Source organism: Lucilia cuprina, chromosome 4, assembly GCF_022045245.1.
Source record: "Lucilia cuprina isolate Lc7/37 chromosome 4, ASM2204524v1, whole genome shotgun sequence".
Taxonomy (NCBI): domain Eukaryota; kingdom Metazoa; phylum Arthropoda; class Insecta; order Diptera; family Calliphoridae; genus Lucilia; species Lucilia cuprina.
This window is the reverse complement of record NC_060952.1, coordinates 67996300-68140478: the sequence shown is the minus strand read 5'-3', so window position 1 is coordinate 68140478 and position 144179 is coordinate 67996300. Positions and strand designations below refer to the sequence as shown.

At 29.4% G+C, this 144179-nt stretch overlaps 2 protein-coding genes across 4 annotated transcripts; both read right to left on the bottom strand.

Moving 5' to 3' along the window:
* Positions 1–3299: 3299 nt before the first annotated feature.
* Positions 3300–5715, bottom strand: LOC111686244. The gene is made up of 3 exons (XM_023448594.2): positions 5532–5715; positions 3624–4019; positions 3300–3482 (listed from the first exon to the last, which is right to left on the bottom strand). The coding sequence occupies exons 1-3, from the start codon at positions 5662–5664 to the stop codon at positions 3403–3405; spliced, it is 609 nt and encodes a 202-aa protein (XP_023304362.2). The 5' UTR covers positions 5665–5715; the 3' UTR covers positions 3300–3402.
* A 67186-nt stretch (positions 5716–72901) lies between these two features.
* On the bottom strand, positions 72902–127787 carry LOC111680574 (protein unc-13 homolog 4B). 3 transcript variants are annotated; one of them, XM_023442240.2, is made up of 14 exons: positions 127658–127787; positions 127357–127460; positions 103511–103799; positions 85000–85340; positions 84720–84927; positions 83844–84661; positions 83307–83521; positions 80339–80619; positions 80098–80256; positions 79665–80030; positions 79337–79597; positions 76244–76413; positions 73881–74059; positions 72902–73760 (listed from the first exon to the last, which is right to left on the bottom strand). In XM_023442240.2, the coding sequence occupies exons 2-14, from the start codon at positions 127437–127439 to the stop codon at positions 73669–73671; spliced, it is 3462 nt and encodes a 1153-aa protein (XP_023298008.2). In that variant the 5' UTR covers positions 127440–127460; positions 127658–127787; the 3' UTR covers positions 72902–73668. The 3 variants fall into 3 exon arrangements, with proteins under 3 accessions (XP_023298008.2, XP_046804862.1, XP_023298009.2); XM_046948906.1 differs by lacking the exons at positions 127357–127460; positions 127658–127787 and adding an exon at positions 115245–115388; XM_023442241.2 differs by lacking the exons at positions 103511–103799; positions 127357–127460; positions 127658–127787 and adding an exon at positions 96211–96944.
* Between the last annotated feature and the right edge of the window lie 16392 nt (positions 127788–144179).

Genomic DNA, 144179 nt, shown 5'->3' with positions numbered 1-144179 from the left:
CTAAAAACTGATTTCAACAGACAGACAGACAGACAGACGGACATGGCTTAATCGACTCCGCTATATATAAGGATCCAGAATATATATACTTTATAGGGTCGGAAAATTATATTATAGAAATTACAAACGGAATGACAAACTTATATATACCCTTCTCACGAAGGTGAAGGGTATAATAAACAGAAAAAAAGTTTCAGCATAAGAGTATAAATACAAACCTGCGGATACGGTTGCGTTTTCTGCTTCCCAGAGAAAATGTAAATTAAATGGAATACGGCTACAGTTGCGGATTTTGTAGCCATTTTATTGTTTTTGTATTTCATAGTTTATTTATTCACCACTTGGTTTTTGTTCATTAAAAGTATGAATGGCATGGCAACTCTAAATGTAAATGAGAGGAAATCCGTAAACAAATTAAATGCTCTGTTTTTGGCCTCTAAATTTTTAGCAGCGTTCCGGTCAGGAACTTTTTGAGCCTTGTATGTTTTTAAACCTGCATTAGCTTTAACTTTTCGTACCAAATAGTCCGAGCACTGAGCTAACCTATTTTTTTGCTATTTTTTTGGCTTTAGAAACATCATGTGGACCATTCCTTCTACCTGAACCAGGTTTTCTATCAACTGACAAGTTCTCCCGGTACTGTTTAATAACATTGGAAACAGTTTGACGGCAGACCTTTGTACGCTTGGCCAACTTTTTGTAAGACCAAGTTGGGTTTAGTTGAAAATATTTAATAATTTCAGTACGCACTTTTTTCTGGTCACTCATTTTAATCAGATTAACAAAAAAATTAATATAATTGACATTACACATAATAACTGACATGTTTTTCAAAGGTAACTCGATCAAAAAAAAAAAAATCAAATAATACTTTGGTTGAAAAATGTAATGAAAACCTGTGTTAAGAATTTTTCGATCTCACTCAACAAAAGTCGACAAAACTTAGTTTTATAGAACTTTAAATTACACTACCGATTTTTTTAATGATCGGGCTTCATTTGACCCTAGCCCCCATACAAACTCCCCTTCAGAAAATGACTTAAAGGTCAAAATTCACTTACAAACACTAATAACACTTTTAAATTCTACATAAATAATATTGAAGAAGACTTAACTCCCCTACCAACATTTTTAAGGATAGGGCCATATTTTTACCTACTCCCCTTTGAGCCCTCTTAAAAAATCTCTTTTTTGCAAAAAACAAGTAGGAAAGTATAGTCGGGCATGGCCGACCATATAATACCCTACACCATGAGTATATTTTTAAAATTTTTACTTTTTATAAAGAAACTTTTATGTTGAATATTTTTCCAAAATATTGAAGCAATTTATTTATAAAAAACTAAAATTTCTAAATGAGGCTTTATATAGGTCAAATTGGGCCGATCCTCGGTAAATTTGGGAAAAGGATATATTTTTAAATAACAGTTTGTTTTGTTGAGTTTCATTGCGATACAAATGGTAATAAGTCAATTTTAGACATTTAAGACATTTATTTGAAGGGGGGTTTGTATGCGGGCTAGGGTCAAATAACGGCCGATCCTTACGAAAATCTGCAGTGTCATTTATACTTATGTAAAACTTATTTATGCCAATTTTTAGAGAGATAATAGAATATTTGACGTAATTATGGCATAAAAAGTTCAAATCGGGAGGTACGGTTGTATGGGGGCTAGGTGAAATAATGGACGGATTTCAACCATTTTCAATAGGCTTCGTCCCTGTGCCAAAAAACATGCTTGGTCCAAATTTCATCAAATTATCTTGAAAGTTGCGGTTTGTACCTTGCGCACAAGGTTTACATGGACAGCAAGCCAGACGGACGGACGGACATGTCTTAATCGACTCAGAAAATGATTTTGAATCGATCGGTATACTTAAAGGTGGGTATTGGACGAATATTTTTGTATGTTACAAACGTCAGCACAAACGTATAATACCCACCCCACTATAGTGGTGTAGGGTATAAAAAAAGTAAAAATGTTATCCATGATAAAAATAAAGAAGGTAGTGTCAATCAAAAATTTTTTTTATCAAATAAGGATTTTTGAAGTTTAGTTTTTTGTGAGCATTATATAAAGCGTTGCCACATTCTTAAAAATGATTTTGATTTTCGAGAAATTTTTTACAAAAAATGTGTAATTTAAAATTTACAATTTAAATAATAATGTACTATTACGTTATTTTGGACTATTTGGACTAGCAGTATAGAAATTTCAGATTTATTTCCAAAAAAAAATTCGATTGTGATCGGAGATGTGTATATATATCTTAAAACTCAATGTTTGCAGATCAATTAGTATTTTAAAGTTACCTTGTGGTCATTGGCACAGTATTTTTATCCAATCTTACACGTTTTGCATTAACTGAAATATTACTTTTAAGGCAATGGTCGGAGCATACCATTGGCTCTTTTGGCAAATCTTTTTCGGAAATTTTACATTGTATATCTAGCCATTGTTGTCGTTTGTTGGGTAATGTAGGGACTTTAAAAATATGTTTGCTTAAAAAATAGTTGGTATTTTAGCAGTTGGGGACTCATTTTTAATATTTGAAAATTAAGATCTTCCCTTTAATTCCAATTTAAAAGTAAACGTTTTTATATTTTCAACAAATGAATGAAAATTATGTATTACATTTTTTCTTAAACTTCAAATATATGGGAATATTTTAAATTAATATGGTATTACTATTTTTTTGAAAACGTCATAATCCTTAAGCATGTCAGATATAGAATTTTAAAAAATATAGAGAGAATGACACTACCTTCTTTATTTTTACCATGATATTATCTATGTAGATTGCCAACTCAAGCTTTCTCTCTTCACACTTACATGTTCTGTGTGAATTCAACACAAAGCTACAACAACAAATATTCAATATTTCAGGTCCAAAATTTGCACAAAAAACGATTCCGACACAATTTTTATAACATAAACACATATTATTTATTTTTTTACAATTGTTTTAATATATTTTCTTTATCGAAATCGTTTTAATTTTCACAAACCAAAAAATTATTTTTTCAATTGTTTGTTTTTCTAATTTCAAATTGAAGGTGAAGAGTAGCATTTCTTAGTAGTAAACAAATATATGATAAACCAAGAAATTAAAGATTTTTATATTTTAACAAATATAGAATGCATGAAAAATATTATCATGCTTTTATAAATGTGATATACAATTTAAAATGTATTAATTTAAGAAAATTAATGCAATAAAAACATTGTAATATTATTTCGACCGATTTTATACCGTAGTGAATCTTGAATTAAATAAAACTGTAATATATAGCATTATAAATTTAAATCTCTTTATTTTATTATAACTAATATCAATAAATACGACAATAAATAATTAGGAATTTAACTTAAATGTAATAATTATCATATCGCATAACTGTTATGCAATATTTTCCTGGAACTTTTCAAAGGCTTTCATTGCAAAGTCATACACCTCCTCAATTCGTTTTTCCAATACATCTGCAAAGATAAGAAAATATATTGCATATAATTGATTTCGTTTTCGTAAAGAATACATATGTTTATAACAAAACTTTATTTATTGTTAAAAGTTTTCTTGATCAAATACTATAGTAGAGATGCAGATCTTTGCTGTCTTACCTTGTTCAGTTTCAACTTGTTTACTTTCCATACCATCTTCATCACTGGATGGTTCTTCTTTAAACATGTCCTTCAACTTGGGTAAAAATAACAATAAACAAATCACGCCGATGAATTTAACAATTTTTTTGAAGATTAGAAGTTTTAAAATAATTTTTCCGATGGTGAAAAGATTTATTTTGGTTTTCAGTTTATGAAGAAGTGATAAGTGGTCGCGAGGATGATATGGGTATGGCATTGGTTTATAATACGTTGGCTGAGGGGGACCATAAACTGGAGCAGGTGGTCCGTATACAGGTGCTGGTGGACCATAAACTGGTGCTGGTGTCGACGGTGGAAGGTATTGGTTATTTGGAGGAGGTGTATAGTTGTATCCACCAAAGTCACCATTATAATCTGTAAGAGTATAACAATTCGTTAGTAAAAATGCTGTAAAAATACACATGATGTTTAATAGATTTAGACCAGGTTCACACTGGGAAACTTCTAATGAGAAACTTTTGATTTTGTTTGTGAGAGTAAGAGATGGTGATATTTCTTTCTGATATTTCTCTTTCTCTTACACACAAAAATCAAATGTTTCCAAAAAAAGTTTCCTATTTTTATGTTTGTTTGTTTTTAAAGTTTGCTTAGCTACTCCTGTAGCTAAGATTTAGCTTGACCGAATCGAATTTTCACAACGTCAACTCTAATTTTTCCAGTACGACTGGCCAGAATACAAATTTTAGTTTTCTTTGGTTCTCCACCATAATCACAATTAAAAACTTAGGTTAAGTTAACACGATTGCATATGGTCAACATGCACCTCAAGAAAAAACCGTAACTCGGTACAGTTATCTGACGTCACACATTGGCCAATCTCAAAGGCAGAAGCAAAAAGCACGGCTTAATTACTCTTAGCTGAATTACCAATCGGCTTTATTTTTAGATTTTAAAATTAATGTTATGTATACGCGGTTGTCAGGTTTTACAACTTTGCCACAAGAAAAGCTTAAACTTACATCGTTTGCCTTGTAATGTTGTCAGCCGTCTGAAAATCGTGTAAACATATTACTTACATTGCTAGATCATTACATATATCATGTAACATAATTGTCTAACAATTTTTGTTGTCAGATGTTCGCATTTTATTAATCTGACAATGACACAATTGTCAGATAAATTATTTCTAATGTTATTAATTATTTCTGAGTAACTGTGTACTTAAGTCACCATTCTACAGTTTTTTATAGTATTATATTTTTCAAAATTTCTTATATGTAGCCACTTGCGAAAACTTAAAAAATATAATTTAAAACTAAATTCATAATTTTGAAGAAAAATAAATTTTAAATAGAAATATCGTCTGTCAGTTTACAATAAAATTTAATACATATAATAATTTCATATTTCAAACTTCTCACGACTGTAAAATTTCGTTGTCAACTTTGTGGATAAATTTCAAAATTTTCACTTTATAATAATATTAATATACTGGACGTTTTTTTTTTGTTTTGCATAAAATAGACGACGGCCTTTAAGGTTACTATTTTTCATTTATTTAAGTTTTCTATATAAAGATTTTTTGTGAAACTATTATTTCACGATATTTACTTGAATTTCACTTTATTTTAACGTTCATATGTACACATTTCACAATATTATTGAACAAAATTGTCACAAATTATAATATTTCTTATCCAACTATCCAGCCATCAATTGCATTCATCGTTAGTAGATACTTGCACAATAATATATTATATGAAAATAATTTGTATGCAATATGAATTTTAAAAATGTTTTCTTTTTTTCTTATATACATATGTATGTATGTGTGTATGTCTGTAAAAGCGAACACTTCACGCTTATCCACCTGTTCAATATTAGTTAAATTCACTTTTTAATATATTTTTTAAATATTTAACGCACCAGTATCAGTTTGATGTGAGTTTTGCAATGCATTTATGTAAGTATCCTCAGGAAATGAGGCATCGCCTTTGCCTAAACTGAAACATGCTGTGCAGCACAATACTGATAATAGAACTGTTGTAAACGATGACATTTCGGAATGTTACCCGCTTTATCGTCGTCTTCTACGCGGTTCGAAAACAAAATCGACAATAAATGCTAACCAATATTGAACCCCTATATAAAAGTTTTCTTTGCTTTTTTTTTCAGTTGTGAAGTTGAAAGTCAAATATATGTACATGCAGACATGTCTGTAAATGCAGGTAGATAGGTACTTCAATATGTATATTTTTTATTTTTACTAACTTACGCATAGCAGAATTCCAATTTCTATAAAAGTAAAAATAGCGGGTCACGTAGGAATAAAATGTGACAATATGAACCACATATTTGTCCATAGCACAAACATACATGCAGTTTGATCAAAGCATTTTATTTGAATATTTATGGTAAATAGATTTTTGATTCCAATATCTATTAACAATCTGTCGATAACGTTTCACTATTGGCAACTGTTATATTAAATAACGTTGTTGCTAATTCAAAACGAGTGTTTTATGAACATTTTACAATTAATCATAGATCTTTACTTCTCCAACTAATTTTTGCTATACAAAAATATTTTGCTATACGGATAGTACAGACTATAGTATATCAAAATTTTAGTTATTTTAGTTTTTTTGTTTACTACAAATACATATGTACATACCTACATACATATGTATATTTGACAATATTCTTTCATCAGTAAGGAAATCACGTTCTTACTTTCGATGTTAACACAAATAACCAAATTCGTTTCATAAATAAGTTATTGAATAGTCATTTGTGTTTGTTTTATTATTATTGTTTTTATTTTGTATTAAAGTATTTTTAATGAAATTTTGAGAATTTTTGGGAATGTAATTTGGATTATTGTTATTAAAATCACCGAACAATTTTACAAATTTATCCAATTTGCTCGTCAGTTTGAAAATGTATTTACAAAAAATTATTAATTTTACAAAAATATAGTCAATATAGAACTATGACCTAAATAATTATAGGGTAGAAGGAGGACCATATGCCACTTTTTTGAGGCGGCCTCAAATTAAAACCACAAAATCCGCATTGACCAAAAAACGGAGATACCGATACTTGTTGTTTATTTCACATATCTTACCCAAAAAGTTAAAAGAAATAATTACTGTGTTTTTTTTTTATTTTAACCAAAATTTGTTCTACATCACAAGCATTACATATATTTTGAGAATGTGGCCCATGGGCAGTTCAGGGGTTTAGTTAAAAAAATTTGGCTTCCAATTATGTTATCGAAAAAATAGTATGTCTTATGATTCACTACTATTAAAATTATATCACCAACCAATATATTTTTTCTATCACAAAAACTAAAAAAGTGATGAAATCGATTATCCCCCTTCTACCCTATTAAGATTTTGTGGCGGTTGACACAGAATAACTTTTTACTCGCAAGCTATATCGTGCTTTCAACAGACATACGGACGGAATAAATGATTTTAATTCTCATTACTGACTTAAAAATGCGAGTATAGCGGAGAAATTTGACAAAAGCAACTTTTATAGAAACGTAATTTTCTAACGAATTTAATGCAGATGGGTCGGTAACCTACCCCCTAAAAAAATATGAGTACAACTATGAAATTTGACAAAAATATGTTTCTATGCACAAAATTTTATGGGTACTGTCCATACCCATTATAAGTTCCCTTTCAGATAATAACTTTTGCGCTTACGACTGAATTAAAACAAGTAAGAGTGCTATATTCGGCTGTGCCGAATCTTATATACCCTTCACCATAGTGTGTTTTAAACATATTAGTTTTATAAATTTTAAATTTTTTCTTGACTACAAAATGAACAACAACAACGCTAAACGAAATAACAACCAAAATACAATTAAACCAACCCTGCCAGCAACTCAACTAACTTTAAATGCATTAAAAGTCGTCTTTTTCGTCAACTAGTTATTTTTGATGGAGCCAACTGACTATTTTAACATGGCGATGTCCTACGCAGTAGTCAATTGTCCTACTCTGCATGACTTTTCAACTAGCTTACCCCGTGTCTGACAGTTGTCGTTAGAACAGTTGTCTTCATAATAAACGTCTTTTTATTGTAAAATTTGTGTAAAATTTTGTTCTTGTGCAATTAATTTTTAACATAAGTTTTAGTGAAATTAATGTTTATTTACAAAATATGCATTTAATTTTAATCGTTTTTATTAAATATAGCATTATTTCAACAAAATTTTAACTACTAGTAATCTAGATTACATTTCGCTTTAATACAAGTTATGATATAAGTTCGTTAAAATTAATAAACATCAGTTTTCTGCAGGGGAACTAATAATAACACCGGTATCCATAACATTATAAATGATTTGTTCATTATTTCCATGATTCCCATTGATCCAAATCTAAAATAAATTTTAAAATGTTATGTGTAATGTTAACTGTTAATGTATTATATTTATCAGCAGAATTTCCAATTTACTGACTCTAGTTTCACAACGTATACAAGAAAATGACAAAAATGTAAAACAAAATTCCAAATAATAAAGCAACATGAGAAAACATGTCGAAACAAAATGCTCTCCAGATAATTTCGGGGTACTCCCGCATTATATGATAGTTAGCTTGTAGCTAGTCTTTAAAACTCGGTTGTTTACGTTAATAAATAACAAATTTTGAACATTTCTGCATTACATTGTAGTTAACTTATAATCAGTCTGTAAAAGTAAACTAGAAGAGAATTTTCTCGTAGTCGAAAATTGCTGGCAGAGCAAATACATCTACACACATGTACATACATCTTTTTCCAATTCACAGTGTTGTTGTTGCTTATTTAACAAAGCATGAAAAAAATGTCTTGATGAAATTTTCAGAGGTTGTCTCGGTTTTTTCGTTATTTATAGACCGATTTTGCTGATAGCGATCTTCTCAAAAGCATGTATAACTGAATTATTAAAGATTCGGATCTCGCCGATATCTGGGGTCCTCTAAAAACTGATTTCAACAGACAGACGGACATGGAAAATTGTGTTATAGAAATTACAAACGGAATGGCAAACTTAAATATACTAGGGTATTCAAACGATTAATCGTCGATCGGTTTATCGATAAATTTTTGACGATTAAGCGCTCGAATAAATGAAAATTGCCAAATTTAAAAGAACAAATAAACCTAATAATTTATATAAATAAACCGATTAAGAAAAACTTATTATTAAACAATAGAATTACTGTATATCTTATACATACTTTCTGTGTTAACTTCATAAATATGATTGAATGATTTTTATAACAATACTTCAGAAACAATACTTGTTCTGATTAACTTACTTCTATAAGTAACTTACCTCTATAAGTAATTTCTAATATTTGAGAAAAAACTTAATATAATTGAATTTTAAAAAATGGAAAATTATACTATTGCTTGTTATAGGAACAAAAATATTGTAAAAAAGAAATAATATTATTAAAAAACATCCATTTGCCTTTTATTCGATTAACCGAATAATTTTGAATTATCCGATTATTATCCGGCCAACTTTAAACCCCCAATAACTATTTGTAGAAAAAACTGAATCAGACAAAAACCTAAATAATTGAATACTCTAATATATACCCTTCTCACGAAGGTGAAGGGTGTAAATATGAGAACAACAATAAAATTCAAAACGAATAAGTGTTATAAGGAATCTTTTTCCATAATTTTACGACAAACAGTCCATAATCGACTATGCCGAATCTTTTATACCCAACATCAAACCGTATCCGTACCGGATTATTCATCTATAAACATTTGTTCAATTCACAATCGATGTTGTAGCGTTGTATGTCAGCAGCTGCTACAATAGTCATAACAATGTTGTTGATGGCTCTATACAACTCCTACTAAAATTTTTCATATGTTTTTCGAATGTTGTAAGAATGTTTAGTGTTGCCAATTGTTTATTTCAACATATACCAAAAAATTCAAACGATTTTAGCATAAAAACGATAAAGTGGTAACACTGAAATCAAAAACAAACAGCTGTTTTTTTATTTGATTTTGAATTTTTATCTTTTGACATTGTTATGTATATTTGTTTTGATAGTTTTTTCTCATTAATAACATAAACTTATGACTTGCTGCAAAGATCTGTTCACAATCACTGTTACTACACTTTAGTAGGTACAATATACAATTTGATTGTGAAATTTGTTGATATTATTATGAGATTTTGGCTTATAAAAAACATACTTCTGTGTATCGAATTTAATAGCTATACTCGCGTTTTTAAGCCAACAATGTGCGTTAACGTCAATTTCTAAAGGAAGCCTCTCATTAAAGAGATTTGTGATCATTAGAAACTTACTTGTGTTGAATTTCAGAGCTATATTCGTATTTTGAAGTCAGTAGTGAGCGTTAAAGTCATTTTCTGATGGGGACCTTATATAGGGGTAGGATTAATTATTTTGCTCTAAAGAAAGTTAATTATATCTTTTAAGCCTGTAATGGGGGTTAAAGTCATTTTTTGGAGGGGGCCATATATGATCGGTCATTTATGGGCAGATCCTCATTAAATTTAGTGGAAAGAATTCGGCCCATTTTACGTAGAATTTCATAGCTATTTTCGGATTTTTAAAACAGCTATGACTGTTAAAATTGTTTTCGGGGCGTTTGAATGGGGCTATGAGAAATGCCATTTTTAGTATCAAACAAACCTTACATTAAAGAAATATTTGTGGAAAAATTTAAGTTTCTACCTTTTTCCGGTAAGTATGTTTGTAACAATTGCACATTTCCTTTTAAGTTTTTACTCTGCAAATATGTTTCAAATGGCAATTTCTATGTCGTTGAAATTGTTACTTCTGTGCACTTTGTTCTGCTCTTTATTGGTTGCATTAAGTTGATTTTAGAAAATTCCCCAAAACAAAACATATTAATTGCTTTTAATTACTTCATTAAATCTATTGTATTACAGTTAGTTTTAGTACTGTTTCTAACAAAACATTTAATGGTGTGAAAGAAACCTTTTGAATCAACTAATTGCAACCTTTATATAATTTGGTCTTAATATTACCTAACAAATAAAAACATTTTCTTTGTTTTAATGAGGCAATTAAAGATTTATTTTTCAATAAAAAATCTGAAATTTTTGATAATTTAAATTTAATTTAAAAAGAAAATAATCTAAAAAATTGAGATAAAAACTAGCATCCAAGTATTGTTTTACTTACATTTTTGTAAATGGAATTTAAGAAATTGAAAATCGCAAATCTATTCATAAATAAAAAAATTTCTTACTTTACGTTTTTATACCCTTCACCTTCGTGAGAAGGGTATATATAAGTTTGTCATTCCGTTTGTAATTTCTATAATATAATTTTCTGACCCTATAAAGTATATATATTCTGGATCCTTATAGCTGGCGGAGTCGATTAAGCCATGTCCGTCTGTCTGTCTGTCTGTCTGTCTGTTTATCTGTCCGTCTGTCTGTCTGTTGAAATCAGTTTTTAGAAGACCCCAGATATCGGCGAAATCCGAATCTTCAATTATTCTATTAGACATGCTTTCGAGAATATCGCTATTTAAAATCAGCAAAATCGGTCGGTAAATAACGGAGATATGAGCAAAAATCCGAGACAACCTCTGAAATTTTTATCAAAAAATTGTTATAAAAGCAACAACAACACTGTATATATTGAAAAAGATGTACACGTGTGTAGATGTATTTGGTTTTATTCAGCTGTGTATTTTCTACTAAAATATACAGCAAAAAATAATTAATAATTTTCCCTTTTTTGTTTTGCAAATATATTTTTTAATGAATAGAAAAAAGTATTTAAAACGTTTTCAATTATATGAGAGTAGATTGTGAGTTATTGTACAAAAACTAACACAAATTTTTTTCCGAGTGCTTTTTAAAACATTTTTTTTACGATAAACAAAAACAAAATCTACGTCTCGTCAATGTTTACCAGCAATGAATACGAAAGTGTTGTTGTTTTACTCTTGCTTGTATACTGTTAGGAACAACAACAACGTATTGCTAGTATTAAGCGCATATAAGTGTATAGAAAACACACTGTCTATAGCTAAGCGCATTTACAAAAACAAAAGAGTACCAAGTGCATAGGGCTTGGGCCCTTGGTTTGGTTGCTGTTGGCGTCATTGCGTTGTTATTTTTTTTGTTTTTCAGTGTTTTCCGTTATGTATGTTTAGATGTCTGTTGGTTTAGATGCCTTGTGTATTTGTGTTTTATTTCATTTAGCGTTGTTGTTGTTGTTCTTTTTGTTTAGCTTTTGATGTAATAATAATGTAGTCGGGAAAAAATTAAAATTTATAAAAGATGTTTAAAATACACTATCGTGAAGGGTATATATAAATTCGGCACAGCCGAATATAGCACTCTTACTTGTTTATGATAAAATGGTTTGGTTTGGTGGAAATATTACTTCAAATATGTGGATTTCCAACAAAAAAGGAACTTCCAAAGAAGCGATAAAGAAGTAGAATTTACTCCATGAAAGTACTGAAAAAGACATGAAGAAGTGATTATTTAAAAACATATAGGAGGGATGTTCTTTTTATTTGATTCCAAATTCACTACATTTGAAGGAATTTTTAGGAAGTAATTTTGATGTTCTTTTTTTTGGAAGTTATTAGGAACTGAAATTGTTGCATTATGGAATACAACTAATTTGACTTTAATAATACTAACATAAATAAATTACATGCATTTATCAATCAACTCCAAATAAAATGGGTTTAATTAAAAAAATTCAGCACAAAAATTAAACCTCAAATTTTAAACAAAACTGGATTATTTCCGTTTCTTTGGAAGTCAATAAAATCCACTTCCACAGAAGTAAACAAATTCACTTAGTGGTACTTTTGAATTGTACTTCTTTTGGAAGTACTTCGTTTTATTTTTGCTGGGTTGTTACCACCAATTGTAACAAATATGTGATAAATATGATCTTAATAATGCGCATTGAGCATGAGAATTATAAATTAAAATAAAGGAAATTATATTCTCTATTAAAATTATTTGCATATAAAACCTTATTTGTGACATTTGAACCCCAATATCTCGTCGCTTAGCGCATACAATATTTTCGTCTATATGTATATACTACAGTTTTTATGGTTTAAATAAACAACATTTTCATTTACGTATGCATTCGACAATTTCAATGAAATCTGTTGAAGAATTCATATGAGAATCTTAAATATTATAATAGATTCAATATACTGCATGGCTTTTGCCATTTAATCATACAAACGATATCGTTAATAAACATTTTATTTTCAGTTGCAATAAAGAGAAAACATCTGTCATTAAATTACTTACTATAAAATTTTAACAAACAAATGAATGAATATGAAATTGAATCAAACCGATAATAAATTAAAATCGTGTCAATTAATCCCAATTGACTATCATCACCACTTTATTGTTTTTACATATTACTCTGTGCAATTCTAGGTATAATTTGAAAATATGCCCTAGAATCAAATAAGCTTCAATACATATTTAAATAGAATTCCAAGTTAAAAGGAAAAAAATTAACTTAAAATCCATATTTATGGCAATTAATAAACGGATGTGACAGTTTAAATCAATGTGATTTTTTATTTAAAACAACAAAAACGATGAATAAAATAAATGATTAAAACAAAAATACAAACGTTCAGAATTTAAAAATGTTGTTTTCAACGATAGAAAAACTCACCTTGGGAAATTTTTAATGCTCTTAATGGATTATGCTATTAAAAAATAACTATACAATTAAGATAAAACTTAATGGAACTCTGGCAAAAAATTGAACATAGTAAACATTAAATTCATATAATATATCTGTCAAATTTTATTTGGATGTCTTTATTTATTAATTAGATTTTAAGTGATTTTCGGAAAAGAACCTTATATGGGGACAGTAGACAATTATGCAACGAGCCGAAATAAAATTTCAGAATTATTATGTTGAATTTTAAAATTTATAAAAACTAAAAGGGCAATATTATGCGTAATGAACGTATACTGGAAATTCTTGGTGGTCAAAATGCTGAGCTGGCCGAGGAAAAGTGGAACGTCTTTTACATGGAAAAAATAACCTGGAGACCTTTATTTGTAATAAGTAACGACCAGAAATCTATAGCTAGTCTTGCCAAGAATAAGGTAGGGCTTACATTGCCTCTAAAGCTGTCATATTCAAAATTAAAAGGTGCCAATTGGAAGGGCTGTTACAAAAAGCCTCGAAAAGGACACTAAAATACCTAAGACCACATCATCAGTAGCTACTACTGATATCGTTAAGTAGTCAAATTCTAAAAGCGAGGAAGGTACCACTAACTCGCCAAAAGAAGGTGCTGCTGTCCTCTCCAAAAGGGCTGTCAAAACCGGCCCAATAACGACACTAAAACACATAAGACGATACCCAAAGCATCATTAACAAGTATTGGAAATTTTTAAGAGTCAACTCCTTAAAGGAAGTAATCACTCATTCGCCAGAAGACAAAACAGAAGTGCTGTCCAAAATAAGGAAAGTGTCGATTAAAACGAATTCTCTTCATGGACTTCAAAGACTGAGGTTATCCAAAGAAACCTTCATCAACGCTCTGATGGCTAAAATTAACACAGGCAAGATACATATAGCTTTAATCCAAGAACCTTGGACGATTCGCAACAAGGTTTCTGGATTAATTTCACGTAAATTTTCTACAGGGTCTCGACCGAGAACATGTATTTTATATCACAAGAACTTATGTTTTCTCCTCTCAACAGGATTCTCCAACATATACCTTGCATTTGTTTACCAGCCTTTCGATTCTCCGACACTACCACCCACGTCGGAGCTGATGAAACTGGTCGAAGAGGCACAAAGGAAAAATAAGAAAATTGTTATAGTTTGTGATGCCAACTCTCACCTGTAGATAGTAGTACAATCACCAATCGCAGAGGACACGCCTTCATGGATTTCTTTAATACTAAAGACTTGATCACATCGAACTTAGGTAATAAAGTAACTATATGTTCAGAAGTGCTTATAAACGAAATTTAGGATTGCAGTGTTTTATACGAGCACATCGGTACATAAGATTCAAAATGCTACGGCCGTCACCAAAGCCGATAAAGTTTCGGAATAAGTCTACAACTAATTGGACAATGTTCGGTTCTTTACTAAAGAACCGTTTATGTCAGGACACTTTTCAATGTCGAAATAAAGAGGACATAGACGTCAAAGTAGAAATGCTCACAAGTGCCTTGGTGCCTTGGAGGACAGCTGCCCTCTGAGAGAACGGAGATCTGCCCAGGAGAAACCCTTTGTAACCGGGGAGATCCGAAACTTTGGTAAGATTCTCCGCAAACTATTTAACCGGACGAATATCGTAGTAAACTCGTCAAAGTAGAAATGCTCAGAAGTGCCTTGGTGCCTTGGAGTACAGCTGCCCTCTGAGAGAACGGAGATCTGCCCAGGACAAACCCTGGGTAACCGGGGAGATCCGAAACTTTGGTAAGACTCTCAAACTATTTAACCGGACGAATATCGTAGTAAACTTGGTGAATACAAGAAAGTTGTTCGTAAAGCCAAACGAGACTCCTGGAAACATTTCTGTGAACGGGTAGGCTAACACGGAAATTGTAATTACATCTGATATGGTTAAAGGGGCAATCAAGAGCTTCGCTCCCTATAAAGTTGCAGGGCCGGATGTCATTTTCCCGGCATTGTTACAGATGGAGGCGGGACTTGCTTCCGTACATCTGTCTCGGATATTTACGTCATGCTTGAAATTCACATATACCCGATTAAAGGGCAGGATACAAGGGTAATATTTATACCTAAGCCAGGGAAACCTAGCTATGCGACACCTAAGTCTTACATCCTTCCTACTTAAAACCTTGGAACGTATAGTTGATAGGATGGTTAAAAGCAGCATACCCGAGAAAGACCAAAAATTCAAGCAGCAGTGGCCTCTATGTTAACCCGACAAAAACGGAAATCAGTCTTTTCACAAGAAAGAAAAAAATTTCTATGTATTCCGAACCTTGCTTCCTGGGCAAGAAGATACCAGTGACAGACAAAGTAAAGTACTTAGGTGTAATCCTCGACCGAAAATTAAAATGGAGACACCACATAGAGGATAGGATCAACAAGGCACATCAGCATGAAATGGGGTCTCAGTCCTACTATGACAAATTGGTTTTATAAAAGTGTAATTAGACCAATTCTAGCTTATGCTTCAATAATCTAGTGGACTGCTTTAGACAAAAAGTGCAGTATCAAACTACTATAGGAAGTTCAGCGTACATGCTACTTGGGTATAAGTGCTGCCATGAGTACTACTTCATCCATGGCTCTGGAAACGTTGCGGAAACTTTGAAACGCTGATCCCTACCTACAAATACTTACTCGCGATTGCGCAACATTACAAACAACAACATCAACTCAACACAAAAAAAACATCAACTCAAACGTCAACACAACTAACTTAACCGCAAAACTTAAAGTTTAAACGAATTTTATAACGATCGCAGATTAGAGCAAATACCAGTATTAATCCGTTGTTACACGGATGGCTCTAAATTGGGGGATTAAGTGGGGCTGGGGTTCTATATTAAAGATCCAGAAGCAGAAATACCGTTTACCAAATCATTACAAAAGCTTCCATGCAGAAGTATGAGCAATAACGGAATGCGTAAATTGCATTAGAATAAAAATGGGTCCTACAGCGCTTAATATATTTACCGACAGCAAGAAGGCAATTAGGGTGATATCAGGAGATAAAACTAAATCTAAGACCGTATTGGATTGTAATAAAGCATTAAATGCATACTCTCCCAGAGGTAAGGTTCACAAGTAGTCGCTAACGAAAGAGCGAATGTAATAGCTTTAAAGAGAAGGGAGCTCGAGGCAGTCGGTAGAACCACAAAAATGGGGTGACCCTGATGAGAGCAAGACGTTAAATCTCCTCAAAATGAGCAAGTCTGAAGTTAGTGTGATAGTACGTATTCTGAGTGGACACACAGGATTACGAGAACATTAATGCAAAATTGGACGTGTGGATTCAGACGTATGTAGAGCATGTGGAAAGGACAGTGAAACTCTAAAGCACTTTCTTTGCCTCTGCCAGGCATTAGTTCTCTTTTTTTCTCATGATAAGGAGTGCACAATACGCCCGATTGCGGGCTAGGTGTATTTTTTCGGATTTGATGTAGTATACATCAACCTAACCTAACCTAACCTATCATAATATGTTTAAAATAAACTATGGTGAAGGGTATATAAGATTCGCACAGCCGAATATAGCAATCTTACTTGTATTTATTCGTTTTATATATTTTCAATGTTATTTATAATTTAAATAAAGTATAAAGCACTAGTTGCTTTGGCTTTCGTCTTTTCAATGTTATATTTGAGAAAAATTAATGAGAAATATGTTATATATTTCTATATTTTCAAGAACCGATGTTTCTAAATTGTCAGAGTAAATTAAATTGCAGGGTTGCCAACTATTATAATATACATTACATATTTTCAAAAAATTGTAATTTCTATACATGAAACATATTTAGAAACCTTTAAAAGGGAACAACTACGTCATCTAACGGTAAATAATGCGCAAGGCGTAATCGTTTGTTTATTATTCTTGATATAGATTTCGTTTTATAAATTTGGAAAAAGTTAAAATGTAACATATTTAGAAACCTTTAAATGGGAACAACTACGTCTTTTAACGGTAAATAATGCGCAATCGTTTGTTTATTATTCTTGAGTTAGATTTCGTTTTATAAATTTCGAAAAAGTTAAAATGTTACAAGTTATAAATCTAACAAATATCATCCGATATTAAGTTTTTCAAGGGACTTATAACATGTTTCCATGAACAGTTTATATAAAACTAGCTATACCCCATGTACTAACCTAAATGCAATGTAAATAAAAAAACACTATACGATTTTTAAGATTCTTACCACGCAAATTATTGCAAGTTCGCAAATTTTTCCAAACGTTAATTTAATGTAACCTATGATTTTTTTTAAATAAAGCCATGAGCACTGATTGGCTTAAGTAACTGTTTTAAAATAGCGATAATTGTGGTCTAATACATGGTGCTAAGTCCAAAATTTATGTATACCCCTAATATTTGTTTACACTAAACTTTAAAGTTATAGACCACTCTTAATTGCTTGAATATTTCTGAAGGTCGCAAAAGATCACAGCCAATTTTCATATATATGTTTCTATAAGAAATTCCTATGCAAGAGGAAAACTATAATTTTTTAAATTATTTTTATTAATAATATTTTTTTTTTTGAGTAAAAAATAAAACCTTTAAAATGAGCGTTTGTCTAAAAAATCATTGCAGAAGTATTAAATTGTAATACACTGAAGAAACTATATAATATTTACCAAGATATACGCGTTCAATATTAATACGCCGTTTTAGGAATATTAAAAAAAAGTTATTTTATTTTTAAAAGCAACTTTGAGCACCTATATGTATTTCCATGATGTAATAAGTAAGGTGAGAGCGTTTAGGCAACAACCGCAACAAACACAATATTTTTTGTTTGTTTAGAGCATATACCGGCGGATAGAGAGGCAGATAAAAAAATCACCACTACACACACAATATTGGCATTTTTCATTGAAATTGCACTGAAAAACATATTTGGTTATTTTTAATTTTGAAGATTAAATTGCATTACTGTAAAATGCGAATATTTATAAACAATGTGTAATCAATGTACTTAAGAATGATAATTTCTTTACATAGAAACAACATTTCTAATTAAAATGTACAAAAAAGTATGAAACAAGACTAACTTATTTACTTTCATTGTTATGCATTCTAGAAAATTATTTAGAGTGTACGTTGGTTTTGTAAATTATGCTCTTGCTTTTGCAAGTTGTTTTTGTTTTTTCAAGATGTGTTTGCAATTTCTTTAACAAAGCGACATCAACCTGCTTTGTTAAATGCTGTCAAGCAACTAAATAAAATATTTGTATTTTTTATTCTCTTGTTTAGAGGTTCGTATGCGATCGTGTTGTGTGCATGTAATTTGCCGAAAATCTTCGTTGTCAGAACAATACTAGCGCCGACGTCTGGTTTAGAGTATGGGTTTTGTCAAAATGAAATTTCTAAAATTGAAAAATTATAAATATTGCAAAGAAAATTTTTTGTATATTTCACAATATTTTTGCATTTAAATTTTATTTGCAGCAGAACAACGTCTTATTGGTGCTTCATCTGATATTCTTCATTTGGAACCCTTTTATCAGCATTTTCATTCATAATTTTTGATTTGATTTTTTTTTTCGTTTGAAAACACAAATTTAATTTTTATGTTAGAATAAAAATAAATAAATTACACAGTGATACAGCAAAAAAATGCAGGGGTTCTCATATACCAATTCCATTTCGTTTTAGTCCATAGAGTAGGAATATATTTTTAATTTTCCGATTACTTCGTTTAGTTCCTTTTTAAGAGCAAAAGATGTGAAAAAGAGCTATTTTTGAAGTTTTAACTTTAAAAAAAATTATTTATGGTAGTTTGCAACTCAGACATTTGACCATAAATTTTGGATTTCTTTTTTTTTGATTAAAAGACAACACTTATCATTAAAAAATATCGGATTTGAAAATCGGATGAAAACTTCTAAACTTATGATTTTTCCAATTTAAAACTTCAAAAATGGCTCTTTTTCGCATCTTTTGCTCTTAAAAAGTAAGTTAACAAAGTGATAGGGGAAAACTTAAAATATATTCGTACTCTATGGAGTATAACGAAATAAAATTGGTATATGAGAACGCCTGCATTTTATTTTTCTTCACTTTTGTATCATAGTGTTATTTTTGACAAAACCCAGGCACTTTTACAATAAACAAATAAAAATCAACTGCCTTGATGATTTCATCTTACTTAGTGCATCCTGAGTATTTCAAATTATAGGAATTTGAAATATTTTTAGTTATTTTTCTATATTATATGAAATTTTTATTGTTAATTGTAATAACAAGCAAGTCAATTGGAAACAGTTTTTATTTTTGTCGTTCTAAAAGTGCCAAATATCTCACTGTGCGCCCTATGAAATGTTTAGATGGGCGTCAAAGTTCTTCGTGAAAATTTTAAATATTCTAGCTCTAATAGTTTTCCACACGAATTTTTGTATTTAATTTATATGGGTTTCATCCCCCTAAAGAAATTTCGCCCTTTTTCTCTAAAATGTCCACATGAATATTAAAGTTCTTTGAAAATTTGAAAAAGCTAGCTCTAGTAGTTTCCCAGATAAACGAATTTTTCTATATTTTATTCATATGAGAACGGCAACGCCCCATTGGAAGTCCGTTAATTTATAACCCAAATGTTCATATTGATCTCATTAGGTGAATGTTACCATCAGTGTTGCCACAACAACATTTTTTTTCTAACCAAAATTCGAATAAAAAATAACCAAATTAAGAAAAAAGTAAACAAAATTATTTTTATTTGTTTTATGTTTACATTTGGACATTAAAATAACAAATTTATTTTCTGAAGTGGAACTATGTTAAATTTCGTCGCTAAACTGGTATTATGAAGACAGTTATGAGCGTTAAAGTAATTTTCTGTACGGGATCTTATATGAGACGTATGGTCAATTATGGACCAATTCTCATAAAATCTGACAGAGATATTTTAGTTCCTTTAAACCTTGATTATGTTGAATTTTGTTGCTATATTGCAGTACATTCGCAGATTCGTTAACAAATGCAATTAATATTTATTTTAAAAAATAACTGAGTTTTTAACGCGTTTTAGCGCAATTTAAATGTACTCCACATATGACTTTTTGGAAAACAATTTTAAATTATAAAATTCTTCCCATTTTATGTACAGATTTGGAGATTTCGTTCGAAATTTGGGTCTAAATTATAATAACATGTAGCGGATGTTAGCATTACATTCATAACTTCAGCAATATTTGTAAACGTAATCTATCCAAATTACCCGACAAATTGACCAAAATATAGAATTTAAGACAGTAAAATAAAAATATCATCTAGAAAATGTAAATAAAGAACTAAAAGTCATGGTGAGATAGTAGAAATCAAAGGTCATGAGTATCAAATCTTTGCATATATCGCGATTATTGTTCGTCGTACGAGTTTAGATGTTATTACAGCTTTTGTATACAATACGATTTCATTTTTCTTAGCTGTGTTACTTAAAAATATCAGTTGATTAATACTTTAAAGATATTGTGATACAATTCTTGCACCAATTAGCAGAAAATAAAAGAAAATACTTTATTTATTCTTATTAAATCATTTATCTTAGAATTTCGGCAAATTAGCACAGTATTTTGTTTATGCGAAATTTCAATTAGGTATAGAAGTTGCAGTTATACTTTAAATTTTAAATTCTTACAAAATTTTTTTTCATACAAGTATCGTGAGTTCTTTATATAAAAAGTTCCATTAGAAATATTAAAAAATTTCGAATAGTAAAAAAAAAAATTCCTCATTACCAAAATTCAAAACAGGACGATATGTATATTTACATAATTGATTTAAAAATAGAGATAAAAGAATTTTTTTATTTTATTTTTGGAATAAAAGCAAACAGCATTTAGTTCAATTGTTTGCAAAAAATAACTAAAACGAAAAAAAATTCCACATTACCAAAATTCAAAACAGGACGATATGTATATTTACATAATTGATTTAAAACTAGAGATAAAAGAATTTTTTTTATTTTATTTTTGGAATAAAAGCAAACAGCATTTAGTTCAATTGTTTGCAAAAAATAACCAAAACGCAAAATAAAAATAACCAAAATAAAAATAACCAAAATAAAAATAACCAATTTTGGTTAATAATAACCAAAGTGGCAACACTGGTACCATTCCCCCTATGAAAGTCCACCCTTTTTTCCAAAAATATTCAGATGAATATAAAAGTTCTTAGTGCAAAATTTTAAGAAGCTTGCGCTATTAGTTTCCCAGATAAATGAATTTTTGTATATTTTATTCATATGGGATATGTAACGCTTCCCATTAGTAGTCCGCCAATTTATTACCAAAAATGTTTACATAGATGTTAAAGTACTAAATATGAAAATTCTAACTTTAATAGTTTCTCAGACAAACGAATTTTTGTATTTAATTCATATGGGAGGTGTTACGCGCTTACTGTTAATCTGCACCCTTTTTTCCTTTCATAATATTGACACTAAAATGATTCCTTCAAATTTTAAGTACTATATGTGTTATATTTTCACAAATATACTGATTTAATATTTTCTTCGTATCGGCAAAAATTATCTTAAGAATGTCAAAGTTGTCCATACAAAATTTAAGGACTCTAGTTCTTACAGTTTTTGAAATATGCCACATTTAACACTTATTTTGAATGTGAACTCGTCCACTTGTAATTTTAAAGTAAAAATTAACCTATAGTTCCTTACCGACATACAGGAACACACTGTGAAAATTTCCAAAAAAATGGTGGGTATATTAATTTTGTCATTCCGTTTGTAACACATGTACATATTTTTAAAGGAATAAAAAATTTGTCAAAATTTTATTTATTGAAAAATACAAATCTGCCGAAAAGACACATTTTAGATTTTATTATTGAGAAATAAATTAATGTTCGAATAGAAGTGACCGCGGAATAAGTTTTTCAAAAATGCCATAATCAAATGTACAGATCTTATGCTGAATTATTTTGTTTTATTAAAAAAACCTTTTTAAATCAAGATTCTATTTTCCAACAACAAATAAGGATTAATTTGCACAAATTTATCATTTAAGGCTTTTGTAAGTATTAATTGAATTATATTATTATTTATAATATTAAATCCATAGATCAATTAATATTGTCTTTGCTTTTTACCCCCTGAAATTAATATGTCGAAATTTAAATCTACATTCAAACTATATAATTCAGAACAACTTTCACAAATTTACCAAAACCACACAAAATTCTTTGGTAAACAATTACCTTAAAAATTAGCAACAAAGCATTAAAAATATTAATACTTTAAATTTCGGATTTTTAATCATTTTCTCCTTTAAAGCACGATTTAAACTCTCATGCCCGTTAACAGAAAGTATGATTTAGTTAAATTAAACTAAAAGTTATCTATCTTCCAGTTAATTTAACAAGAATCTTTAACGGAAAGTTAAAAAATATCATTAACATTAAATGTGAATAATATTTGAAAATTAAAAGTCAAATTTATAAATTATAAAATTTTAATTTATTTTAATCATTTTAAAAACTATGAGTCAAAAAGAAAAAAGGATTCGGTTAGCAAATTTAAATATATTGTACTTAAAACTAATTGAACATTATTTTTCATAGTTGTCAAAACTTTTCTCCTCGTGAAGAAGATGCTCTATTATCTTTAGTAGAGAAATATAAAGATATAGTTGGGTCTAAAAAAACGGACGCTGTATCTTGGAAACAGAAAAGAGAAACATGGGAGAAAATAAAAAGAGGAATTTTGTGTCCAATCTGACATTCATCGTACTTCGAAGATGCTACGTGAAAAGTACGAAAATATGAAAAAACCCTACAAACATTTTCTATTGCGGAAGTTACCCGTGTGAAACTTCCAAACGTGCTAAATGCTCGCCAGCGATGTTGCGGAAGTATAATAATTCTTGTCACCAATCGGGAAGAAGTGATGCCGAGCTGGGGAACGTCTAAGAGTAACTTGGAAGATATTTCTGGAAGACCCGCAGAAGAAACTTCTAGATGACTCTTGGAAATAAGGTATTGCCAAAGACTCTTCTAGATGTGACTAGGAAGTCACTTCTTGAAGTGACTACCTAGTATCCTCTAGAAGTGTTCCTATCTTATCTTCTAGTAGATGAGTTTTCTCTTCTTCTATTTGTATACTCACCAAAAATAAAATCTATAAAAAAAATCTAAATAAAATTAAATTTTATAGTTTTTATTGAATTAATTGAAATTAAAATAGTAGAAAAATATAATTGATTTAACAACTAATCTAAAAAAGTAATATATGTACATTAGACCGACTCTCAAAAATGGTGCTTGAGTTACCCTCCTCATAATATTCGCTGTTATGTAATATGATGTTAGCCAAAATATTTTCGGTAAAGTGTTGTCCATTCGTGAGCTGGACAGTTTTAAAGAAAATATCGTATAGAAACACGATTCTTCATGTTAAATTCAATATTTTTATCCAGCTTCAAAAAATCTTTGTTATGTTTTATAATGGTTCCCAAAATATTTCCAGTCTATCTGGAAATATACCGGTTACAAAAAAGTCCCTTTTTAGTTATTTTGTTTTAAATTATACAGCATTTCTTAAACAATATATATAGTCTAGTGGTGCGCAAAATTTGCAAAATTGTGCAAATATTTAATTTTTTTAGTAAAAACCTAACAATTTTAAATATTTTGGAATATGACAATTATAAGCTAACGGTTATTTATGATTAATACATCATTGGACGCGACTTTAAAATACCTTTTAAACGATACCCCTTATTGGATATTTTGTTTCAAAACAAACAAAAATTAAAAAAAAAAATAATTCCAAAATACCTTTTTTTAATTGGGTCCAGCGGTCACTTAAAATATTTTGGGAATCATCATAAAACAAAGCAAGGTAAATTTTGGGAGGGGTAACAAAAACACGTTTTTGCTTTTCCATACAGAGTGAGTCGGTCTAATGAACATATGTATCAAAAATTTAGAATTATTACCTTATAATAAAATAATTTTCAGGGAATCTGTATTAATATTCCAACTGCTGCTGACTGGTATACTTCCAAAAATTGTAAAACGTTGGACTCTAAAATATTTTTGTAGTTCTTCATCAATTTTATGATTAATCCATCAAATTGTAAGAGTTATATATATGGAACGCATTAATCCTTCAACGAAATAAACCAAAATAATCTTATAATTAATATTGAATATACATACTTTTGTATTTATTGAAATTACCAGTTATACTTTAAAAAGCAATAAAAATAAGATTCTCTCATGTCCAATACATTTGCCACCAAAGTTTAAACGTCAGATCCATTTTTTGCATTTTCTGCAAATAATCGACATTTTTAATGGAACCACATGATGAAATAAGACATATATAACTTACCAGATCCCTTTTTTATATTTTAATTCGGTTAGAAGTATTTAATAGGGGGTACAATATTAGCTACTGCTTTCTAAAAAATAAAATAATTAAAAATTAATAAATTTATTTATTTATTTATTGTTTTGAATTAATAAAAACATTACCTTTCATGAACATTTTTCAATAACTTGGATTTAAACAGTCTATAAAGATATGAAATTACTATGTCATGGATTATTTTTTAAATTATTTACAGTCACTAACGATAGAAACACCTTAACGACCCTAAACGGGATATTGCTTTTGACACTAATATTGCAATACTATTTTTTGTTTGCTCTCTTCTAATACTTAGGAACGGCATGCTAAATATTAAGAATATTAGTATCATGTGATAGGTCATAGAAAAACCTGGTGTTAATAACTAAAAAAGTACCTATAATTAGAATAATTAAATCCAAAGCTATATGAAAATTAATAAAATTGTATTTATTTAAAAAAGGTGGGTTTAAAACTATCTGATTTCAATATTAAATATCTTATATTTCGTGTCGAGTGACCCAAGTCAAAAAGTAATTTGTGTATAAAACAGTAGTATTATTTTCTATATATAATGATTCCAGACCTAAACGCGCAAATAGTTTTAAAAATATTGAAAGTTAAGATTTAACCAAATAAATCTAAATATGTTAAAAATGCAAAGTTCATCAAATGAAAGTCGAAATGTACAACTTGAAAAAGTCTTTAAATGCTTATACCTCCTAAACGAATTAAGAGAGAGTCGAAATTTAATATAAAAACATTTTTAATTAAACATATTAGACTTTTTTAAAAATAATGGAAATGGAAGCCGTTAAGTTGTTAACATATTCCTAAAATAGTATTTTAATATGACAACTTACTTTTTAATTTTATTTATATAATCCTTCCTTATACTTTTTGGTATATATTTAATACACTTCGCCAATTAAGAAAACTTCTTAAATGTTTTTATTAACAGTTGATTTTTAACACAACACTGTCATATTGTTTTTTATTACTTAAAATTCACAATATTTTAATTACACTATTTTTCTATGAACTAAAATTCAATAACTCATTTAAGTTTTACGATGAATAATTAAAACTGAACATGACTGGACAAAACACAAAACATCACAGAACTTAGCCAAATTTCTGCATTATTTATTTTTATTTTTTTACGCTAAAAAATGGAGTATTTATATTTTTTTTGTTTTTGTACTCTTCTTACTTTCATCCGGAAGTAACCTAAAACTATACTTTCAGACGGCGAAAACTAGAAATCAATGTATTTTGTTTTTGTAAAATGTGTGCTCTCGTCTGACAATTGTACAGAAGTGACTACAATCCACACTTCCAGATGAATAAAATACAACATTAATGTGAACACTCTTCAAACCATCTTCCAGAAGTGACATAAACATACAAATCAAGAAGATACAAATTAGGAAACAATGTATTTTGTTATTGTAAAATGTGTGTTCTCACCCAACTTTCATACAGAAGTCACTAAAACGTAGACTTCTAGATGAAAAAAATTCAACAGACATGGTTTTTTGTTTAAGCAAAATGGATGCACTCTTCTAACTATCATCCGGAAGTAACTTTAAAGTATATTTCTAGAAGACGAAAATTCGTCATCAATGTATTTTGTTTTTGTAAAATGTGCGTTCTCGTCTGACAATCGTCCAGAAGTGTTTCTGACGTGGCGTCTGGGGTGATGCGCAATAGTTTTCTCTCTTAAATGTTTGAAGGGTAGAGTTAAGTACGGCTGCCAAAGAGTTGGACTATTTGTTATACTTTGGTTCTAAATACAACCAATTAATTTGCTAGGGATATTGTCAAAAACATTTTTTTTTTTTAAATTAATTTCCAATACAAAAAATTGCATCCTACTCGCTATATTAACAAAAGAAATATCCTTTTATTCGGCATTAAATTCTATAATTTAATAACAAAATTACGTCGGTACATAAAAATTAACTTTTTATTTTATAAAAATCTATGAAAAATTAAAATGTTATGTTAAGTTTTACAAAAAGCCTTTTTTTATGTTTTTCCCATACAACTACTTGTATGTTCCTTTTTAACAATTTTTAAAAATGTTTATACTTTATACTAATTTTTTATAAAATGTGATTAATTTTTTTTAGGTTCATATTTTTAGAGAATCGGGAATGGCATACCATATGATACCAGATATGAGCATAATATATTTATTTATTTTTATTATTTTTTAATATATCATTTGTATTGAGTTTTGTCTTAATTTCCATATATTATTATTGATGAAAAACTGATTTTCTGAAAGAGCGCTCAATTATGGATCGGTCCTATTAAAATTTGGTATTTGATTTATTTTCTTATAAGAGATAGATTTGCAGAATTTTATCCTAATTGTAGTGTTTAAGAGGAAATTAATGACCTTGAAGCCATTTTAAAGAGCTCCAAAACCCTATTCGAGGAGTACGGTTGTATAAGGGCTAGGGGAATATTGGACCGATTTAATCCATTTTCAAACTTTCCTCTTTTTCGATAGGAAGTAGGTTCTGAAAGGGTTTGTAACTGAAAAAATAACATTTTTATAATTTATTTTCAAAATAAGTGTTTTCAACGCTTTTTCTTGGCGAATTGATTACTTGTTGTGAGAACAGTTGATAATGAATATGTGAACATTTTTAAATGTCTATAAAATAGCTGTTAATGCATAAAAGTGAGCATTTCAAAGGCCTATATTTCACATAATTAATGGCTCTTTATTACTGTATAGCCACAATTTCAGAATTTGGGGAAGGATCCGAGATATCAGAAGTCGGGCATAGAATGTTACGTCTAATTTAAAAATCGTCCAAGGGTGAAAAGTAGCTACAACCAAGCCATAAATATTGATATATCATATGTAACGATCGGACTTAAAATGACGACGTAATATATAAAAAACAAAAAGGGCGGTATTTCTAGGCGTGGCAAAAAATAATTTTTATATTTTTAGAAATGTTATTAACATATCTTTAATTCTAGGGGTTGACTGACACAACTTTTTTTTGTCCATAGAGACCGACCCACTCTAATGTACAGTAATATATCATAAGAAAACAATCTTATACATATCTGAAGCTGCAATTGATTAGTTAGGTACATGGAAGTAGTCAGAGGAGGGTTAAAATTGACCTTGCAGTACATATATGATACTATATATTTATGTACTAAATATAAGAAAAATAATAACAATATTTGTAAAAAAAATATTTTCTGCAAAATTGGTCTTAAAACTTCCGTTTTTGGTAGCTTATCGCGGAAAAAATAATTTTAATTTTTGTATTTCTGGTCCAAAAAACGACTTAAACAACAAAAATAATATGGCTCTCCAACCGACACAAATTTTAAAATCACCTTAAAACTATTTACTTGTGTCCTGAAATTGTAAATCTTTATTTAACATACATAAAATATTTTTAACATATCCTAACTTTTGTTTAACACAAACGGACATAATATTTAAAATTTTGTAAACAAAATTTTTAAAAGTGTGATTTTTTTGACAAAAAAGACATACATTTTTGTACTAAAAATTTAAGTTAACCGAGACATAAAACCCTGTTAACCGAAAATCGATGTTGTTTAAAAACTGGTTCATAAAAAAACGTAATATCCCTTAAATGCTCATGGACTCGGATTTTGTTTAAAAAATTATATGATATGTAATTCTGTGATAAAAAATCATCTGCGTCATCATTTTTTTTTTTTTTAATTTTTTAAGTGGTATTTGATACATATGTACATTAGACCGACTCACTCTGTATGGAAAGCAAAAACGTATTTTTGTTACCCCTCTCAAAATGTTCCTTGCTTTGTTTTAGGTGATTCTCAAAATATTTTAAATCTAGGGATGACCGTTCGTGAGCTGGACCAAATTAAAAAAGGTATTTTGGAATTATTTTTTTTTTAATTTTTGTTTGTTTTGAATAAATAAATACCGTTTGCTTATAATTGTAATATTCCAAAATATTTAAAATTGTTAGGTTTTTCACTAAGAAAAATAAAATGTATGCACAATTTTGCTAATTTTGCGCACCACTGGACTTGGCTTCAAAAAACCTTTGAACTGATACCACATACTATATATATTGTTTAAGAAATACTGTATAATTTAAAACAAAATAACTAAAAAGGGACTTTTTTGTAACCGGTTCAGCTCACGAACGGCCATCGAGAGACTAGAAATATTTTAGGAACCATTATAAAACATAACAAAGATTTTTTGAAGCTGGGTTAAAATATTTAATTTAACATGAAGAATCGTGTTCCCATACGATATTTTCTTTAAAACTCTCCAGCTCACGAATGGACAACACTTAACCGAAAATATTTTGGGTAACATCATATTACATAAGAGCGAATATTATGAGGGGGTAACTCAAGCACCATTTTTTTTTTTTTTTTGTGAGTCGGTCTAATGTACATATATTACTTTTTTTGTTAAATCAGTTATTTTTTCTACTATTTTAATTTTAATTATTTCAATAAAAACTATAAAGTTTCATTTTATTTAGATTTATTTTTATAGATTTTATTTTGGTAAGTATACAAATAGAAGAAGAGAAAACTCATCTTCTGGAAGACGAGAATACTCATCTTCTAGAAGAAGAGAAAACTCATCTTCTAGAAGACGAGAATACTCTTCTTCTAGAAGAAGAGAAAATTCATCTTCTAGAAGATAAGATAAGAACACTTCTAGATGATACTAAGTAGTCACTTCAAAAAGTGACTTCCTAGTTACATCTAGAAGAGTCTTTGGCAATACCTTACTTCCAAGAGTCATCTAGAAGTTTCTTCTGCGGGTCTTTCAGAAGTATCTTCCACGTTACTCTTAGACGTTCCCCAGCTCGGCATCAGTTCTTCCCGACTGGTGACAAGAATTCTTATACTTCCGCAACATCACTGGCGAGCTTTTAGCACGTTTGGAAGTTTCACACGGGTAACTTCCGCAATAGAAAATGTTTGTAGGGTGAGAAGAGCGTAATGATATTGTTGTAAAAAATGACAGTGTTTCACTTCTTGTTTATTCTTTGCTATATAACTTTAGTACACACAGAAAAAAGAAGAGTTGGAAATTGGTTACTAATACAGTAAAATAATAATATATTTCGAATTTCCATTGCGAATATTAAAAAATTATAAATATAAACGAATTTCTATATTTACAATTAAAAATTCATATCTATAATGGAATTACAGTTCCAGTAACAATAAAGTAAGTATTCTCAATCAATATGTACTGTTGTTAAAACTACTTGGATAAAACAGTAGAGACAATCAACTTGATTTTAAAAAGATATTTTTTTAATAACTAATATTTCGATTACTACAATCAAAATATCGGTTTTGAGTAAATTTCATTTACTCAAATAGACTACACAAGCGGCTTGACAAACTTACCAGTATTTGCAAGGCTGTTGTGTATGAGGGTGTTTCGTGTTTGCACAAATGCTTGCGGTTTGTTTGATCAAAAAACAAAAAAAAATGATTATTATACAAACATATTGAATTTTTGTCTATCCGTTTGTATTGTTTATGTTTATAAATATTTTTTTTTAATTACCATTTTGAAGGGAAATTTACATCAGAATCTTTGCAAGTCCACAAAAACGTGGAAAAATCGGCGATTGTACGAGCAATATTTGTGTAGTGTGTGTTGGAATGAAAAAGTATGTTTGTCAAGCCGCTTGTTTACTCTATTTGGCCCTTAACTTACAATGTTTTGTAGACAATTATAATATTTGAAACACTTAATACTTTTGTCTCAATCGAATCAAATTTTTAACAATAATTTGACATTTTGAAAATAAAAATAACAAAAATAAAATTTATAAAATTTTAACAATTTACATAAAATATTTGTGCAACAAGGGTAAGTTTGTATCTTAATATTCAAAATGCATTTGAATGTAGCATATTTGTTGATTTCTCCTTTAGTTACATTTCATCAGCAACATAAAAGGCTAGTTTGCAATTCGAGAGCAATGAAATACATTAAAATATTCTATCCATTATACCTGAAGTATGGATACATTTTAATTTCAAGAAATGTTTGAAGCTGGAAAAGATTGCAGTACGCACATTACATTTTCGTGGGTAAAATTCTTCTCAAGTTAAATGTTATTTAAATTTACGAAAATAAAAAAAATAAAATTTCAAGATATCAAGTGTATTGTACTGAAATATTCGGCTTTTACAATCGATTGATGTGATAGTTGTCGTAACCGACCAAATTCGATTGGCGACAAATTCGGTTGCCACAACGAAACTGTTTTCTCTGTGAAGCTGTTTCCTAAAACTTCATTTGATGGCCGATCCTAAAAAAATTGGTAGACAGGTTTTGATTCGTAAAAACTTACTTATATCGAATTTTATCGCTATACTCACATTTTTCGGCCGGTAAGGAGCTTTAAAGTTAAGTTCTGAAGGGGACCTTATATGGAGGGTAGGGTCAATTATGGACCGATCCACATAAAATTTCACAAAGACCTTTTGTCTAGTGTGTCGAATTTTATTGCTATTTTTCATGCCAGTAATGAGCATTTAAGTCTTTTTTTGAACAAAATCTTATAAGTAGGGTCAATTATGGATCGATCCATATAAAATTTAGTAGATTTTAACTCGCATTAAACTTATGTGTATCGAATTTCATTGCTATATTCTTATTTTTAAGCCAATAATGAGTGTTGTTTTGATTTTCCGAAGTGGACCTTTTATGGGGGTAGGGTCAATTATGGTCCGATCCTAAAAAAATTGGTAGACAGGTTTTGATTCGTAAGAAACTTACTTATACCGAATTTAATCGCTATAATCGCATTTTTGGGCCGGTAATGAGTGTTAAAGTCATTTGCTAAAGGGGACCTTATATGGGGGGTAGTTCAATTATGGACCGATCCAAAAAAAAATTTTGTAGAAAAATTTTGGCTTATATGAAACCTCTTTATGTTGAATTTCATCGCTATACTTCTGGAGGTCCACTTGTATGGAGGCTATTCGAAAAAGTGAACCGTTAACAATTATCGTGATTTCAACAGACGGACGGACATGGCTAGATATATATATACTTTCATGTATACTTTCATGGGTCGATGACCAATATTTCGATGTGTTACAAACCCAATCTTTTTTGATGGTGGGTATAAAAATTATTTTAACAGACAGATTTACTACCGGTTAAACGATAATCGGATATTGAGATTGTAGCTCTGAAAGTATCAAATAAGACTCGGGAGTATCACGGTACTTTTGCACATCAAATAGTATCAAAAAAAGTACCATCGTACCAATTATGCCATCCCTGGTGCGGGATGAGAAGTAACTCTGTCGAAAGCTCGGCAACAATCAAAAGCCTGACTGTCTTTAAGAGACAAAAACGATGACGCGAAAGTGTTCCCCAACTCAGACCTGAATTACAACTGCGTTGTAATTCAGAATAAAAATAAAGAGCTGATTATGATAAATACGAAAAAAAAAATAGAGATGACACTCATTCTTCGTAATTTGTACGTAATTATGAAGTTATTTCGATCATAAAATAGACCATATACAGTGAATCAACTAAGTTTTTTGCCTACCTCGTTTTAAGAGAATTTAGATTTTTGTTCATAAATAAAATTGGAAAAAACATGTAAAAAGTAAATTTATGTTTTCCAATTAAAAATAGAGATTGTGTAAAATGGGAAAACCAAGAAAAAATATTAAAATATAAATTTTGGTGCATTTGTTGTTGCATTTTATTATTCTTCATCAGAATTTGCATGTCAAAAAAGTATTTTGCATATTGAGAATTTCCGTAATTTCGTTGGGTTTTTTTTTCAAATTATGTTTTAATTCCTTTTTGGAATTTATTGTTTTATTGTTAAAAGGAAGAGTGTTAAGTATTTTTCAATTGCGATTTGCAAAAATCATATCCTCATTGGGTGAAAATGTGATGTTATTTGCCTTAAAATGTTTAAAGGATAATAATGAGGCAATTTCGATATAAAAATTAGTTTAGATTTCTAAAACAACTGTAAATCAATAAAATATAATTATGAAATGTTTAATCAATAACATTAAAAAATATAAAATAAAGTAATAGATGAAATGATCCAAAGAACTATTAGAAAAAACGCACTGAGTGCTCTTTCAAAATCTTTAACTGCCAAAGGGAGGCGACTTGTATCCAAGGAAAACTATTGGACTCCTGATTTATCTTTTTCAAAATCTATATACGAATTAGGAGGAACACTATGTTTAAATTTAGACCTCTAAACAGACCTTAGGTTGCTTGGAACCAATGTAAAGTGAACTGTCGTGTAGTACAGGAAAAATACCTAATTTAGATATTTTAAAATAGAGGTGGTTATCATACCGTAACGTCAACAAAAGCAATATATTTCACCTAATACATTCAGAACCCAAATCAAGAATAACTATCCAGATTCAAATACGCCTACTGTATCTTATTCATAAAATAGAGTTTAAAATATGAGGTTAAAGATTTTAGCATTTATTAGTTCTATAGTGGTATATGGTGATGTCCCTATACTTAGAGTAGCTAGGATGGTACTTAGTGTTAGATATTATTTATTTATTAAAAATTCATTTATTGAATTATTGAATAAGAATAAGTATTATACAATTCTAAATAAAACTTACACAATACTCCCCAAATAGATGGAGTTTCTGTAATGTAGTTTTTGTTTATGAATACAAAATGACCAAAAACCCGGATTATTTTTGTTATAATATATAGATTTATACCTCACAAAACATTTTTTCTAGGCCCAAATCCATTGATTATCTAATATATCATGAATCCAATTCAGAATTACCTATTATTTTCGAAATTTTATTGAAAGAAACGATAGATTTCATGTTAAGTCAAATATTTATAAATTCTGATAGGTATATAGGATAATAAATCGGTTAAGAAATGTCTACATTTAGTCGTTCCACTACTAAAATATCTAAAAAATGTTATTCTAAATAGTAATAGGAGTAATAAAAATATTAAATTTTATAAAATAATGCAGCAATATTAAAAAATGAACTTTATTGACCCAAAAAATTAACAATACGTTCACATTTTTTCAAAAATATCGTTAATTAATATAACTATTTTACTTTTTATGGTAGAGGATTAAAATATAAGATATTCTTTAAAAATACAACAATCAAATTGCTTTATTTTGCTAAAAAATAATTGTTCAGATAAAGTTTTTTCTTAAAATTTATAAAATTTTACATAGGCAATTTGATTCACTGTACTTGTAAAAAATGAATGTGGCAAAAGATTTATTTTGCTAATATTTATGTTTAATGTTTGTCCAAACTTCTGCTTACTGCTTCTCAATGTGGGACAGTTTGAGTTTTAGATAACGAAATGTACATGTATTTTTTTATTCGCACTTTTTTGAACAAATGTAAATTAGTAAAATTGAGTTATCATCTGCAAAACATGAGCTGCATAAATATTAACTTTGTTTATACATACTTATGTATGTATTGCTAAATTTGATTTGCTTTGTTTATTTGCATGTGCTAAAATTATACCGGTTTAGGATTATTTGATTAAAACTCTGACATAACAAATGGGAAATGTATTATGATAAAATTTGCAATACTCCAAATAATTTAGCAACCGGTAAAGTAACTGCAACAAATTTATGTACATTAGGGAAGTAACCATAGTTTAATTTTCTCAACTCAACTTCATATTCATCAGAGCCAATTGAAAAGTGCCAATTTGCACCTTTCAATAGTTTTATTACCGCATTTTCAACTAACTAGTTATCTGTGGTAAATAAAGTGGTCGATATTTTGTCTAAACGTAAACTACATTTCACAGTTGTAATCAATAGTTCATATTTGATAAATTTTCGCATGAAGTTTATGAAAATAAATTCCAAATAAATAAAAAGTTTTTAAAATGCCACTTTAATAGTCACATGTAGTGCTTACATGGTACGTTTCTGACAAAATGTAATGCTGAAAGTGTCCGTTTGCATTTCATGACGCAGAAAATATAAAAAATGTTACAAAAATTACATGCTAATCAAAACAACAATTAGAGCATAATTGTTGTTTTATGCATAAGGTGTCAATCGGTTACTCGCAATGACATCCCCATGTTAAATTCAACAGTATATAACATTGCTAGTGGATTGAAAATTCACTAGTGGTGGTTCTTAGTGGCTGTTGATATCGCCGCTGTCGATCTTGTTCGTCGTACTGCAGGGGTTGGAGGGAAAACTAAATTTGATCAGACCGTTGATTCTTATTGGGAGTTATCTACAGTTCAAGTGAAATTTTGAGAGATTTTAACACTAAAATTTGTTTCTGAATATAAATGAAGGCATGGGATATAAATAAATACTGTTATGGATATTTTTTAGCAACAAATTTCTCTGGCAACACTTGATATGTATATATCACTTGTATATACATTTGTACGTTAGTATGTTTGTATGCATATGCAGATAAACATTTCGTTTTATTTACCAATAATATGTATATCGCCGCATCGTTAAATTAATATATTCTTTAATGACTGGAAGCCATTCGAAATACTGCGTACATACATATGTATGTATGTATGTATGTATGTATGTATGTATGTATGTATGTATGTATGTATGTAAGCTTGGCGCTAAACGTGAGAAGAATTTAAAATTTTGGGCAAAAATGAAATTGAAATTTCACTTCCATTCAATCGTACTTTTTAAATAAAAAAAGTTTATTTGGGATTGTTTGTGCGGACAAATATCTTATTGATTGGACGCTTTATTAAGGTCAAAATTGTTATAAATGGACATTTATGATCAAATGTCGTTATTCATGTAATACTTAACTGTTTATACAGACCCTGTGCGCGAAAATTAAATATATTTTTTTATTTAATAATTTGAGTTTTCTTATTACAGCAGTAATAGACAATAGTGCTATATGACTCGTTTGTTTTTCTTATTATAAAAATATCAAAAACTCATATTATTTGATATTTTTGAACATGATCTTTTACCCCATTAACATGATGCAATTATTCGTAATTCACGTTCTCATTCACCATTCAACCCTCAATTACGTACTAAATTACATGATTCGCGATACAATATTTCTGCTGCTCAAATTTTTATCGAGTATTTATTTATATTAAAAACATGGAATTTTTCTCTTCTTCAGTAAAGAAAAATCAGACATCACTGCTTTTTTGAGACATTTTATTTTTATACCCTACAAAACTATAATGGGGATATTAAAATATCAGAATAACTTTCAAAGTCGGCGGTTGAAATAGAGCCATTATTTTACATAGCCCCTCATTTGATTGCCATAATTACGTCAAATATACTATTATCTCTCCAAAAATTGTCACACATAAGTCTTCTATAAGTATAAATGACACTGAAGATTTTTGTAATGATCAGCCCTTATTTGACCCTAACCTCCCAATTCGGTTTACTATTATTCGTTAACTATTATTGCATTTTTTAATAATGTTTTACATTGATTTTATTTTGTTATAAGTTGCATTTCAAATGTTGAAATGCACTGTATTAGTTGCAGTAGTATATTTTTCACATAATAACCATTAAATTTAAATAAATTAAATCAAAATACATGTCTGAAAGCATATATAGGCGAAACTGATTGTCAAGGACCTAAGTCTCCTGTCAAAGACCTAACTGGTGAGAATGTATTAGTAAAGCCACAAAAATAAACAAAGTTGTTCAAAAGGTACTAAATAGAAAATGTATTTTTTGGACGTTATTTTTTGCGTGTTATTAACGGCATTTTATATACTAGTGAATGAAAATATTAGTTAATTATTATTATTGTTTTTTTTTTTAATATATTTTATCTTAAAACATATTATAAACACGTCTTTTTGTTATTTTTCTGTAATAATTGAAAATGAAAAAAAATATTTAAAATACTTTTTAAATTTTCAACGAAAATTATGTTGTGAATTTTCGTATTGAAAATTTCTTTTTTCAGTTTTAATTGAAATAAAATGTCAAAAAATACAAAATATTTTTCTTTCGTTTGTAAAATTTAAATTATTTTCGGGGTTTTAAATAGTTTAAAAGTATTGCAAAAAATAGTTAACATTAAGTTTAAGTGATAAGAAAAACTAATAGTTGCTAATATCCTCGAAATTTCGCGAAGAAAATTTGAAGTATTGTGTGTGCGTTTAATTCTCACAAGTGTGTTTTATTCGGCGAAATTTTGACCAAACGCCGAACTATTTATAAAATGTTTATTTATAATATTTTTACATCATTAAAAAGTTTTAAAAATGCTAAAAAATTTTTTACAGAAGTTATCATACATCCAGGCTGTACAATAAATTTCCGATATACATAGGTACAGAACGCCTTTTTAACTGTTCGGTTTTTCGGCTGATTTGAAAAACTGTTAACCAGAAAGTGATTAAAAAGCTAAGAAAAGCAAAATATTTAATTTGAATTATCTAGCTTCGACTATAAATCTTTGATCTCATTTGTAACATTGAAATTTTCTAGGTCCTTATTCTCAAACGAACTGGACACGCCTGTCAGTCAGTCAGACTGTCAGTCTCTTAAAAGAACTGTTTGATTGGTATTCTAAATGGACAAAATCGGTTTGCATTTAGACATGACCTCCATAGAAATTGACTTACGTTTATAACAGGCTTAAAAATACTAGTATTTTTATGAAATTATACATACTTAAATTTTTTATCAACCAAAATTTCATATAAATCGCCAAATTGAAATTTGCGAATTGTGTTAAGTATTGTAATATATTATATTTATATTATACATATATATTTTTTATTTTTTTAGAAACTGTAATTTTACTAATTCGATAAAATTCATTTTGATTGCGATACATATTTAAAACGAAATTTTGATCACCTTGGATCATAATATGATCATGTATAACAATATTATGATAAATACAAAAATATCATGATGAAATATTTTGACGGTATTTAATCATAATATGATATTTTAAAATTGTTACAATAACGATAATATGTTTAGACTACAGTCATAATTTTAACCACAACCATGTTTTTTTTTTTCTGAGTGCTCTCACATAGAATTATATCATTGTCAATAAATCGTTTAAAACCAAAAATAAAAGTATTAAGATATATGTATTTCACAAAAATATGGGACGATCTTCAAACAAAAAATTTTCAAAAAATATATTAATGTATATATATTTATATAAATTGTGGAAAAATTGCTGATGGAGGTTTACCGCAGCCATTCAAATTAATTATTGCGAGAGCTAGAAGCATTTTTATTCAAATCCCAAACGGGTCAGCTCATAAGGAAAGCTTCCAAAAGCCATTCAATCATGGGCAGGGTAATCTGACTACACGTGGCTTGATCATAGCTATAATACAGAACTGAAGAAGTGAATAATAATAATGGGAATATGAATTGCAGATCGAGTTTCTTCTTCAAGTAATGTAATTTTTCTTCATGGATGTGTTTTTTTTTAAGATTGTTTGGAAATGCATAATATTAAATTACACATGTTTCCTAAATGTGGCAATATTTAAATATTTACTACCTTCTAATATTTTTAACCATGAGAGTTACTAAAAGTGCAATGTAAACATTCATACATTTAGGATGGACATTAAAAGAAAATTGAAGAAAATGTATGCCTGAAAATTTGTATTGTCATAAATAATGGCAATTCGTATTGGTGCTTACTTTGTTGCGTTTCTTCACAAAAAAACGTAAAAACGTTTCTACTAATTTAAGTACCAAGCGGCTCTAAATAGTTTAGCATTCATAGTTTTAATTAGAATAAAAAAAACCAAATTTTAAGTCGGTCGACCACCGTGTCATTATTACTACTAAATGAAAGCTTTTATGTACAAATATTTGCTAGCATTTGCTTTCGATGAATAAGCTTAAAATTTGTTTAGTATAGTCACGTATATTCTCTTTATATAGCAATACATTTCAATGCACATTTGCAATAAAACGTTTTGCATACTTTTAGGTTTTTACTATTTAACTAGATATGTACACGTGTGACGATTTTTTTGACTACATTCACGCGTAATTCAAGCGTTTTTTCTCGTGAGCGTTATTTAATGTTAAAAAACTTAGGGAGCTATTTATATATGTATTTCAAAATGATTAATAATGTTGTAGATGTTTTGTTATAGGAGTTTGTGCGTAACAAATCTAAATTATAAATACATGGAGACAATTTAGCCGAGGAGGAGCTGGATATGAGTTTGGTTTAAATGAATCTAATGAAGGGGTGAGTCAATATTTAAATTCATTAATACTAACAACCTTAACATATGTAACTCTGGCAACAAACCTACATTCATTTTTCAAAGTACGGATAATTACAATGGGTGGGAAGAAGTACTGGACATTACTCTCATTAACGACAGATCTAAAATATCAGTTGATAGGTGGAGGTGGTATCCAATGAAAAGTCTTTTTCAGACCACAATTGGAAAAAATGGTCTACAGGAACCCAAGAAGAACCGATTGGTTTAAGTATAAAGGTAGCCTTAGTTATAAACTCAAAAAAAAATTCCCATGGTTGATGATGCAATCGCTGGTCTTGAAATGCTGGAGAAAACTTTATCAAAGTCTTAGGAAAGGCTTTCGAAGTCTCCTGCCCAATCGCTAAGGCAAAGAAAAGTTTCTTACTAATCTGGATGTTGAAGAGTATATCAGCAACTGGTTGGTACCTATGTTGAAATCTTGAATAGTTAGTCCAAACAAGTAGAACGAGTCACACCACAGGAGGGCGTAATCTCTCCACTACTTTGACTTATCGTTGTTAATTCGATTCTTATGGAACTGGACATCAGAGGGATAAAGGTCGTTGCAAATAGTAGTATATAGGCAAAACTGATTGTCAAAGACCTAACTCCCCTGTCAAAGACCTAACTGGTGAAAAAGTATTAGTAGAAGCACAAAAATAAACTGATTGTCAAAGACCTAACTCCCCTGTCAAAGACCTAACTGGTGAAAAAGTATTAGTAGAAGCACAAAAATAAACACAGTTGTTCAAAAGGTACTAAATAAAAAATGTATTTTTGGTACGTTATTTTTTTGTGTGTTGTTAATGTGATTTTATATACTAGTGAATGAAAATACAAGTTAAATAATTTTTTTTGAAAAGATGTTTTATCTTAAAACATATTATAAACACGTCATTTTGTTACTTTTTTGGTCCTCTAATGAAAAAAGAAAAATAAATAAAATACTTTTTTAATTTAAATTTACAACTTTACTTATTTCAGTTTTAATTAAAATGAAATGTCAAAGAATAAAGAAGAACTATTAAGTGCTAATATCTTCGGAATATTGCGAAGAAAATTTGAAGTTTTGTGGTGCGTTTAGATCTCAAAAGTGCGTTTCATTCTCTCAGAGCTCGCCTGAGTGAAGAGAATAAAATTTTTTGTTTGACAACTGCTTCAGTTTCGCCTATATGTACTACTATATGGGTCGATACTTATGCGACGACGTTGTGTTACTGGTATCAGGAATGTTTCCAGACGTGTTTAGCGATATTATGTCTGGTGCTACTCAGCAACTGGGCCACAGAATATATTACCCCACATACGGTTGCCTGTCTGATATTACCCTTGTTTTTGTCCCTGCGATAATGAACAGGCAGATAAGCTTGCCAGAACGAGATCTGCTCTTGACATTTTCGACGCCGTTATGTTTTATCAAGAGCAATATCCTCAGTTTCTTTCTTCAAAAAACTAAAAATATGTGGAATAACCTAGACACATGTAAAGGGGCCATGTTAGTGTGACCCTCCTTCAATGAGAAACGCACGAGACACCTTATAAACCGAAGTAGGCGAGACATATCGAAGCTGATAGCAGTAATAAAAGGACACTGGGTAATAGGCAGACACTCAAGTCGACTTGGCCTCCCTTTTAATAGTCATTGTCGCAGTTGCAACAACTGGGAAAAGGAGGAAACGGTTTTCCATCTCCTCTGTAAATGCCCTGCCTCTGATCGGTTCATAAATGATCCTACACCCCATATAAATAACACCCTTCAGAAAATGACTTTATCGCTCATAACTGGCTAAGAGAAGCATCAATAGCAGTGAAATTCTGCACAAACATGTTTTATGGGAACGTAAATCTCTTCGTAGAATTTTATAAGGATAGGTCCATAATTGACCCTATTCCCACATAAATTCCCCTTCATTACTAGTACAGCGATAAAATTCGACATAAACAATTTTCGTATTAACTAAAATCTCCACTATATTTTATGAGGTTTAGTATGTAATTCACCCTACCCCCTATAAGGTCCTTTTCAGAAAATGACTTTAACGCTCCTTACTGACTCAAAAATGCGATTACAGCAGTGAAATTCTACATAAATAAGTTTTGTACTAGCCAAAAACTCTTTGTCAAATATAATGGAAACTGACTCCACCCTATGAAATTTCACATAAACATGTTTGTATGAGCCCCTACCCTAGAGTAGAAATACAACCTTGCGGTTGCGGAGACGTTTTCCGTTATTCAGAGAAAAAATAAATTAAATGAGTTGTGGTTGCGATATTTATTGTCATATTTACTGTTTTCTTTATTCGTTTTAAAAATTAAATTAATTTTCTTCAAAATATAACATGTAATAAAGTTGAAATTGTCCAAAATATTCTGAATGTGGTTAATACCACATTCAATATGTATGTAGCAGTGGACATTGGTGTTAATAATACAAGATGTAGGATAGAAATTTGTTTCGGAATTTTGGCAAACCGTTGGTGCATTTTACATTCAACAATTAATTGTAGCCCAGAAAATGCTGATAAAATTATGTTGGCTACAGTATTATTACACAATTTTCTTATATTAAACAACGACAGTCAAAACCCCGAAGAAATTGGTCAAGAATTTTTGGAGGATGTCAAATTATTGCGATCTAATCGTTCAACCACTGAAGCATTTGACTTACGCGAAACCCTAAAAGAGTATTTGTTCACCCACCAATAAAGATAATTCTTAAAACTTTATATTATCCTAAAAAAAACTTCTAACGTTATTAAAAAAAGTATATTTAATTATTATTAAATACATAAATTAAATTTACTAATTAAAAACATAAAAACAATTGTATATTATATAGAATCATTTAGATTTTTGCAATTAGCACAATTTTATAAAATTTTCATAATTATTCAATTTTCTAAAAATTCATTTAATTTGGAATATACTATGCACTGCTGTATATTCTGCACTTTCTATATCATTTATTTGTGACATTGTTAAATTGGCATTATCAATTTTATTAGCTAACGAACTCAATTTCTCTATAGATGTAGATGCTGCTTCCAAAACCTTTGTTATATTTTCTTGAACTAGTTCCAAATTAATCTTCTTTTTTGGAGGTGCACAAAAATCATCGCTGGATAGATCATGTGTTTCTATAGAATCATCTGATATGTTTGTAGTTGTTCTATGATAAAAATTATGTTCATATGTACATAGTTTGAAGTTTTTTAAAAATATGCATGTCGTTACTTACAAAAGAGTATGTGGTACATCGTCCAGAAAGCATATGCTTTCACTGTATTTGTATGGCCTAATAAATGCTGCTTCACTACCTGATGGCAAGTTTTCTTTCTGCTTATATTTTCTGTAGGCATGCCGAATGTTTCTTCAGTTCTTCCAAATTTTTCAACTGAATTTGATGAGGATCGGTCATTAACTAACAAACCCTCGGTTTTCTCCACAAAATAACTTTAAACCTCATAAGTTTGAACATTAGATACAATCAATTATTGTATAAACCGACGAGGATAGGTCCATAATTGACTCTACACCCATATAACCACTCGTACAAAAAAACAGTTTATGGTTATAAATATTGGATCAAACAAAATTAATATTTTTAATTCTGAATAGCACGGTCCATGCTTGAGCCCTTATTAAAGGCCCTCTTCCAAATATTTCCTTGATGTTCATATTAATATTGACACATGATTCAACATAGATCGATAATATCAAAGTTTATTGAAAAGAATGATTTGATGGTGGGTATATAAGATTCGGCATGGTCGAATAAACCACTCTTACTTGTTCATTTTATTATCGTCGATGCTGATGCTGAAAAAGCAACTTCTGACATAACGGAAGATGTGATTTCTGTACTCGGATTCCAAATTCAATATCTACTTCATACAAATTACAAAAGAGGTAAAAACTTATATTGCAGGGATATGCACGATACTTTCATCGATGCCAAATGCCGCTTCACACGAGTATGGATGGGATCGTCTATACACAATATGTAATGAAACCATCACACATTTGTTCAATTCACAATCAAGCTGTATATTGTATCTACTAAAGTGTAGTAACAGTGATTGTGAACAGATTTTCGTAGCAAGTCATAAGTTTCTGTTCACAATAAAAAAACAATCAAAACAATGTCAAAAGTAAAAAAAAAAACAAAGAATATTAAACTAATTAAACGAGCAAAATAAACCAAATTAATTTCATAATTATTTAAAATTCTATTATTTTCTTTATTCCACATTTTAAACTAATTTTTTTTTTTTTTGGGTTTTGATTAGGATGGCGGTGCATCAAGCACTCATATTGCCAGGTTATCACACGTTTGTCCAGAGAAAACCCCACCAACCGACCTATACCTTCATATAGGAAGTTGGAGCATCCGGACTTGATTTCATCAAAAGTATTAATGGTCTCCACCAGTATATATTTGAGTTTAAATGGTCTCCACCAGGTTATATCGTGAGTATTTTATGGTCTCCACCAGGTTATATCGTGAGTATTTTATGGTCTCCACCAATTAAAAACGTTTGAGTATTCTATGGTCTCCACCAATAAAACATAACCTCACTTGAGGTAATACGAAAGCACGAGGTTAATGTAGACAACATATAACTTTGAACAGTTACATGAAGTAATACATTACACCAGTGCGAGCGAGACGCAAAACTGTCGAAAGCCAGGCAACAAACACAAGCCTGAACGCGTTTAAGAAATAATCGCGATGACGCGAGAGTTGTTCCCCAACTCAGACCTGAATTGCGACTGATTTTAAACTAATAAATAAACAGTTTTTAATAAAATTTTATTTTTGTTTTGGTAAACAGCTGTTTGTTTGTAATTTCTGTGTTACCACTTTATCGTTTTTTATGCCAAAATCGATTGAATTTTTTATTTATATGCTGAAATAAACAATTGACAACACGGAATTTTCTTACGACATTCGAAAAACATATGGAAAATTGTCGTAAGAGTTGTATAGAACTTTTTCATAGAAAATACCAACAACATTGTTATGACTATTGTAGCAGCTGTTGACATATAACGCTTCAACATCGACTGTGAATTGAACAATTGAGGCAAAATAAATCCCGGAGTTTTATTCGGGATTAGGATATCAAAATAAATCCTGGGATTTTCTTAAAAAAAATTATTTTCCCTTTTGAGTCGTAATTTTTATAAATTTGCAAATTAAGATTTTATTTTATTTCTGATTTATGCAATACAAAATTCAGCTCAGCAAGTTTTAAGACCCAAATAGACTACACATACGGCTTGACCAACATTGTTTTTATACCCTCCACCACCATCAGTGGTGAAGGAGGGTATATATAACTTTGTCATTCCGTGTGTAACACCAAGAAATATTCATCTGAGACCCAACAAAGTATATATATTCTGGGTCCTTATCAAATTCTGAGTCGATCTAGCTATGTCCGTCTGTCTGTGTAAAACACGCTCACGTTAAAACGAAGCAATAGAATTTAACCAAATTCACCCAAAATGTTCTTAGTTTTCCTAAGTTGTTTGGTATTGAAAATGGGCAAAATCGGTTCACATCGGGAGAAGTTATGAATCAAAATCTGAAACAACCTCGAAAAAAATAGGCATTTTTTACACATTCTGATGTAATTTTCTCGAAAACTATACAAGATAATTCCATAAAAATCGGCATACATTCGTTTCCACACAAGAGCTTAATCTTTGCATAAAATCACCAGAATCGGTCCACAATTTCATATACCTCCCATACAAAAGTACATATTCCCGGAAATTTGGATTTTTGTTTATAACTTTCGCCGTAATGCCGATATCTTCACAAAATTTTAGAGATTAAAATTTTATGACAATAGAATTTATTCAGAGGAAAAATTTTTTGGATGGGTCCGTAATTGGTCATAGCTCCCATACACGGTCCCCTCCCGAAAATCACTTAAACGAGCATAACTCATTACTAAATTAAGATATCGATATAAAATTTGGTACAAGTATTGCTCTTATATACAGAAATATTACAATGAAAGCTTTTTTGGATCGGTCCATAATTGGTCATAGCTCCCATACAAGGTCCCCTCTCGAAAATCACTTAAACGCGCATAACTCATTACTAAATTAAGATATCGATATAAATTTTGGTACAAGTATTGCTCTTATATACAGAAATATTACAGTGAAAGATTTTTTTGATCGGTCCATATTTGGTCATAGCTCCCATACAAGGTCCCCTCCCGAAAATCACTTAAACGCACATAACTCATTACTAAATTAAGATATCGATATAAAATTTGGCACAAGTATTGCTCTTATATACAGAAATAGTAAAATGAAAGCATTTTTGGATCGGTCCATAATTGGTCATAGCTCCCATACAAGGTCCCCTCCCGAAAATCAGTTAAACCCGCATAACTCATTACTAAATTAAAATATCGATATACATTTTGGTACAAGCATTGCTCTTATATACAGAAATATTACAATGAAAGATTTTTTCGGTCGGTCTATATTTGGTCATAGCTCCCATACAAGACCCCCTCCCGAAAATCACTTAAACGCACATAACTCATTACTTAATTAAGATATCGATATAAAATTTGGTACAAGTATTGCTTTTATATACTGAAATATAACCATGAAAGTTTCTTTGGATCGGTCCATATTTGGTCATAGCTCCCATAAAGGTCCCCTCCCGAAAATCACTTAAACGCACATAACTCATTACTAAATTAAGATATCGATATAAAATTTGGTAAGAGTATCGCTCTTATATACAGAAATATTACAATGAAGGTTTTTGGATCGGTCCATAATTGGTCATAGCTCCCATACAAGGTCCCTCCCGAAAAACATTTAAACGCGCATAACTTATTACTAAATTTAGACATCGATATAAAATTTGGTACAAGTATTGCTTTTATATACAGAAATATAAGCATGAAAATTTCTTTGGATCGGTCCATAATTGGTCATAGCTCCCATACAAGGACCCCTCCCGAAAATCACTTAAACGCACATAATTCATTACTAAATTAAGATATCCATATAAAATTTGTTGCAAGCAACGTTCTCACATAAAGAAATATTACCACGAAATCTTTTTACGATCGATCCATAATTAATCATAGCTCCTACACAAGGTCCCCTTAGAAAAACACACATACAAGGTTCCCTTCCGAAAATCAGAAAAACGCACATAACTCATAACCAAATATTGATATCCATACAGTTAGCAAAAATATTGCTCTTATATACATAAATTCACTATAAAATTGTTTTACGATCGGTCCAGAAAATCACTTAGATTCACAATATTTATTACCAAGTAATTATATAGACACAGAATTCTGAACTTTTGTTTTCATATACATAATTGGACATAGCTCCCATACAAAGTTCTTTTACGAAAATCTCTTAAACGCACATTACTTATACATACATGCAAATTACTAAATTTATAATGTTCAATAAATATTGGAATTGTAATAGATTTAACTTTTGGTATTTTTTCTATTAAAGACATGAGAAAACTTATTTCTACAAATATTTAATCAATTAGAAAACTAATAACATAAAAGTAGCTGGTGAAGGGTATTTAAGATTCGGCACAGCCGAATATAGCACTCTAACTTGTTTTCATTCCAACACACACTACACAAACATTGGTAGTATAAACACCGTTTTTTCTCGTTTTTATGGACTTGCAAATATACAGATGTAAATTTTTCTTCGATATATAAATTTTGTAAAAAAAATGTATATTTATGAATATAAACAATACAAACGGTTTGACAAAAATTCAATATTTTTGAGTAAAAAAATATATTTTTTTATTTTTGTACAACCAAACCGCAAGCACTACACAACAGGCTTGCACAAACGTTAAATACTAGAATGTTTGTCAAGCCGTTTGTGTAGTCTATTTGGCCCTCTATACATATTTGAACGTTTGATTTTTATATCCTTCACCTTCGTGAGAAGGCTATACATACATATATAAGTTTGTCGTTCCGTTTGTAATTTCTATAATATAATTTTCCGAACCTATAAAGTATATATATTCTGAATCCTTATAGGTAGGTCTGTGTGTAGAGATCCGAATCTTCAATAATTCAAATTTCATCAAAAATTGAGATTTTTTATTTATGCCCAAACAGAAATTGCAAAAAACAAAATACATAATCATACGGTTAATTTTGTTATTGTAGTCTTGTTTATAAAAACAAGTAAGAGTTCTAAATTCGGTTGTGCCGAATCTTATATACCCTTCACCATGGTGTGGTAAAAAAAACAGTCGGTACCATAAAGATAAAAGTTACATTTTACGGGTTCTCACCTAATTCAAAGTCTACATACTTAATTTCATATTTCTTGGTTCAATATTATGGAAAATTCAAAAAGTACCCTTTGAAAAACGAAAAAGTTTCCTTTAATGGCTTCTAACTTAAGCCAGACTCCACATAATTAATTTCATGTTTCTACCCGATAAAAACACAGTAGTGCTGCTCTCGCTCTGCCTTGTTTTATAAACAATAGTACAATAACAAAATGTACCGTATGATTATGTATTATTGAAGATTCGGATCTCGACGATTCAACAAACATACAGACAGATGGACATGGCTTAATCAACTCCGCTATCTATAAGGATCCAGAATAAATATACTTTATAGAGTCTGAAAATTATATTATAGAAATTACAATTACATTACAGTCTACTGCTTGGCTTAGTCCTTGCATAGATTGAGAAGAGGTCGAACCAGAGTACTACATAATCTGGTACTACGGGTGGCCAGTTGCCCGCAGACTATGTCCTGGCTGGTCAGTTGGTTGAGGTTCCTTCGGAATCCACATAGTGGCTGTGGTTTAAACCCAAATTCACGGGAAGAGTGAGTTGCGGTTAAAAGACTGATGTAAGGTAAAGTCAATATTTCGGGATAAGTTCGGTGCTGTTGCCGAAACAACAGAGGAGTGACTGTGGGACTAAGCGTTGGAAATGAGTTGGTATTAATTGTATGTGGTACGGGGATGAATGTTTGGTACGGCGGGCCTCACCCACCCGTCTACCTGTAATAAATGTGTCGTATACATGAGATGTGTGCTGGGTTGTCTGATGGATGAAAGGTATCATATACAAATGATATCATTGAATTATCCTTCCTTGCCCAGATGTGTTCAGAGTATACTCTGTTCATATCAGAATTACCACAGTGTGTGAGTAAGAACAAAGTCTCTGCTTATTTGATGAATTCGTACTTCGGTCTACCGGTTACGTCTCTAGGTGCTGTTGCCAGTAATGTTCAGAGATTAGATCGCTCAAGTACTCAAGCAAAGTGCTTGTCCGGCTCAATCCATGTACAAAAATTGCAATCTGCGTGTAAGACACACAAAGGGCAGTGGTGAGTTGTTTATTTTTTACTCACCTAGTGTTTGGAAAAGTACCACCATGAGCAACACCATGGGCAACACGCCAGGTAAAGCACTTCGACATTCATACTCTTCTCACGAAGGTGAAAGGTATAACAAGGCAAAGCGATAACAGCAGACCAAGAGCAGCACTAGTGTGTTGTTATTGGCTAGAAACATGAAATTGTGTGGAGCCTGGCTTAAGTTAGAAGCCATAAAAGGGAACTTTTTGGCATTTTTTCGTTTTTCAAGTAAGTTATGTAGAAGAAGATTTTTTGGTACTGTCTGTTTTTTTAACACACCGTGGTGAAGGGTATAAAAGATTCGGCACAGCGGAATATAGAACTCTTACTTGTTTTATTATGCTTGTAAGACGATCTAGCCACGTTCTTCTGTCTGTTAAAAAGATAATTGAGTCGAAGGGAAAAAGCTAGAGTTTTCGTATAGCCCCCATTCAAATGGCCGAATCTATTTTATTTTTTATACAAACCGAAATCTCACTTTAAACCCTTTATAGATGGTCCTCTTCAAAAAATTAATTTAACGCTAAATATTGTCTTGATTAACTTGTTTATACATATGTATCTTTCATTAAAATAGTATAGATTCCGAAAATAATATAGATGTTAATGTAACTATTGATATACGATAATGAAATTCACTATTAATGATTAAATCGTGGTTAAATAGAATTAAATATCCAGAATCCCTGAAAAAAATTTATTGGTCCCAGATGAGCCAAAATTTTATAAAATTATCTTAGAATTTGGGGCTAAGCCATGGGCCCATACATTTTGTACCCTTCACCTTTGGAAGTATAATTTCTACTAGAGTTCGCCCCGCGGCCGAAATTCGACCGGAACCATTAAAGGAGAGATTACATGCATACATATGCTACAAAAACTATATTTTCGTAGTTGAAATGTCTGTCAAAAAATTATTTCAATTGCTATTATCAATGAGTATAACTTGCTTTGATCAACGTATTCTTTAAGAAAATGTGGCACATTTTAGTTTAAACCTGAAAGAAGTATAAAATCTAAGTTTTGTTTTTTTAACTTTTTTAAAAGCAAAATATTACTTTTTTTAACAATCTGCCAATTCCTCCAGCAATCACCCATGCCCCTTCATGAACAGTTTGTCGTAAACAATCTCGAACCTTTCTAGCACTATTCCTTTGTAGCCTACAGAAGTAATGATGATAGGTGAATCTTTTTTATTTGATTCCAAATTCATTACTTCTGAAGTCATTAAATTTTGCAATTATTGCTATAAGAACTATAACAGAATTCCATCCCGATCGAAAGTGGAATTATGTCCGTTTTTTAAATGAAGTAAAAATACTTTTTTGGAATAAAACCACTATTAATTTTTAAAATCGGATGTTTTAAATAATTGTGTTTTTTAATTTAAAAAAATATATTTTTATTAAATTAATAAAATTTTAGATCGGAATGATATTTTGGAACTGGTATATATTATCTTTATAAGAAATAAATACGTTTTATTTTGCTGTCTTTAATATAAAAAGTCCATCCTTCAGGTTTATGTTGTATAAAATCTCCCATATAACACTCGACAAAGATAAAAATATTTTAATCGAATTTAATAGTAGATATTTCATGAAGTTGTACTACTATAAACCTTTAAGCAAAGAGCTTTAAGATTAAATACTAAACCAAATAGGCAGACATTAACCCAGAAAACATGATTTGTATTTGACCAGTTTCATTTTTTTTCTATTTTTATAAAACATATGTACATATAAATATACAAATTACAGTTTTCACTTAACACAAATATTTCTTAAACCGCCTTTTTCCTAATTGGTTAGAATAACACAAAAGGGTCTTCCCTTCAAATCCTCACAGTGGTAAACATGCATATTAGCGATATACTGATTCATTTATTACGGTGAATTATGTACCGACATGACCAACTAAACTTTCCTATTTATGTTTTAACAGGCTTTGTTTTTGTCCATCATTAGGTTAGGTTGATAGGAGGATGTATACTACATCAAATCCGAAGAAATACACCTTGGCCACTATCGGGCCTGTTGTCATGAAAAAAAAATTGTTCACTGAATGTATTATTTTTCCATGTTTAGAAACTCAGTTTCTTGGACGTAATTCCTAAGAATCTTCCAATCAGTGTTTGTTAAGAATGTTATTTCCGGAATAATTCCAAGATACTTGGATCTAACATTGACGAATGCCTGACAGTGGCAATGAAAGTGTTCCAGAGTTTCACTGTCCTCTCCATATGCTCTACATTAGTCTAAATCCGCACGTCCAATTTTGTATAGATGTGCACGTAATCCTGTGTGTCCACTCAGAATACGTACCATCATACTAACCTCAGACTTGCTCATTTTGAGGAGATTTCTCGTCTTGCTCTCATCAGGGTCACCCCATAGAATCTTTGTGGTTCTACCCACCGTCTCATTCCAATAGGCCTTATGGGATTCCCTCATCCATATGTTTAATTCAGCTTTTGTTACGAATGGTTTTGCGTTTGTCAGTCAGAGGCTCGCCAATGTGTATTAAACAAAAAAAAAGAATCAAGAAAATCGGTCAAGTAATAGAGCCGGAAAATGTTCCCAATCGTTTTGGCTTTGCGTATTTATATATATGATGATAATATAATTTTCCAACCCTATAAAGAATATATATAAAATATATAAAACTAATATGTTTAATATACATTATGGTGAAGGGTATATAAGATTCGGCACATCCGAAAATGGCACTCTTACTAGTTTTAGACGCTCCACTTATTTAGGCTTGTATACAAATCTATTTCCATCTATTTGTCTGTTATAGACATGAAAGGACCCACAAATAGTAAGCATTACAAACATAAGTATTCTGGGTTGATCCCTATTTGATATTAAATTGGTGAATCGTCTTACTAAAAATACTTTGTGAGTGTCCTTAAAACCTTAAAGGTGACTACTAGAAAACGTTTTAGAAACTATAAAAACCGATGATTTATTACAAATTTTTATTTTATTTTGAAAAGATATTGTGACGATAAATACAGGGGAACAATACACAATGCAACAAATTTTGGTTCTTCGAATCCTACCCGAACAAGATCAACATAAAATTAAAGTAGACAATTAATTAGTGTTTATAAAGAGGTTTACCTGTTTTTATTGCTTTTTTCAGTTTTTTGAGAACCGGTTTTTTTAAACATAGATTTTCGGTTCAGCGGGTTATCCGTCTTCTATGTCTCGGTACAATTTTTTTATTGTATATTACATTTCTTTAAAATTTGGTTACAGAAATGTAATATTATTTCAGGAAATAAGTAAAAAGTTCGCATTTAAAAGGTTTAAAAAATTTGTAGGGTATTTTTGGTGCACAAAATAAATTTGAGTGGGTAGAGACTCTCTAATAATATGTCTCTCTACTAGTGAAACATATTATTATACCCTACACCACTTTAGTGGGGAGGGTATATTGGGTTTGTGCTGATGTTTGTAACATACAAAAATATTCGTCCTATACCCACCTTAAAGTACACCAATCGGCTTAGAATCATTTTCTGAGTCGATTAAGCTATGTCCGTTCGTCTGGCTGGCTGTCCATGTAAACCTTGTGCGCAAGGTACAGGCCGCAATAATTGGATGAAATTTGGCCACACGCTTCTTTTGGCCCAAGGACGAAGCCTATTGAAAATGGTTAAAATCGGTCCATTATTTCGACTAGCCCCCATACAACCGTACCCCCCCAAATAGGCCTTTTGGTTTATAATTAATTTGAATGATCTATTATGTTAACAAAAGTCGACAAAACTGTGTTTTATAGAACTTTAAATGACACTACCGATTTTTTTTAATGATCGGGCTTCATTTGACCCTATCCCCCATACAAACTCCCCTTCAGAAAATGACTTAAAGGTCAAAATTCACTTACAAACACTAATAACACTAATAATAATAATAGATTTCAACACGCTCAGTCAATGTACAGGGCTATAACTTTTGCCGAAATGATCGTCATGGTTCAAGAGGTGGTGGTGTTGGCATTTATGTGTCTAAATCATTGAAATTTAAGATTGTATTTAAAATATTCCGAAATAAAGTTAAAACAAGTAGGAAAGTATATTCGGGCATGGCCGACCATATGATACCCTACACCATGAGTATATTTTTACAATTTTTACTTTTATAAAATTTTTATTTTTTGTAAAGAAAACTTTTATGTTGAATATTACCATAATTCCAAATATTTAAGCCATTTATTGATAAAAAAACTAAAATTTCTAAATGAGGCTTTATAAATGTCAAATATGGGCCGATCCTCGGTAAATTTGGGAAAAGGATATATTTCTAAATAATAGTTAGTTTTGTTGAGTTTCATTGCGATACAAATGGTTACAAGTCAATTTTAGACGTTTAAGTCATTTTTTGAAGGGGGGTTTGTATGGGGGCTAGGGTCAAATATAGGCCGATCCTTACGAAAATCTGCAGTATCATTTATACTTATATAAAACTTATTTGTGCCAATTTTTAGAGAGATAGCAGAATATTTGACGTAATTATAGCATAAAAAGTTCAAATCGGGAGGTACGGTTGTATGGGGGCTAGGTGAAATAATGGACCGATTTCAACCATTTTCAATAGGCTTCGTCCTTGTGCCAAAAAACATGCTTGGTCCAAATTTCATCAAAGTATCTTGAAAATTGCGGCCTGTACCTTGCGCACAAGGTTAACATGGACAGCCAGCCAGCCAGCCGGACAGACGGACGGACGGACATGTCTTAATCGACTCAAAAAATGATTCTGAATCGATCGGTATACTTTAAGGTGGGTATTGGACCAATATTTTTGTATGTTACAAACATCAGCACAAACGTATAATACCCTCCCCACTATAGTGGTGTAGGGTATAAAAACAAACCAAATGCTTTTTTTTTTAATAATCCCCATTTTCAACATACATACTGACTGGTGTAGGGTATCATATGGTCAGCTACGCCCGACTATACATTCATACTTGTTTTTATTTAATTTGTTGAAGGATTAATGCGTTCCAAAATATAACTCTTACAATTTGATGGATTGATCATAAAATTTATGAAGAATTACAAAAATATTTTAGAGTCCAACGTTTTACAATTTTTGGAAGTATACCAGTCAGCAGTTGGAATATTAATACAGATTTCCTGAAAATCATCTTATTATAAGGTAATTATTCTAAATTTTTGATACCGTTCGTGAGCTGGACCAAATTAAAAAAAGGTATTTTGTAATTATTTCTTTTTTTAATTTTCGTTTGTTTTGAAACAAAATATCCAATACGGGGTATCGTTTAAAAGATATTTTAAAGCCGCGTCCAATGACATATTAATCATAAATAACAGTCTGCTTATAGATGGTTTAATTCCAAGTTATTTAAAAAATGTTCATGAAAGGTAATGTTTTTATTGTTTAAAAACAATAAATTAATTAATTAAATTTTAATTATTTTATTTTTTTAGAAATTAGTAGCTAATAATGTACCCCCTATTAAAATACTTCTAACCGAATTAAAATATAAAAAAGGGATCTAGTAAGTTATATATGTCTTATTTCATCACGCGGTTCCATTGAAAATGTCGATTATTTGCAGAAAATGTAAAAAATGGATCTGACAGTTTAAATTTTAAATTGGACATAAGTTGAAGGATTAATGCGTTCCAAAATATAACTCTTACAATTTGAAGGATTGATCATAAAATTTATGAAGAATTACAAAAATATTTTAGAGTCCAACGTTTTACAATTTTTGGAAGTATACCAGTCAGCAGTTGGAATATTAATACAGATTTCCTGAAAATTATCTTATTATAAGGTAATTATTCTAAATTTTTGATACATATGTACATTAGACCGACTCACTCTGTATGGAAAGCAAAAACGTGTTTTTGTTACCCCTTTCAAAATGTTCCTTGCTTTGTTTTAGATGATTCCCAAAATATTTTAAATCTAGGGATGACCGTTCGTGAGCTGAACCAAATTAAAAAAGGTATTTTGGAATTATTTTTTTTTTAATTTTTGTTTATTTTGAAACAAAATATCCAATACGGGGTATCGTTTAAAAGGTATTTTAATGTCGCGTCCCATGATGTATTAATCATAAATACCGTTTGCTTATAATTGTCATATTCCAAAATATTTAAAATTGTTAGGTTTTTCACTAAGAAAAATAAAATGTATGCACAATTTTGCTAATTTTGCGCACCACTAGACTTGGCTTCAAAAAAACTATGAACTGATACCACATACTATATATATTGTTTAAGAAATACTGTATAATTTAAAACAAAATAACTAAAAAGGGACTTTTTTGCAACCGGTTCAGCTCACGAACGGCCATCGAGAGACTAGAAATATTTTAGGAACCATTATAAAACATAACAAAGATTTTTTGAAGCTGGGTTAAAATATTTAATTTAACATGAAGAATCGTGTTCCCATACGATATTTTCTTTAAAACTCTCCAGCTCACGAATGGACAACACTTAACCGAAAATATTTTGGGTAACATCATATTACATAAGAGCGAATATTATGAGGGGGTAACTCAAGCACCATTTTTTTTTTTGTGAGTCGGTCTACTTTTTTTGTTAAATCAATTTTTTTTTCTACTATTTTAATTTTAATTATTTCAATAAAAACTATAAAATTTCATTTTATTTAGATTTATTTTTATAGATTTTATTTTGGTAAGTATACAAATAGAAGAAGAGAAAACTCATCTTCTAGAAGAAGAGAAAACTCATCTTCTAGAAGACGAGAAAATTCATCTTCTAGAAGATAAGATAAGAACACTTCTAGATGATACTAAGTAGTCACTTCAAAAAGTGACTTCCTAGTTACATCTAGAAGAGTCTTTGGCAATACCTTACTTCCAAGAGTCATCTAGAAGTTTCTTCTGCGGGTCTTTCAGAAGTATCTTCCACGTTACTCTTAGACGTTCCCCAGCTCGGCATCAGTTCTTCCCGACTGGTGACAAGAATTCTTATACTTCCGCAACATCGCTGGCGAGCTTTTAGCACGTTTGGAAGTTTCACACGGGTAACTTCCGCAATAGAAAATGTTTGTAGGGTTATTTCCCATATTATTGGTTCTTTTTTACTACCACAACAAAACCTGTTTCTTGCACACACATTTTGCTGATTTTCGGCTCGAATTTAACTCGAATTCAACTCGTTTACCAATCGCTCGTAAGCGAGTTGAAAAAACAAAAACATGTAAATATCGCTTACGAAGCGAATACAAAACACATAAAACTCTAATTAAAATTGTGCTCGCGTGTTCAAAAATAAAACTCGCGATTTTGAATTTTAAAACGAGCGATATAAATAAAATAGCGATCGCGAGCGATATTTTTACCTATCCTGCTTAAAATTGGGATCATGATCTAGTAATGATTGGAATGGCCTTATTCTTATGAATGAATTTGTAGATACATGTATTTGGGTAGCATTTTTTAAAAAAACATACATATTTAGATACTTCTTAATACACATGTATTTTAACTAGAAAGTTGTTGTAGATACTTTTTGATACACTTGTGTTCCAGATAGGAAGGTGCTGTAGAAACAATTTTACTTACTAGGTATATCGGTAAGAATGTAGGAATAGCTACTTTTGCACACACAAGTATATTATAAACAAGTAAGAGTACTATATTCGGCTGTGCCGAATCTTATATACCCTTCACCATAGTGTATTTTAAACATATTAGTTTTTATAAATTTAAAATTTTCCCCGTCTACATTATTACTAAACCAAAAGAAAAACAAAATGAACAACAACAACGCTAAACGAAATAACAAAATTCACAAGACATCTAAAACAAGACATCTATACACACATTACGAAAAACACAAAAAAAAAATGCTTTTAACAAAGCGTGACAAAAAAGGTATGATAAATTTTGTATCACTAAATTTTTAAATGCCTATAACTCGGATATTATAAGAGATAAGTAGTATGTCCAAGCATGTTTTTTCAAGATCTCGTCGAGCGCTTTCAGAAAATATAAAGTCTTTGTATTTGGGTGAAAAACAAAAAATGGCACGAGTTTAAAAATTATACATGTCGTAGGTACCCTACTTTGAGCCGCCACAGCTCCGTCCCTAGGGCATCTGCGGGGTTCATCTTCAAAACTTAAACTCGAATACTCCTTGGCTACGCTCACGCCAAATTTTATCCCGATCGGATCAGCCGATTTAGATTTATTTCAAAAAATTTCCATTCTGTCCCACTGTGCAACGGAAATAGGAATTTCCAAAGTCTACTAATTCCAATAATTGCCCCGAAAAATAATCGCGCAGCATGTTTTAATATATCCTGTTAAAATGGCAACAGCACCGAAGAACTTTCCTGAAGCGTGAAAAGGCATAACTAAATCAGTACTAATCTCCAATATATGGAGACTTTCCTGATCTTTCACCAATTTTAGCATCAGTTCCATTCCCATGAACATAAAGATCGATCTACGGGATAACAGGCAACCATTGAATACTAACCTGACAATTCCCCAGCATATACTGGCGTCCCACTAAACGAACGGTAAAAGCATATTTTGCCCTACTCCCCTTAAGCCCTCTTAAAAAAATCTCTTTTTTTTGCCAAAAAAAAGTAAAAATATTCCGAAATAAAGTTAAAAAGACAAACCAAATGCTTTATTTTTTAATAATCCCCATTTTTAACATATATACTGACTGGTGTAGGGTATCATATGGTCGGCTACGCCCGACTATACATTCATACTTGTTTTTTTTTTTCTTTACTTATATTATTTTATTCCTTTTTCCTCATTTTTATATTTTGTATGAACAATTTTCGTTTTTGAGGAGGAAATTTTACTTTTCCCCCTGGAATATAGTGCAAATATCATATTCAGCAATATTTCGCAAAATGTCCACTTCCAACTATATATTAGTATAAGATTTCCATGCATTTTGGTTAACCGGTTTAACCGTTTTTTTATTCTCGGTTAACAGAAAAACCGGGTTTTTAGGAATCCCAATCCAAAAAAATAAAAAAGATATTTTAATAACGATATCTTCTATTTTCATTATTCCTATACTAAAATTTGTAAATAATATCAACAACAACATATAAAACAAGTGAAAGTGCTAAATTCGGCTATTCCGAATCTAATATACAAACCATCAAACCGTATGCCGTAAAAGGAATGCTCTCCTATAAACATCAGAGTGATATTACTCATCAAATTTACTGAAGAGGAACTTATGTCGAATTTCATCGCTATACTCGTATTTTAAGTCAGTATTTTTTTAAGGGACCTTATATGAGGTGTAGAGTTAATTATGGACCGATCCATATAAAATTTGGTAGATATGTTTTGGCTCGTCAGGGACTAACTGTCAAATTTTATTTCTATACTCGTATTTTTAGGAACAATTACGGACAATTTCAAACAATTTCATCGCTAAATTCTTATTTTTAAGCCAGTAATGAGCGTTATAGCGATTTTTCAAAGGGGACCTTGTGTGAGAGGTAGGGTCAATTATGGACCGATCCTCATAAAATTTCGTAGGGTGATTTTGGTTCATATGAAACTTATTTGTGTCGAATTTCATTGCTATACTCGTACTTTTAAAACAGATACGCCCGTTAAAACTGTTTTTCGGGTGTCTACTTGTATGGGGGCTATCCGATATTGCTCCTTTTCAATACCAAACAAACCTTATCTATAGGAAATATTTGTGGAAAATTTCAACACTCTAGCTCATTCCGTTCGTTCTCTATTTGTTCATCATAGGGCTTTTTATATTTTTGTATGGGATAATAAATCGAAAGAAGAAATGTTCGTGGTTTTTGCTTTTAAAAAAGTTCAAAAAATTTTGAAAAACCATGTTGCATAAATAATTTTTAAAAATAAATAAAAATTCTAAAATCTTTCGGTATTTTAATTAAAATTTATCACATTTTCTTAAAGAATGCGTTGATAAAAGCATGTTATACACTTTGATAATAGTTATTGATGTAATTTATTGTCAGACATTTGTTTACTGATCAGATGTGGGCAAAATAAATTTAAACAAGTGCCGAATCTTATATACCCTTCACCATAGTGTATTTTAAACATATTAGTTTTATAAATTCTAAATTTTTCCCGACTACATTGTTATTACACCAAAAGCAAAACAAAACAAAACAACACTGAACGAAATAAAAAACAAAATACACAAGGCATTAAACGAACAGACATCTAAACATACATAACGAAAAACACAGAAAAACAAGAACAAAATAAACAACACAATAAAACAACCTACATCCAAATATACGAACAGAATTCACAAAAAGAAAACGAAAACAAAATTAATAACTCAATCAACAATGAAGCCAACAGCATTCAAACATACAAAACAAAATACACAGCTGAATAAAACCAAATACATTGTTGCTTTTTTAACAAAGCATGAAAAAATATGTAATTTTTGAGGAAATTTTCAGAGGTTGTCTTGGATTTTTGTTCATATCTCCGTTATATATAGACCGATTTAATCGACTCCGCTACCTATAAGGATCCAGAATATATATACTTTATAGGGTAGGAAAACTATATTATAGAAATTATAAACGGAATGACAAACTTATATATACCTTTCTCACGAAGGTGAATGGTATAAAAATATGTGAAAGTAGAAAATTAGTGTAATATCCCAGTAAAATATTTTCAAATTTTGGTTATGAGTATTTTATTACTTATTTCATATAGTTCTTGGTAATGAGTTGTCGTTATCAATAACATAAGTCATTTTTATACCCTTATCCTTCATGAGAAGGGTATAAAATGAATGCCGAAAGTTTAACATAAGCACCTGCCTTGACGGCCTTTTTTCATCCACTGGGTAGACTAGAGACGGTCTACCATGCGCCCCTGAATTCCTCTATGAAGAACTCAGGTAGCAATTTTTGTACATGAATGTCCGGTCCATGTACAAGCACTTTGTTGAAGTCCTCGAGCTTAATGATATCATCAAAGAATTGCATTATACAAAATGCACAATCTCCATCATCTAATGACCCATTCCAGTGCATTCCTTCACCTCTTAAAGCCCGCACAATCACACTACTGAGATGGCTCTGTTGTTTTGGCAACAGCACCTAAAGACATATTTGGTAGTCCGAAATACCCAACAAAATGGATCAGGATCCCTCTTTTATAAACCGATCAATGTAACAAAGGAAGTAGGAGTTTCCAAAGTCAATTAATTCCAATAATTGCCCCGACAAATAGTAGCGTAGCTGTGACGATGCCTTAATGAATCACACATCCTTAATATTTATTTCTTTATATATTTAAGTTTTAATTTAATAGTTCAAAAAAAAGGAAAACACTTATTTTTACTTTATTTAATTGTCTTTGTTACATTTTCCTTTTGATTGGTTGCTTCTTCTTTTTATGAATATTCCCTGAGGAAGATGACACCAAGTGTCAGAAATCTACATATGGTGTTAGAACAGAGTTTGAAGTATAGAGGGCGGTGTCATCAATAAGTTCAAGTTACACTTCAAGGCTATAGTTAAATTTCACCAACATAGTAAATGACCTGTATGAAATGAAATGTACTTGAACAATATCGATACTCGAAGAATGTGATGTTAACGAAGGGCCGAAGACCACGTCATTACCTTCACACTCTACCCTTGAACATTATTGAAAAGTAACTACCACAGAAAACATACATTTGACATAGTTTCCCTTTTGTCACAGCGTGAAGAAAAAAAATCCAAGTCATTAAAGTGAAACGAGAACCGTAATATTTAAAGGAATTAAATACATAGTTCTATAAAAAAAATCTCAAACATTTGTAAAAAGAAAATAAGGTGAGAATATTGCAAATTAAAAAAAAACTATAGAAAATGAAATTTGTATATATAGCTACTTAAAATTCAAGCAAAATTTTCTTATATAAAAGTTTATTTTATTAATCAAAACGGGCTAAAAGTGCATATGAAAAAGTATTTTATATTTGATTTCTAAATTAAACTTTCTAACGTGAAATTTTGCTTAAATTTTAAATTGATTTATGTTAACCAAGTTAACTATAAAATAAGTTTTTTTTTACTATCACTGTGAACCTTTTTGTTAAATTGAAAACCCATTCATATATAGATTCGCAATAGAGCCATCTATGCCTCAAATCTCTCAACTGGGAAATGAAAAGCTAGGCTACAAACCCAAAGTAGAGCGGATATCCACCACTCTATCCGTGAAGATAGGTACCACAAGTCTACAATAATACAATTTTGTTCCTTACCGTAGTCAACAACCTGTGGAGCATATGGAAAATCAGGGTGTACCATCAGCGAGAGATTTGCGAACCATAATTGAAAAATAGATAAGTACAAACAAAAATAACACTAAAACAAACAAAAATATGAAAAATCACTATACACAAAAAAAGACCGTTATAGACAGTTATAAAAAAAGAGACCGTTAATACCTCGCACGTGATCTTACGTGACTTTCACACGATAGTCAACCTTTTGCCGTAATCCTACGTGACGTTATATATGTGTTTAATGTTTTTTTGTGTTGATAAAATTTACAAATTAAAAACAAATAATAATTGAAATTTTATAATCGTTATAATATCTAAAATTATTATACTATCTACAAATTTTGATTACTAATTTATATTACTACACTATTCAAATCCTACATACTAATTTAAGACTATGAAGAAAAATTATTCCAATTAAAAATACTAACTAAAATTATTATTGAGTTTCAATGAAATAATAAATAATTTATTTACAAAAAAAAAGTCTAGCTAAATGTTTAAAATCTAAATATTATATAGAAATACAATTAAACGCTAGAAATACAATTAAACAAACGTATAAATCGAATGATTTAATTATCTTTTTTTTAGAATATGTATATGTAGTCGATATTTTTTTAAATTTTGCTAACTACATGATTAATTCATTCAAGATAAACCGTTATTTACTAACAAATTAAAAAAAATAACAAAAAAAGCTAAATATTTATAGTGAATAAAAATATTAATATTTATAAAAAAAACAAAAAAATACGGAAGTAAAAAAAGAAATAATTAGTATTTATAAATATGTAATATAAATTAAAAAAAATTATGTATAAATATTAGAAAAATTTTCGAAGGAAAATAATAATTTAAAAATATTAGAGAACAAAATTAAGTATTATCTATAAAGGAAATGAAAATATCAACAAAAGAAAAATCAATGAAAACATACTTATAAATATAAATTAATATTAATAAATTTAACTATTTATTAAAAAAAACACTTACAAATGTAATGAAATACTCATGATTAATTAAAACATAAATGTAACCCCTTGAAGGGACATATGTAAGTGTATTATAATCAATAATAATACTTAAATTCATGTCAATAATATTAAACGTTTAATATTAAAAAAAAGAAATTATGATCATTGATAAATATTAAAAGCATTACTTTTAGCGTTATTATCAAAATTTTTAGTAAATTCTTATCATTGTTATAGTTGTAACATATATGTAAATATTTAAATAATATTATTATTCAATTACCATGATTTCAAATGTGTGAAAGAATCGTTATTATTTCAATGTACAATTAACTATAGTAGTTTTAACACTCACATATATAAATAAACCTTGTGAAATTTGATTTGAAAATTTGAACATGTGCTAATTTGCCCTTTTTTGGTTGAAATGTAGCTAGATCTAAGAAACTACTAGGTAAATATTATATAGGGACATTATCCAAAAATAATAATTTGTACCCCCAGGCCAGGAATGATGTCACGGATGGCTAGCAAAAGTCATAGTGGGAGGGCAGCCTGCACAGGAATACACCACCTGATTCTGGAGACTTGTGTCCTTTAGTGTCCACCAAATAATTTTGTCATATGGTCCCATGTCTGTCCGAAAAGTATACCAGGTGATTCTTATTTATTGACCGCTTTGTTTCTATTCTTTTATTTAACCCTTCACCTATCTGGCACGAATTGTTTTTATTTGTGTTTAAACTAAACGGAAAACTACCCCCCCCCCCCATTTCCGGCGAGCTACAGCCGCAGCGACCACCAGCGTGCCATCTCCGTTTTAACAAAAAAAGTTTTTTAACATAGCATGTATTAATACATCCTGTTGAGATGGCAACAGCACCGAAGAACTTCCCCGAAGCGTAAAAAGGCATACTAAATCAGTACTAAAATCCAATATATGGAGACTTTCCCGATCTTTCACCAATTTTAGCATCAGTTCCATTCCCATGATCATAAAGATCGATCTACGGGATGACAGGCAACCTTTGAATACTGACCTGACAATTCCCCAGCATATACTGGCATCCGACTACACGAACGGTAAGAGATACCGATCGGGTTTAGGAATCCAGCATATGCTGCTTTGTACACAGACCTGTTCGAAGAGAGATTTATCCAACCCATTAGGTATAGGATTTTATTCATCTGTGTATTTTGTTTTGTATGTTTGGATACTGTTGGCTTCATTGAGTTGTGTATTTTGTTATACCCTACACCACTATAGTGGGGAGGGTATACGTTTGTGCAGATGTTTGTAACGCACAAACATATTGGTCCAATACCCACCTTAAAAAATACCGAACGATTCAGAATCATTTTTTGAGTTCATTAAGACATGTCCATCCGTCTGTCCATGTAAACCTTGTGCGCAAGGTACAGGCCGCAATTTTCTATATAATTTGATAAAATTTGGACCAAGCATTTTGTTTTGGCACAGGGACGAAGCCTATTGAAAATCGGCTGGTTGAAAACGGTCCATTACTTCACCTAGCACCCATACAACCATACCTCCCGATTTGGACCGATAAGTTTTATATAAGTATAAATGACACTGCTATTCCCAAATTTAATGAGGGTCGGCCCATGTTTGACCTATATTCTACATAAAGCCTCATTAAGAAAATTTTGTTTTTTAACAATAAATTGCATTGATGCTTTGGAATTAAGGTGAAATTCAACATAAAAGTTTCTTTATTTATTTATTTATTTATTTATTTCAACAGATTACAAGCCCATAAGCCTAATTAATATAAAAAAAATACATATGGCGAAGAATAATTCTTAATATATACATATATTAAAGTTACATTTCTCATATTAAAAATATATATGAACCTAAGAATACGAAAAATAATCCCCCCACTCTTTGCACAAACATTACAGTGAAAAAAGAATAATTTTATGTTAAATATGTATCTTAGCATTTAAATGTAATAACACTTGATTTATAAATACTTCTTGGAGGTGTTATTAAAATCAGCAATTGATTTACAGAAATTCCGCTCCTCATAAGGAATATATTAATTCCACATACGCGCCACTCTTACCACGAATGATCTAGTCATATACAGTGTTGAGTATCTAGGACAAATAATAGTGTTAGTCCTGGAAGATCTACCAAAATCAAATTTCTCTATGAGATAAGAAGGTTTTCCAAATTTCATAATCTTAAAAAATTGTGTTAATAGTCGTTGATTAATAAAACTTTGAAAATCTGAACCTAATACATCAATAACATGAGCTGAAACATGATCATTATAACCAATTTATAGATGAACCTAACAACACGGTAAAACATATTCGTAATTTAATTAAATTTTGTTGAGATGTACCAGAATATATTCTTTATGAAATATAAAAATTTTAAAACATACTAATGGTGTAGGGTATTATATAATCGGCCATGCCCGACTATACTTTCTTACTTGTTTTTGTTTTCTTTTTGTGAATTCTGTTCGTATATTTGGATGTAGTTGGTTTTATTGCGTTGTTTATTTTCTTTTCGTTTTTCGTTATGTATGTTTAGATGTCTGATGGTTTAATTGCCTTGTATATTTTGTTTTTTATAATACCCACATATATTTCACATTGCTTGCCTATAATATTATATATAGCCTATAATTATTATATTAGCTTTTTAGCGAATTAGTAAAATTTTGGAAAAAAATTATAATATCTGAATTCTACGAGCTTGTTTCATAGGGTAATGCATTTAAAAAATTATAATTTAAAGGAATTACATACCCAGGAAAAACATACATTGAAATGTAATGAGTTAAAATGCTAATAGAAGCTCTTTCCACTACTTATTCATTAGCATTTTAACTCATTATTTTAACACTGTGATGTCATTGGAGGCATGTACTTCTAAGCTCGCTTCCAAATAGGGAGTTAAAGAAGTATATTTTGCTTAAAAAGAAGTTTTTGAGTAAGGTGTTTTGTTTTAAAGGAGCCAGTGAGTAGGACCCGGTGATTTGTAGGGGTCAAAACTGTTTATCGCCCAGTTGATTTTATCTTCATTTATGGATATTCCTGTATCAGCTGGGAGATTTGTAAACTGCATGACAGTCCTGTTTTCCAGAAATTGACAGCCTAGAAAGTGAGTGGCCATTAAAACTTCTAAGGTTTCTTGGCTGCTAGTTTTTATTTTAACATCAGTGAAAATTAAAACAAATTTACTTAAAAACAAGTAAAAGTGCTATATTCGGCTGTGCCGAATCTTATATACCCTTCACCATAGTGTATTTTAAACATCTCTTATAAATTTTAAATTTTTTCCCGACTACATTATTATTACATCAAAAGCTAAACAAAAAGAACAACAACAACGATAAACGAAATAAAACACAAAATACACAAGACACCTAAACCATCAGACATCTAAACATACATAACGAAAAACACAGAAAAACAAAAAAATAACCACGCAATGACGCCAACAGCATCCAAACATACAAAAAATACACAGCTGAATAAAACCAAATACATCTACACACACACGTGTACATGTTTTTCTAATATACAGTGTTGTTGTTGCTTTTTTAACACAGCATGAAAAAATATGACATTTTTTGTTGAAATTTTCAGAGGTTGTCTCGGATTTTTGCTCATATCTCCGTTATATACCGACCGATTTTGCTGATTTTAATAAATAGCGACCTTCTCGAAAGCATGTCTAATAGAATTATTAAAGATTCGGATCTCGCCGATATCTTGGGTATTCTAAAAACTGATTTCAACAGACAGACGGACATGGCTTAATCGACTCCGCTATCTATAAGGATCCAGAATATATATACTTTATAGGGTCGGGAAATTATATTATAGAAATTACAAACGGAATGACAAACTTATATATACCCTTCTCACGAAGGTGAAGGGTATAAAAACACTAAAAAACAAGTAAGAGTGCTATATTCGGCTGTGCCGAATCTTATATACCCTTCACCATAGTGTATTTTAAACATCTTTTAAAATTTTTCCCGACTACATTATTATTACATCAAAAGCTAAACAAAAAGAACACAACGCTAAACGAAATAAAACACAAAATAAACAAGGCATCTAAACCAACAGACATCTAAACATACATAACGAAAAACACAGAAAAACAAAAATAACAACTCAATGACGCCAACAGCACCAAAGCAAGGGTGCCCAAGCGCTATGCGCTTGGTACTCTTTTGTTTTTGTAAGACAGTTTTTTGTTTTTGCTATAGACAGTGTGTTTTCTATACACTTATATGCGCTTAACCTTAGCAATACGTTGTTGTTGTTCTTAACAGTATACAAGCAAGAATAAAACAACAACACTTTCGTATTCATTGCTGGTAAACATTGACGAGACGTAGATTTTGTTTATCGTAAAAAATTGTTTTAAAAAGCATTTGGAAAAAATTGTGTTAGTTTTAAATTTCAAACTTACATTATTCGCATACAAATTATTGTACAATAACTCACAATCTACTCTCATATAATTGAAAACGTTTTAAATACTTTTTTCTATTCATTAAAAAATATATTTGGAAAACAAAAGGGAAAATTATTTTATTTTAACAAAAAATGCAAATTATATTTTTTTGCTGTGTATACTTTGTATGTTTGGATTCCAAACATACAAAAAAATACACAGCCCCAAAATATTTTTAGTCTCTCGATGGCCGTTCGTGAGCTGAACCGGTTACAAAAAAGTCCCTTTTTAGTTATCTTGTTTTAAATTAAGTATATAGTATTTCTGAAACAATATATATAGTACGTGGTATCAGATGAAAGGTTTTTTTTTTGAAGTCAAGTCTAGTGGTGCGCAAAATTAGCAAAATTGTTAAAATTGTTTAAATATTTTGGAATATGACAATTATAAGCAGACGGTTATTTATGATTAATACATCATTAGACGCGGCTTTAAAATATCTTTTAAACGATACCCCGTATTGGATATTTTGTTTAAAAACAAACAAAAATTTAAAAAAAAATAATTCCAAAATACCTTTTTTTAATTTGGTCCAGCTCACGAACGGTCATCCCTAGATTTAAAATATTTTGGGAATCATCATAAAACAAAGCAAGGAACATTTTCAGAGAGGTAACAAAAACTCGTTTTTGCTTTCCATACAGAGTGAGTCGGTCAAATATACATATGTATCAAAAATTTGGAATAATTACCTTATAATAAGATAATTTTCAGGAAATCTGTATTAATATTCAAACTGCTGACTGGTATACTTCCAAAAATTGTAAAACGTTGGACTCTAAAATATTTTTGTAATTCTTCATAAATTTTATGATCAATCCATCAAATTGTAAGAGTTATATTTTGGAACGCATTAATCCTTTAATAAAATAAATAAAAATAATGTTATAATTAATATTGAATATACATACTTTTGTATTAATTGAAATTACCTCTTATACTTTAGGAAGCAATAAAATAGGATTCTCTTATGTCCAATACATTTTACCACCAAAATTTAAACTGTCAGATCCATTTTTTACATTTTCTGCAAATAATCGACATTTTTAATGGAACCGCGTAATGAAATAAGACATATATAACTTACCAGATCCCTTTTTTATATTTTAACTCGGTTAGAAGTATTTTAATAGGGGGTACAATATTAGCTACTACTTTCTAAAAAATAAAATAATTAAAATTTAATTAATTAATTTATTGTTTTTAATAAATAAAAACATTACCTTTCATGAACATTTTTAAATAACTTGGAATTAAACCATCTATAAAGATTGGAAATTACGAGCCATGGTTTATTTTTAAAATTATTTACAGTCACTAACACTAATACTGCAATACTATTTTGCTCTCTTCTAATTAAGGAGCAATACACGTTCAAAAACTATCTACTTAGGTTTAATATCTTGGGAACGGCATGCTCAATATTAAGAATATTAGTATCATATGATAGGTCATAGAAAGACCTGGTGTTAATAACTAAAAAAGTACCTATAATTAGAATAATTGAATCCAAAGCTATAGGAAAATTAATAAAATTGTATTTATTTAAAAAAAGGTGGGTTTAAAATATCTGATTTCAATATTAAATATCTTATATAGGCAATTTCGTGTCGAGTGACCCAAGTCAAAAAATAATTTATGTATAAAACAGTAGTATTAATTTCAAAATAATGATTCCAAATAGCGTTTGAATACTTTAAGTAAAAATTTTAATGTACTTTGTTTTTGTTACGATAATGAAATACAAATAAAATTTTAGCTCAAAGTGATCATACGTAATCTAGAAACAGGACCTAAACGCGCTAATAGTTTAAAAAATATTGAAAGATAAGATTTAACTCAAATAAATCTAAATAGGTTAAAAATGCAATGTTCATCAAATGAAAGACGAAACGTACAACTTGAAAAAGTCTTTAAATGCTTATAACTCCTAAACCAATTAAGATATTAGACTTCGTTTAAAAATAATGGAAATGGAAGCCGTTTAGAGTTGTTAACTTATTCCTAAAATAGTAATTTAATGTAAAATATGACAACTTACTTTTTAATTTAATTTATATAATCCTTGAAGATAATTACTTTTTGGTATATATTTAATAAATTTCGCCAATTAACAAAAACTTATTAAATGTTTATTAACAGTTGACTTTTAACACAACACTGTCATATTGTTTTTTATTACTTAAGATTCACATTATATTAATTACACTATTTTTCTATGAACTTTAAATTCAATAACTCATTTCTGCATTATTTATTTTTATTTTTTTCGCGTTCACGCTAAAAAATGGACTTTTTTTATTTTTTTGTTTTTGTACTCTTCTTACTTTCATCCGGAAGTAACCTAAAACTATACTTTCAGACGGCGAAAACTAGAAATCAATGTATTTTGTTTTTGTAAAATGTGTGCTCTCGTCTGACAATCGTCCAGAACTGACTAAAATCCACACTTCCAGATGAATAAAATACAACATTAATGTGAACACTCTTCAAAATGTCTTCCAGAAGTGACATAAACATACAAATCAAGAAGATACAAATTAGGAAACAATGTATTTTGTTATTGTAAAATGTGTGTTCTCATCCAACTCTCATACAGAAGTCACTAAAACGTATACTTCCAGATGAAAAAAGTTTAACAGTCATGTTTTTTTGTTTAAGCAAAATGGATGCACTCTTCTAACTATCAGCCGGAAGTAACTTAAAAGTGTATTTCTAGAAGACGAAAATTCGAAATCAATGTATTTTGTTTTTGTAAAATGTGCGTTATCGTCTGACAATCGTCCAGATGTGTTTCTGACGTGGCGTCTGGGGTGATGCGCAATAGTTTTGTCTTCTAAATGTTTGAAGGGAATTATGTATGTGTGATTGTGTAGCCGTAGGTTTTATGACGGTCTGACAAAGCAAAAGTGGGAAATTATAAGAAATATATTGTCTACCTTTTTATTTAAATGTGTATGTTTTTTATCTGTAGTTATGTATGTACATACATAAGTATATTGATGGACATGCAAGTGATCTTTAATTTTTTTTATTATTTATTCTCTAAATGCGAAAGAACATTTTATTTCTTACAAATATATGGAAAACAACAAATAAATTTAAAATTTTGTTTTTGTTCTCAATATATTTATAAGAAAGAAAATGTTTCGATATTGTATGTATGTATGTATGTATGTATGTATGTATGTATGTATGTATGTATGTATGTATGTATGTATGTATGTATGTATGTATGTATGTATGTATGTATGTATGTATATGTATGTATGTATGTATGTATGTATGTATGTATGTATGTATGTATGTATGTATGTATGTATGTATGTATGTATGTATGTATGTATGTATGTATGTATGTTTGTATGTATGCTTGGTTATGTCATATTTATATATAAATTGATTATGCCTTATACATTTTAATTTATTCCACTTACAAAATTATAAAACTCGCGATTAACTCGTTTTGACTCGAAGAGAGTTTTTTTACGCTCTTTAAATATTCAACTCTAATCGCGAGTTTTAAAATTAAACTCGCGAGTCGAATAGATTTATTCGCCGGAAAATGAATTATTTAAATCGCTCGAATTAAACTCGCTCGCGAGCGAATTGAATTCGATCGCTATCTGTATCCTGATTTTAAGCAACAAATTTTGCTTAAAATCTCCTAAACATTGAAAATATTTTGATCCAAAAAATATTTTTCGATAAATGAAAAATTTTTTGTTGATTAAATACAGCACACTTGATTTTTTTTATATTTTAATTTTCTGTTCTCATATACAATGTTAATCACATGTTTATTAAGATGTAATACAAAAAAAATTATTAAAAACTTAAACTTCATATCCAGATTTTATATACAAGTAAATTAAATTATAAGTAACACAAAGTAAAGCTCACAATATTGGTTACAATTCCGAGTACTCTGAAAATTTTCTGTGGGGTTGTGTATTTTGTTTTTTATTTCGTTTAGCGTTGTTGTTGTTCATTTTGTTTTTCTTTTGGTGTAAAAATAATGTAGTCGGGAAAAAATTTAAAATTTATAAAACTAATATGTTTTAAATACACTATGGTGAAGGTTATATAAGATTCGGCACAGCCGAATATAACACCCTTACTTGTTTTTTAATAGAATTTGTAGTCAATTGTCTATAGCGTATGTCTAATAAGTAATTATTTAGTGTTTCTAACCGTAGTCTTTTTTTGGAAGTTGTTTAAAAAAAATGTTGATATATTACATTTTTATGGAATAATAAAATTACTTTTTAATGAGGCATTCAGTAAGAGAATAGACTAGCAAACACAAAAAGTAACTGTAAACCCAGTTTTAAATCCGGAAAAGTCGGGTAAGCAGATTTGTAACCAATTATTTTTTGGTCATCGTCAATCAAAAATAAGTAGTTATTCACCCAAAAAGGAACTATTTACACTTTTCTCCAACATTACTTGCCTACTTACCGGGTAATGAAAGATTTTGCTGGGTTATTTTTCTTAAAATTTGTATGTAGGATTTTATGCGACAATGTATGTTTGGAAGGTGATATTGAAAAAATTCATACAATTTATAAAAATATACTTAACAAGTAGTAAAGTATAGTCGGGCATGGCCAACCATATAATACCTTACACCATGAATATTTTTAAAATTTTTACTTTTTATAAAGAAACTTTTATGTTGAATATTATTCCAAAATATTTAAGCAATTTATTGATAAAACAAGTAAGAGTGCTATATTCGGATGTGCCGAATCTTATATACCCTTCACCATAGTGTATTTTAAACATAATTGATCATACAGTCTAGTTAATAAAAACATTAAAAAAATTTGAGTCGATTTAAGCCGAATGTTTCGGCGGCGGCTTAAGCAACTAAATATAGTTCGGCGGCGGCTAAGCACCGACTCGAGGCCGGTCGACTTCAACCTCTGTTTCATTGCTGGTAAACATTGACGAGACGTAGATTTTGTTTTTGTTTATCGTAAAAAAAATTGTTTTAAAAAGCACTTGGAAAAAATTTGTGTTAGTTTTAAATTTCAAACTTACATTATTCGCATAAAAATTATTGTACAATAACTCACAATCTACTCTCATATAATTGAAAACGTTTTAAATACTTTTTTCTATTCATCAAAAAATATATTTGCAAAACAAAAGGGAAAATTATTTTATTTTAACAAAAAATGCAAATCATATTTTTTTGCTGTGTATACTTTGTAAGTTTGAATTCCAAACATACAAAAAAATACACAGCTGAATAAAACCAAATACATCTACACACACACGTGTACATCTTTTTCTATGTACAGTGTTTTTGTTGCTTTTTTAACAATTTTTTGATGAAATTTTCAGAGGTTGTCTCGGATTTTTGCTCATATCTCCGTTATTTACCGACCGATTTTGCTGATTTTAAATAGCGATCTTCTCGAAAGCATGTCTAATAGAATTATTGAAGATTCAGACATCGCCGATATCTGGGGTCCTCTAAAAACTGATTTCAACAGACAGACAGACGGACATGGCTTAATCGACTCCGCTATCTATAAGGATCAAGAATATATATACTTTATAGGGTCGGAAAATTATATTATAGAAATTACAAACGGAATGACAAACTTATATATACCCTTCTCACGAAAGTGAAGGGTATAAAAAACAAAAATTTCTAAATGAGGCTTTATATAGGTCAAATATGGGCCGATCCTCGGGAAATTTGGGAAAAGGATATATTTTTAAATAACAGTTAGTTTTGTTGAGTTTCATTACGATACAAATGGTTAAAGTCAATTTTAGACGTTTAAGACATTTTTTAAAGGGGGGTTTGTATGGGGGCTAGGGTCAAATAAGGGCCGATCCTTACGAAAATCTGCAGTGTCATTTATACTTATGTAAAACTTATTTGTGCCAATTTTTAGAGAGATAATAGAATATTTGACGTAATTATGGCATAAAAAGTTCAAATCGGTACGGTTGTATGGGGGCTAGGTGAAATAATGGACCGATTTCAACCATTTTTAATAGGCTTCGTCCCTGTGCCAAAAAACATGCTTGGTCCAAATTTCATCAAATTATCTTGAAAATTGCGGCCTGTACCTTGCGCACAAGGTTTACATGGACAGCCAGCCAGACAGACGGACGGACATGTCTTAATCGACTCAAAAAATGATTCTGAATCGATCGGTATACTTTAAGGTGGGTATTGGACCAATATTTTTGTATGTTACAAACATCAGCACAAACGTATAATACCCTCCCCACTGTAGTGGTGTAGGGTATAAATATTATTAACTTTAGTCGATGAAAGCTGTTCATAATATTTATGCTGAAACTTTTTTCTGTGTAAAAGCACTACTCATAGTGGATTAGTTATTCCTGTTACTGACCCTAAAAACATTTATTTTATAAAGGTATTTAGTACAAAGTGTAATTTTTGACTTTTATACATATAATTTTAAGTATAATAATTGTTTTCTTTAACAATATTGATTTTTTAAAATGGTTGCACCATTCTTACAACTGAATTTTACAAACATAGTTTTGATTTATAGAATTTTCATAAATCTTAATACTTACATATTATTGTATTCTAAAATATTTTAAAAACGATACTTTATATACACGCTAATGAAATTTAACACTATTATGTTTTTATGTGCGCAAGTAGACTTTATATTTGTTGTAATATGTATGTGGATAATATGAACGAGTATAAATGAGAATATATGTATGTATGATCTCAAAACGAAAATTGCCGATGTTCCCACCGAAAATGAAAATTTAGTTCAATCAAAATTATTGTTCTGACATCAATAAGGTTTTTATAATTTTTTCCATATTTTTTTAGAAAGAAACTATTTTGGTACCATATGAAAGGTCTTCTAATATAATATAAATTTTTTCGGTAGAAACATTATTATCTTTTTTCTTCTCCATACAAATGGGACTCCTACAGTAATGTGCATTCATTAGCAGTTTAAACTATAAAATACTTGAAGAAACCCAAATCCACATAGTTATTGCATTATTGATTTATTAAATTAAATGTAATCTTTTAGTGGGTTAATTACAATTACTTGTAATGTGCAATTGAGATAATTGTAAAAAGAAAAATCACAATTATGGAAATACTTTAATTACAAGTAATTGTAATTTGGGAAAACTTCAATTACAATTACTTTTAATTAAACGTAATTATGTGTGTTCGTAGAAGTACTGGATAAAATACATAAAATGATTATGCTCCTAATATATGTATATAATGCATATTATTTATATTACATAGTACTCAGTATGCATATGTATGTAAATATGTATATACATATTTATATATATTTTTTTATAAATTAGTATTGTTATTGTCCATTTTGATTACGAGAAATAAGTACAACACGCTTAAGGTGTTTAATTAATTCTCATGAATACGATTTATTCTTGAGTTTTTTCAAGAAATCTTTTGCCTGTTTATCCCCCTGACGATACTCCAGGGCTCTGATGGTGTCGGAATCTGAAATAGAGGAATACATAAATTTAAATCAATCACACTTGAATATTAAAGCAAGAAATATGTATTGTTTTTTTATAATGTATATAATATATTTTTACTTAGAATCGAGTTAACACATACCTGTGTATTCAGGTCTTGACAGTTCCATATGAATTTGTTCGTTCTCATTGGCCATCAAATCCGCAAATGTTATATAACATTCGGCAATATATTGGTTGGTCATACCAAACAAATCCTTATCTTTAATGCTAAACAATATCAGACTATTTTGTTGTTTACGTTGATCTTCAGTTAATTTTCTGCAAGATAGTTAATAATAACCATTAATTATGTGGTAAAATACCTTATAGATTTAGAATATAGTTTGATCTATTCTATGATATGTCAAATATTTACAATGGTCAATTCATCATTGTGAGTTTTGGGTCAACTATGAAACGAATTTTAAAACATTTTATTAGTTTCATAAAACGATTAATATTTATTGGCAGCAATGCGATGTTTGAGAAATTTATTAGAGTTTTCTTTTTATAAAACTAGTTTATGTAAGTTGGGATTCAAAAACCGGTTTACCGTTTTTTTCGGACAATCAAAACCCGACCAGTTTCGAATATTTCATATTTTCGAAATATTCGACAAGCCGGTTTTTATATCGAAAACCGGTTTTTAATTACCTTCTTTTACAAATTGTATATATGTATAATTGTATATAAAAAGCTGACAAAATTACGCAAATACGTAAAGGTTTAATAAATCGAATGAAAAACAAAAAGGGCTCTCCAATATTTTGTTAAAAATCAAGCTAGTAAGATATTTGCAAAAAACAGCTGTTTATGTATTTTACTGAAAAGTTGGCATTACTAACTAACTTAACTGATCCTGCATGCATAACAGGAAAACACAATCATCGGTTAAAGTCCGCCTAAATTTGTTCTGAGTTTAATCTAACAGCAAGTTAAACCTAGTTTAACTGAGTAGTAAGAAACCCGCCCTTATAAAAGGGCGCAGCAATTATTAAATTCTAATTCAACATCTTGCTTATGATGTTGAATTAGAATTTAATAATTGCTGCGCCCTTTATAAGGGCGAGTTTCTTACTACTCAGTTAAACTAGGTTTAACTTGCTGTTAGATTAACACACAATATGAACAAGAATTTATAAGACTTAATGAATGCAGAATAAAAGTAGTAAACATCCTTATCGTTTACTTAAGTTCTGGAAAGCACCCAACTAATTTTGGGTGCCTTCCGCCAAAGTAATGTTTGTGAAATTTTATTTTTTGTCAGTTATTGGTTGTGTGCTGCTGGTCGAAAATTAGTAGTACGGATAAAAAAATATTTTTTTTTTGACATACAACACTACAACGATAAGACATCGATTGTGAATTGGGCAATTGTTTTGAGGACAAAATAAAATAAATTAATTGCAACATTAGGTGTGTTTGCGTACTTTCCGGTAAAAAATATCCAGTACCTTTATGAAGAGAGAAATTTTTATTTTAATCTCAATCGAAAAATTATCGCGTACTCGATAATTTGTTACAATAGAGAGAATAAGAGAGCGATAAAAATTATAGTTCGTTGATAGAGAATTTTTTGATTTTGCTGGATATTTTTCCCCAGTAAAAATTTTGCAAACAAACATATGTTTTTTTTAACATGATTGAAAATGTAATGTATTTTTTTCTTTTGTTTACATTTAGATAGAGACTGTAGAATATAGTCCTTCGATATATAATAACACAGATTTTTGAGGAGAGCTGGATTGAAATTTATACATCACATCAGTTTTTCCAGATATCAAGTCAACAAGTTTTTAAACCCCAGTTTTTGGCCATATTTGAGAAGGTCCTTATTAGATCCGTACGTCTGCCTGTTGAAATCACAATAGGGTCCGAAAGGGATAAGTTAGACAGAAATTTTGCATAAATATTCTCTATTGATAAGGTTTGTTTGATATTGAATATGGGCAAATCGGTCCACATTTTCGCATAGTCCCATACAAGTGACCCTTCGGAAAAGAGTTTTAACAGTCATAACTGGTTTAAAAATACAAGTATGACATTCTACATAAATAAGTCTTATGTGAATTTAAATCTCTTAACCTAAATCGAGGATCGGTCCATAATTGGACCCATATAAGTTTCGCTTCAGAAAAAGTTTTAAGCTCATTATTGGCTCAGAAATGAGAGTATGTACAGCGATAAACAAGTTTTGTGTTACCCCCATATAAGGTAATCGGCAGAAAATTATCTCTTTTTGTGAGGATACCCGTATTAATTTGTAAGGAAGCAATTTTAAACTATGAAAAGTAATAATACGTTATGCATTTCAGGGGACAAGTTGGTGTGGGATAGTTCATTGGTTTGCAATTTTTATAATTCTGTCCTGATCAGATACTTCAATATATAGTATTTACGTATACACTTTAAATTTTATATGCAGTTTATATAGTAAATAGCTTTGTTGCTGTATAAGCTTACATTGTAAATTGTTCATCGTAAAGTGGATAACGAGTTTTGTTATGAACTGCGGTCTTCACAGGCGCAACTCCCAGAAAACGATTGGTGGGAAGAAAGTGTGCTTTTACAAATGAGTCACAAGATCCGTTTGAGTCCATTGGCACTAAATCTCTAGCGTTCATTATTTCCAACTGCAATATAAAAACATAAAAAAGTTATTAACAACATTTTAAACCAAATTTGTAAAATTTTCAGAAGAAAAATCTAATTTAAAACTTAATAAAGACTCTACAAATTTTCAATTTTTGTTATTACAGTATTTTCTTAAATAAATATTTTTTTTTTTGTATTTGCGAATAGATCCCAACTATCTTAAAATAAATTAATTTATTTGTTATAAAATGTGTGTTATTGTAGGTTTATTTATAATAGCTTTGTTCCAGAAATTTTCTGGCAAAAGAAATTAATGAATATTCTCTTCGTACTTGTAAAAAGTACAGGAACAGGAAAAACTAAATTTCTCTTTCAATAAATAAAAATTTTCAAAAATTTTTTATTTTCAATGTACTTTTTAAACAAATAATTTATTTGACAATTTTTTTTCTATTTGCGAAAAAAATGTTCTGGCTAAAACCTGCAAGTTCTGGCAAAGTGAAAATATTTTTATTTGCTCAAATTTGTTCTCTTTTACAATTTCTGGTACAAATATGCAAACTTGACAAGTAAAGGAACAAACCTAATTTTATTTCAATTTTTTCAAATATTGAAATGTGATATTGAGTTGTACTTTGGTGGGACAATATGGGTATAAATATTATTTTAATATTAATTTTTTTTTATTTTGAGAGTTTTTTTCATTTGAGTATTTAGTATTTAAACTCTCTGTAAGTTGTCGTATTCTGTGCACTTTTTCGACACATTATTGATATTTGTGCTAAAATAAATTAACAATTAGTAAAAAATTACCTTTAAAATTAGCAACAAAGGAATAAAAATATTAATATTTAAAATTTCGGATTAAAATAATTTAAAGAGGTACTTCACGAAAAATTGAGAAAGCTAATTCCAAAATATATTTCCTTAAGGAGCCTTCACACGAGCACACTTTACGTACGTAAAGTCTAATGAAAAAGTAAGATGAAATTCCATCCGTATTTCAAAAAAGATGATAAAAATCGTATGATTTATACTTTTTGTGTTTATACGATTGGTATAAAAAAATAACAAAATGAGTTTCCAGCTTTTTATTTTTTTGGGTTCACATAAATCTAATCTAATCTAATACGACGAAGAGAGCCATACGAATGTCAAATTTTCCATCGAAATTTAGTTGATGTAGTAAGGTTTCATTACATATCGTTTAGACGATCGCATCCGTATCCTTCTGTGTGCTCGTTTAAAAGAGACCTTAGAATAAATAATATTCTCCTTTCTGATTTATGTTTTAAAAAATGCCTATTAATGCTTTCCAAGACAGTATTAAAGTGTTTGGTTCAAATTTCATAAATTTCGATTCAGTCGTCATAATAAGGCGTAATTGCATCAAAAAATGTAGCAAAAATACAAATATTTCCTTTTCAGTTTAATTTGCAATTCTAAGTAAAGATACATTTCTGTTGAAAGTTTCTTGAAGTCGGCCCAATCATTTAGGTGTGGGCCTCATAAATAACACGAAACTCCCTTTTATACCTATTTTAATTTACTTTTTCTAAAATATATCTTTTGACTGATTACAGCAAAATACTTCTCAAGTATTTCCATATTTCCGAAAAAGTACCTAAACTACACATAATTACCCGTTAAGTTTGAATTACCTACATGTCTATTTCACACCCTCTCTGGTCCAACTTTCACAACGAATCTTTCCCAATACATATTTCTGACACTAGACTACAAGCTAGATCGAATGTATTTAGCTTTAGAACAGACAAAAATAGTCATTTTGCCCGTTTGGACCAAACTTTCTCAACGGAAATTTGCTAATTAAAATTTCTTATGCTATGTATACACGGTTGTGCACAAAATGTCTAATAACACTGTCAATTTACAAATATTACACCTACAAATATTGTCAGTCTGACAACGTTGCAAAAGAAAAATTGCAAGTTTAGACAATTGTTAGATATTTTCTAAACATTTTACTGACAACGTTGTAAGATCTAACAACCGTGTATAACGTCTTTTAGATAACTAAATCCAAAATAATTTCGCTTTGGAATTCGTTTTCAAGCTCAAAAGTACCGATTTTCCCAATTTTTCGTTCATTTTCCCAATTTTTAATACCAGTTTTGTTCCAACTTTTGCAACGCAACTTTGCTAAGTAATACATATTTCTGACATTTTAGAATGCTAAATCGAAAATAGTTTCGCTTTAAAATAGCCAAAAAAAATACGTTTTTATGCACAAAAGTACCAATTTTTCACATTTTTCGTCGTTTTCACCTATTTTTACCCTTTCTAGTCCAATTTTCGGAATGTTATATTGCCTATTGACGCTTCCAGACATAGATCTTTCTTTGTTCCAAATTTGAAGAAAATTGGTTCATCCGTTTAGACGTGATTGACGCATAAACAAACAAACTTACAATGAAATTTACAATATATATTAGGATTCATATCTTTTAAAAGATCTTTGAGACACACTTTTAATGACTTTCATACTTTTTCGGAAAAATTTTACATTTTTAAAATTTTATAGATTTATTGAATGTAATTACTTGAATTATCAAAGAAAACTAATATATAAACTGACATGTTTCTTCATAATCTAATAAAATTATGAAATGTTATATATCAATGAATGATATACATATTATGTAAGCCTTAAAAAAATTTGGTAAATTATATGAGATTTAATATGTTTCAATTATTTACATTTATCAATTTAATGTAAAAATTTTAATAAAATATTTTTCAAAAAATTTAATTTCTTTTTAATCCTTCTTTTCCACATAAATTTTTGGCTTGATACTGAAAACACCTTTTAAGGGCTTTTCATAGATAGCAAATTTTTGTATATTTTTTACAAAAACATAGAAACAATCACCAAAACCTCAATACAGGACATTTTTGTCCCTTTTTAGTCACACATTATCTAATAATTCGATTACATACCACTAATCCAGTTTCCGTAAAATTTGCCCTTATAGTTAATTTACCATATTCGGATTTGGCAACTTCTTTCTGATGACCAAGTCTCTCTAAATAATACTGATGAATTAAGTCGGCCGTTTCAAATGCATGCAAGTCCAAAATTCTCTCTATTTCGGTTAAGACTTCAACATCTGACGTAACGATATGTCCCGTTTTGAAACAAGATATCATCACACCTAAGGTGTGACGTAAATTTTGAAAGAATGCTGGCGGACGTCGTTTCTAAAATTAAAATTAGTATCAGAAAAGGATCAAAAATAATAAACATAATAGGTAACAAGATACTCACATCAAGATTTGATTGAATAAGATCGTACATAATTATCGAGAGTTCTGCCCATATTGCATCTAAAACACGTGCAAAATTAACTTCATTTAGAGTTTCATATAGTGTGCCCAAAGATGTCTCCAAATACATCATTAGACGTTCCATTGAGTTTGAATCTTCATGTAGAACCTCAGCACCCTCTGCTAAGAACCGACGAATCGGAGGAGACATTTTTCTAGCGACGATTTCAATCAACTCTAAAATTTGATTCCTCTCAGTGTCTAGTGCATTATCGATGACGTTTTTTAGTGTGACCTCACATCGTTCTGCTTCTAATTGTGATCGATATTCACCCAGACGTTTAATGACATCGTCTGTACCTAACTCCTATATTTGCGGAGAAATAAATCAGTGTAGTAGTACAGTATCTTAAAAAAAATTATCCCAAAATTACCTTAATAAATGACGGTAAGCTTTGGCGTATATAGTCTATATTATTTATAGCCAAACACCATTCTGGTGATACATGGAAGAATTCACTATTATCTCTGGTTAGTGATTCTACACGTCGTGACATTCTTTGGGCGTAAAATACGCAACATCGGCAAATGTCCTAAAAAAAGAAATAATGTATTGTTGCAATACTCGCTGAATTATTATTTAAAAGCACATACGGAATAAAGATTTATACTTACATCAACAATCTTAGCCACAAATGTATAAGAGCCCTCTGCTTCTGGCCAATCTAATTGTTGCCAGAAGATTTTAATTTGATAGAATATGGCAAGAGTATCAACTGCAGAAGAGCTATATTTAACAGTTTCATCGACTGCTTTCAATTCATCTAGTTCAATAGCTTTTTCTATTCTTTTCAGAGCTTTGATAACAGATATAGCCAACCAATGTGTCACACCAGGCATGAACCAACCATGAAAATGTTCAACGCCCAATTCATCATTTGGACAAAGAGATTTACCTGTAAAATCCAATGTTTAAGAAAATTAAAAACAATTATATACATAAAATGCTCTACGATATAAATTTCTTTTCAAAATTACAAATTGTCACAATTTTTGAACAACTTTATAAAATATCTAAAAATAAAAATTCAAACGGGCGAATATTTGATATCATAGATAAGTATTTGATCACAAGATGAAATATTTTTATAAGATTTATTTTTAATAATTGATTACTCTATAATAAGCTATAATATTCCCTAAATGTATATCAGGAAATGAGAACAAATAAATATGTAGAATAACAATACTAACTCCTCCTTATTTTGTAAAACACTTTACCTTGCGCTGAAAATATTTTCATATAAATTTTTTTTTAAATACGAAAACAATTTATACAGTAAATCAATTAAGTAATTTGCCTATGTAAAATTTTATAAATTTTAAGAAAAAACTTTATCTGAACAATTACTTTTAGCAAAATAAAGTAATTTGTTTGTTGTATTTTTTAAAGAATATCTTATATTTTAATTTTCTACCATAAAAAGTAAAATCGTTATAATAATTAACGAGATTTTTGATAAAATGTGAACGTATTTGAATTTCTGCATTATTTTATAAAATTTAATATTTTTATTACTCCTATAAATTAGAATAACATTTTTTAGACATTTAAGTAGTGGAACGACTAAATTTGGACATTTCTTAACCGATTTATTATCCTATATATCTATAAGAATTTATCAATATTTGACTTAACATGAAATCTATCGTTTCTTTGATTAAATTTCGAAAATGATAAGTAATTTTAAATTGGATACATGATATATTAGATAATCAATGGATTTGGACCTATAAAAAAATGTTTAGTAAGGTATAAATCTATATATTATAACAAAAATTGTATTGATAAACAAAAACTACATTACGGAAACTCCATCTATTTGGGGAGTATTGTGTAAATTTTATTTAGAATTGTATAATATTGATTCTTAATCAATAAATCTAACACTAAGTATCATCCTAGCCACTCTAAGTATGGGGACATCACCATACTCCACTATTAAGTAAATGCTAAAATCTTGATTTTCAACCTCATATTTTAAATTCTTTATTTTATGAATAAGATACAGTAGGCGTATTTTGATCTGGATAGTTATTCTTGATTTGGGTTCTAAATATATATAAGTGTATGTATTAGGTGAAAAATATTGCATTTGTTGACGTTACGGTATGATATCTAAATTAGGTATTTTTCCTGTACTACATGACAGTTCACTTTACATTGGTTCCAAGCAACGTAAGGTCTGTTTAGAGGTCTAAATTTAAACATAGTGTTCCTCCTAGTTCGTAAATAGATTTCGAAAAAGATAAATCAGGAGTCCAATAGTTTTCCTTGGATACAAGTCGCCTCCCTTTGGCTGTTAAAGATTTTTAAAGAACACTCAGTGCGTTTTTTTCTAATAATTCTTTGGATCATTTTATCTATTATTCTTTTATATTTTTTTAATGTTACTTATTAAACATTTCATAATTATATTTTATTGATTTACACTTGTTCTAGAAATCTAAACTAATTTTTATATCGATATTGCCTCAATATTATCCTTTAAACATTTTAAAGCAAATAACATCACATTTTCACCCAATGAGGATATGATTTTTGCAAATCGCAATTGAAAAATACTTAACACTCTTCCTTTTAACAATAAAACAATAAATTCCAAAAATAATTAAAAAATAATTTGAAAAACCCAATGAAATTAACCGGAATTCTCAATATGCAAAATACTTAATTGACATACAAATTCTGATGAAAAATAATAAAATGCAACAACAAATGCATTTTAATATTTTATTTAATATTTTTTCTAATTTTATTTTAATATTTTTTCTAATTTTTCCCATTTTACACAATCTCTATTTTCAACTGCAAATCATATATTTACTTTTTACCTGTTTTTTCGAATTTTATATATGAACAAAAAACAAAATTCTCTTAAAAAAGGTAGGCAAAAAACTTAGTTGATTCACTGTATGAAAAATTATGTGAAGTGAGGGGAAGGGATTTACGAAATAATCCCCTAAAACTCATTTCACCACAAGTAATAATACTTGTCAAAATGATTAAAAAATAAGAAAGTGTCATGTAAGAGATGTATTTTTTATGTTTTATTGGTGGAGACCATAGAATACTTAAAGGTTTATACCCTGGTGGAGACTTAACTGGTGGAGCAACATTTAAAATTGTAATTGAGATATTAAAGATTTCCAGCTTCCTATATGAAGATATAGGTCGACTTGAAGGATTTCTTTTAAACCAACGTGGGATACATTGGCATTTTGCTTTTGAGCCCGGCCAACAATACAAATAATCAACAAAAAAATATAATATACTAGCTATTGTCCGTTATTGTCTAAGTCTAGATATGTTTATTTAAATAACTTAGATACCTTAGCCGAAATATGCAAAACATACCGATACCATTTTAATGTCGTTAACGTAATTATATTTGTTGGCACCTCTCTAGCATAACATTACACCGCTGACATACTGTTACCGAAATCAGCATAAATTTCGATAACTATAAACGCTAAGTAAACGACATAAGCCAAAATACCAATACCGTTATATTTTCACCTTTTCGAAATGGTTGCCAATCGAGCTAAAACTTGATAAATTATAGTTGGAATTGATACACACCTAATGCCAGGAAGCGTTTTAGAACCAAATACAACTCAAACAATGTTGTACCCATATTAATATCTTCAATGTCAGGCAGCTCTTCAAAATGATCTTCTGGTACATCCAGTCTTTTAATATTAGCACACACTTCGGTGACAATAGATTTAGCTATTTCAGAAACTTTTTCATCATAGAATTTAAAAAGCTCTGTGGAGAAATTTAATCGTATTTTGCTGGAAAAAGTTAAAATAATCGTATTACATTATAATAAATAACTATAATATAAAAAACTAAAACTTTGTTTTTTTTGTAGCTTGAAAACCTACCGGTTCCGAATACATCATATTTTCGAATTACTCTAGTACAAACAATATAATAGTAAAATGTATATTTTAAGTTGTGAATTAATAATCTCAACGCCAAAATAAAATATTAATCTTGAATTTGTTTTATAAGTAATTCAATTACCAGAGTCATAAATGATCAGATATGTATTTTAACCGGTAAAAATCTAAAACTATAATTTTAAACAAATATGTATAATTAAATACTTACTGGTAAAAATGCTTATCAAAATATTCCATTCCTCGCTGCAGATCAGATCGAACCATTTGAATTAGCTTTATTAGATATTGCAAATTATCTTCGTCTGACTGTTCGTCACTATTTTGACGATTGCCTTCAATGATGTGCTCAAGCCACTCCTTTGTACCACAGTGTATGGCATCAACAATGACGTCATTAATGGTACAGTCCGAATCATCCTTTCTCGATATCCAACCATAAACGTTATGAGGAAATAGTTCTATGCTTTTGGGTCTTTCGAGAGTATTTATTTTTGATAGTATATCAAGAACCTCGCAGAGGGTTTTGACGATTTGCTTATCACTAACATTTTTGGCACGCAATTTTCGTAGAATTGAAAAACATGAAGGCAACAAACGTCTTACTCCATCCCAGAACGTTTTAATGTCCTCTGATTCATTGAGGTGACACTTGAGAATTGGTATAATAACGTCTAGTATTGAATTGAATAAACCGAAACTCAATGGATGATCTTCGTGGATTGTTGTGTATACAGACCACTGACTAAGAGCACATTCGAAACTTGAAAGTCCTGATTGAACGGAGTGTTGTAAGCGTATTGCTTCTGCATTTCCACTGAATTTTCCAGCCCACCAATAATTTGCCACCTGCGATGATTCTAACTCATGCATTAGTAACAATTTTAAAAGATGTCGGTGCTCTTGGACAGCAACACGTTTATCTTTTTCAGCGCTAAGTGCTAAATTTACCAGAACCGATCCTCGACTTTTAGTTTTATTACCCTTTTCTAGGTTATACCAAACAGTAGTACCTGATACAGGTATTGACTAGAAAATATGACATAGTTAGAGGTTTATATTAGAACCAATAGAATAAAATAAATACTTTTAGCGTAATAGCTGTTCTTCCAATCAATTCATTATCATGCTTTCCTGTTGACGCAGTCATTGCAATTTCTTTCATTAACTTCCGCAAACCCTTAATACCCTTAACATCCATTAGTTTATTAACCTTATCTTTAACTGTTTCGGCCGCATCAAAGTCCCATACCTCAATTATTAGCACTTCATTTCTAGGATTTTCTGTAATTGGCCTAAAAAGAAAGAAGATGGACTCATGTGAGTATTGTAGACTTTAAAATATCATAACATTTACAATAACTTACAGTGAGAAGTGTTCCTCCCATGTGGGATTGAGAGTTTCAGTTTTAACAGATGAATTATAACGATGTGAACCATTCGATTCCAGATAGAGAGTAACGAACGGATCCGAAAATCCATTCGCATCCTTTGGTAAAAGATTTTCAGCCTTAATTATTTCAACATTTAGTCGAATATTTGGAGGTTCTTTTTGTTGTGCTATTTCGAGTATTTCTTCATGTTTAGCATTCGACATTTTAAACGCTTCCTGAGCAAATTCAATAAGAGATTCCTTGCAAATGTCGTTCGCCTCACACCCAATGTTGTTTGTAATTTCAAAAAGAACTTCCTCATAAAGATCTTCAATCTAAAATGAAGTTAAGTAAGTAAAAATAGTTTAAAAACCTTGTTGAATTTATTATTAAGAAGCTATTGTAAGTTTTAATAATTTGTAATTTACAAATTACTGTAATTTTTATTCCCTCCACCAGCATGAATAATGATAGTTCCTAAATTGATTATAACTCTATACAAATTCCACTCTCGAAAACCTATTAAACACACAACGCCCATACAAGCCTCATTTCGAAAATTACTTAAACGCACATTGTCAAACAAAGCTTTCGGAATGCTTATTTTGTATATATAAATCATTATACAGAATTTTTTTCGGGTCGGTACATAATTTGTCTTAGCTCCCTTATCACTTCTGAAAATTACTGAATACCAAATAATTCATTATTAAATTATAATATTTGGATAAAATTAAACATGAGGATGTTCTGTGTATATATAAATCATTGTGCTAAAATGTTTTCTAACTGGCCTTTTATTGGCCAGCTATAGCGGAATAAAGCTCAACAGGAATATGATTGTAATATAAAAATTTTTCTGAAAATTTTTATATTTACAAAAAATGCTTATTAATGCCAGTTATTGCTTCGTGTTAAGACATTTGGCACTCATGCAAAAAGTTTATTTATACCCTACACTACTTTAGTGGACTTTGTGCTGATGTTTGGAACGCACTATAATATTGTTCCTATGCCCACCTTTAAGTATACCAATCGGCTTAGAATAATTTTTGGGTCGAATTTTTAAAGATAATTCAATTAAATTTGGTACACGATCTTCTATTTTCTTAGCGACGAAGTCTATTAAAAATGGTCGTTCCATTATTCCACCTAGCCCCCATACAACTGAACTCCCGAAAAGGGCTTGTAAACCTTGTAATCAAAGTACAGGTCACAATTTGTAAGACAATTCTATGAAATTTAGCGCATGATCTTATTTACTAGAGAGGAATCATATTGAAAAAGGATAACATCGGTCCAATATTAGACTAGCCTCCGTACAACTGCACTCCCGAATAGGGAGTGCAGTTGTCGACAAAAAGCTGCAAAACCAAATTCTATACTAGCCTTTATGACCCTAAATGATTTGATGATAGGTCCTTATTTGACCCTAGCCCCTTTATAAAGTTCCCTTCGAAATATGACTTAAATGTACACAATTTTATTCAACAAAAAATGGCTAAACTATATCTGAGACAAGGTATAATTTAACGGAAACAAACACAGTTACTTCCTAATTTTAGATCGGAGTTGTCTCTAAAGCTCTATGGAGAATTGAATCAAACTTGCTTGACATATTTTTATCTAAATGTTGTATACTGATTAGACAATTTTTTATAAAAATCAAAAACTACAAGAATTGGAGACTGCAGCCTTTGTTTCTAGACCCCTCATTCCATTAACGTTTTTTAACAAAGTGTATGGGGGCAGGGGTCGAATGATGTCCGATCGTTACAAAAATAACCAGTAACATTCAAACTACACAAAACTATGTTTTGCTAATTTTGGTAGAGATACTAAAAAATTCATAATAATTATCGGTTCAAAATTCCTATTTAAGAGGTACGGATGTATGCGGGCTAGGTGAAATAATGAACCGATGTTAAACATTTTTAATAGATTCAGATAATGATTCTGAGTCGAGTGGTATATCTTAAGGTGGGTATAGAACATATACCGGCGTATAGAGAGGCAGATAAAAAAATCACCACTACACACACATATTGGTATTTTTTAATGAAATTGCACTGAAAAAAAATATTTGGCTATTTTAAATTTTAAATTGCACTGCTATAAAATGGGAATATTTATAAACAAATGGACATAAGAAGGATAATTTCATCACATAGAACGAATATTTCAAATTAAAATGTACAAAAAAGTATCAAATATAGAATGATCTTATTTACATTCATTGCTATGCATTCTAGAAAATTATTTAGGGTGTATGTTGTTTTTGTAAACTATGCTCTTGTTTTTAAAGTTGTGTTTTTTGTTTTTTTCAAATTGCGTTTGCAGTTTCTGAAACAAAGCGACATAAATCTACTTTGTTGAATGCTGCCAAACAAAGTAAATTAATAAAGTAGCATTACTTTACTATTTTTTTAACTAGATAAATGAAATTAGTTGTCAAAGTTTGTTTTGAAAATTGTTAACATTGTTTATGTCGCCATTTTTAAATTGTGTTTTGCTATTTATTAAAATTTGTGAAAAGTTGAAAATGTGAATTAGTGTTGCTACTTTATTAATTTACTTTGCTGAAAAACAACTAAATAAAATATTTGTATTTTTGACGCTCTTCTTCAGAAGTTCATATGCGATCGTGGTGTATACATGTAAATTGCCGAAACCTTCGTATTCAAAACAATACTAACGTCGACGTCTGGTATAGAACCAATATTTCAATCGTCAAATGAAAGTGTACAGCTATTTTATTTGCATAAAAACTTGTGTTGCAGTACCGGTACTTAAAAAATCAAAACGACGCAGAAAAACGCAATATCTCCCGATTTTGACCCAACTTTTCAAAACGGAGGATGCCACTAGATTCTACGACCCAGAATTAAGTTTAGATGTTTTGGCGTTTTTCTGTGTCTTTTTGACATATTTACAGTGTTATTGATAAAACCGTAAATGGTCAAACATTTTTTGGCATTGTTTTGTTTATTAATAAAATAAATCTCCAGAAGTAATGATCACAGTTTTAACCCACTTTTGTATAATTTATCCAGTTTTGTTGATTGATTATACCCTACACCACTATAGTGGGGAGGGTGTTATACGTTTGTGCTGATGTTTGTAACATACAAAAATAATGGTCCAATACCGTTAAACCCTTATACCTTAAAGTATACCGATCGATTCAGAATCATTTTTTGAGTCGATTAAGAAATGTCCGTCCGTCTGTCCGGCTGGCTGTCCATGTAAACCTTGTGCGCAAGGTACAGGCCGCATTTTTCAAGATAATTTGATGAAATTTTGGCCAAGCATATTTTTTGGCACAGGGGTTGAAATCGGTCCATTATTTCACCTAGCCCCCATACAACCGTACCTCCCGATTTGAACTTTTTATGCCAAATAAGTTTTATATAAGTATAAATGACACTGCAGATTTTCGTAAGGATCGGTCCTTATTTGACCCTAGCCCCCATACATTCAAAAAATGTCTTAAACGTCTAAAATGGACTGTAACCATTTGTATCGCAATGAAACTCAACAAAACTAACTGCTATTTAGAAATATATCCTTTTCCCAAATTTACCGAGGATCGGTCCATATTTGACCTATATAAAGCCTCATTTAGAAATTTTAGTTTTTTTTTACCAATAAATTACTTAAATATTTTGGAATTATGGTAATATTTAACATAAAAGTTTCTTTATAAAAAATAAAAATTTTATAAAAAGTACAAATTTTAGAAATATACTCATGGTGTCATTATATGGTCGGCCATGCCTGACTATACTTTACCACTTGTTTTTAATATGAAAATAATTTTTCTCAATAGGATTTATGGTATGTAGAGTGCTTATTAAAGTGTTCTTTGAATTGAACTCATATCCACTAAATTCTCTGGTGTATCTGTTATATTTTTCGATAATTTCACAACAATTTTCAGGTAATTGGGCTTCGGCCCTCACAATTTTTGCGTTCATTAGCGTTAGTAAGTTATTTTAGTAGACCTGATTAACGAAAATTTTCAACCGTATGTGTCATACACAATTTTTCATAGATTTTAGTTGTTCACTGACTTTCTAACAATTCGTAACATTTCACGTAAATATTGATTTTTTATTTAAATTGGAAACGATATTTCTATTTATACATTATTTAAATTTTTTATATATGAAGTTATTTTTAACAAAATCCGAAAAAGTTGCAAAATAACATAATTACTCCATTCGGTTGCTCGTCTAAGTACCGTCCTTCCAAGAAATTTCCCCGATACATTCCAAAAAACGAAAATGAAATGCTTTTTTTGTACACTTTTTTATGACTTTATGATTTTTAGTAAACATTTATAATCTAAACCTATGTTTCAAACCCAATATAACCTTCCCACTAAAGTGGTATATTAGGATGAAAAAAGGTCCACTTTTTTGTAGAAATACCTTTTTGAAAAGGTTGCAATCTTTTCGTAATGAGTTTCAAAAATTCTGTGATTTGAAGAAAGTATTTTTGGTCCGCAAAGTGACTTTAAGAGTATTATAAATGGCATATAAACTCCTAAAAAACTGAAAAATCTCTAATGGATAAGCTAAAAATTACTATGGCTCTTTTACCAACTCAAAACCATTTTTGGACCATAAATTCCATTTGCTGGTAGGGAACTGGGGACCATTAAAAATATATTTTTATACCCACCATCAAAAAAGATGGGGGGTATATTGATTTTGTCATTCCGTGTGTAACACATCGAAATATTGCTCTAAGACCCCATAAAGTATATATATTCTGGGACCTCGTAAGATTCTAAGACGATCTAGCCATGTCCGTCCGATATTGAGATGAAATTTTCCCAAAATATATTTTATTGATCAGAAATGTTTGGTATTGAAAATGGGCAAAATCGGTCAACGATTTCACATAGCCCCCATACAAATGTACCCCCCGGAATACTGTATAAATAGCTTCAAATGTTCACAAACTAGTTTTTTATGAAGCAAATACCACAAAATTTCGCATAGGTCAGTTTTTTGATGTCTGCAAAATAATTCTGCATTATGGCGGACATAGGACCATAATTGGCCCTACCCCCCATATAAGGTCCCCCTTAGAAAATGACTAAAAAGCTTATTACTGGCTTAAAAATGGGAATATAGCTATGAAATTCGACACACATAAGTTTCATGCAAGCCAATATCTCTCAACCAAATTTTATGTATATCGGTCTATAATTGACCCTACCCCCCATATATGGTCCCCTTCAGAAAATGAGTTTAACGCTCATTCCGCTCTTAAAAATAAAAGTATAGCGATGAAACTTGACATAAGTTAGTTTCTTACTAGCCAAAACCTCTCTATGAAATTTTATGTGGATCGGTCCATAATTGACCCCACCCCCCATATAAGGACCCCTTCAGAAAATGACTTTAACGCTCATTACTGACATAAAAATGGGAATATAGCGATGAAATTTGACATAAGTAAGTTTCTTACTAGCCAAAACCTTTCTATGAAATTTTATGTGAATCGGTCCATAATTGACCCTACCCCCCATATAAGGTCCCCTTCAGAAAATGACTTTAACGCTTATTACTGGCTTAAAAATGGGAATATAGCGATGAAATTCGACACACATAAGTTTCATGCAAGTCAATATCTCTCAACCAAATTTTATGTATATCGGTCCATAATTGACCCTACCCCCCATATAAGGTCCCCTTCAGAAAATGAGTTTAACGCTCATTACTCTCTTAAAAATAAAAGTATAGCGATGAAATTTGACATAAGTAAGTTTCTTACTAGCCAAAACCTCTCTTACTAGCCAAAACCTCTCTATGAAATTTTATGTGGATCGGTCCATAATTGAGATAAGGGGATAAGGGGACCTTATATGGGGGGTAGGGTCAACGTTAATTATGGGCGTAAAAATACGAATATAGCGAAGAAATTTGACATAAGTATGTATCTTAGGAACCAAAACCTTTATGTCAAATTTTATGTGGATCGGTCTATAATTGACCCTAGCGCCCTACTTTCTGTGTAGCTAATATCTCTATCCCTTCTATAGCAACCGAAATCTCTCTATCAAATTTTATGAGGATCAGTCCATAAAAACACCACCCCATATAAATTCCGCCCCAGAAAATGACGCGAAAAATATGAATACCGCAAGGCAACTCGACATAAAACAATTTTGATTTAAAATCTCTCTACCATATTTTATGACTTTAATGCTCCTTAATGGCTTCAAAATACAAGTAGATCGATGAAATTTTAAACAAATAAGGAACTGAAATCTTCCTACAGACTTTTATGAGAATTGGTCCATATATATATATGTATAAATAACCCTACTCCCTATAAAAATTAGCACTGTCAATAGTAAAACCCCATTAATGGACCTCTTTCAAATGTTACCCTGATGTTCTCATTAATACCGATATATAATAATAAAATATTCAAAATATAAAAGTTCATTTATATGGCAGTTTGATGGTGGGTATAAAAGATTCGGCATAGCCGAATATAACACTCTTACTTGTTTTATTTTTGTTTAAACAAATCGTTTCTAAGTTTTGCATACATAAAACACTTTTTTCTTAGGATTTCTCAATCGGGGAAAACCTAATTGACGCGTGAACTCCATTCAATATGTACACGTACCATGTACATATATATTAACTTGTTTATGTTTATTTATCTAGTATTATAGTTCATTAAATGAATGTAAACACTGATCTGATGAATGATACAATTATACTAAACAATACATACAAGAATGTTTGCATTAGGGATATAGCCAACATGTTACTATTCAGTCAGCATTTGGAAATTTTTGGGGACCGAGAACCAGACATAGGGTATAATAATTGAATTTTCAATTACAATTACATTTGAAGTAGTTGTAATTTAAAATTTGCCTATTACAATTATTTGTAATTGTAATTACAGTTTTACAATTTGTTCCTTATAATTACATGTAAATGGTAAATTCAATTACGCATCACAAGTAATATTATTTGAACATGTTATGAAATACTATGTGTAACCATTAGCCCCCATGCCCGCAAGAATGGGTTAATCCTATTTAAAAAAATAACAATTGTTATTAATTGTAAATAGTCACCTCACGAAAATTAATGAAAAATTACATTGTTAGTATTTTAAAATAGCACAGAAAAACGCCGATAGACCTTAACTAATTTTTATATTTTAGTGTATTTTAATATTAGCTCAAGAAAAAATTGAAATATTTCTCTTTTTAAAACATTTAAATTTACATTAAAATTATTACAGAATTTTTAATCTTGAATTTTAAGGACGAAGCTTATTGAAAAGGGATTTGATTGGAACATTATGTACCTAACCCTCATACAACTGAAACGCCGAAAAGGGCTTTTGAGCTCATTTTAGTTTTTATACAAGTCTTAGTGACCATGCCGTATTTCGCAATGATCGGTTCTCATTTGGCCCTAGATCACAAACAAAGTCCACGCCAAATATCACTTAAATATCTACAATTCATTAAAACACAAATATTGCAATGAAATTCAGCACAAATAAATATAATATAAATACAAACTTATCCACCAAATTTTATCAGGTTCAGTCCATATTCGCTCCTGTTTCCCATATAAAGCCTTTTTCAGAAAAGTTTGTTTCCGCAAATAAATTGCTTAAATAAATCGAAACTAAAGTAATATTCCAGATAAAATAAATCCAAAATAAAAATAAATTATATTTAATATACATGAATCTTGTAGGTTAAATATGGTCGGCCACTCTCGACAATACCTTTTTTGCTTTGTGAAATTTTCGCCAAAAAAAGTTTTTTTTTTTAATTCATCAATGAATTTTTAAGCAATTTATTAACGAAAAACTGATTTTGTTAGATATTATTATAATTTATTAAAAAAAAATTAAAAAGCCCAAACCGGTGTATGTTGGGTTATTTGGATAATGAATCCATAGCAATCATTTTCAATGGGGTTAGTGTTTCGGGTAAAAAAGGAGTATTTGCAAAATTTCATCAAATAATCTTCTAAATCGGCTCCTGTAGCTTGCCTGCAAGGTTTACAAATATAGACGGACAAACAAACAGAGCCGATTCGTGAACCTCTTATGGAGGGTGTAGTGACAATCACAAATATCAGAAAAATGTATTTTAAAATCATTACTATAGTACAGGAAATAAAAACCATTCCGATGCAAATGTTTGTATATTAGAAATCGAGTACCTTAACGACTTTTTATTTAATTTGAATTGCATTTTTATTTATGTCTAACTTTAAATATCTTTAAATTATGCAAAATTGTACTTATGACGGCAATATTATTAAAATGTATAAATTTCTTCTAGGCGGAATCCCGTGAAATGATCTTATTCGTTTGTGGTTTCAAAGAATATCCATATAATACGGTTCAAAATATGCGAAATAACCAAGCTGTAGTATTCTCCATGTACTTGTTCACTTACTTCATATCAATAAATTTAAAATTTGTTTAGAGCGGGTTTTATATACAAAAAAAAAACAAAAAAATAAAAAAGTTATCCCCATAATGTGCAAATGTACGCAATAGAAAATTGTATATGTTAAATTTATTTTGTATACAAATGCTAATGATTGTACACTCTGATTCATTCAAATAGTGACCAAAACAATAATATAAAAAATCAGGAATTTTTTAACTTATATTTTGAATTAAACAAATAATAATTTCTGTAGAGAAATAAGGTTTTGGACATTTTTAAATATATATCTTAGTTATTCGTATCAATATTTTATGAACAAACAACTAAACCAATCAAAAAATTATTATTATCTCAATATTAAAATTCAATTTGGCACGAAATATAACTGTCTGAGTGCGTTTAAAAATTATGCCTTCAAAAAATGTTGACTTAAACCAAATTAATTACAGTGTACAATATAAGGTGTCTGATCATTGATCATGTAGGAGAAGTAAAAAAGATAAAAGAATTTAAATTTTACTTTATATTTTGTATTTAAAGTTTAGGTAGTATATTATTAATAAAAAATATTTTTATATGAGTCAGTCTAATGCTTATATAGTAATTTAAATATTAAAGGGAATATTTACTTTAGACAATTACGCACGTTAATTTCAAACTATTTTTTTGCTACCTTTTAGGCCAACAGTGTTGAAACAAACAAATTGTTATTTGTGTATTTAGACAGAATGTAGTAAAATTAATTAGATATAAAAATTTAAGAAATAGCGAGAGCACTATTACAAAATGTTATTTTTTTAATAAACAATTTAATTTCATCCCTACATAAAAACACAATAAAATTTCACTTATGCTAATCATACTCGGTTTTTACTCGTACAATTAGTTTGCGATGACGTTCAACTCAAAAAATTTAGATTTAGATGAAATTTGCACAAAGTAGTATTAGATAGTAGACCAAAAAACCCTGAAAAATAAACTCCTTTAATAATTTTTTATCAGGACCAATAGGTGAAAAGTTACAACAATTTGAATAAAATTCTGTATATATGTATGTAGTGTACACATATTTATATGTATATCAGGTAGGAACATAAAAATTTTGTTTTTTCATATTACCCAGGCCAACACATTTTTATCCAGACTATTAACTAGAATATAGACTGGACTATAGAGTAGACTATAGACCAGAATATGCACAAAACTATTGACTAGACTATAGACTAATCTATACACTAGACTAAATATTATGTATACTAGATTACCAACTAGATTATAGGGTATCGAAATTATCGATTAGACAATACACTACGACTAAGGCCAGGTTATGGACTAGGCTGATCTATATATTATTTATCAAAAGTTTATAAGTTAAAAAAATACCAAATATAAGATGTATAAAAATAGAAATGAATTACCTGGCGTCATTTAAGTCTATGTTTCAAATTTCAAATGACATAATCCTAACATTATGTCATGTTTATTCGAAAATTTGATTCTTGGTCCCTCTATTTATATATATTTTTATACCTTACACCACTATAGTGGGGAGGGTCTTATACGTTTGTGCTGATGTTTGTAACATACAAAAATATCGGTCCAATACCCACCTTAAAGTATATCGAATTCAGAATCATTTTTTGAGTCGATTAAGACATGTCCGTCCGTCCGGCTGTCCATGTAAACCTTATGCGCAAGGTACAGGCCGCAATTTTTAAGATAATTTGATGAAATTTGAACCAAGCATGTTTTTTGGCACAGGGAAGCCTATTGAAATTGGTTGAAATCGGTCCCCCATACAACCGTACATCCCTTTTTAAGCCATAATTACGTCAAATATTATATTATCTCTCTCTAAAAATTGGCACAAATAAGTTTTATATAAGTATAAATGACACTGCAGAATTTCGTAAGGATCATTTTGACCCTAGCCCCCACACAAACCCCCCTTCAAAAAATGTCTTAAACGTCTAAAATTGACTTGTAACCATTTGTATCGCAATGAAACTCAACAAAACTAACTGTTATTTAAAAATATATTCTTTTTCCAAATTTACCGAGGATCGGCCCATATTTGACCTATATAAAGCCTCATTTAAAAATTTTAGTCTTTTTATCAATAAATTGCTTAAATATTTTGGAATTATGGTAATATTCAACATAAAAGTTTCTTTATAAAAAATAAAAATTTTTAAAATATACTCATGGTGTAGGGTATTATATGGCCGACTATTCTTTCCTACTTGTTTTAATATTTAATAATTAAGTATTAAACTTTATAAGAAAGGTTGTAGTATATTGCTGGATGAATATCCGACGATAATAATTATGTGTTTACTTTTTATAGAATGTTAGGTCGTACACTATTCAGATTTTAGTTATTTTTATTCCTTAAAAAAAATAACAAAGTTTTCATACAGTTACTTTAATACTTATGGTTATATTCGGTAACAAGAAATGTAATGATCTTAGTCAAAACCCGTCTTTTTTTCAAAGGCAACTGAAATAAATTCTTACAAAACTTAAATATCAAATAAAATTCATATCATAAAGATTTATGATATAAATTAATTTATAGGAAATAACCATTAATTTTTAAATTATTATTGGAATTTTTAAACATATTTATTATTTAAACACTACAAAACGTATGCGTATACTATACATACTATGTACATTCTTTAGGTGGAGTAATATTATTTCTATAAAAACTAAAACGTACGAAAGGTTTCTAGAGTACTTACGGTCATTGTGTGACATACAGTTTCAGCATGTTGTTCTAATTGAAGTTTGTGTACTCCACGAAAATAGTTGGACGAAATACTGCCATTTCTATTTAAAATCCCTCTGCGAGGTGGTACTTGAAGTGATAATGTAGAGCCTCCACTATATAAATTTGGTTTTCTATTTGTACGTCTATTGTTTAAACTCAAATATTTGACACTTTGATCTACGGAGGTATTGGAATTTCTAAGACTCTCACTTTTAAATTTACGTGGAAGCGAAAGAAAACTCATTTTCACACAATAACAAAAATATAATTTTTAATCTATTTTCCACAGTATTTTATTTTTACTTATTTTTTATTTAAATTATTTTCGATTTCAGTTTCAGTTTTCTTTGGCTATTTTTTTAGATAAACCGTTACGTGAATCTATAAATGCATCAAATATACTATAGATATTAACAAAGTTTATTCGTTTTCAAATAGAATACTCTCAAGCAAATATGTAAGTAGATGTATTTGCTCGAAATATTTTTTTTACTTATATTTTGAATATATTTAATATTGAATTCACTTTTACTGGATTTGATTGTTTTGGAGTGCTTTCCGCGTAGAAATTATATTGATACACAATTGAAGAATGCGTTAAACTAAAACATTGACCGAAGGACGCTCACTGACCACCACGATACACACTTTACGTTGGGCATTTATTTCTTATTTTTTATTCCGCCGATCGCTAAGTGTTGACGTTGACCGTGAGCCGATTTTAATGATTTTGAATGAATTTTTTAAAATTTGTTTTCATTTAAATGTGAGTACACGCTCATATGTTCGCTCATTTCTTGGGTGGCTAACTGGCAAATACCGCCAAGAGAGCTTTTTCTTGGAGCAAATTTGTTTGCTGAATATATTCTAATAATAGCGAAGAAAATAACTCAAACTTTTAGTAAATAATTTTTCTTTTCTTTTTATTAGTATTGTTGTTTTTTGAAATGGCTAACAAAAAAAATAAAAATTAATAAAATTAAATGGATATGTAGAATTAACTATTACGTACACAAGTAATAACTATAAAATATTCTTAAGATATAAAAAATTCATTCATACAAATCTTTTACATTGTCATGTTAACGGTAATAACATACATACTGATGTGGCACTGTAAATTATCATAAAAAGGTTTTGCATTATGAAAAATTAAGTGTGTAAGGGAATCTCGAGTTCCTGTTCGACTAGTTTTTTTTAATGAAATATTCAAAAATGACAATCTTGCAATGGGTTTAAGAACCCGCCTAGAGTCAAACATGTGTATTAAGGGGTTAGTGCCATCAACAAAAATTCAGTTTATTGCAAAAAAATCCTTCAACTATAATGGTAAATACAAATTAAAAAACAAATAAGTCATTAGTTCTAAGAATTGATTCAAGTCAATTTAATAAAGATATTGTAATAGAATGGGATACTATATGTACTAGGGATGCCAATTAGTTTTTAGAAATACCTGCATTCGGGATTTTCGTCATTAAATCCCGAAAATCCGATATCTTTATAATTTACGCAAAAATTAAAATTTTCCTAGCGGCTAAGCATGAAAGTAATATGGGATCTAAGTAAAAACTAATCTTTGGGTGAAAAACTAATTATTTTTGTTTCGACAAGGTTCGCGAAGATACTTAGTTACAAAAAAATACATTCAAAAAGCAAAAAATAAACAAGTAAGAGCGTTGTATTCGGCTGTGTAGAATCTTGTATACCCACCATCAAAGCATTGCCGAAAAAGAATGCTTTGTTATGAATAAACTTTTATTTTTAAGAATCCATACTTTTGTTATTATAGAAACAAGTTTCTCATTTATTAGATAAACTGTGCCGCGAACCTCGTAGAAAAACTTGTTTGTGTCGAATTTTATCGCTGTACTCGTATTTTTAAGCCAGTATTGAGCGTTAAAGTTCAGGGGTAACACTTTAAAGAACCTTTTTTGTTTATACAGTTCTTGTTTATGTTAATTTTCCTAGCTGTATTCGTATTGTTAAGATAAACGCAAAATGACTCTTAGTGTAGTATAAATGGCATATGTACACCAAATAATCAAAAACATTCTGAAATGTACCAAACCAAATGCCAAACAATGTTTTAAAATGTTTCTGTGTACGCAAATTTTACAAAAAAAACGAATATATTACGCCTCTTTAACACACTTAAAATCATTTTGTGAACGATAATAACTCTACATAAATTTTAAAATTATTTTTCCCGTAATCAGCTGTAGAATTTTTCGAACATTTTTTATTTTTCTCATGTTTAGTATATTATAGGCATCGATTGTGAGGTATTCGTAATTGAAATTTTTAAAAATGGCCGTTCCTCGGGAAACTCTAACCTAAATATGTTTATAATTAATAACATGAATTGAGAGGTATTCGTAATTGAAATTTTTTAAAAATGCCGTTCCTCGGGAAACTCTAATCTACATATGTTTATAATTAATAACATGAATTACGTTGTCAAATATTATGCCTCTTTAACCCACTTAAAATCATTTTGTGAACGATAATAACTCTACATAAATTTTAAAATTATCTTTCCCGCAATCAGCTGTAGAATTTTTCGAACATTTTTTATTTTTCTCATGTTTAGTATATTATAGGCATCGATTGAGAGGTATTCCTAATTGAAATTTTTAAAAAAGGCCGTTCCTCGGGAAACCCTAACCTACATATGTTTATATTTAATAACATGAATTACGTTGTCAAATTTTATTTAGGACGGACATTGACATAAATATAATATGCGAAAGTTAAAGAAAAATATTTGGCAACACTAAAATCAGTTCTAATAAAGAAAAAAATCAAATTTATTAGAGAACGAAACAAGCTCTGACATATGTACATACATACATATATATGTACCAGGGATGGCAAAATTGGTACGATGGTACTTTTTTTGATATTACTTGATGTGACCGTTGATACTCGCGAGTCTTATTTGATATTTTCAGGGCCACAATCTTAATATCCGATTATCGTTTAACCGGTTGTTAATCTGTCTGTTAAAATAATTTTTGTATAAGAACTTTCAATATATCGTTTCGAAAGAAATAACAAAAGATTTCTTTAAAATTTTAAATACTTTTCTAATATTTTTTTGGCATTTACTCTCGAAAATGCATCAACTAAAAGTTCTAGAAAACAGCTAATAAAGTTATAGAGTATTTGAATTCTCTTCAATATTATCAGACAAAAAGTTAAAAAAGTCGAAACCATTCGAATCTGATCTAATATTTTTTCAATCACATTTGAGATTTGAGACATTATGTCCTAAGTTTAAAAAAAACGCCATATTGTACCTTTCAAGCGTCAAGACAACTTTATTTGTAAAATATTGTATGACATGTGAAAGTATATTCTTTTAGCTTTAAAAAATTAAGGTTTTAGAAAATATACTTCCATCTCTGGGTTAAAAATTTCGGCCTGTGCTATAAGCGTTAGCAAATTCTGTAGCAAATTTCATCAAATTACATATATCCAATAGGTTAAGATTAAGAGACGGACAAAGATTTACCATATAAACATATAATGTCCATTTCACTTCTGTTTAAAAATATATAAATGTATTTCAAAAATTACAAACTTTTAGCAAAAAAAAAAAAAATTTGTACTCAGAGACCCAAAATGTACCCTCTAAAATATTTTTTGGCACTGAAACAAAATCTATTTTCCCATCCCTGATATGTACATAATTATTGTTAAGGTCATTACCAGAAAATATATATTTTTTGTGCTCTAGAATTTGTTTGTGTATGCACCTTTGTAAAAGGAACATAAAAGTGGTGTAAATATATTTGAATTGTGCTCAAGCATCGTTTATAGTACAGTGATGAGCAAAACAACCAATAAACAAAATTGTTTACCCCGTTTGGAAGCAAATTACATCATATTTTTGTCTTTTATACACGATTGTCATTATTATTACTTGTTTTTAGGGAATGACAAAATCAATTTTAATTAAAACTGTATCCACATTTGTTTGCTGCTGTAAATTAATCTTTGAATTGTTATCAGTGTGTAAATATTAAACAACTTAATTTAAAATTAAGATAAAATCTCTTATAATAATGCGTGTGCTAATGTTTAAATTTGTACATTAGGGTGCTTCAAGACAATGATTTAATTCAAATAGTGTTTTTACTAAAATAAAGGCGAAATGTGATAAATAATTCAGTTTTTGTCAATTAAGATATTTTGACGAAGAAAAAAGGTATCACATTGATTCAGATACACACAGAGCAATCTCTAATGTTATACATAAAGTATTAAGTTCTTGTTTGTCGAATGTTATGTTTGCAAATTTAATATTCATTTTAAAGCCTCTGAAGGAAAATTGTCATTAATCGAGATCTGTTATAATTGAAACAAACTTTCTACTAATTTTTGCAATTATAAAAATGTATATTTTGCAATGTCAAAAGTAGAATGTTTCCTGTTTTACAAGTATTTCTATGAATTTCTTAAAATAATTGCTACACTGGTATTTCTAAGCGAGTTATGTACGTTAAAGTCATTTTCTTATGTGATCTTTATATGGGAGGTAGGATCGATTACTGACCGATCTTCATAATATTTTACAAAAATATTTTGGTTCCTTAAAAATTTGTACACTTCAAATTCAATTGCCATCGGCGCTTTTATAAGCCAATTATCTGCATTAAAGTAATTTTCTGAAGGGGACCCTATATAGGCTAAGTTAAATCGTAGGCAGAAAAATGAAAAGTTGTACATTTTAGTATTGAAAATTAAAAAAGTATTTTACATACTTTTTTATTTTGCATTAGTGCAGAAAAACATAACAAAAAGACGTGTTTATAATATGTTTTGAGATAAAATATTACAAAAAATAACTAATATTTTCATTTAATACCATTTAAAATTCCATTAATAACACAAAAAGAATAACGTCCAAAAAAAACATTTTTATTTAGTACCTTTTGAACAACTGTGTTTATTTTTGTGCATCTACTAATATATTCTCACCAGTTAGGTCTTTGACAGGGGACTTAGGTCCTTGACAATTAGTTTCGCCTATATACTACTATATGGCCTCAGCATTCACTTTGAAATCTACTGAGAAATTTAAAATAGGTTAAGATTAAACAATAGGTGTATTAATGTACGCTAACCCGTTATAGCACCTAACCTAACCATATAGTAGTACATTAGGCGAAACCAAAGTATAACAAGTAGTCCGACTCTTTGACAGCAGTACCTAACTCTAAGCATGTGTTAGTGAAAAAGTACATAACTCTAAATATGTATTAGTAAGAAAAATGTATATGTATTGGTGCATTACAAACACACAGAGTTTTATAAAAAAGATACAATTTTAAATTTGTTCGAATTTTCAGTACCAAAAATTGAAACTCTGTTTGAAAATTTAAATTCAACAACAACAAAAATGAAATGTCAATAATTAGAAAAAATATTTTTTTCCAGTTTGGGAAAATTAAACAAAATTTTGTATGAAAAGTGAGATAAAATTATTTAAAAAAATTACAGAATTTTTGTGCACAACCGTAATTTCGAGTACAATCCTTAAAAGTGGCCAAAAAAGTAGGTTAAACATTTGAGGGTTTTGACAAGTTTAAATTTCTCACAAGAGAATCGAATTCACACGACACTCGTAGATGTGAGAGAGTAATTTCCTGTATATGAGAGTCGGACTACTTGTTATACTTTGGGCGAAACTGAAGCGGTTTTCAAACAAAAATTTTTATTCTCTTCACACAGACGAGCTTTGAGAGAATAAAACAAACTTGTGATAAGTAAACGCACTCACTAAACTTCAAATTTTCTTCGCGAAATTGCGAGGATATTACCACTTATTAGTTTTTCTTGTCACTTAAACATAATGTTTATTATTTTTTTCAACACTTTTCATTTATTTAAAGCCCCGAAAATAATTTATATTTTACAAACAAAAAAAATATTTTTTTTTTATTCTTTGACAATTTATTTTAATTAAAATTTAAAAATGAAAAGTTGTACATTTTAGTATTGAAAATTAAAAAAGTATTTTACATACTTTTTTTCATTCTGCATTAGTGCAGAAAAAAAAAACAAAAAAAACGTGTTTTTAATATGTTTTGAGATAAAATATCTTTTCAAAAAAAATAAATAACTAATATTTTCAATCACTGCCATTAAAAATTTCATTTATAAACACACAAAGAATAACGTCCAAAAAATACATTTTTTTATTTAGTACCTTTTGAACAACTGTGTTTATTTTTGTGCTTCTACTAATACATTCTCACCAGTTAGGTCTTTGACAGGGGACTTAGGTCCTTGGCAATTAGTTTCGTCTATATACTACTATATGCACCTAACGTTCTATTATTAGTTAATTTTTTTTTAAATTTTATTTATTTACTTATTTACTCACAAAGGTGAAGGGTATAAAAAATATAAATTTTTGATTTTATTTATTTACATTCTTTTTGATGAATATATTGCTGAATATATCCGAACCCGAACTTTGTTCGGCTTTTCAAGTTCGGTGAACACGAACTTTTTTCTTCAATGAAAAACGCATTTATATTAAAAAGTAATAAATTTATAACATTTAAAACCAAAATATGAACATTCGGAAGATTTTTTGAAGAGGGTCTTTAATTAGCAATTGTGTAAATTATCAACTAATTCCGAATTCCGGAGTGATAAATTTCTAATAACAAAAAATTTTTGTTCTGTCAAAATTTCGCCGAACACCGAACATTGGCCGAACCTCACTTTTTACCGAACTCCGAACCCGTACCCGAACGTTCGGTCGGACACTAGTTATTTATAATAAAGTAGTGAAGTCACTCATTAAAACACTCGTTTTTGTAATCGGTCACGAACGGCCATTATAAATAAAAACAAAGATTTTTTAAAGCTGGGTAGTACCATTTTTTGTAAATCGGTCTAATGTACATACATATGTGTAAAAAATATGAAATTATTTTTGTAGTTCTGCATAAAATATGTGCGCTTTCATTTGTAACTTAATTTGGGAAAATATCAGTTTCCGTTTTAAAGTTATAGCGAAATTTCATAAACAAGCTATAATCTTCCGAATAATAAAAATGCGTATAAAATTCAGAAAAAAGTGTTTTTTTTTCAAAAAGATACCTTTTAATCAACTTTTTAATAAAAAAAATAATTAATCGCCATTTTAGGTGGCATCTATTTTGTATTCATTTTGTATGCTAGATTACTTTATATGCACATGATATCGAATTTTGCAATTTTGTATTGATGTTTTATAAAACAAAACTTACATTCATTCCTGCTGACTTCTCAAATATTTTCTCTTTCCTTTCCTTGGCTTCATTCAAATCAAAATTAGGTTCCAGATCTAAGTTTTCAATAGGAGAGCAATCTATCTCTTCACTACTTTCATTTTCAATATTTTCAACATTTTCTTCACATTCTTCAATTTCTTCCTCCACACAGGTATCTTCTTTAAATGGTGCCAAAGATGTTTTAAGATCATTCTCTTCTAGTTGGGATTGTTGTCGTAATAAAGAGCCGAATTTTTCAAAAAATCCTCCATCAGCATCTTGTAACCTGTAAAAAAATTTAATATATGTATGTACATATGTAGATATTAATACGAACACACATAAATAAAAAAATATAATGAACAAATGTTAAATTTTAATGACAAATGGTAATTCCTTAAAGATATTTTATAACGGCTTTTTATATCTTAAAATAATAGCCCAGGAAAATATGGGCTTTGCTGCGGAAGTTTAGAAATCTAAATGAAAATTGGCACATAGCTTCCCCTTAGCATAATTAGTAAGGGATTAAAAGTCACCGTGTGTACGCTAGGCGAGATATTGGCGGCCAAAGGTACGTACGCGTTTTGATTATATTATAATTTCTATGAAGAAATTAATTTCCTATTTTGGGTTGCGGAATATGTTCGCATATCATTAGCTGTCTTTCTAAACGCCATGAAACACCATTGTCAGATCTTACAAAGTTTTCAGTAAAATGTTCAGAAAATGTCTAACAATTGTCCGAACTTACAATTTTTATTTTGCAACGTTGTCAGAAAAAGCTTTACCGATAATATTGGAGGACAGAATTTTGAAATTTTGACTTTTATTAGACATTTTCTGAACATTTTACTGCCAAATATTGTAAGATCTAACAACCGCGCATAATATTATCCAAAATATTAGCCAAAAGTACATAATTAATTTCTGGTCCATAGATTAATGTCCGCCTAACAGAAATTTCCGATGGGGTCACATGTCACATGTCACAATCATGATTCATGAATATAATTAAAAAAATTGGTGGACATAATACAAAGTAATATGTTTAGAATTAGGTACTGCTGTTAAAGAGTCTTTTAATATTTTTAAAAATATTCAGAACTTAATAGTGTTTTTTTTAAGTTTTAAATTAAAAAATATAACTCTATAAAATAAATCTGATAAAATATAACATTAAAATTTTATAAAATTTCTTAATATATTTCAATTTATTAATTATGTGTTTTATTAAATTTGTTTGCAACATGATTGCAATTTTAATATTGAAAAATTATTTATACACTTATTAAATATTCAATAGAAAAAGAATAACAAAAATATAATAATCAAAATAGTTTGAATTGTTTCTATCAGAAAAAATAAAATAATTTTTGGCGAACTTTTGAAAATGTATATGTGCATATCAAAAAAGTTCAAAATAGAGTCTAAACAAATTGTGGACAATTTGTGACACTCAATTTCAAACATATCCGCAGTTTCGTTGTAAAGTATGGGATCGCAAGTGATTTGTTAAACATTCTTTCAAAAAATATCAAATATCCCCAAAGATGCAATGGTTAAACAAATGGATTCTGGAGAATATATTTATAATGGTATAGCGGATGCTTTGATAGTTTTTTTAATGCATCAAATCATTATTTAAATACTTTAAAATACACTATAAGAGTAAATAATTTATACTTTTCTTCAAAATCGCCTGAGAACATTTACTCAGGTCATCAAGGAACATATATTTTCTATAACAGATATTTTAAACGACAATTAAAAATTATAAAAATTAAAGAACAAAATTCTTCTACTAAAAAATCTTTATTCAAATTTTTGGATGAATTAAAACTTATGACGAATATGAAGACGATGCTAAAAAGAAAGGTAATACTAAGAAGTTATAGTACTATATTCGGCTTTGCCGAATCTTAAATACCCTCCACTAGCAAGCTACTCTTTGTTAAAACCCATTTAACTATCTAAATTCCAGATAACTCGACAAAAGTTTTGTTTCCGTAGTGAATATTATTTATTCATATGGAACTAATTTTGATTAGGTCCAGAAAAAATAATTATATTTTTAGAACAATGTTTATTTAAAATAATATTTTTAATTTATATTAAGTAATAAGATTACATTGCACAGTGGGGCAGAATGGAAATTTTTTGGAAATAAATCTGGAATTTCTAAACGGCTGATCCGATCTGGATAAAATTTGGCGTGAGCGTAGCCAAGGAGTATTCGAGTTTAAGCGGCTCAAAGTAGGGTACCTACGACATGTAAAATTTTTAAACTCGTGCCATTTTTTGTTTTTCACCCAAATACAAAGATTTTTATATTTTCTGAAAGCGCTCGACGAGATCTTGAAAAAACATGCTTGGACATACTACTTATCTCTTATAATATCCGAGATATAGGCATTTAAAAATTTAGTGAAAATAGACTCAATTTTTTCCTGTTAGTTAGACAACAAAATTTCCAATAATATACAAAAAATTTCAGACCAATATCATTTACAGATCCAAAAATATACGTTCTTTAATTTAAAAATTCAAAAAATTTTAGATTTTTGCCGTTTTTTTGCCCAAAATGTGTCTTAACTCTTTTATTAATAAAATAAAATTTTCTTTAAGAACATATAACAATTTTATAGTTTTCTAAAAGGTATCTTTACGCAGAACGCTTTGGCGTAAAAAACTTGTCCTATTTTTTGAAAATGTTGCCACTGCGTCCTTCCGAATATGACCTATTTTTTATCAAAACTTCAACTTTGGGCGACATGTTCTAAAATCCCAAAGCTGGGATCAGAAAACTGAAAGCAGTTTTGGAAACCTCAATATGTTTTCTATTTACTCCAAAAGTATTTTCCCAGCCCTGAAAGAAATGTGGACCCTATGGGCAAAAATGTAAAAAATTCCATTTTTGGGATTTTCATTCCTATTTTTGGGAATTGCGGGATGCCCTTTGACCTTTTCAATTTTTTTTGCATTTTCTTATTTGAAATGACAAATTTAACAAGCGTTGAAGATTTCATTGAGTTTTGTTCATGAATAAAGATTTTGTCATATATTACATATTTGTTAAATTTCTAAAACTATGATTTATATCAAAATTTTAATAGGGTCGCAGATAGCTACAACAATTTAGTCCATATTTATCCCTTAATATCTTTTAGATATAGAAATTCTCGACCCCTTACAAAAAATTTCAAGCCAATATCTCAATTACATTCAAAAATATGTTCATTTAAACCTGTATCCTTTAATTTCATATTTTTCATATTTTAGTATTAAATATGACAGAACATGTTTAAATCTTATATTTACCTATTTTCTATTTGTTTGCTTATCCTTATAATTGAAAGGTCCTATTATGCTTAAATTTATAGCTATTTTTACCTAAATTTTTTCGACAGATCATTTCGTTCTGTTTCGTTTATGATCATGTAGGTAAAAATATACAGGTAATGATAATTTAGATTCATTCACTAATAAGAAATATCAATGACTGAATTACAGGTTATAGTAATATAGTCCTAAATGTTAATAGGTAGACAGTTCGTAATTTTTTACTTTGGAATACCTGTATCGGAAATGACAAGAATTGGAACATAAGTAAACTTCTCAGATTTTAAGTACCATATTTAATAAATCTACAATGAAGATTACATTAAAGTAAGAAGAGTTGTGTTCCGTTTTATGGAGTGTATCTTCAAAAGGGCCAGAAAGAATTGAAGACAAAAGTAGACAAAACAGGCATATCAAAAATTGAAGACTTTTTGATGTAAAAAGTAAGTCTATGGATGGAAATCAAACTAAATTTCAATTAAAATTTTGTAGTTGGATGGAAACTACTACGGAAATCTCAACATAGAACACATCAGCAGGAGCGCCTTGCAAGTCATACGAAGACTTATGTTCAAGGTCAAAAAAAAGAGGGTCACACAAAAACTTTTTTCAATCTCAAATGAGGAAATTGCTGATACATTTAACGAAATGCTGAAAAAGGAAAACCAACCTATGGATGCCGTACATATTGCAACTATTCTTCCTAATGCATCACCAAAACGTCTTAAGCGAATTGTGGAAAGTATACCAACTCCAACATCACAATCAAATTTTACTGAAGAGGAAACAATAGCGCTTATGTTGGAACTGGGTCTCATTCGAAATAAGTACCAAATATTAAGGAAAGCTCTGCATGAAAAAGGACACAATATATTACCATCATACAAGGCGATCCAGGAAAAAAACAAACTATCCTACCATCACCTATTGCTGTTAATGATGTGGAAGCTTGTATTGATATATCATCTTTGCTCGAAAACACAGCATCAAGAATTGTGGCATACTTTTCAGAAGACCAACTAAGGAATATTCATAACTGTGATGTTGTCTTAATGTGTAAGTGGGGATGTGACGGTTTATAAGCACTTCCAGAATACAAACAAGCTTGTGGAAGTCGGACATTAGCAGACTACAAAAGTGTATTTATGTCATCATTAGTGCCATTACGAATTCGTTCATATTCCCTTAATCCATCATCGTCAAGCATCGGAAATTTATTTGAAGATATATGGATCAATACAACTCCGGGTTCAAAAAATTTTTGTAGACCAATTGGATTTGAATATATAAAGGAGTCAAAGAAAACAACAAAAGATTTAGTGGAATATTTAAAAGATGAAATAAATGCACTGGAGCCCATTTGCATAAAAATAAAGGAATTCTCTATTAACGTATCATATCAGCTAAGCTTAACAATTATTGATGGAAAGGTCAGCAATGCCATAACAGAAACTTCTTCCTTCTGGAGATGCTCAATATGTAATGAGAAAAAGTCGCAATTCTCAAATATAAACAAGAGCAGAAGTATTAATGAAGAAGTCCTGTCTTTCTGAATTTCACCACTTCATGCCAGAATACGATTTTTGGATTACTTTTTACACATAGCATACGACCTCAAATATAGAAGTGTGCCAGAGAATCTTACTAAATCAACAAAAAATAATGAAGAATTGAAAGAACTGAGAGCTGCGGAAAAAAGCAGAATCTAAGAAGAATTTAAAGTTCAGATGGGATTAAACATCGACAAACCACTTCCAAGTTGCGGTAGTACAAATGACGGTAATACGGCGAGAAGAATTTAAAGTTCAGATGGGATTAAACATCGACAAACCACTTCCAAGTTGCGGTAGTACAAATGACGGTAATACGGCGAGAAGGTTTTTTTTTGATATTACTTCAAAAATAACTGGAATCGATAAGGAGTTGCTTCGAAGAGTTAACACTATTTTAATGGCCCTGAATAGTAAACATAAAATTAATGGAAATCGATTTGGGGAATATACATCTGAAATTTCTAAATTACTTATATCTCTGTATCCATGGAGGGAACTAACACCAACAGTACACAAAGTATTGTGTCATGGTCAAATAATAATTGAATCGAATATTCTTCCACTTGGAGAAGCCCAGGAAGCGAGGAATCGAGATTTTAAGCATGTTCAACTTTTTATCTCAAGAAAATGCTCCAGGCAATCACAGAATGAAGATATTTTTAATAGTTTACTTCTATCTTCTGATCCTGTTCTTTCAACTATGCGAAAAAGATGGATTTGTTATTGTGTTGTTGTTGTGCGTGGCTCATAATAAAATTATATTTTTTTATTGTATATACAATGTTATAGTCTTTAATAAAATAATTAACTAAATAATTTTTAAAAATTGTCCAAATATTTTATTCAACACCAAATGTATGTTCTGTCATACTTAATACTAAAATATGAAAAAGATGAAATTAAAGGACACAGGTTTAAATGAACATATTTGTGAATGTAATTGAGATATTGGCTTGAAATTTTTTGTAAAGGGTCGAGAATTTCCATATCTAACTATCTGCGACCCTATTAAAATTTTGATATAAATCATAGTTTTAGAAATTTAACAAATATGTAATATATGACAAAATCTTTATTTATGAACAAAACTCAATGAAATCTTCAACGCTTGTTAAATTTGTCATTTCAAATAAGAAAATGCAAAAAAAAATTGAAAAGGTCAAAGGGCATCCCGCAATTCCCAAAAATAGGAATGAAAATCTCAAAAATGGGATTTTTTACATTTTTGCCCATAAGGTCCACATTTCTTTCAGGGCTGGGAAAATACTTTTAGAGTAAATAGAAAACATATTGAGGTTTCCAAAACTGCTTTCAGTTTTCTGATCCCAGCTTTGGGATTTTAGAACATGTCGCCCAAAGTTGAAGTTTTGATAAAAAATAGGTCATATTCGGAAAGACGCAGTGGCAACATTTTCAAAAAATAGGACAAGTTTTTTACGCCAAAGCGTTCTGCGTAAAGATACCTTTTAGAAAACTATAAAATTGTTATATGTTCTTAAAGAAAATTTTATTTTATTAATAAAAGAGTTAAGACACATTTTGGGCAAAAAAACGGCAAAAATCTAAAATTTTTTGAATTTTTAAATTAAAAAACGTATATTTTTGGATCTGTAAATGATATTGATCTGAAATTTTTTGTATATTATTGGAAATTTTGTTGTCTAACTAACAAGAAAAATGGACCAAGGTATGGTTAATTTTGTATCACTAAATTTTTAAATGCCTATATCTCGGATATTATAAGAGATAAGTAGTATGTCCAAGCATGTTTTTTCAAGACCTCGTCGAGCGCTTTTAGAAAATATAAAAATCTTTGTATTTGGGTGAAAAACAAAAAAATGGCAGGAGTTTAAAAATTTTATATGTCGTAGGTACCCTACTTTGAGCCGCCACAGCTCCGTCCCTGGGGCATCTGCGGGGTTTATCTTCAAAACTTAAACTCGAATACTCCTTGGCTACGCTCACGCCAAATTTTATCCCGATCGGATCAGCCGTTTAGAAATTCCAGATTTATTTCCAAAAAATTTCCATTTTGCCCCACTGTGCATTGTCAAAAGTAAGAAAGAATTTCAAATCTGTCATCCATTAACCCATAAATGACAAAGTATGCAAAGTCAACGATTAGGCATTACACATTTAAGAAGGATTTTTGATATTGATTTAATAAAATGGAAACCTATTCCCCAAACAGAAAACTACCGAATCGATTTTTTAGCAGCATTTCGACGTAAGGAGCTCTTGTTTTTTTCTTTCGTTCTTTCAACGCTAAGAAAGAACTGTGGAATCGCGCAAGATTGGAAATCTAAACGCTATCAAAAAATATTATTTGTGCAACTATTTTCTTACGACAAGCGCAGAGTTATATATTAGAAAAGGTACTGAAGTTTGTTCCTTAGTTATATTACAAGAAAATATATTGAACTAAAAATATTTCTACTATTTCGTTAATTAATTATTAAGTTCATTTATATTATCTTCAGAGTATTGCATAGCTTCACTTTGACCTTCACAGCTATGAGTTAACGTTATTAAAACTTCAGATATATGTTTCCGACTATCTAGAATTTTATATAAAATACATAACAGTAAGTAAAGTAAAGGCTAAAATTCCAAATATTATTATCAAAATATTGTTTTCTTCAAAATCCTCAAAATTCAAATCGCAGACAGTGGTTATCTGTTGGAGTTATGGACCAAATTTTTATACTTTTATTTCTTTTTTATTATATCCAATGAAGATAAAAATTAAATTTAACACAAATATATTAAATGTAATGGCATATTTTTATTTGAATATTTCCTAAAATGTCTTAAATTTTTTGAATATATTTCTCATTTATGTAGGTGTTTTGTGGCACTAAATGATGTGATGAATTTGTAATAACATGTACAATTTAATAAAGTTAATCAGACCAAATATATTTAATTTCCACATTGCCAATGAATGAGAATTATCAGAAAAGTGCATCTATAGCTTTAATTTTCCAAATTATAATAGAATAAAGAAGTATAAGAATAAAGAAGAAGAAGAAGTATAAATAAGAAGTATATTTAGTATAACATAGTTTTTTTGTGGATATTTCGGTACTTATAAAACTAGTTTATGTTGAATTTCATCACTATAGTGGTCTTTTTTATTCAGTTATGACTGTTATCCGATTGGAATAAAATTTTAATCAAGTAACTTTTAGGCACTAATCAACTAAATTAGACTCATACAAACAGTGCCTCTACTGTACATACATACATACATACATACATACATACATACATACATACATACATACATACATACATACATATTTTTATATAATCAACCAGGCAAAATAGCTTAAAAGTGGAAATTAACATATACAGGTTGGTGAAGTCTTCAATGACTTCAAAAACATTGCATTTCTAACAAAAATATGGTTGAGTGCGTTTGATGTGGACAGACAATGCCGGTCATTGTTAAAAGTAATGAAAATTCTATGTAGTATATAAAGATAAAAATGAGGGAGTATATTTGGGAATACAGATATATATACATACAAATGTATGTACATATATTATTTTACTTAATACCTAAAACATATCGTTGCACTAAATTTAAGTACCAAAATCTAATATAACGTTGATTTTCTAAAACTGGAAATTAAAAATGTTTAAAAAAATAATTTTCAAATTTTGTCCTACGAGAAATAATCTTCCAAAATAAGGTCGAAACAAGTTTTAATTGTTATTATTCACAACGATTTCATAATATACATAGATGTGTCACCTTAAATAATTAGAATTAAAACATTTAAATAGATGTAATTTTTATGATTCGAAAATAAACATTGATCTAAATAAAAAATCATGTGCCTGTGTTTTGTAAATTTCGAATCGACAAAAATTATAGAACAATTTATAAGGTCTTGTTTAAAAAAATACAAATATTACATTTAGTTGCTTGACAGCATTAAACAAAGTAGGTTTCCGTGGCTTTCTTTCAGAAATTGCAAAAATAGTTTGTAAAACTAAAACAAAACGTTCGTGATTTATGAAAATGAAAATTCATGTAAATCTTAAATGAACAAGTAAGAGTTCTATATTCTGCTGTGCCGAATCTTATATACCCTTCACCATGATGTGTTAAAAAAACAGTCAGTACGAATTTTATTACAAAAAATCTAAAAATACCAATTGCAAAACGGTAAGGTACCAAAAAGTCCCCTTTTATGGGTTCTCACTTAATTCAGACTCTACATACTTAATTTCATGTTTCTACAAAATTCAAAAAGTACCTTTTGTAAAACTTCATGTTATAGAAAATTCAAAAAGTACCTTTTGTAGAAAGAAAAAGTACTAAAAAGTCCCTTTTGTAGGTTTCTACCTCTTATTACAGACATATTTTGTATGCTAAATTTCATGTTTCTAAGTTCAATATTATAGCAAATTCAAAAAGTACCTTTTGTGGAACGAAAAAGTACCAAAAAATCCCCTTTTATGTGTTCTGATCTAATCCGGACTCTACATACTTAATTACATGTTTCTAAGTTCATTATTATAGAAAACTCAAAAAGTACCTTTTGAAAAACGAAAAAGCACCAAAAAGTCTCTTTTTATGGGTTCTCATCTAATTCCGAATCTACGTACTTAATGTCCATTGGTTCAATATTATAGAATATTCCAAAAGTACCTTTTGAAATTCTTACCTAATTCACACTGTACATACTTAGTTTCATATTTCTAGGTTCAATACAAAGTAAATTAATAAAGTAGCGACATCTCTTGTTGTACAACAACATCTACAACAAACACATGTATTTTGTTTTTGGAATAATCCAAGAATGTGTCAAAATAAATTAATAAAGTAGCGACATCTCTTGTTGTACAACAACATCTACAACAAACACATGTGTTTTGTTTTTGGAATAATCCAAGAATGTGTCAAAATAAAATTTAAGAAAATTTTCTTTAACAACAAAGTGAACAAAACATAAACATAAAATATTACTTTTGAGTTGAAAATATTAAGGATTTTATTATATTATTATATATTATACAATTTATAACACTTTTAAACTACTTTAAACCACTTTTAATTAAATTTTTCAACTTTTCACAAATTTTAACAAATAGCAAAACACAATTTAAAAATGGTGACATAAACAATGTTAACAATTTTCAAAACAAACTTTGACAACTAATTTTATTTGTCTATAGAAACTATAGTTAAAAAAATAGTCAGCTGTTCAAGTGATGCTACTTTATTAATTTACTTTAGTTCAATAGTATCGAAAATTCAAAAGGTACCTTTTGAAAAACGAAAAAGTACTAAAAAGTTCCCTTCTATGACTTCTAACTTAAACCAGGCTCCACATACATAATTTCATGTTTCTAGCCAATAACAACACACTAGTGCTGTTCTCGCTCTGCTGCTCTCGTTCTGATTTTAAATAGCGTTCTATTCGATCGTATTTCCAATAGAATATTGAAAGTTCAACACACGCATATATCTGGGGTCTTCTAAAAACTGATTTTAACATACACACAGACAAACAGACGTACATGACTAATCCGCTATTTATAAGGATCCAGAATATATATACTTTATAGGGTCGGAAAATTATATTATAGAAATTACAAACGAAATGATAAACTTATATATACCCTTCTCACGTAGGTGAAGGGTATAAAATATTCTTTGCTTTATATTTTCGAATGCTAGAGAGCAAAATAAAATATGCATATCCATTTGAGTAAAGTTTACGAAAATATTTCTGTATTCTTTGGTCAGTTTTGTAAAACAAAATAAAACATACAAGAATAAATAAAGCAAACCCTGTTTTGTCTTTTTGTACATGAGTAGGTGATAACACAACAAAAATTATTATTATTTTTTTTTCATTTGCATGTACCTGAGTAATAAATGAAACTCTGATTTTAGTGTGTTCAGTATTAAAATTAAATGAATCACAGAACTAAAAAAGAATCCTGTAGCGGTATTTTGGAGGTGTCGGTATTTTTTTGCACGCCGAAAATATTAGGCAGTTTTCGGAAAAAATACAAAACTGTCTATATGTATAAAAGTCTTTAATATGATATTATTTTCTAGTACTCAGTTCGAAAAAGCCGACTTCTGGATTAGCTAGTTTAAGAGAAAATGAACGATAAGTACTTCGTTATTTTTAAAACCTATACGGTCTTATGTTCTTACTTATATATGTTTATTAAGCAAAAATACTCGTTTTCGTTTAAGATAACGATATGTTAGTACTAATGTCAGTGTGTAGACATTTTAACAAGTGAATCAAGTCGGTGCTCTAATAACTATATGTAGAAATATTATAAAGAGCGGAAACATAAAAAATCAAAACGAAAAATATCACACAGAAAAGTTTTTCTATTGCAATATAATAAAGTATTATATATTATAAAATTTCATCACTTTGACTCTAGACTTGGATTTTTGTCTGCTGTGTTTCCCCTCCGGGGCTAGCGCCTACATTAATTTCGAATTAAAAATGTTATTAATGGTGTAAAGGATGAATTAAGAATATAATGGCGTAATACTATGATACTAATGGCTATTAATAACATTATGAATATATAGTCACCAAACACACCAGAAAAATGTAATTTTTAAAATAATGATTTTTTTAATATTGTTTTTATTTTATTACGACGTACACTTTATTCAGACAATGCCGAAAATGTTCATGCTAACATGAAATTATTAACGTTTTAAACAAATTATTTACAATGTACATATTAGGAACATATGTACATACATACGTCTGTATATACATATATATGTACAATATTTACACATACCGACAGTAAGTACCTTTAGAAGTGGATAAATGTACCTTTTATGTCCACATATAGTAATACTTTGAGCACAAGCATGTCTAAACTCCTTAAAACGTTGTTTTAATTTCATTTTTACTTTTTTTATTTTATTAGTATTTTCTTTTTATTATCTTGTATGCTTACAAAATTATTGGATATGTCATTTTAGTTTATTGATTTTTTTAATAAACAAATTACAAACAAGTAAAAAAATGGAAAAATTGGTAAAATCAAAACAAACAGTACCTTTGCCACTATTAAACTAGTTCAACATGAACTTCAGCAAAAGCCCAAGACCCAACGAACGATGCCACTGACAACAACGCCAACTTTACAGTTCGATGGTTACAACCCGTACGCTCTTTTTCTTCTATTCTCTTCAATTTAGTAACTAGATAGTTTGTAAATTACATTAGGATGGCATTGTTAATTTTAATAAGCTCAACTAAAATGCCTCTTTATGTTAAAGTAACGTTTTTCGAATGAAATACCGCTAACGCTAATATAATTTTTAAATTGTACAAACCATATTTTTCCAGAAAATCGAAAAACGTCGGGAATTTGGAAACCCTACATATAGTATGAAAGAATATAAAAAAGATTTCTATCTTTACTCTTAAGAAGTTTAGTAAAAGTTTAAGCTATGACGACAATCCTTTTAACTTTGTCTCAAAAATTCGACTCATAAAAGTAAGAATTAAAGAACAAGACTAGGTTAACAACATCTAAAAAATACACCTATGCTGCTATGACAGAGAAAATATTCCAGCGTTTCATAGTCCTCTCAGTTTGACATTCATTATTTCAAGTGGTCATACGGATTTCAATGGGCCTTGATTTAAACTTCCCTTCTCTTAATCGCAAGTATAATAGAAATGTTCTTTGATCTATGACAATATTGTAAGTAAATAAGCCATGTATAATTGAATAAACGAATTTTCGAGCCACCTTAATATGAAGTATATATTTATATACATACGTATTTAATACATGTACTCATGTATGACTTAATAAAAATGTTAGTAGTTCTACATTGTATACATAGTATAGTGTTGCATTTACATTTAATGCTTCACTGTTATTTTGGGGTTTATTAAATTATTATTTTTTTTTCAACTTCATAGTTTTTTTTTAGCAAATGAGTAATACCTATAAGTATGTTTTAGAATTGTTTTAATTTGTTTCTTAAAAATGTTTTTACGCAAATTTCAAGAGAAATTATTTTTTTGGTCGCATTTCGTTCTACAGTTAATAGAGGATAAATATAACGCTTATCTGGAACTATAAGATAGCAAGACCAGTTTGTCTTAAATTTAGATTCTTTGCACACATACATATTTATGTACATACATCTATTAGAAATAAAAAGTAAATAAGAACCTTGTATTCTGTTGAATCATTGAGGAACCATTTGCCATCAAAAACTCACTTTGGTTTAAGATTGAATATATCTATATTCCGATGTACTTAAATTATTTCATCACTGAATCAATTCAATTATGTATATACATATGTACATATTTACATGAAAACGCTGTACATACCTCCAAAGTACAATATTATAATAAATAGTTCTGGTAAAATCAACATACTGACTTATAATGGTAGTTAATTAAATGAAGCGAGTATCTATTACACACTCGTGTTTTGAATTTGTACTAAGAATTGAATTTCATTTGATTGCAACTACATAATAACGTGATCTCGACTTATTTTGAAATAATGTATGTATGTGTGTGTATGTTAAATGTGCTCTTAAATTTTTTTATAAATTTAAAAGTTATTTTTCAATAAAATATCCTATTTGCATATAAGCGTATGTTGTTGTTTTTTAAGCGTGCACTAATAACTCTTTTTGTAATGAAATTTTTCAGAATATATGATCCTTATCGAATAGTATATTGTAAAAGAATGACAACCTTATATATAACCATCTCACGAAGGTGCAGGGTATAAAAATATCGTTTTTTGTTTTTCCTGTAAAATTTAGCTTTTTAGGTGACAATATGTACACATGTACGTGACCAGCTCACAAGTACATTAAAATAATTTTTTGAATTAATTAGTAATCGTGATTATGTCCACCCAAATAAAATAAATTAAAGTTCATTCATTTTATGCTAGTTCTTAAAAATTCTTGTGCCGCTTCGTATAAAACACGTAACATGTTATTTTTTTGTAATTAAAAAAAAAATAGTTTTTATATATGTAAGTAGTTTTTTATTGTCTATTACAATCAAACGTCAAAAATGATGCATTTAGAACCAGTTTTAATGTCAACAATTTACGATTAAATTAAAATGAATCTCCAGTTGTTTTTCGTGTTTCTTTTGCTATTTTTCAGGCAAATGTTATTTAAATTTGAGCAATTTTTTTTTCATAAAAATAAATATTTAATTGCTTTATTTCTTGAAATATGAGTGAATTATGGACACTTTATGGTATTTTTTTTCAATATTTTTAAATCCGACTTGTTGGTTTGAGAATTCTACTAATACAGAGTTAGTTACCGACTGACAGTAGACTTAGGCACTTCTTGACAGGGTTTCACTTCTTGGTGTTCAGTGCCTTAGAACTTTATTTATTTTATAACTGTTTTCTTTTCACAAATTTTACTTTAATTTAAAATTGTATTCGATTTTCTATTGTTTATTTACATGTTTAGCTGCTAGTCTAAATAACCACAGATGACATAATATCGATAACTTTTTGACAACTAACGACGACACCAAGTTTTATATCAGTTGCGTTGAAGGCTGGTAACACAAATAAAGTTTCGTTGCTATCCATAATCGAGCCATTAATTTACTAAATATCCTTAATTAATTAAAAAATCCCTAATAATTCCAGAACGCATATCCGCTTCTTATGTTAATATTTAATTTTCATTGTTAATTTGGACTTTAAGGAAACTTGTTTTTATACCCTACACCACTATAGTGGGGAGGGTATTATGCGTTTGTGCTGAAGTTTGTAACACCCAAAAATATTGGTCTTAGACCCACCTTAAATTATACCAATCGCATCAGAATCACTTTCTGAGACGATCGCTATTGAAAATGGTTGAAATCGGTCCATTATTTCACCTAGCCCCCATACAACCTTACCCACCGGATCGGGCCTTTAAGCTCTTAAGTACTTTAAATGTTTTATAATGTCAACAAAAATCAGCAAAAATTAGTTTTATAGAACAATATATGACAATACTAATTTTTATTGTGATCGGGCCTCATTTGACCCTAACCCCCATACAGACTCCCCTTCAGAAAATGACTTGAAGGTCAAAATTAACTTCTTATTACTTATAAAACGATTAAAATCTACATAAATAACTTTGTAGTAGACGTAAATTCATCTACCAAAATTTGTAGAAAATCTTGTTTTTTGTCAACAATAAGTAAAAATATTCCACAATAAAACAAATTATATGCTTTATTTAAAAAAAATTCAAATTTTAACATACTGACTGGTGTAGGGTATCATATGGTCGGCAATGTCCGACTATAAATTCATACTTGTTTTTATCTTGATTTTCTTTCATATTATTATTATTATTATTATTATTATTATTATTATTATTAATATTATATCCAATGGTTTCTTTGAGGAACAAGGGGTCACCACAAATTAGCTCCATTTAGGTCTGTTAGACGCTTTCTGCCCGATTTCTCTTCAACTAAGATTGCTTTGTGATATTTTATTTTCAAGTTGTTGTCTTGACACCTTATGGTGTCTAATCGAAGGCAATATCCAGACGAATAAGAATTTAAGTTTTTATTGGACCATAGGTATACATAAAAATTAAACTGAGTATGAAAAATCCTAAGTCTGCTGTCAAAAACCTAAGTCGTGACAATGTATTAGTTCAAAATAATTATAACCCAACAAAAACACAAACTCTATCGATTAAAAAGTTTTAATCAAAGTATAACAAGAAGTCCGACTCTTTGACAGCAGTACCTAACTCTAAGCATGTGTTGGTGAAAAAGTACCTAACTCTAAATATGTGTTGGTAACAAAAATGTATTTGGTGCATTCTAAACATACAGAGTTTTATAAAAAAATACAATTTTAAATTTGTTTAAATTTTCTATACCAAAAACTGAAACTCTGTTTGTAAAACAAGATTCAACATCAACAAAAATGAAATGTCAATAAATTAATAAAAAAATTTTTCCAGATCATAAAAATTAAACAAAATTTTAAATGAAAAGTGCATTAAAACTATTTAAAAAAATTGAAGTTTTTTTGTGGATAACTGCAATTTCGCGTTCGATCCTTAAAAATGGTCGAAAAAGTAAGTTAAACATTTGAGTGTTTTGACAAGTTTTAATTTCTCACAAGAGAGTCGATTTTACACGGCACTCGTAGAATTTCCTATATGTGAGAGTTGGACTACTTGTTATACTTTGGTTTTAATATTTTTGTTTGATATTCAATTTGGATATTTTATGAAATAATGGTTTTAATTAGCAATTTTTATTAAATTTCAGTTGACCAATGCAAGAAAGATCTTTGTTTAAAATTATTCTAAATTTGAAAAACATCCGTTGTATTTGCTAGGTTGGACCAATATTGACACTTGAAAATAATATTAAATAAAAAATAGAAATAGAAAATTAAAAATTTCGTTTTTTTAATGTTTTTAATCATTTTGTGGCAAAAACACAACTTTTAATAATGTTTATTGCTACAGCAGGTACTATTGGGCCAAAGGAATTGTGTTAATACTATACACCACACTAATGGAAACGGCATTTTGATTATGTCCTAAAGTTAGTAACACTTGCTCAATGCAATGATATTATCCCTTTATAAAATTACTCTGTTGAATTTCTTTGGAAGCAGTATATGCTATACAAGTGTAGACTCTTTACAAAATTCAACTCAAGAAATTTTATATATACGAAAGAGTTACTATAAATTGTTATATTGAGCAGTACATTTATCAGTTAACCAAACATCAATCTCTTAAATATATTTAACATCTAGATTAAAATCTACTATAAAACTTATTGCAAATACCCTACCACAATGTGGTAGAGTATGCTGTATTCGGATACATTTTGTACTTTCATACTTTGTAAATAAAATACTCATACAAGTGTACTAAATACACACAGAAAGTAAGAAAGTAATATTTCTTAGGCTCAGTAACACTTCTATTTATTTTTCTATGTGTTGTACCATGGCATAATAAAGTAAGATGACTGCAATAAAGCAGCTGATTATTTTTTTATTTTTGTGTAGATTATCCATAATGTCAAAAGTTGTTATTGTTTACATGTTAAGAATGTTATTTGTTTACATTTCTTATGTCATTTTTGACATTAGTCTAATTCTAGTACAAAAACAAAATACATGTTGTTGTTGTATTGTTGTAGTGCTTTCTAGGTGCCCTAGGTTGTACATTCGATATTACGCAAGAATATACGCATGAATATAAACAAACACCGATTTACGGAAACCTGTACAGCGTGTAAGTCCCATAGTCCCACACTTTACGACTACAAAAGTACCGAATTTGAAAATGAAAGAGATGATGGTCGATACAGAATGCTTGATTCTCTTTTAATGTTTGATATCTACTTCGACAGTAGAGCTTCCCGCATTAGTAATGATGTTGCCAAGATAACAAAAAGATGTCTTCCAAATTGGCATTGTGTATTTTGAACTTGCTTGTGCTGACAATATTACACCGTATGCTTTTGCTCTTAGCCGCACTTATCATCAGACTGCTTCCGATTCCAGTGATCTCATTTTAGATGATATGTACCTATAGTTATGTGATAGCAAACATATGTCGTCTGCGTATGCTAGTCAATCCAGTCGACCATTAAGGCTCTGTCTTATACCCATATATGATCGAGTTACGTTGCGAAAAATGACATAATGAACGATGTTGAAAAGCAAAGGGGACAATACAAAACCCTTTCTAACATTCGTTAGTACAGTAAAGAAATCACTGACAACGTTTTCGTGCACGACACCGAATTTGACGTCATATCTTATTTATTTTATTAATTTTAAATTTGTTTTTTTGCACAACCAATAAATATGTAATAGCTTAGTTTTTAAGGAAAACCCGTAGTGTGATAATTCTAAGATGCACATGTATCTCATAAACAATATACATTGTATTTTAGAGTATTGAGGCATGAAATATATTTATATCACTGATGCAGTTATTACCAAATACAAATTAAGAAATATTACACTGATAAAGCTGAAAGTACACATAGATAGTTCCAGCTTCTGTTAAGATTTTTGTATTTAGCTCTTAAGATTCTAAATTTTAAATAAACTGTTAATACCTTACAAACATTCAATACGAAGCGTACAGTCGTTCACGATCCTTCTAATCAAATCTGTGCCGTGGCAAGGTTGACTGTTCATTTATATAAGCGTCAATCTTGGCTTCGGCAGAGATTGAATTCGCAAGAGCTAATTATAAATTTAATATATGTTCATATAAAAAATATATTTAAAAACAAATAAGAAATTATAGTCGGGCGAGGCCGACCATATAATAACCTACACCTTTGACAAAAATATAATGTGATTTAGTTGCCATAATTAAGCTTTTAAGTTGAATTGTACCTTGCCTAAGATATACATACTTAAGCCATTTATTGTTGAATAAAATTGTGAACATTTAAGTGAAATTTTGATGGGAGTATATTAAACATAATTATGAACTTAAAAGCTCTATTCGGCGGGTTCAGATATATGGGGGCTAGGTAAAATAATGGACCGATGTTAACCATAAGCTTCGTCTACGGTACCACAAAAGATCATGTGCCTAATTTCACTGAATTATCTCCAAAATTGGGACCTGTAGTTTGATTACAAGGTTTACAAGCCCTATTGGGGGGTTCAGTTGAATGGGGGCTAGGTGAAATAAAGGACCGATCTTAACCACTTTCAGTAGGCTTCATCCCTGGAACAATAGAAGATCATGTACAATATTTCATAGTTTGATTACAAGGTTTACATGGACGAAGCTAAATTGACTCTTAAAATGCTTTTGAGCCGATTGGGTATAGGACCAATATTAATGTGCGTTACAAACATCAGCACAAATCCAATATACCCTCCCCACTAAAGTAATGTAGGGTGTAATGAATAAAATAAAAAGATGTATAGAAGGGTAGATATAGATTCTATATAAATCTCTAATGGAAGATTTACTGAATCAAAGGTACAAAAGTGTATGGAAACCATGGCAATATGATTTCCATTAAAATAAATAATAAAAATGTTCAAAATAAGCAAAGAGATCCAAGAGAGCCAAAAATGGCTTCAATACCAAAAGAGGTTCAAGGCAAACCCGAAACAAACTCTACAAGAGTTGGAAGAAGCTCAACGAGACCTAGAAAAGCCTGCAAAAATGCCATAAGAGGTTCCAAGAGATCTTCAGAAAGAGTTTTTAAAGAACTGAAAGAAACTCCACGAGTGCCAGTAAGAGCTAAACCATTGATAAAAGCAGTTCCACTGTTATGTTTATTACTTTAATAAAAAATTTAATTGAATAAAAGTTTTTTCGTATTTCTGTTTTTTACTTTCAATATTATACAAAATTATCACGCGAGAAAAATTCGTGCAAATTTTTTTATGAGAGTAAATTAACAATTTTATAAAAGCCCAAAAAAGGTAAAAAAATTACATTTATTAAACAAATTAAGTACCAGACCACCATCTACTCTTTTTAAAAGAAGATACAGATGTATTTAAAAGTTTTATTGTATCACTAATATTATGTAAGATAATTAAGAAAACCTGTTTAACCGTTTTTCCTTTTTTACACCCAAATATAAAAATTTTAAAAAATCTCTCCTTAGAGCGGGTTTTTGAGTTGGGAATCAAATGCAAATTAATAATAAGATTAGTTAATTTAAGAAAACGTCACTGTTTGTTATCAAGAACGATGCATGTTATATAAAAAAGAAGAAGACAATTTCTGAAAATTAATGAAAATTTAAATTTAAAACAAAAAATATATTACACATTTTAATGTCTATTTTTATAAAAATTGTATTATTTGCATCAGCTGTTAACATTTTTGCATTTCTGGGTGAAGTTTAAATTAGCTGATTAAATATTTAAAAACAACTTTCGAAGATTAATTTTAATTTAATCCCTTATTTTTCGCCTAAAGATTGGCCCTTAGATCAACATAACCATAAAGACATCCACTATCAAAATTTCATGATTCTAGGTTTAGAATCAGTAAGTCAGTTATCTTTTTTTAATATAGGTTGTTATCAATATGGACATGAGGAGGAAAAGTGCAAATATTTTTTTAATTCATTTCTTGTTATTCTCTATGTGTAAAGCAGACGTCGGCGCTAGTATTGTTCTGAATACGAAGATTTTCGGCAGTTTACATGTATACATCACGATCGCATACGAACTTCTCAAGAAGAGCGTCAACAATACAAATATTTTATTTAGTTGCTTGGCAGCATTCAACAAAGTAGGTTGATGTCGCTTTGTTTAAGAAATTGCAAACGCAATTTGAAAAAACAAAAACACAACTTCAAAAACAAGAGCATAATTTCCAAAAACAACATACACCCTAAATAATTTTCTAGAATGCATAACAATGAAAGTAAATAAAATCATTCTTATTTGATACTTTTTTGTACATTTTAATTTGAAATGTTCTTCTTATGTGAAGAAATTATCATTCTTACGTCCATTGATCATATTTTGTTTATAAATATTCCCAATTAATAGTAGTGCAATTTAATCTTCAAAATTGAAAATAGCCAAATATTTTTTTCAGTGAAATTTCATTGAAAAAATACCAATAGTGTGTGTGTAGTGGTGATTTTTTTTCATCTGTCCTCTATACGCCGGTGTATGGTGTAAAGATTGAGAATGAATATTATCGTTGAATTTCACGGAACCAAAGGGATGTAGAATAAATCAATCGAAAAAATATATATTACGAGAGATAGCTTGCAGATTAATTGCATCTTCAACAGTTTTGTTCTAACAATTCTGAAATCTACAATAGCAGATATAGATTTCTATTCAGTTAGAGGTTTGTTTAATGTTTTTCTCATATTTCCCCGGGAAGTCTGCACTATGGAGGATTTTTTGATGGCGACAACACTTTGTTGTTAATCAAGTGTTGAAGAAGCCATGAAAAATTAAGATAGAAATGCTAGCGATGATGAAAGTGAAGGTACTGGATGCTTGTGTAGTTGTAACGGATGTTTCGAAAAAAAGAAGACAAAAATAATTATTTAGACCCTGTCCTGTTCCAAAAGTTCTTAGTGTTATTGCGAAAAGAAAGGCAGATCAATATTATTTTAATTTCTTGTGCACTTACATGATGATTTGATAAAAAACAACTCAATAATATCAACACTGAAAATAAATATACCTCTAAAAATACTAATAACAATGCTAATGATACCACAACTGATACCAACAATGATACCGACTACAAAGCAGTCGATAACAAAAGTGTTGCAACATACAAATTTTAATTCATCCACAAATAAAAATGAATAAGAAGACATTAATCCATCTAATTCTGTTCTTATGGAGGGTATCCGTAACATTGAAGTTTTGGAAGACTATAAACAAGCGGAGTATCATATTAGTTATAAAATACATTGTAATACTAACGATGAAACCAATAAACAAGTAAAATCGTTAAATCATGATGATCTGATGTTAAGGAAGGTTATTAATAAATACTTTATATATATAATTTTCTTGATGCTAAAGGCAGAAGGAAGGTCGTGGGGTTCCTGGCTACCAGAGTTGCATTAAATATTTAGTGCACTAAGGTTTCCACTTAATCCCACTATAGTGACTAGTTTTTGAGTTTTGACTATTTTTATCGCTATAGTGGTAGTGAAACATATTTAACTACCAATAAAAAAAATCGTAGTAGTGAAACATTTTTTAACTACCACTAAAAAAATAGTGGTAATGAAATATATTTATATCACTAATGCAGTTATTACCCCATGTTGAGATAGAAGTATTAGACAATGAGACTGAAAGTATACATGAGTACTGACTGGTATTTGGTTGTACTCTTGAGGTCTCGAAAATATTATGCATTGCTTTGTCAAGTCAAGCCTTTATCTCGCTAGACATAAATTATGGGCTTGTCAAAGGTCCGGGATAAATTTTAAGTGAATTGAATTATTCTATTTCCATTATGTTGTAATGCTTTATGCACATACATTAATAATATCTGTTTATATAGTCCTCCAAATGGAAGTATATTTGTGGTGTGCATTTTAAACAAATTAGGCGTCGAATATAGTGGCCAATTGTATTGATTTAAATCGCAGAGAAATAAGTTAAATGCGAATGCACCATATCTTGATAAATTAGTAACTTTGTATTGCTGTTTAACTATAAAGTATTTCAATTCCAGGAGAAATTATAGCTCCCCAAAAAGTTATGATTTAATTTTACTTCTAGTTATTTCACCATAGCCACAATCGGGCTCTCTTAGCGCTACTTTTTCCAGTCTAGTTCTGGCTGCACTGAGCCTAATTTTGTCATTTCTACTTAAAAGAAACCCATGCCATGTATTGTAAGATAACAATTGCTTATTTACGATGTTCTATAACCTGGATTCTCTCTAGCAGAAAATCAAAATTGCTTGTTTCGGAATGTTCTATAAAATAAATGCTCTTTAGCACCGTCTTAAAATTGAGCCTGGATTTTTGGCCATTCTTCAGCAAGAGAGTCACATCCATATTAAGTCCTGCTTTACGTTTGTCGGTGTAGTTAGTTTTAGGCGGAAGATGTACATTACAAGACGGTGGTCCTTGAACAGCTCTTATTTTAACTCGTATGTCAAGCAGACTTCCATACCATTGTTTTTAAATAGAGTAACTCCTACAACAACAATTTAAATTAATATGAATAAACAATTTTGTTCAACCAACCCAATGAATAACGCAGCGAATACCCCTGTTAACTGTTTGAAACATCACGACCTGTCTAGAGTAATTATGTCAAATTTGTAGACAAAACATTTGTTTATTTTTTATTTCTATTTTATTTGGCTTTCTATACATGTAGTTAATACATATGTACATTCATACATTTTTGTGTACATAGAGAGTTTTTTGATCACTGTGTATTTATTTCTTAAATGTGGAATGAAAATACTCAACAAAAAATACTTACATACCTATACGATTATGCAGAATGTAAGAGTATAATGAGAGAAAACCGGATTTTTGAATAGAATTTATTGTTTACTCATGCCGCTGACTAACAGCAAATAACATGAAACAAATTTAGAATCTTACAAGTACATACATACATATGTATATAGGGTAATGTGAAAAAAATGTTGTCGGCAAAGATGATAAATGTAATACACTACACAACTAACAAAGTTAAATTTAAAAACAAAAACTATTTAAAATTCTTAATATTTAACCCTATTTTTTCAATGGTTGTTTATTTTTTTATCGTAACGACATATTGACGGTATTCATACAAAAATTGTTTTAACCGGCAGAATATTCACCGTTTAAACGATAACCTTGGATTAAGATTATTAATAAAATTTAACAGTATTTATATTGATTATAACTTTTTTTGATATTTAATCTAAAATGTTATGATTAAACACAAATACGATGTAGTTACAAACAAATTTAAAAACTTTTAATACTAACCTGTAGACGAATGACTGTTTTAATTACAGAGACGGAAAACTTTATTTAATTGTAATTATTAATATTTAATATTAACGCAATATGTGTAAACACCTAATGTAGGTTTTAATAATATTGAGCTATGTAATAGCATGCAAATTTCTAAAATTTGATTTAAATAACAGATTCTTAATGATTTAGTGTACCATCCCTGATGTTAGAGAAATTATATTTTTGTTGCTTTCTTTTTAACACCTTCTATTTAATATGAGTCAGATGGCATTTATAAGGTAGTATGACGAGCTCAGCTGTTTATTGTTTATAAATAGTTGCTGACATTCACCATTAAAAAAAAATGTAATGGAAAAGGCCCTAATGCTATCACCTTGCAAATTATGAGTAATATGATAACGATTGTTTGACAAGTGGCAAGAAAGATAATTTCTCTTAATATATGTAGGTCTTTTTATGTACTTACTTGCACTCATGCTCAGTTTGAGGATTCATTTTTCCTTCCTGTAACTTCTCGTAGAAATTCTTCCACATTTTTTCCTCATTCATGTTGATGATTTCACTTTTCTCCTTTAAGGATAGAAAATAGTTATTAGGTAAAAAGGTATTTAATTGAATTAAATGTAAGTTTACAAGAACGTTTGTACTAAATAAGTTTTTGAATGAAGTTTTATATTTGTTTATTTTTAAAACTCTATTTTTTTCAGTTGTTTTATAGGCATAGCATTTCTTAATTATTATAAAATCTATGTAATTTTTAAGCATACATCTATCACAAAACGATAAAAACAAACACGTAACCAGCGTATTCACAATATAAAGAGAACTAAAGTTAAGACAACATCGAGTTTCTCCAAAGACTTAAAATTGCTCGTACCGAACAGCAGCCGCCGCCGACACAAAAACGACGCGAATTTTACTATTTATACATCCATATATACATACACATATATATACTAATGTATAAATACATGCATTAGGGGTATAACTTAAAAAAATAAATACGTATTTATTATAAAAAAATTATCTGTGTGATTTTATTATTTTCATTAAAACTATGGTTTAAAAAAAAACATAAAAATTAATCTTTAACAATAACAATAAACGCGTTACTTAACATCTTTGCAACAATAACGAAAATTAAATCGAATAAAGAGATAAAACTATGCATAAATATGCACAATCATGTTAAAATTGTTTAGTCACATTCTATGTGTTTCCACACATAGAAACTGAAGAAAACTTCAAAAGAGAATTAAGAAAAAGTTTTTCAACAAAAGTTTCCTAGTGTGGACCAGGTCTAAGCAAAAGACATACAACTTAAAAATTTTTATACCCTTCACCTTCGTGAGAAGGGTATATATAAGTTTGTCATTCCGTTTGTAATTTTTATAATATAATTTTCCGACCCTATAAAGTATATATATTCTGGATCCTTATAGGTAGCGGAGATGATTAAGCCATGACCGTCTGTCTGTCCGTCTGTCTGTCCGTCTGTCTGTCTGTCTGTCTGTCTGTCTGTCTGTATGTTTGTTGAAATCAGTTTTTAGAAGACCCCAGATATCTGCGAGATCCGAATCTTCCATAATTCTATCAGACATACGACCGGCAAGAACGCTATTTAAAATCAGCAAAATCGGTCCATAAATAACGGAGATATGAGCAAAAAACCGAGACAACCTCTGAAAATTTCATATAAAATTTAGATTTTTTATTCATGCTCAGACAGAAACTGCAAAAAACAAAAACAAAATACATAACAATACGGTAAATATTGTTATTGTAATTTGTTTACAAAAGCAAAGCAGAGCAAGAGCAGCAGAGCAAGAGTAGCAGAGCGAGAGCAGCACTAATATTTTGTTATTGGCTAGAAATATGAAATTAAGTATGTAGAGCCTGGATTAAGTGAGGACCCATACAAGGGGACTTTTTGGTACTTTTTCGTTCTTCAAAAGGTATTTTTTGAAATTTCTATAATATTGAACCTAGAAACATGAAATTAAGTATGCATGGCCCGGATTAAGTGAGGACCCAAACAAGGGGAGTTTTTGGTACTTTTTCGTTTTTCAAAAGGTACTTTTTGCAATTTCTACAATATTGAACCTAGAAACATGTAATTAAGTATGTATGGCCCGGATTAAGTGAGGACCCATAAAAGGGGACTTTTTCGTTGTTCAAAAGGTACTTTTTGCAATTTCTACAATATTGAACCTAGAAACATGTAATTAAGTATGTATGGCCCGGATTAAGTGAGGACCCATAAAAGGGGACTTTTTGGTACTTTTTCGTTCTTCAAAAGGTACTTTTTGCAATTTCTACAATATTGAACCTAGAAACATGTAATTAAGTATGTATGGCCCGGATTAAGTGAGGACCCCTACAAGGGGACTTTTTGGTACCTTTTCGTTTTTCAAAAGGTACTTTTTGCAATTTCTACGATATTAAACCTAGAAACATGTAATTATGTATGTGTGGCCCGGATTAAGTAATGACCCATAAAAGGGGACTTATTGGTACTTTTTCGTTTTTCAAAAGGTACTTTTTGCAATTTCTACGATATTAAGCCTAGAAACATGTAATTAAGTATGTATGGCCAGGATTAAGTGAGGACCCATGAAAGGATACTTTTTCATTCTTCAAAAGGTACTTTTTGAAATTTCTATAATATTGAACCTAGAAACATGTTATTAAGTTCGTATATCCCGGATTAAGTGAGAACCAGTAAAAGGGGACTTCTTGGTACTTTTTCGTTCTTCAAAAGGTACTTTTTACAATTTCTACAATATTGAACCTAGGAACATGTAATTAAGTTTGTATGGCCCGGATTAACTGAGGACCCATAGATGGGGACTTTTTGGTACTTTTTCGTTCTTAAAAAGGTACAAAAGGCTTTAAACACATCATGGTGAAGGGTATATAAGATTCGGCACAGCCGAATATGGAACTCTTACTTGTTTTTATTAATATGCTATAACGTTTTATTTGCATTTTTTATTGAATTACGCGATAGCGACTGTTTTCTACACACACACAAAAATACCTTTTATGTGAAAACCATTATTGGGGGCACGATTAAATAACAAAGCAGTAGTTTTGTGAGTAAAACAACGAGTAAAACAACTACGTGTAGTAACAGTGATTGTGAACAGATCTTTGCAGTAAGTTATAATATAAGTTTATGTTCTCAGTGAAAAAAAAAATCAAAACATACTAATTAAACAAGCAAAATAAACCAAATAATTTTTTATAAATTTAAAATTTTTTTATTTTCTTTTTTAATCATTTTTTTAAAATTTTTTTACAACATTCTAAAATCAATAGAAAAATTTTCGTAGGTGCATTCTAAAATCAATAGAAAAATTGACTTTTGCATAGAAAATATCAACAATATTCTTATGGATATTGCAGCATCTGCTGACATATTAACATAATATATTAATTTAATATGTGCTAATGTTTGTATACCATTATTATTATTATTATTATTATTATTATTATTATTATTATTTCTCATAGGCCCCATTCAACTGTACCACCCTAATAGAGCTTTTGATCTTATAAGTTTTAGTATCTTAACAGAAATCGAAAAAAAACATAATTAAATAAAAGTTCAAATGACACTACCAATTTTCGGTTTAAACGGAAGTCATTTGACCCTAGCACACACAAAATCAAAAAAATACTTGAAGATAAAAATTAATTTATAAACACTAATAACGCGATGAAATTATTCCTAAATAACAATGTAGTCCTAAATTCTTATACCTACCAAAATTTTAAGGATAAGTTCATATTCGCCCTTACCCCACAAAAACCTCTTGTAAAAAGTGTCATATCTTAGCAACAAACTATAAAAATATTTCAGAATTAGTGGAAAGAACAAATTAAATGCTTCATTCATACATTTTTATTATAATCTTTCATATTTTGTTTGTTTTTCTACAAATGAATCCCAATTTAAAAATATACATTTTTGGAGATTGTTGCATAAATAAAAAAATGCTGGTAACATTTTCACACGTACTGTAGAGTTCCCTAAAAGTAGGCAATATATCTAACATAATAATGTTAACCAACACTATTTGTTAGTTAACATTATCTGTCAATAGATGGCGATAAACGGGAGTTAGTAAAATTTAACGGGTACCAACACATGGTTGGTTTCGAACCACCACACTATATATTATTTTATTATACCTTCCCCATCGTGAGAAGTCTAAATACATGTGTTTGTCATTCGATTTGAAAGTTACATAAAATAATTTTCCGACCCTATTATATTTACAGTGGGCGACAACACAATGTGTTTTTGCATTTCATGCACTGAAAGAAAAATGTGTAAAATTTTTACTGTTTTTAGTGTAGTGACTTCACTACTTTACAGTGTACTGTATTATAAGTAACAAAAGAACATTAAAATTTCTGTTTTTTTATGAATATGATTGGAAAAAATTTAAACACGACGTATTATTTTTGAACATTGCTCTCGGAAATGTATCTATTTGCAATTTTAGATACAAAATGAAACTTAATATATACTCTATGCAAATAAAAGTAAATAAATTATGGAAGATTCTGAAAATGAAAATGATCGTTAGGTATTTTTCAAATAAATTTTTTTACGTATTAATTGATAATTTTTCACGATATATTTTAAGATTAAAATTAAATATCAAGCATTCTCATATGCAGAAATAACTTTCGGCGAACAAGAACATATCTTTATGTTTAACAACAAAGATTTCTCTATGTGTAACTCCATCAAAAAACTTCCAAGCTCTCATTCTCTTAGTTAGGAAGTTACGTACGTGTGTTGGAAAAAAGTGCAATAACAATATAAAAAGTGACCAATATGGGCTCTTAAGTAGCCCAGCGTGCTGCGATCCTGAAATCAGGCCCTCCAGTGCGTAAAAAATTTTTTTTGTCACAAAATAAATAATAATAGAGTCCTCTGGAAAAATGTGCAACTTTCCTTCGAAACAACCTTTCCTTAATTGTGAAGATTACAGAGGGCTAAAGAGTGCTTCGGAAAACATCCTTGCAAGTTGCAGTTAACTTAAGAACCTGCACTACTGAGTGGGGTTGGTGCTAACTCTTTTCGCCTGGTAATAGGGTAAAGGTTGTGAAGGTTCACAGGGTGAGATTCACCGTGCCTTAGTACGGCAGTATATGTTGAAGCAAATACTGTTCGAAAAAGGATAACGCGATACTCCATCTACGGCAATAATTAAATACAATAAATCATAATAAAATAAAGATTAAGCACTCAAAAAAAAATAATAATAATAAAAAAATTCCATAAAAGAAAAAAAATAATTGAATTGCAATAAAATAAATATAAAAAATAAAAAAGCAAAAGATTAAAAATGAAAAATGTAAAGCCATAAGTTAAGAAATTTAAACAAAAATGAAAGAAATTAAAAAAATATATAAAAAATATGAAGCTTAAATTGAAATAATATATTAAAAATAAAATTTCGTAGAATATTATAAAAGCAAAATGAGAATTAAAAATTGAATGTGAATAAAATTAAATCTTTAAATTACTGGAAAAGGAATTAAGAGGTTAAACAAAAAATTGCTAAGGATTGAAAATCCTTTTAAAAAATAAATAAAATCCAAACCGCGAGCCAAATCATAAAAATAAAAAAATTAAATATACTTAAAAAATAATAAGATATTTGTTCGTTTCGTTCTAGAAAAAATAAAAGAGAAAATCACATGTACGCTTTATAGTACGTAAAAATAATAAAATTGTCGAATAATAATACTAGAATTGAATCCAGATTTAAGGGTAAGTGCTTGGATACTTTCTATATTTTTGAATGTTTGTTGCTTGTTTTATGCCCATTTTTTTGTATGTCTGATAGAATTATGGAAGATTCGGATCTCGCAGATATCTGGGGTCTTCTAAAAACTGATTTCAACAAACATACAGACAGACAGACAGACGGACAGACAGACGGTCATGGCTTAATCATCTCCGCTACCTATAAGGATTCAGAATATATATACTTTATAGGGTCGGAAAATTATATTATAGAAATTACAAACGGAATGACAAACTTATATATACCCTTCTCACGAAGGTGAAGGGTATAAAAATAAAAAAAATCACTAGAGGAGTATTTTTTTTATTTTTATACCCTTCACCTATTAGCTATTAATTAGCTATTAATATAGAATTCGAAATAAGTACTCCTATGGTTAATCACATGAAAAATGAGACTGGTTATAATTGTAGTCGTCCTGCTACTAAGACTATCGGCTTTTAAGGTATTCAACAAATCGATTATCATCAAAAATAACTTATATATTAATTCTTTTCATAAAACTAAATTATTAATATTTTACCTATTATTTGTTGATCTGTGATTATTATTTAATGAATAAATCAACATTTTCAAAAGTATTTAAACATTTCATGAGAAATATACAGGAAAAACTCAATATATGTGTTGAAGATTCGTTAAACTGCTGTAACACAGAATAACTCAAAGACAATAGAATGACAAAAAAATAAAAAAAATACTCCTCTAGTGTAGCTATTAATATAGAATTCGAAATAAGTACTCCTATGGTTAATCACATGAAAAATGAGACTGGTTATAGTTGTAGTCGTCCTGCTACTAAGACTATCGGCTTTTAAGGTATTCAACAAATCGATTATCATCAAAAATAACTTATATATTAATTCTTTTTATAAAACTAAATTACTCGTTATAATAAACATTTTTTCCATAATAAAAAAGTAAAATGGGAAAGCAATGAGTCATTCAAAATACAAATTCACAAAATTAATTCAGCATACATATATTAAAATTAAATAATAAATCCAGTTCTGGTTATAAATTAATTTATCTTCAATATGTTGTCAAACAACGGTGTTTTTGGTAACTCCCTGAGGTTGGAAGATCCAAAATTGTCATATCTGATATCTTGCAAATATTTGTATGTAAAATAATGTGATCCACAGAGAGATTAAACCACATTTTGGACAGACTGATGATGATTCCCGGTTAAAAACAAAGTTGTGTGTCACATATGTATGGCCTAAGCGTATGCGCGATAAAATTTTGATTTGTTCATGTCTTAAGTAGAAAAACCCTAAGATTTCTTTTATATTTTTATAGCATCCTAAGATATACTTTAGCGATATTTAATAATTTGCATGTATACATGTGTCACACGAAAAAACTTTTATAGTAATATTTCTATATATGTGAGCAATACTTATACCAAATTTTATATGAATGTCTTCATTTACTAATGAGTTATGTAGTTTTAGGTCATTTTCGGGTGGGGACCTTGAACCATATAGGAAAAAATTTTCACAATAATATTTCTGTGAATATGAGCAATACTTGTACCAAATTTTATATGGATATCTTCATTTACTAATGAGTTATGCGCGTTTAAGTGATTTTCGGGAGGGGAGCTATGACCAAATATGGACCGATGGAAAAAATTCTTCCTTGGTATGATTTCTAACTTTAATTTATAAAATTTTGTGAAAATATCGACGTTCTATTCGGAAGTTATTACCTAAAAACACATTTTCTGGCAATACGTACATTTGTATCAGAGATATATGAAATTGTGAACCGATTTTTCCGGTTTTTATCAATGGTGATCCTTGCATCAAAAGTTCTATCTCTGACAAAATTCATCAGTCTGTCTGCAGTAGTTTTTGTAAAAAGTACAAATAAGTATGTGAAAATTCGCCATTTTTTTCGAGGTGTCTTAAATTTTTACTCATAACTCTAAAACTATTTTACCGATCTTGTTAAATTTCAATACCAAACTGCTAAGAATAATTATGTATATTTTGAGTTCCATTGCTTAGTTTTAATGAGAGCGTGTTTTATACAGACAGACAGACGGACATATCTAGATCGACTCATAAGGATCAAGAATATATTGATGATGATGAATATTTCTCAGTGTTACAAACGGAATGACAAACTTATATATACCCTCTATCACTACTGATGTTGGTGGAGGGTATAAAAATTATGCTCTACGTATTCCGTGAGTGATATGTGAGTAGAAGTTAAGACCAGAAATTTCATTGTTCTGTTTATGTAAAATTCTTTATAATTCTTTTCTATGCACCTTCGTAATATGTGACGTTTGAAATTTTCCAATTTCCTCATCATAGTTTTTAAAATGGCAAATCATATAGGAAATGCATAAAGAAGAATTGGTATTATGCTAAACTTGAATAACTTTAATTTAGTCCTAACCTGCAAAAATTTACTATTAAATTATTTTGAAAAAGTGCCTTTGACACGATTAGTTTTTTCAACATGATTATTAAATTTTAAGAGTTTGTTAAAATTTATCCTGTCTTTAAAAATGATTTCAGAACCGTTTAATGATAGTTTTAAATTTTTGCTCTCTAGGACAACTGTATATTTACACTTTCCAGAAGCATTTCTTATGGGCAAAATAGACTACACAAGCAACTTGACAAACTTACAAGTATTTTACGTTTGTGCATGCAAATGATTTTTACACAAATATATTGAATTTTTGTCAATTCGTTTGTATTGTTTATATTTATAAATATTTTTTTACAACATTTACATTTTGAAGGTAAATTTACATCAGTATCTTTGCAAGCCCACAAAAAACGTGAACAAATCGGTGATTGCTTGTGTAGTGTGTGTTGGAATGAAGAAAGTATGTTTGTTAAGCCGCATGTGTAGTCTATTTGGGCCTTTAAGCTTTACTTTTGAATGACTTTTTCTCAAATTTTGTACTACATCAGTATGGAATTTTAAAAGAGCAGCGTTGAATATCCTCTCATTAATCCAAACTGACCTTAAGGTATATACTCCTCACTTAAAATAATATCCAATTTGTCCCTAATAACCCTCTCAAATAGCTTTCCCAGATTTGAAAGAAGTAAAATTGGTCTAAAACTGTCAATGAATCGGAATTTTCCAAGTACCTGTAAAATAACAATTATTTAACACATTATTATAAATGATTGTTTGGTGGAGAACCTTTATAAACTGTAATAAAATGTTCTCTCAATGCGTAGAATCTATGTACTTCTGCAACTTCAATACAATCAACTGAAACTTTTTTAACACAAGAATTTTTTCTATTTCATATTATCTGAAAAATTAACTAATAAGCCCCGGGCCCTTCCTTTATTTCCTTTAAATTCTCATTAAATATATGTGAATTTCTATCTGTCGATTTGATTCGAAATAATATTGAATATTCCTTTTTAATATTTCTGCCTGTTGTATTTTATTTATAGCAATTTCTTTACTTTATCGAATAAAATATATTTCCTACTATAATTTTCAGTCCTTTTGAGTTAATTTCAGATATAAATTTAACAGAAGTATTAAATTTCGCGTTTAAGTCGTCACCTTCACACATTATTTGGCGCTTACATTTGGACTGAAAATAAATTGACCGTCAAAGAAAACTCAAATTTGGAATATTACTTTTGAAACAGACTGCGATTTTCTAACAGCAATACCGACACCTATTGTACTGTCGTCCTTTAAAAAAATATAATTATCAAAATAAACATTTGTATCCGGAGACACATGTATTTCCTGTAAAAAAGCTATTTCAATGTTTAATTTATTTAATATTGTGTACAGTTCAATTCTTCTTCCTATATGTAGGAATTCAGAGAACTACGGACCATAGACATTTTGAATATCTTTAAATAAACTCAAGCTTGATCTCTTGACATCGATATATAATTTCTCATTAAATTATTATTATTTTATCCTCTAAGGTTATTGAATAAACTTGAAAAAGGTTTATCTGCAGTAATATCATTCTATGTATTCAATCCCCTTGCAACATTTTCAGTTACCGAACGTTTTCTATCGTTTGCCTCCTGATTTGACTTCTTTCTAAAATATACTTCATTTTATATTCATCTGCCGGGACCATGCTTATTATTGCACTTCACACAAGAGAATGAACGACTAAAATTTTGAGAATAATGGCCCCATCGTTGGCACCTCAAACATTGTGTACTAGCTTTGTTCATTCCCATGACACTACTTATATACTTTAAGCCTAACAATTCAGTACGATTAATATTTGTACGATTAATATTATCATCTGTCTTAATAAAATACTTAAATATACATTTTTACAAATCAATTTTTACGTCACCTTGAATTTTTCTTTTTTTTTTTTGTTATTGATAGTTTGAAATTCTTCTTTTAATGAAGAAACTGAGAATATCTCATGATCCATATAGGTTTTTTTCTGGAATTTTAATAATTTCTAAAATCTTTATGTTGTTGGAATCTTGCGATTCTTGAGAGTTTTCATTTAAATCTGTCGATGATGATTGACTTGAGAAAACAGCATTAAAAATTCTTTACCATGGTTGAAATTCTTGATAATTCTTTTACATTTGTCTGGTCGTTGAGACATGCGCGGGCCTCATCATTAGCATTACAAAAGGGTTTTTTTTAAATTGTTGGGAGGTCCTTAAATTTTGGAAAGTAATGGATCCTTTTCCATTTTATTTCCGCAGCCACAAATAAAATTTGTCCAATTAATAATTTGGACAAAAAAAAATTCAAATATAATTTTTCTTTTTTTACAATTTTAAATATTTTTCAGAGCTTTCTTAAAAAACGCCCGAAACGTTTCACAGTTGACAATAATCCCCAAATTGCAATTGATTAAATCAATAATCTGAAACTCTCGGAACGCGAAAGGAATCCAGTAACAATTGTTGCAAATTGTTACAAATTATCGAGTACGCGAACAGACCTAATCTCTGAAAGATCTACCATATTGGTAGAATATTAAAATTCTACATGAAGGACTTAGACATTAATTAATGGGGGCTTAGCACCTCCCATATGAATAAAGTAAAAAATTTCGTATGTTCGTATGTTTTGGCAGGCCTCTCAATTACAGCGGCTTTATTGTCAAGTTGTATATTGTACCTACTAAAGCCGGCTTTACACGATCACACAAGTAATATGATCTGTGAAAATTTTGTGTAGAAGAGCACGGATGGGATCGTCTAAACGCAATATGTAATGAAACCATCACACATTGAGAGAGAATTCAGATGAAAAATTTGACAGTCGTAAGGCTCTCTTAATTTTTTGAAATGATTCAAAAAACAAGCAGGTCGCATTAGATCAGGGATGTATTTTTATGTAAACACATATAAAAAAGTGAAACAGCTGTTGCCATCTGACTTTTTTACTGTTTTATACCAATCGTGTAAACACAAAATATATAAATCATACGACTTTTATTCTCTTTTTTAATATACGGATGGAATTTCATTTTACTTTTTCATTAGACTTGTCGTACGTAAAGTGTGATCGTCTGAATGCCCTTTAAAGTGTAGTAACAGTGAATTGTTAACAGATCTTTGCAGCAAGTCATAAGTTTATGTTCTCAATGAAAAAAAAAAAAACAATCAAAACAAATACACATAACAATGTCAAAAGATAAATCAAAAATATTAAATTAATTAAACATGCGAAATAAACCAAATTAATTTCTTTGAATTTTCAATTCTTTTATTTTCTTTATTCCACATTTTAAACTAACAAATAAACTGTTTTTAATAAAATTTTATTTTTTTTTTTTTGATTTCAGTGTTACCACTTTATCGTTTTTTATGCTAAAATCGTTTGATTTTTTGTTTATATGTTGAAATAAACAATTGGCAACACTAAAATTTCTTACAACATTCGAAAAACATATGAAAAAATGGAGCTTTTGCATAGAAAATATCAACAACATTGTTATGACTATTGTAGCAGCTGCTGACATACAACGCTACAACATCGATTGTGAATTGAACATATATGTGTAATGTAAAAAACAGCCATATTTTGCGATCTATTTTAATATTTTTACAATATTTTTTGACTTTGTAGGGCTTTTAATAAAAGATCAAAAACCCTTTCTAAAAAATAAAATAATGTACCTGTTTCAACTTATAATCTAAATGGCTTTTAACATACTTTTACATTGTTATTACATCCTTGTTACTTTCCTTGAACTGTAACCATTTAAAATGTGTTTCAATGGTCACCTGGATATATATTCAGTAATTTTTAGCAGATAAATCTTTTAATATTTTTTCCAGTTACAAAAAAATTGGAGTTATTTTAATTTATCGCACTATGCCTCTAATCATTTAACAAAAATTACCGGTTTGAAGTCCATCAATATCGATTTTAATTTGTAAGATATGATAATTTGTAATCATTTTATTTAAACATCCCACAATATTTCTTATCGGGATTATGTTTTCCCTTTAGAAATAAGTCTCTCCATTGCAGCGAGTGGAATAGTTTATTATAAATTTATTATAAGATGGCGATTTTTGGCAATATTTGTATTTTTTTCTCCTTTTTCCCAGAGATAACACCAAAATTTGTTATTGGGATTTAATATACCCCTTGGGTTATCCAAAAATAATATTTTTTGTTACAAGAATCTGTATTTTAACCTTCCAAGATATATTATTGGAATCATTCTTCTATCGCTAATTCAATTTATTGGAACTCAAGTCCATTTTTATAATGCTAGAGTTAAAAATTTTCGGGGAAACTTGTCTTCTATATATTGTTTTAGATATCAGCTGTTATACATTTTAAATTTTCATTATATTGTGGAGGTGTACAATTCTAAAGCATGCCTCGCAAAAAGGCCATTCAATATAGTGGAATCATTCTTTTTATAACCAATGGCCTCTAGGCTGAATGTCACCATATCATTATGGTCTAATTCAAAAATATTGATATATGTTTAAATATTATGATAAAAATAAATCCAAAATTTTGGATATACAATGTTGTTTTACTGGGCAACATAATTGTGAATGTTATAAGTTGTAAGTACTAAAAAGTACTAAAATCTACTGTATAGGATGACGTTTTGTTAAGGCATGTTTTGGAGTTGTATACCGCTACGATGTCTTGAAAATTTAAAATATATTAGCGCTAATATCTACAATAATATATATTAGCCAACTTTGTCGGAAAATATCGATCCTAGTGGTACGAAAAAGGGACATAAGATCAAGATAATTCAACAGAAGAACGATACCAAAAATATATCATGGAATGTTTAAAAACAAATCCTTATAACAAAAATTATTATTTTTAGATATCTGAAGGAATCTATTAAATCCCAATATTAAATTTTGGTTTCATCTCCGGAAAAAGCGAAAAAATGGCAAATATGGGCAAAAATCGTATTTTTAATGATATTATATGAAAAGATGGTATAAATGCCCCAAAATGGTGGACCAAATGGTCCAAAATATATCCATTCCGTTGATAGTTACCCCTTAAAACAATTTTTAGCAAAAAAAACATTCGATTCTAATTTTTGTGTTTCGTATAATATAGTCAAATATGAAAGACCACGAAATTGTACATGATTTTTTGACAAGTATTAATATTCAGTATTGTAGTCTGAAAATACCTTTAATGGTTTTAATAATTTATTATGTTGGTGCTATTATTTTGACAGGTCCAAATTTGAGTACGTAAGGATTTGGTTGAAGTTATTGTCGGGCGAGGCCGACTATATAATAACCTACAGCTATATACGAATAATACGTGATTTAGTTTTCATAATAAAGCATTTAAGTTGAATTGTACCTTGCCTCAGATATACTTAAGTCATTTATTGTTAAATAAAATTGTGGACATGTATATGACTCAGAAAATGATTCTGAACCGATCGGTATACTATAAGGTGGGTATAGGACCAATATTATATTAACACAACCACAACATCACCACAAATACAAATCCAATACACCCTCACCACTAAAGTGATGTAGGGTACAAAAATAGTTTTTCGCGAAATTCTCAGAATTCAAATCGCAGGTACAGCTTAACTATAAGTACGGTGACCAGACGTTCTATTATATACAGAACTTTACTGTATTTTAGAGACCTGTTCTGTATAAATTATTCTTTGCTTAAAAAAAACGTGAAAATGTTCTGTATTTTATTTAGTATTCTATATTTGTTCAGAATTTCGTCATTTTTTCAATTTTATATAAAAACGCATATGAAATACAAAAATATTAAAAAATTCTGAAGTCGTAATTCAGGTCTAAGTTGGGGAATAACTCTCGCATCATTGCCGTTTTTTATAAGGACCTTCCTATATGAAGGTTTAGGTCGATTAAGGTGCTCTCTCCGAACCTACATGGAATAACCTGGCAATTTTTGTGCTGCCCCAATAAACCACTATAACGATATCGAAACGATATCACTTAGGTAATAAAAACTATCATAAGTGATTGTCGTTCTCGTATCGTGAACGATAGTATTTACGTGCTAAATGGTACCCTTCTTTATGATATCGTTTTCGCTAGTTTTTTTCTTGAAAAAAAAAAATAAAATAAGATATTGCAACAATATCGTTTTCAATAGTAAAATATGATATCACAATCGCCTTTTTAGAACAAATTTTGGTTCATGTATTATGAAACCTATTTTTTGGTTTATTTTCAACAAAGAATAAATAAGAAGTGAAACGCTGTCAAAAAGTACCTAAGTCTACTGTCAGTCGGTACCTAACTCTAAGAATGTATTAGTAGAATTCTCAAGCCAACATAGTTGCAAAAAATCGGATTTAAAAATTTAAAAAAAAAAATTATTTCATTTGAATTTATATTTTAGAAGATTTCTTTAAATATTTTGCAATATAATTTATCTATAAACATTATATATGAACGTATCTTTGCTTTTTAATCTGCAATATTGAAATAATAATTAAGTTAGTTGAAATATTTTTTTCTTGTACCATACGAAAATTTACAACATTGTTCTTTTTTCGTTTTAATTTCAACAACAAATTAAATGTCAAAAATATAAAAAATATTTTTTTGTCGTTTGTAAAAAATTAAATCTTGTCGGGCTATTAAATATATTTAAAGTGTGCAAAAAAATAATAAAATATAACGTAAAGTGATAAAAAATAATTTCAAGTTCTATAAGCCACGAATTTTCGCGACAAAGTTTTGAAGTTTGGAGAGAGAGTAAGTTTTTTACATATGTGTTGGAGTTACACAGAACTCGTCTGTGAGAAGAGCGTAACGTTGTTGTTGTAAAAAAATGACAGCGTTTCACTTCTTAGTGTTCAGTGATTTTCAATTTCAAATTGGTTATGAAGAAAATTATGGTGAAAAATAAAAGAAAACCAATTTAGAAAAACAATATCTAAAACTAGAAATCATCAGGAAAAATAGTTAACATCCATTCTTCAAAAGGGCCAGCAAATTACACGCAAATTTTTATCTAAAAATCATAAAGAAAAAAATAAACATTATTTAACAAATAGAAAAAACACCATTTTTCACACACCAACCAAACCAATATATACTTATCTCAATCAATTAATTAATAAAATTAATTTTAAGTAAGAGTGCTATATTCGGCTGTGCCGAATCTTATATACCCTTCACCATATTGTATTAAAACCAACAGACATTTAACTAAACATACATAACAAAAAACACAGAAAAACAAAATAAACAACGCAATAAGTAAAACCAACCTACATCCAAATATACGAAGAGAACTCACAAAACAAAAACACACAGCTGAATAAAACCATATATGTACATACATCTACACACTCGTGTATATCGTTTTCTAATATACAGTGTTGTTGTTGCTTATTTAACAAAGCATAAAAAATATGACATTTTTTGATAAAATTTTCAGAGATTGTCTCGGATTTTTGCTCATATCTCCGTTATTTACCGACCGATTTTGCTGATTTTAAATAGCGATCTTCTCGAAAGCATGTCTAACAGAATTATTGAAGATTCGGATCGATAGATCGATAAGATTCGCCGATAGCTGGGGTCCTCTAAAAACTGATTTCAACAGACAGACGGACATGGCTTAATCGACTCCGCTATCAATAAGGATCCAGAATATATATACTTTATAGGATCGGAAAATTATATTATAGAAATTACAAACGAAATGACTAACTTATATATACCCTTCTCACGAAAGTGAAATTTGATATTGTGGAACCTAGTTTCTTTATCTCTATAATAAAAAGTTAAGAAATTGGAAACTTTAAAGAATTGAAAGGATAAAAATCGATTAAGGATATCTTGCATTTTTGTGTGCGCCATCATAAGCACACGAATTTTTTTTAACAAATTGTCGCATTTTTGTCGTCTTGTACAGGCATTTAATATGTATATTATAAAATTAAGAGGAGAGATTTATGTCTAGATATATAAACGTTTTTTATGTAGCTTTTCATCGTGATATTAATGTTTATATTAATTATATTTTAATAAGTGGATTTTAAAATTCGGAACATGCATGTTTTAATCACAAAACCGTTATAATCATACGAAATAAAACTTTATATATTTTAAGGCCTGTTATCTCAACCACCGGTTATGTTTAATTGGTAGATATTATGTCTGAAAACTGTCAATTTAACGTTAGGATAAAAAAATAACAGACATTGAGATAATGGGGGTAGGTATTTGGTATAAATAATAAATTAAATTAAACAAAATATTCTCAACAAAATTTTTTTTTAGTTTGAATATAACTTAACTTTTATTTTTTTACAAAGAACTAATAAAGATAAAGACATGAAATTTGGGAGTCTGCAACTCCATATTTGTAAATATAACATATATTTTTTTTCTAAAAAAACTGACTATAAACAATAAGGATAATGAAGGATTAAAATTTTAAAGGACATTTAATGGGTTCTCATCTAATTCTGAATCTACGTACTAAATATCATGTCCCTTGGTTCAATATTATAGAATATCACAAAAGTACCTTTTGAAATTCTGACCTAATTCAGACTTTACATCAGCCAAGCGCAGAAAGAGAAACTGTTATTGTAGTGGTGAGAAAATACTAAAAAAACACTTAGAAAAAATATTTCCTAATTACGCTTGTTATGATCAAGTTTTTTAACAAGTAAAATGGTAAATTTTACAAATAAAACATATCCAAAGAAAAGAAAAATGGTTATTTCTTCACAAAATTTAGATTTTTGAATATAAAATGTTTAAAAAAAGGTATTAAAAATATCGTTTTTATGTAATTTAATTATTATGCATTCCTAAAAAGTTTTTGGAGTGTATGAGTTTTTTGCAAGTTGCTCTCTTGTTTGCAAGTGGTGTTGTTGTTTTTACACGTTTTGTTTGCAATTTCTGAAACAAAGCGACATCAACCTACTTTGTTGAATTCTGTCAAGCAACTAAAGATAATTTTTGTAATTTTTACGCTCTTGCAATGAGTT

What these genes read in the sequence shown, in the direction of transcription:
- LOC111686244 (XM_023448594.2), bottom strand. Translation starts at nt 5,664, where the DNA reads ATGTCATCGTTTACAACAGTTCTATTATCAGTATTGTGCTGCACAGCA. An exon ending in CTCACATCAAACTGATACTG is followed by an intron (nt 4,020 to 5,531) that starts GTGCGTTAAATA and finishes ATACTCTTACAG; the next exon opens with ATTATAATGGTGACTTTGGT. An exon ending in ACAAGTTGAAACTGAACAAG is followed by an intron (nt 3,483 to 3,623) that starts GTAAGACAGCAA and finishes TTATCTTTGCAG; the next exon opens with ATGTATTGGAAAAACGAATT.
- LOC111680574 (XM_023442240.2), bottom strand. Translation starts at nt 127,439, where the DNA reads ATGAATGAGGAAAAAATGTGGAAGAATTTCTACGAGAAGTTACAGGAA. An exon ending in TGGGAGGAACACTTCTCACT is followed by an intron (nt 84,928 to 84,999) that starts GTAAGTTATTGT and finishes CTTTCTTTTTAG; the next exon opens with GCCAATTACAGAAAATCCTA. An exon ending in TTACGGAAACTGGATTAGTG is followed by an intron (nt 76,414 to 79,336) that starts GTATGTAATCGA and finishes TTTATATTGCAG; the next exon opens with TTGGAAATAATGAACGCTAG.